Genomic DNA, 121,896 nt, shown 5'->3' on the forward strand with positions numbered 1-121,896 from the left:
AGCCTATACATTGCCCACCCTGGGCACACTGCCTATGAGTAAGCCCTGCTCCAAAAGGGGCAGTATCATTCAATTATAGATTACTGTGTAACACCACCGGCTCACCCTTGAATTTTTTCCTAGGCAAAGCCAAGAACCCTCCTGGGCTCAGCCCCAATTTTGGGGCTCACCTGTCCTGCAAAAGAATCATTCTTGCATTTCAGGTATAAATCCTACCTGGCCATGAGTATGCTCACTTTAATGTGCTGTCAAATTTAATTTATTAGAATTTTATTCAGGATTTTTGCATTGATATTCATTGAAGTATTGAAATATTGCTATGTATTTTTTTTCCTTGTGTTTTTGTCTGGATGTGGTATCAGGGCAATGCAGGCATCAAGGATAAGTTTTGGCATGCTGCTTTCTCTTCAATTATTTACAAGAGTTTGAGAGAGATTGTTGTCAATTATTCTTAAAGGCTAGGCACAGTGGCTCATGCCTGTAATCCCAGCATTTTGGGAGGCTGAGGCAGGTAGATCACTTGAACCCAGGAGTTCAAGGTCAGCCTGGACTACATGGTGAAAACCCATCTCTACAAAAAACGCAAAAATTAGGCAGGCATGGTGATGTGCACCTGTGGTCTCAGCTGTTTAGGAGGCTGAGGTGGGAGAATCACCTGAGCCCAGGAAATCAAGACTTCAGTGAGCCACAGTCATATGACTGCACTTCAGCCTGGGTGTCAGAAGTGAGACCTTTTCTCAAAAAAATAAAATTATTCTTGAAATGTTTGGTATTATTCTCCAATGGAGCCTTCTCGTTATGCACTTTTCTTTATTGAGATGTTTTTTACTACTCCAATTTTTTCACCACTTACAAGTCTGTTCAGATTTTTTTGAAATTTAGGAGTGATTCACTCTTGATAAGTTAAATGTTTCCAGGAATTAATTCATTTCTTCTATGTTACGCAGTTTGTTAGTGTAGAATTACTCCTAGTAGTCTGTTATAATTCTTTTCATTTCTATGACATTAGTTGAAATGCCTTCTCTTATATTGCTAATTTTATTTTAGTTTTCTATCTTTCTTAGTTTCTCTAGATTTTTTTCAATTTTATCTTCTTTAAAAATCCACTCTTGTTTTTGTTAATATTTAAATTTGTTTTTCTTTGTTCTCTATTTTATTCATCACTGCTTTAATACTTATTATTTCTTTACTTTTGCTAACTTTGGGTTTAGTTTGTTCTTCTTTTTCTAGTTCCTTGGAGTTTATTATGAACTGAAAGTTGGTTTTTCCCAAAATTGGTATTGAAATTACAGCCACCATTCGATGGTATTAGGAAGTGAGACAATTAGGAGGTAATTAGGTCATGAGAGTGGAGCCTTCATGAGTAGGATTATTGCCCATTTTAAAAAAAGGTCCATGAGCACTTTCTTGCCTTTTATCTATCATCTGAGGACACAATGAGAAGAGGGATGCCTGCCACCAGAAGTGGGCCCTTACCAGAACCCAACCATGCTGGGCACTCTGATTTCAGATTTCCATCCTCCAGAACTGTGAGAAATACATTTCTGTTCACATAAGCCATTCATTCTGTGTTTTTTTATATAGCAGTTATTATTTTAAAGCAGTTATTATTCTTATATTTCTTATTTTTAATGTGCATTGTTTAATTTCCACATATTTGTGGGTTTTCTTGATGATGCCTTTTGAAGCAGAAAATCTTTTAAACAGATTTTGATGGAATCAAATTATCTATGTTTTCTTTTGTTGCTTGTGCTTTTCCTGTATTTCTATGAATTTTTGTATGCCTTAGGTCATGAATAACCCTATTTTTTCTTCTAATTGATTTATTACATTAGCTCCTATAATTAGGGCAATGATACATTTTGCTTTCTTTTTTCCTTCTGGGGTGAAATAGGAGTTCACATTCATTCTTCTGCATGTGGCTATGCAGTCGCCCCTGCACTGTGTAATGAGAAGACTGTGCTTTCCCCAGTGAGTTCCTCTACACCTTGCTGAGTAGGTGTATTCTATAAGCTTAAAAAAGTTCAGTTGAACATAAAATACATAAAAATAACAAAATATTGCATCTTATGATTTTAAACATTGTAATGTATGAAATAAAAATATACTAGATAGGATTAGTAGCAGTTTAGATGTGGGAAATAAAGGATTGGTGAATGTGAAGTGACAGTAATGGAAAGTACCCCAAACAACACATGTAAAGAAAAGAGAATAAATAAACAAATCATCAGTGGGCAGTGGGCAACTTCTAGGGGACTAATTTTCTGGTAATTAGAGTTACCTAAAAAGGGGAGCAGAGTAATCAGAATAATAAATTGAATAAATAATAGCCAAAAATCAAAAATTAATTTATTAGCAATAAAATAGTTGAAATTATTTTTATTTCTTTTCAAGTTTCTTAGTTGTTTCTTATCTATAAAATGATTAGTCATGTCTGTAGATCTGTTTGGTACAAAAACTTTAAAAACATCACTGAGGCAGATTTATTGTCATTTTGTAGATTTTTTTGATAGGTAGATTTATGGGTAGGGATTATATAAAAATCTCTAATTTGTTTGTAATTGACAAATTCAGATGCAAAATAAAAATTTTCTTCCCTCTTCAAATTTGTAGTATGGAATAAACATAATAGCAAGTAGAAACTCACTAGTGCACTGTTCTTGAGCATGATACATCAAGGTTTATGCCCAAGAATCATATAATATTAAAAGCCAATTAATGACCAGTGTCAACAATTTACATAGGAATAATTCTAAAGAAACTATTCCTGTTTTATTATTTCAAAGAGAAGATTTTTCAACCGTATTTATCCTTTTATTTAACACTAAACAGTACTCTTCACTTTATTAATTCTTTATTTGCAAAAGCTTTCATGGTTCTTAAAGTTACTTAATATTCACTAATTTTAATGTCAATGTTTCTAATGAGAACTTTCTAAAACAAAGGCACAGATTTTATTTATTTTTATTTTTTATTTTAGTGGATACATAGTAGGTGTATGTATTTAGGAAGTACATGAGAGGTTTTGATACAGGCATGCAATGTATAATAATCACATCATGGAATGGGGTATCCATCCTCTCAAGCAAAATTAGTACAACCACTGTGGAGAAGAGTGTGGAAGTTCCTCAAAAAGCTAAAAATAGAGCCACCATATGATCCAGCGATCCCATTGCTGGGTATAAACTTATATTTATCCTTTTGAAAACCTAAACTCTCAATGTTTTATTTTCATGTTCTTTGAAAGAAAATATTGATAGCAAGGTAAATAAAGTGATCTAATTCAAGCATTAGAAGTTCTGTTTGTTCCTGCAATGAGTCAGATTTTACCTGTAGCCTTACAATTACTCCAACATCTTCCAGCTCTGTCTTTCCTTCTTACTTACAACATTCCTCCTACAGATGCTTTGGGACTACTAATTGTCTCAGCCCCAGAGTTACGCTCACTTCTTGGCCTCTCAGTTACCCAAGGGTCCCTACCTACATCAGCTGTTACTCACTAGACTCACCAGGATTAATCCAGGGAGGAACACTCAAGAGACAGAACTCTGAGTATGAGCTCCAGGAAATTATCAGTCATCTTGTTAGCTTAATGAGTCCCGTGACTATTGATCAATTTCTTCATTTACTGAAAGTTCACCTACATTCCAAAACCTTGCCTCATTACTGCAGCCATTAATTCCTCTTCATGTTTTCCCTCAGTATTACTCAACTAATTTGTGTAGTGCTTTAATTATGCCCAGTGGGGTGTGGGAGATACATGGCCTGAATGCAAGTTGTCTGTATGTTTCCAAGACTGGAAAGACACAGAGATGTCAGAATATTCCTAAGTGTCCCATAAGAAGAAAACACCCATTAGTAATTCATTTAGATTTATTTAGAAAATTGAAATCTACCTTCACTTTTTCCAAATTAGTGTCCATTAGAACACATAGAGACCAAGGATATTGAAGGTGATGACAATGAAGCCACCTCAGAAGATCAAGTTCTTCCGTACCAACTGATGTTATCAGTCACTAAGAGGCACATCCAACGAAAAGGTCTTTGTCTTAGATGAGTGCAATAATTCTACACTAGCACATGTTCAGATAAAATTACTACAGTGTAGTCATATATTTTATAAGTGGTCAGCTCTAAGAAAAGTGGGAAAAGAATGAACTTTCAAAAGTAGTCATGGAGTTTGTAGAGTTACCTAAATTGATTAACAAGATTATTTTTAAGAAACATCTTTAAGTTTTCAGTTTTGTCTAATTATTAAAACTCTTCTTGTCCTATTTACATAAATCATTTTCCCATATTTTTCTTGCTTCTATTTTTTATTATTATGTATGCATTTTTGGGAATTATAGAAACTTAAATTAGATTCCAATTATCTTGTAATATTTCCATATATTATTGATAGGAATTCTTTTTCAGTGAGACCTCAGGTTCATAGTTCCTGAGTTGTGCCCCAACTAGGAAGCAGATGACGTGAACTGTCATCAGTGCAATACACACAGGCCCAGTGAAGGGCTCCACAAGAATAAGCCTGGAAAGAGAATACAAATGCAAATTTATTATTTAATTTCTCTACTTCATTCTTTCTCTTGACCTCTTTCCTATGCAAAGCTTCCTCACAGCCTGTTTTAATCCTCTCTAAATGAATAAAATAGTTTGTTATGACCTCTATTTGCAATCTCCAATTATCTCTCATCTTTTTACTCCACCCATGCATTCCTCTACGGAGCTCTCAATCTTCACTCTTCTAGTAAAACGTTTCTCTTTACTTTCACCTACTTCTCTTGCTTTGAGGGGTTTAGATTCTCTGAGGGTAACATTTATTCTCACCTGGCATCCGTTAATGTGGCAAATACCAGTTGCTGAAATATAGGAAACCATCCAGAAAGACAAGTTACCTCATAATCTCACTTCTATGTGGAATCTAATAAAGTCAAATGCATAGAAGCAGAGTGTAGAATGGTGGTTTGATTCCCAGGGACTGGAAGAGGAGGAATTTGAGGGTTATTAGTTAAAAGAAACAAAATTTCAATTAGGCAGGACAAATAAATTCAGGAGGTCTATTGTACAACATGGTAACCATAATTAATAACAATGCACTGCATACTTAAAAATCACTGAGAGTTCATTTTAAGTGTTCTCACCACAAAAATATGATAAGCATGTGAAGTGATGTATATATTAGTTTAATTTAGCCAGTCCATGATGTATATATACATATTCCAAAACATCGCATTGTATACCATAAATATATACAATTTTGTCAATTAAATTGTTTTATTAAAATAATTTTAACGTTTATTTTAGATTCAAGGGGTACATGTGCCAGTTTGTTACATGGGTGTATTGCATGATGCTGAGATTTGGAATATGAATGAGCCCATCACCCAGATAGTGAGCATGGTACCCAACAGTTAGTTTCTCAACCCTTGCCCAGCTCTCTCCCTCCCCGCTCTAGCAGGTCCCAGTGTCTGTTGTTCCCATCTTTGTGTCCATTATTACCCAATGTTTAGCTCCCAGTTATACATACATATATTTCATTGAATCCATAATAAGAGAGGTTGATCAATAATACTGTACCCTATAATCCCAGTACAATACACTACATTTTAGCGGAAATATGTTGGCAAATAAGACATATTTTGTAAGTTTTTATTTCATTATTTGTCTTCATTCTTTCTAACTTTTGATTCATAACTGAAGTAAGCTTTATCTACTGTAATCAACTAATTGTTCATTTAATGCAGTGTAACCAGCACCCTATTTTATGCATTACATAAATTAATAAGGTTATGTATATGTTTCAATGTTTGATGTATGTTTTAGCCAAAAATCTGTAATAAAAATCAACTCCTTGAAATAAGTCTTTTCTGAGCTCATGTTTCAGAAAATATGTTCAGAAATAGTATTTTATTTCTCTTCATTCTTTACTTATGAAACTAATGTCTAGAGAATTTAATATAAACACTTGGTCAATCAATGAAGAAACTTTTCTAATTATAGCATTTAAAAAAGAATTTTCTTCCAGTCCTATCATTTGCTGACTAAAATTATAATAATCAAAAATCAGAATTTTAAAAAATTAGAACTTTGCTGAAGTTGCTTATCAGCTTAAGGAGATTTTGGGCTGAGACAATGGGATTTTCTAGATATACAATCATGTAGTCTGCAAACAGGGACAATTTGACTTCCTCTTTTCCTAATTGAATACCCTTTATTTCCTTCTCCTGCCTGATTGCCCTGGCCAGAACTTCCAACACTATGTTGAATAGGAGTGGTGAGAGAGGGCATCCCTGTCTTGTGCCAGTTTTCAAAGGGAATGCTTCCAGTTTTTGCCCATTCAGTATGATATTGGCTGTGGGTTTGTCATAGATAGCTCTTATTATTTTGAGATACGTCCCATCAATACCTAATTTATTGAGAGTTTTTAGCATGAAGGTTGTTGAATTTTGTCAAAAGCCTTTTCTGCATCTATTGAGATAATCATGTGGTTTTTGTCTTTGGTTCTATTTATATGCTAGATTACATTTATTGATTTGCGTATATTGAACCAGCCTTGCATCCCAGGGATGAAGCCCACTTGATCATGGTGGATAAGCTTTTTGATGTGCTGCTGGATTCGGTTTGCCAGTATTTTATTGAGGATTTTTGCATCAATGTTCATCAAGGATATTGGTCTAAAATTCTCTTTTTTGGTTGTGTCTCTGCCCAGCTTACAAAATCAATGTGCAAAAATCATAAGCATTCTTATACACCAATAACAGACAAACAGAGAGCCACATCATGAGTGAACTCCCATTCACAATTGCTTCAAAGAGAATAAAATACTTAGGAATCCAACTTACAATGAACGTGAAGGAGTTCTTCAAGGAGAACTACAAACCACTACTCAATGAAATAAAAGAGGATACAAAGAAATGGAAGAGCATTCCATGCTCATGGGAATCAATATCATGAAAATGGCCATACTGCCCAAGGTAATTTATAGATTCAATGCCATCCCCATCAAGCTACCAATGACTTTCTTCACAGAATTGGAAAAAACTACTTTAAAGTTCATATGCAACCAAAAAAGAGCCCGCATCACCAAGTCAATCCTAAGCCAAAAGAACAAAGCTGGAGGCATCACGCTACCTGACTTCAGACTATACTACACGACTACAGTAACTAAAACAGCATGGTACTGGTACCAAAACAGAGAGATAGATCAATGGAACAGAACAGAGCCCTCAGAAATAACGCTGCATATCTACAACTATCTGATCTTTGACAAACCTGAGAAAAACAAGCAATGGGGAAAGGATTCCCTATTTAATAAATGGTGCTGGGAAAACTCGCTAGCCATATGTAGAAAGCTGAAACTGGATCCCTTCCTTACACCTTATACAAAAATTAATTCAGGATGGATTAAAGACTTAAACGTTAGACCTAAAACCATAAAAACCCTAGAAGAAAACCTAGGCATTACTATTCAGGACATAGGCATGGGCAAGGACTTCATGTCCAAAACACCAAAAGCAATGGCAACAAAAGGCAAAATTGACAAATGGGATCTAATTAAACTAAAGAGCTTCTGCACAGCAAAAGAAACTACCATCAGAGTGAACAGGCAACCTACAAAATGGGAGAAAATTTTTGCAACCTACTCATCTGACAAATGGCTAATATCCAGAATCTACAATGAACTCAAACAAATTTACAAGAAAAAAACAACCCCATCAAAAAGTGGGCAAAGGATATGAACAGACACCTCTCAAAAGAAGACATTTATGCAGCCAAAAGACACATGAAAGAATGCTCATCATCACTGGCCATCAGAGAAATGCAAATCAAAACCACAATGAGATACCATCTCACACCAGTTAGAATGGCAATCATTAAAAAGTCAGGAAACAACAGGTGCTGGAGAGGATGTGGAGAAATAGGAACACTTTTACACTGTTGGTGGGACTGTAAACTAGTTCAACCATTGTGGAAGTCAGTGTGGCGATTCCTCAGGGATCTAGAACTAGAAATACCATTTGACCCAGCCATCCCATTACTGGGTGTACACCCAAAGGACTATGAATCATGCTGCTATAAAGACACATGCACACGTATGTTTATTGCAGCACTATTCACAATAGCAAAGACTTGGAACCAACCCAAATGCCCAACAATGATAGACTGGATTAAGAAAATGTGGCACATATACACCATGGAATACTATGCAGCCATAAAAAATGATGAGTTCATGTCCTTTGTAGGGACATGGATGAAATTGGAAATCATCATTCTCAGCAAACTATTGCTAGGACAAAAAACGAAACACCGCATGTTCTCACTCATAGGTGGGAATTGAACAATGAGAACACATGGACACAGGAAGGGGAACATCACACTCTGGGGACTGTTGTGGGGTGGGGGGAGGGGGGAGGGATAGCATTAGGAGATATACCTAATTCTAAATGACGAGTTAATGGGTGCCGCACACCAGCACGGCACGTGTATACATATGTAACTAACCTGCATATTGTGCACATGTACCCTAAAACTTAAAGTATAATAATAATAAAAAAATTAAAACTTATTAAAGTGTCTGCCTTGTAAAAAATGGAAGGGGTCAACAAGCCTTTGATGTAGTTGTTGAGGAAATTATTACCGGTCATCAGTTGGATGGACAATGCTAACTCTGAGCTAAATATTGATAAAATTCTTTCGTAAGAGGCACTTTCTTTCTTGATATCTTGGATTTGGCAAACAGTTGCTGATAAGAGAAAATGGAATGAGAATGACAATGATTTTATGTCTGTTGCCCATCTCCCAAAGGCTGGAACTCTGACATATTCTAAAGGGAAATAATTCCACTGTTGAAATTGGTTTATTTAATCTGTTCCCCCCAATTATAAGAGACATCTTGGCACTCTTTAATATATGGAAATAGAGTATGAAAACTGAACTTTACTTAGTAATGAGTAATTTCCAACGCTGGAATACAATCAAGAGTCTCAATTATTAGTGAGAGGGCATTGAAAGAACATATTTACCCAATCAGTTATTGAGATGTTATAGAGAAGAGGCCATGTACCTAGAATTTTCCTAGGGACTGGTTATCTGACTCTTAGTAGATATAGATTGTCACTTTATATTTTCTCATAATCATAGAGTCATATTTTCTTCTGTAGAGTTGGACTGCCTAGTCTTATTTTCTTTGGTAAATTTAGACTAGTAAATGCATGATTCTACTGAGGGATATTAATCAACCCATAACAGATATGGAGATATGTAAAAGGTAATTTAACAAACTAGGCATTGGTTTACTTATATTTTGTTATAGGTAAACTGTCTAATAAAGTTGGAATTTAGGAAGTATTCAATAATAGAGAGACTTATGTGTACAAATTCTTTGAGACTGAGTGCCACACTAACACACATGAATTGTGGTGTCTAAAATAATCCCAGATCCAGTTGGTAAAAAAAGTTATAGGATAATGTGATAACAGTTTAAAGCAGTCATATATTAAATATATATCTATATGCACACATACACATGTATGTGGGTATTTCTAAAATTGTATCAGACAACCAAGACAAATATATTCGATATAATATTCATATGATTTGAATGTAAAATTATGCAAATGTGTAATAGAAATTCTGATCGTTCTGGGAAAATAATGATCAATGTGAAAATTCCACTTTGAAAGTCTCAAAATCTGCTGAAAAAATTCATGTGCAAGCACAATGATATTATAAAATATAATTAAAAATTAAAAACATAAACTGTATAAAAATATTTTCCCATTTTATGTTATTTTAATCATTCAAATAAAAATTTTTGAGAATATTTCAATATTCCAGTATATCCAATAAATATATAAAAATCTCAACTCTATTAATATAATAAAGACGGAGTCAGCTTTAATACAAGTATCTTTTCTGGTACAATAAAAAAATTCATTTCAGTAATGTATTATGAACCCTCAAAACATAGGCTAGTAAGTGACAAAATGCTACCATATATTTGAATATTTTATTCAGATAACAGACTGTAATTATGGTGGAAAATATAAATTAAAAAAATTAAACATGAAAAATAAGATAGCTGAGTCCAAAGCTGTCTAAATAAGGAATCAGAAAGTTCAGGTTAAAGTTTTATTTATTTATTTATTTTTTCCTTTAAGTTCTAGGATACATGTGCAGAATGTGCAGGTTTGTTACATAGGCATACATGTGCCATGGTGGTTTGCTGCACACATCAACCCGTGATCTACATTAGATATTTCTCCTAATGCTGTTCCTCCCCTTGCCCCACACTGCCCGAAAGGCCCCAGTGTGTGATGCTTTCCTCCCTGTGTCCATGTGTTCTCCTTATTCAAATCCCACTTATGAGTGAGAAAGTGCGGTGTTTGATTTTCTGTTCCTGTGTTAGTTTGCTGAGAATGATGGTTTCCAGCTTCATCCAAGTCCCTGAAAAGGACATGAACTCATTCTTTTTTATGGCTGCATAGTATCCATGGTATATATGTGCCACATTTTCTTTATCCAGTCTATCATTGATGGGCATTTGGGTTGGTCCCGAGTCTTTTCTATTGTGAATAGTGCTGCAATAAACATACATGTGCATATGTCTTTATAGTAGAATGATTTATAATCCTTTGGGTATATACCAGTAATGGGATTGCTGGATCAAATGGTATTTCTGGTTCTAGATCCTTGGGGAATTGCCACACTGTCTTCCACAATGGTGAACTGATTTACACTCCCACCAATAGTGTAAAAGTGTTCCTATTTTCAAGTGAAAATAATTTATATTCTGCTGCATTAGCCGGTGTGTTCTACAGATATCAGTGCTAAGAGTTTACTCTGTTACTTAAGTCTTATTATTGTTTATTTTCCACTGCTGACAAATACAAATTGTAAATATTTATGGTGTAAAACATGATGTTTAAAATAGTGAACATTGTAGAATGGCTAAACCAGTCTAATATGTGCATTACCTCACATAATTTTCACTTTTTATGGTATAAACACAAAATCTACTCTGTTCAAAATTTTGAAATATACATTGTTGTTAACTATAGTCACCATGTTAATAGATCTCTTAAGTTTATTTTTCCTGTCTAACTAAAATTTTATATCCTTTGACCAATATCTCTCCAACTCACTGGCAATTGCTATTCTACTTTTTGCTTCAGTGAGGTAAACTATATTTTATTCCACGTATAAATGAGAAAATCTTTTATTTCTTATTCTGTGCCTGGCTTATTTCACCTAACATAATGTTCTTCAGATTCATCCATGTTGTCATAAATGATGGGGTATCCTTCTCTTTTTTCTGGCTGAATAGTATCCCATTTTGTAAATATATATGTATATATGTATATTTGTATACATATATATGCACACATATATTTGTATATATACACATGTATATTTGTGCAATACACACATATACACATGTACACAAATGTATGTATGTGTATATACATTAATATATGTACACACACATTATTTATCCATTCATCTGTTAATGGAATCCTAGGTCTATTTCATTTCTTGGGTAAGGTGAATAATACTGGAATGTTCATTGGAGTGCGGATACAGCTTTGACATACTACTGATTCCATTTCCTTTAGATACATGCACAGCAGTGGGATTGCTAGATTACATGGTAGCTCTATTTTTACTTTTTTGAGGAAATTCTGTATTTTCTTCTATGATATATAACTAATTTACATTACTGCCAACAGTGAACAAGGGTTCCCTTTCTCCACCTCCTTGCTAACACTTTTTATCTTTCTTCTTTCTGATAATGGCCATTCTAATGGAGTGAGGTGACGTGTCATTGTGATATTAGTTTGTATTTCCCTGATGATTAATGATGTTTAGCATTTTTCTTACACCTGTTAGACACTTCTCCGTCTTCTTTTGAGAGATGACTATTTCCATCCTTTCCCATTTTTTAATCAGTATATCTATTTCCTGCTTTTGAGTTCAGTTCCTTATATATTTGGCATTTTAACACCTTATCAGAAGTATACTTTCCAAATATATGATTTCATATCATAGGTTATTATATATACACAGATGCTCCTTGCCTTATGATGGGATTATATCCTCTATAAATCCATCACAAATTGAAGATCTATAAAAATAAGATTAAAATTTCAAAAATTTAAAAATTTAATAAAAATAAAAATTGTGCTAAACTATTGCAAATATTATATAAGATTTGTATTACTATCTTTAAAATAAAGCCTAATTTTAAAAATTAAAGAAATTTTAAATATCAATTGTGCTTGTATATGTAATCTGGCTAAATCTGAACCATCTTACTCCCTCCACATTCAGAAGTTTCCACTCTGAATCTTAACACATCTTTCTTTAGCAGGAATTAATGAAAATGTATTCTAATTTTATGTAGAAGAATACACAAGAATATACAGGGAATGTATCCAAAATTGCAGCACTTTAAAAAGGAATTATTTTACCAGACAAATTATATTTTTTAAAAAATCAAATTATTAAAAGAAATTTTAAAAATTATTAGTAAAACAATATAAAACTCAAAAATTGATATTAGTATATATGTTGATTTATTATAGAAAAAATTATTCATCAGTTCACTGGACAAAGGCAGATTATAATTACTTAATACAGGAAAATTGTTGTCTATCTGAAGGGAAAAAGTATCTCATGTCACAAAATAACTGATCTTAAGTGGATTAAAAATGTAAGCTAAAAATGACATAAATTAAGTAACATTTAAGAGCTTGAAGAAAGTGGTTTGGAATCTATAAGACAGAAAGTGTTAATGTCTATGCTAGATGAGGATTCCTTAGAAATTGAAAGCAAAGTAAGTATAAACGCCATATGAAATAGAGACATAATCAACATTCAAAGGAGCATAAAATTCACAGAGAAATAAATCCAGTACACAGCAAATCAAAATTAAATACCAATGATAATGTTTATGTCTAGGAAGCTGTCAACAGTCAAAGACTCACTGTTACTAATTCTCACCTGAGAAGTGGCAAAAAGGGCCCAATACATACTTTTGGTATTTAAACAAAATGATGGGTTTTTATTTGGTTTCATTTTGTTTTGCTAAACAGGCTATTGACAACACAACTACCTGTTACCCTAGACCCACTAATCTCATTCCTGGGAATTTATCATACTGAAGCGAAAGCCACTGCATGTCACTATATATGAGGATGTTCATTACAGCTTCCTTCAAAGGACAACGGGATGACAAAGAAGTGTCCAAAAAATATAAAGATTGCACCTAAGAGGTATTTGAGGGACAGTCAGAACTTGTGGGCCCTTGTTGTAAATTGGAAATAATTTGGCTGAAAATAGAGACATGCATTACCTGGCTTAGGTTTTAAATATTGGTAGCTGGGGAAGTGTTCATTGAGTGTCAGATTCTACATTTGTGTTGAATTCCAAGCCACCAAGGTTTGCTGATGTGGTATGAGAAAGAGGAGAGACAGAGAGCAGTCAAGAATCTCATGTCCTGGAGGTGGGCAGGATTCCTGAGGAACTTTGTGTTATGAACATCTTGCCTCTTTCTATCCCTGGTGGGTGAAGGTAAATGGAAATGGGTCCCCAGAGACCTGCCTGCTTTGGAAGGCCACTCCCTCCCTCCAGGACCATCTGCTTTTAGAAGCTGATCACAACACATAGCCTTGTAAATCTCCAAATCTATATATGTAGCTCTGCATATTCACTTTTATACCCATTTATTACTCTCCCCAAGTGCTCAATATTGTCTCCCATGGCCTCTGTAACTTATGGTAATTGCATGTTTCCCATAGATCTTCAGTATCTTTGCTCCTCTGGAAACATGGTGCCTGCATGCTTCCCGGCAGCCCTCTCACGATGGTGATAGACACGCCCTGGAAGAAGGACTCACTGCCCAGCTGCAGTGAGGTCCTCAGACAGGTTGAGGCTGTCAGCATCTTCAGGGACTCTTTAAGGAAGGAGGTCATGTCCCTCAGGGACAGCCCACTGGTGAATGAGGGATTTAGAGGTGGAGGAATAACTGGGGTGGGCAAAGCTTGCTCCCCAGCCCTGATCAGGGTGAAGTATCCTGAATCCTCTTTCTGTGCAATCCTCCTTTCTTTCACTTTTCCCCACATTCCTAAAGTGCATTCAAATCACTTTCAGTGTCTGTGTCCAGAGAACTCCACCTGCCACATAGGTGGACACTGATTTCTCTTTTGTTCTCTTACATCACTCAGTCTGGAGCAGGGCAAGGTCCACCTTGCTGTTTCTCTACCAGCTCTAGATCACATTCTCCCCTTCCCCTAAAAGTTGACCAGTTGTTTTGAATTTTATTCCAAGGGGCTATACCACTCTCTGCTGCTTTTGTTGAAACATCTACCACTCTAAGATCCATCATCCTAGATGAACATGCCCAACTTGCCACAGCGTCCAGTTCTCATTATCCTAGACATAGTGAAAATGAGGAATGTTGTGCGCCTGGTTCAATGGATCTGTGAAGTAATGATATGTATCCTAATGTTAGTTTTAAGCTGATGTTATAAATGTGTGAATTTTTTTTGTTTTGTTTTGTTTTTGTTTTTTATTTTATTATTATTATACTTTAAGTCTTAGGGTACATGTGCACAATGTGCAGGTTAGTTACATATGTATACATGTGCCATGCTGGTGTGCTGCACCCATTAACTCGTCATTTAGCATTAGGTATATCTCCTAATGCTATCCCTCCCCCCTCCCCCCACCCCACAACAGTCCCCAGAGTGTGATGTTCCCCTTCCTGTGTCCAAGTGTTCTCATTGTTCAATTCCCACCTATGAGTGAGAATATGCGGTGTTTGGTTTTTTGTTCTTGCAATAGTTTGCTGAGAATGATGATTTCCAATTTCATCCATGTCCCTACAAAGGACATGAACTCATCATTTTTTATGGCTGCATAGTATTCCATGGTGTATATGTGCCACATTTTCTTAATCCAGTCTATCATTGTTGGACATTTGGGTTGGTTCCAAGTCTTTGCTATTGTGAATAGTGCCACAGTAAACATATGTGTGCATGTGTCTTCATAGCAGCATGATTTATAGTCCTTTGGGTATACACCCAGTAATGGGATGGCTGGGTCAAATGGTATTTCTAGTTCTAGATCCCTGAGGAATCGCCACACTGACTTCCACAATGGTTGAACTAGTTTACAGTCCCACCAACAGTGTAAAAGTGTTCCTATTTCTCCACATCCTCTCCAGCACCTGTTGTTTCCTGACTTTTTAATGATTGCCATTCTAACTGGTGTGAGATGGTATCTCATTGTGGTTTTGATTTGCATTTCTCTGATGGCCAGTGATGGTGAGCATTTTTTCATGTGTCTTTTGGCTGCATAAATGTCTTCTTTTGAGAAGTGTCTGTTCATGTCCTTCGCCCACTTTTTGATGGGGTTGTTTGTTTTTTTCTTGTAAATTTGTTTGAGTTCATTGTAGATTCTGGATATTAGCCATTTGTCAGATGAGTAGGTTGCGAAAATTTTCTCCCATTTTGTAGGTTGCCTGTTCACTCTGATGGTAGTTTCTTTTGCTGTGCAGAAGCTCTTTAGTTTAATTAGATCTCATTTGTCAATTTTGGCTTTTGTTGCCATTGCTTTTGGTGTTTTAGACATGAAGTCCTTGCCCATGCCTATGTCCTGAATGGTAATACCTAGGTTTTCTTCTAGGGTTTTTATGGTTTTAGGTCTAACGTTTAAATCTTTAATCCATCTTGAGTTAATTTTTGTATAAGGTGTAAGGAAAGGATCCAGTTTCAGCTTTCTACATATGGCTAGCGAGTTTTCCCAGCACCATTTGTTAAATAGGGAATCCTCTCCCCATTGCTTGTTTTTCTCAGGTTTGTCAAAGATCAGATAGGTGTAGATATGCAGCGTTATTTCTGAGGGCTCTGTTCTGTTCCATTGATCTATCTCTCTGTTTTGGTACCAGTACCATGCTGTTTTGGTTACTGTAGCCTTGTAGTATAGTTTAAAGTCAGGTAGCATGATGCCTCCAGCTTTGTTCTTTTGGCTTAGGATTGACTTGGCGATGCAGGCTCTTTTTTGGTTGCACATGAACTTTAAAGTAGTTTTTTCCAATTCTGTGAAGAAAGTCATTGGTAGCTTGATGGGGATGGCATTGAATCTATGAATTACCTTGGGCAGTATGGCCATTTTCACGATATTGATTCTTCCTACCCATGAGCATGGAATGTTCTTCCATTTCTTTGTATCCTCTTTTATTTCATTGAGCAGTGGTTTGTAGTTCTCCTTGAAGAGGTCCTTCACGTCCCTTGTAAGTTGGATTCCTAAGTATTTTATTCTCTTTGAAGCAATTGTGAGTGGGAGTTCACTCATGATTTGGCTCTCTGTTTGTCTGTTATTGGTGTATAAGAATGCTTGTGATTTTTGTACATTGATTTTGTATCCTGAGACTTTGCTGAAGTTGCTTATCAGCTTAAGGAGATTTTGGGCTGAGACAATGGGGTTTTCTAGATATACAATCATGTCATCTGCAAACAGGGACAATTTGACTTCCTCTTTTCGTAATTGAATACCCTTTATTTCCTTCTCCTGCCTAATTGCCCTGGCCAGAACTTCCAACACTATGTTGAATAGGAGTGGTGAGAGAGGGCATCCCTGTCTTGTGCCAGTTTTCAAAGGGAATGCTTCCAGTTTTTGCCCATTCAGTATGATATTGGCTGTGGGTTTGTCATAGATAGCTCTTATTGTTTTGAGATACGTCCCATCAATACCTAATTTATTGAGAGTTTTTAGCATGAAGGTTGTTGAATTTTGTCAAAGGCCTTTTCTGCATCTATTGAGATAATCATGTGGTTTTTGTCTTTGGTTCTGTTTATATCCTAGTTTACATTTATTGATTTGCGTATATTGAACCAGCCTTGCATCCCAGGGATGAAGCCCACTTGATCATGGTGGATATGCTTTTAAATTTTAATTCTATTATTTTAACATCATCTTATATTCATACTTTATACATCACTACATAAAAGTTTTTGAGATCTTGATTATAACATGTGTTGGCATAAATATGTTAGTATAAATTGTTGGTGTTTCCACTCTACTCCCAACCATTTTCTTTTTTTAAATTTAATTTTATTTTATTTATTTATTATTATTATACTTTAAGTTTTAGGGTACATGTGCACAATGTGCAGGTTAGTTACATATGTATACGTGTGCCATGTTGGTGTGCTACACCCACTAACTTGTCATCTAGCATTAGGTATATCTCTCAGTGCTATCCTTCCCCCCTCCCCCGACCTCACAACAGTCCCCAGAGTGTGATGTTCCCCTTCCTGTGTCCATGTGTTCTCATTGTTCAATTCCCACCTATGAGTGAGAATATGTGGTGTTTGGTGTTTTGTTCTTGCGATAGTTTACTGAGAGTGATGATTTCCAATTTCATCCATGTCCCTACAAAGGACATGAACTCATCATTTTTTATGGCTGCATAGTATTCCATGGTGTATATGTGCCACATTTTCTTAACCATTTTCATAGTTAAAATCTGAAAGGAGACTCTGTTGCTTTGAGAAAACCACTTTATTTTTCAGTGATGTCAATGAACAGGTATCCAGAGCTTATAAGAAGAAGTTTGTGTGCCTGAAATAAAAAAGAAATTTTCAATTTTATCTTTATCTTTTTAAATAAGTTATAAAGTTAGGATTGTCTGTTCAAATTTAGTTATTTTGTCACCTAATTTAGATCATGGATTGACAACATACACGTATAAGAAAATATAGTTGCAGAGGTAAACGGTAACTTAGATTTTCTCCAAATTATCATTCTTTATTTTTCTGATTTATTTAATTGCATAAACTACACATTCCTTATTGCATTCAAGCCAACGAAGCAGATTTTGTTTTACTTTTCTACTTTACAAAGACAAAAATAGAGGGAAGTTGTTCACTAGTATTGGTTTGACCTCATAGCAATCGAAATACATAGTCAGTTCCCAGTTTGTATAAGTAATTGAGATATTTAGAATCGGAGTAATGAAAGAACTCACACTGTTTTGATTATGCTCTGCTTATGGGATCATGGTGAAGAAAATCCCTCAGCCAGTACCCGGTGCTGCACTGCTCTGATTATATAGGACAAAGCTTAATGCACAAAAGTTATTCAGTTGCATTTAATCCTTGTTAGTTTGTTTTCTTTTGAGAAAATCATGTTTGAAGATCATCAGTTCATGTCACACAGAGCCTCCTATATAGAATCTTCATAAGTATATTCAGTATAAATAGTGGTGTCAACCATGGCAACAGGCCAGTAGTGAATTCTCAATGCAAATGAGTTAACTAATGGTTATCAACTTTTGCTGAAGACTCATTATTGGCACATGCATTAATGATGTAATCCTTGTAACAATCCTGTGAATGCCTATTTTAAAAGATTGGCAACACGTGGATATTGTCACTTGCTCTGTCAAAGTGAAGTCAGAACAGTGGTGACATTGCCTACAAAGCAAAAAACGCACTGAGTGTTGAAATTCCCTGTTTGGGAACTGGTTTAGCTGAGGTGATTAAGAATGAAGCAGCAAATGGTTTTGTCTTATACTAACTGCTCACTGGGTTTTATGGGCCATTGTGTCATAACTAAACATATTATTATGTTCACTTTTTACTCTGAAAGAGGCAATTTGTCATTTGTGTTAATTCATTATAATAAGAAGGGACTTGGTTAATAAATGTTTTTTAACATTCAAGAAGACATTTTCTGCTTTTCTTTGTGTCTTCTGGGAAAACGAAATCTGTGTCATTTTGACCTCAGTGTACATGTGTCCATCTATGTCAAATAAAAATAACATAAAAATATGTATTGAATTTGATGAATTAATGACATTATCTATTTGAAGCAATAAAAAATCACAAGGAAACAATTTCACAAATTTAATTCCATAATTATTAAAAGCTTGCATTAAATAAAAAATAATATCAGTATAATTAAAGAGAAAACTGGAGATGAAAAGTATTTACATGTAGTAGGTGTTAGTGTCTATAACTTTACAAAAGCACATTCAAGTTAAACACAAATGTTACGATGGAGTAGATAAATAAGCAAAATACATGAATAGATGATTGACTTAAAAGGTAAATTAGCACATTTCTCTGCATGCTGAACAAATAATAAATGGAAGCAATCCCTGTGTCACATTTTTATTGAAAAAAGCACCCCATGCAGTTAATATACAAATATAATTATAAAAATTGAATGGACTCAGTCTTTGTTGAAAACATACACATAGACATACACACACACACATAATTTTAAATATTTTCATAGACCTAATATATTATGAAATATTTGAAGACATAATTATGTGCTCCAAAGACTTGCCTGAGAAAAATACCATTGTCAGTACACAGCTCTACATTTCACAAAGAGTAATTTAAGAAACTGGAAATTTGTAGTACAGATGCTGCAGAGAAAAATAATTCACATATTCTTCCAAGTTTATTTCACTTAATAGATTACATGATAGAAGAAAAAATATCTATTAGTAGAAGAAAGATTGAGCAATGTATGAGATAACTAGAAGGAAGTCCATCTAGCAGAAAATCTAATACTGGGCTTCCAAATACCATAATAAAGACTAAGGGGAAACCTCAAAATAACTATAATTAAAATGAATATCTAAAATAGTCAAAGCCTATATATAATATATATATATATTTAAATATGTATTTAAATATACACATTTAAAATGTATACATGGGAACCTTTTAAAACTATTTATATACTGATTTGTTTTGTAACTAGAGCATTAGGAAAGCCATGTTAGGGTTAATAAAACATCAATACAAATTAATAATTATTTTGACATCTGCCTTCAATGACAGTTCCTTTATTTCTTTGAGTGCTGATATCTTTCTCTGGCAAAATTCAATTAATATGCATTTTCTATTTGACCTTTTACCAAAAATGCAAAATGACCATATAGAAGAAAAGAAAACGTCCCATTCAAATTAATTTTTGAGTAAGACCACTTTTTTCATTTTATTCTTCTCAGTGACATTTAAATAGTCAAGTCAATACAAGGAATAAATATGGATAATTTGTCAAAGAATTCTATAAGACTTTTTTGTTCAGATTGATTAGGTCATAAGAGAGTAGAGGTTTGGGTTTTGTATTACTGCTGCTGCTTCTTCAATAAGAGTTTTTAAGTGAGATAGTAAGTTCTAAACAAACATTCTTTCTTACATCATATTAAAGATAACTAGAAATCAGCTTATGTACACCACCCAAGAAGGGGTTTGGGAAATGGCTCCATATTGTAAAAATTCAGAATTTTACTTAAGAATAGAAAAATGTAATTAATTGCCCAAGGAAATTTTCTAATAAAATAATTGCTTTCATTTGTCTTTTTAAATTTTTACTTTTAAGAATTAGAGATAAAAATGAAGAATTAATGTGTGTACATTATAAATGGTATCTATTATTGAAAGAAGAAAAGCAACAGCTTTTACTTTTTGGTGAGCTTTCCCTTTATCAACATCCCCAGAGCCACCTTTATGGCCTTGTTTCTCAAACTGTATATAATGGGATTAAAGGTTGGGGGCAGCATAGTGTAGAACACAGAAATTACAGCATCCAAAATAGAAGGAGACTCTGAAGCTGGCTTCAGATAAGCAATGAATCCAGTGGAAAGAAATAACACAACCAGCAAGTGTGGAAGGCAAATAGAGTAGGCTTTTGACTGGCCTTCTGTGGAAGGGATCTTCTTGACTGTAGAGAAGACGTGGACATAGGTAATGATGATGACAATAAAACAGCAGAAATCCAAAACTACATTAATAAGGATGAGTGCAATTTCTCTTATTAAATTTTCTGAGCAAGAAATAGCTAATAACTGGGGAATGTCACAGAAGAACTGATGGACCATGTTGGACCCACAGTAGGATAAGGAGAAGGTGCCAGCTGTGTGCATCACAGCAATCAGACCCCCATACAGCCAAGACACAGTGGCTCTTTGGACACAGGTGCTCCTGTCCATGATGACATCATAGTGCAGAGGGTGACATATAGCAGTATAGCGGTCAAAGGACATCACCGTGAGGAGGAGCAGCTCTGCAGATGCTGAAGAAAGCAACAAAAAGACCTGGGAAACACAGCCAAGGAATGAAATGGAGTTGTTGTGTATCAAAGAATTGGCGATAGATTTGGGAGCCGTGACTGAAATAAGGCAGAGATCCAAGAAAGATAGATTCTTCAAGAAGAAATACACGGGGGTGTGGAGATGATGGTCCAAAGTTGTGATCATGATAATGAGGACATTCCCCATCAGGGCACACAAATAAATCAACAAGAAGAGAATCGAATGCAAAATGCACATATTTTTATTGGTAGAAAACCCCATAAGGATAAATTCAGTCACGATTGTGAGATTTGCCATTATTGCAGGAGTAATCTGCAGGAAAAGGAGAAGACTGAAGTAAAATATCAATGTCCACTCTTTAAATATTAAATATATATAACACATATATTATTTAGCATACTGAAACACACACACGTACCACACGTATGGTAATTCCATGCCAATTTGCCACAAAAAATACTTTCATCTAGTTCTTTTTTAGTGCATTGATCACCAAGCATTTCCTGATTAATTTCATGTTATTGAGGCAATTTAGTTCACATAAATGCAGTTATAATATTATCCAAATATATCTTATGAAATATACTGAAAGATTAAAAATTTTCTACGGATGTTATCAAAACTTAAAAACAAAGTTTTCCTGCCCATCTCTCTTGAAAACTCAAACCAACAAACCAATGGCTACTACATTGTACCATAGTCTTGCTCTTCCTACATCTTGTCCCATGACTAACAGGACCTCAGTTTCAACACACCTTCCAAGAATTTGAACAATTAACAATTCTAAAAACAAAACTTAACTATTACAGACCTCCCTCAAGCTATTCTACAAAGTCTTTAACCTACTTACTCTCTAAAAAACTTTGTTTGCAGGTATTCTCACATTTGAAATTTTAATAAGAGATTGAACTAATGGTGCTTTTTTAACACCATAATTTGCAATCTTGTGCCTATAGTTTCATAGGACACACACATGGTTACTGTAGGCAACAGATCCTATAATATATGAGCTGGCCGGGTGCGGTGGCTCACGCCTGTAATCCCAGCACTTTGAGAGGCCCAGGCAGGTGGATCGCCTGACGTCAGGAGTTCAAGACCAGCCAGGACAACATGGCGAGACCCCATCTCTGCTAAAAATACAAAAAATTAGCTGGGTGTGGTGGCGGGCACCTATAATCCCTGCTACTTGGGAGGCTGAGGCAGGGTGAATCACTTGAACCTGGGAGGCGGAGGCTGCAGTGAGCCGAGATCACACTATTGAACTCCTGCCTGGGCAACAGAGCGAGGCTCTGTCTCAAAACAAACAAATAAATAAATATTTTGTTAGCCTTATATTAACTGAATTACTCACTTTTCTTTTTTAATCCCCCATCTGCCACTTTGACTTTTTTCTCATATTTAATAAGTTAAACTATGTTTTCTCTTTCAAGCTTTTTTCTCTTTCATCATAGCCAAGTTGTACAACGACAATGCGTGACCTTGCATATCACAATCTTAATGTTTTTATGTCCACTGCTTTCTCTGTTCCCCTCTATCCCTTCCAAAAAAGTATTGCAAATTATGGGGCAGGGGAGAAGGATCGCCACATAATTTGAACAAAATTCAGATGGTCTTACTCTGATGGAAAACTGTGGTTATTCATTCGTATTGCAGTGACATGTGGGGGCTTTCTAATTCTACAGATTGTATACATTGACCTTAATGTAAATTTAGTAAAATATTAAAACTGTACTTGACAATTTTCCTCCTGCACTCTCTTCTTTGGTTCTTTCTTTTAAATATTGTGCCTGTTCTCTCTCAGGAGTGATAGATAAAGAAAAATCACAGTGTAAATGTTGTTTGCTGAATTTAGGAGAGAAGTGATATAAACTAATTTTAATCTGTTAGAAAAAAAACCCAGACATTTGAATGAACAGTTAAAAATAAATGTTAGGATTTATTCCAGAAAAAGAAGTAAAAATATTTTGAGTGGTTTTTAAAAAATCATTTTAATGATGTTCGATTTGATTAATCTCTGTGGCTGTTCTTGTTAAAATATTGTGACTTCATCTTACAGCATCACTAATAGTCCCCGAGTGGTTGAGTAAAAAAGCATATGATTACTAAGACAGATGTCCATACGTGTCTCTTTCTTCTAGTATGAGGGAAACAAAATGGTAAGGGAAAATTGACTCAAAGACAGTGGTATTGATGATTCTGTCTGACTGAGCTTTCTTCATAATCGTTTAGAAGCTGGAAAGTATAGCATGCCTTTTTAAGAAGTACTTCACATTTTTTTTTTAAGATTAGTCTTAAGTTTCTTGTTTCATTTATTTCTAGTTACCTCTCATTAATTTTGTGATTTCATTTAACATTTAATACACTTTCAGCTTAGTGTGGTAAATCCAAAAATATATCACTAAGAGTTACAACATCTGATATTCATAATACATACTCCTCAACGAAGATACTATAATGTGCCAAAAGTATTAAAAATTATAATCCTATTGTGGAATACTTAAAATTAAAAAGATAAAAAGTAGTATTTTATCCCATTTCTGTGTGTGAAGTTCACTCACAGGAAAAGCTAATACTGCTACTTTGAATAATTTGAGCATCAGAGAAAAAATATATCTTTAGGTTTTATTAGTTTCTATTATTTGTAAAATAAGAATTTTAATTGTTCCCAAATCCAGACAAATTTTAACCCCAAAATTTTTAAAATATGAAATGTGATTTTTATCATCAGAGAAATGCAAGTAAAAACTATAATGATATAATGATCTTACCCCAATTAAAATGGATTTTATCCAAAAGACAGGCAATAACAAATGCTGGGGAGGATGTAGAGAAAAGGGAATTGTACACTGTTGGAGGGAATGTAAATTAGAACAGCCACTATGGACAACAGTATGGAGGTGCCTCCATAAACTAAAAATAAAACTACCATATGATCCAGCAATCCCATTGCTAGGTATATAACTGAATGAAAGGAAATCAGTATATCAGAGAGGTATTTGCACTTGCATTTTTATTCACTGTTCAGAATAGCTAACAGATGAGTAGATTTTAAAAATGTTGTGCATATGCACAATGGAGTATTATTTACCCACAAAAACAAATGAAATCCTGTCATTTGCAACAACATGGATAGAACTAGAGGGCATTATGTTAAGTAAAATAAGCCAGGCTCAGAAGGACAAATTTTGCATGTTCTCACTCTAATTGGGAGCTAAAAATCAAAGCAATTGAATTCATGAAGATAGAGAGTAGAATGGTGTTTCCCAGAGACTGAGAGGGTAGTAAGGAGTTTGGAGGAAAGTAGCAATAGTTAATGGGTGCAAAAATATCATTTAAAATGTGAATAAGATTTAGTATTTGATACACAACGAGGTGACTACAATCAACAGTAATTTATTGTATAATTAAAAATAAGAGAATGGAATTGGAATGTTCCTAACACAAATTATAAATGCTTGAGGTGATGAATGCCCCAATTACCCTAATATAATTTTTACACATCTTATATCTGAATCAAAACATCACAGGTACCCCATAAATATACACATCTCTATGTACCCACAAAAGTTAAAAATAAAAAATTTTTAAAAATAAAAAATATAATGAGTTTTCTTTTAAAAAATGACTTACTCTATACCTCCAATCTGGCGCACGAAGATTCCAGATGTCTTCTGAGGCTTGTTTTCAATGCTTCTTTATTCATTTATAGAGTGCTTACTAAAGGCCAGATCTTTCTGTTGGCAAACTTCAGTGAAAACAATGCAGTGAGTCAAATTCCAAAGGTGTGTGGGAAGTCACTTTCTCAAAACACCAGCTTCTCCATGTTGTGCTTAGAGAGAGGGTGTGTGAGGAGCAGAGGAAAGAGCTATCCCAGGAGATTGCGATGCGAGTAATATCATGAAGAACACAGGTGGGGGTATAACAGGTGAGGTTCAGAGTTTAGCACAGCCCCAGGGGAGCAGATTTAAAAAAAAAAGACTAGGAGATGTGTTACAGAAAAAATGGAGAGCAGGATCAGGCAGACACTGCAGGTCATGGGAAGTAGTTTGTTTACTGTGAGTGAGAGAAAAATCTGGATGGTTTTGAGTAGAGGAGTAGAATGATCCGACTTGAACTTTTTGTCTTATTATCTATTTATTTTATTGTATATATTTAAAGTGTATAATATGTTTTGATATGAATGTAGATAGTGAAATAATAATACAGTCAGGCAATCTAACATATCCATCACCTCACATAATTGCCTTTTGTGTGTATTTAGTAAGAACACCTAAAATCTGCTCTCAGCAATTTTTTAGTTTACGATAAAATATTATTTGTTATGGTCCTCATGCTGTGCATAAAATGCCCTGTTGAATAAAAGTATTGAGAGTGTCCATCCTTGTCTTGTTCCTGATCTTAGAGGAAATGTTTAAACTTTTCATTCTTGCAAATGATGTTAGCAGTGGGCTTGTGATTTATGGCTTTATGATTCTGTACCTAATTTGTTTAGAATTTTCATTATGAAAGGAATTGTATTAAATGCCTTTTCAGAATCTATTGAAATATTCTATGGTTTGGTCCTTCATTCTGTTAATGTAGTAGATCACAGTTATTGATTTGCATATTCTAAACCCACTTGCATCTGAAGGAAAAATCCAGATTTATTATGATGAATGATCTTTTTAATGTGCTGTTGAATTTGATTTGCTAGTATTTCATTGAAGATTTTTGCATCTGTGTTTATCTGGAACACGGGCCTGTAATTTTTCTTTTCTTGCAGTATCCTTGTCAGGATTCAGTATCAGAGTAATACTGGCCTCATAACATGATTTTAGAAGTGTTCCTTCATCTTCAATATTTTTGAAATGTGTAAGGGAGAACTGGCATTAGTTATTCTTTAAAGATTTGATAGAATTTACCCATGAAGCCACCAGTGACTGGGTGTTTTTGTTGTTGCTGTTATTGTTTATGATTTTTAAAAAGGGGACTTAGTTTTGTTGCTATTTTCTATTGTCTTTCTGGACTTCATTTTTATTTTTCTCTGCTTTTTTCTTTGTTATTTCCTTTCTCCTACTAATTTTTGGCTTAGTTTGCTCTTTTTTCTCTAGGTTCTTGAGCATAATGTTAGGTTTTATTAAGATCTTTCTTGGGCCCGGCACGGTCGTGCACACCTGTAATCCCAGCACTTTGGGAGGCCGAGGTGTGTGGATCACTTGAGGTCAGGAGTTCGAGTCCAGCCTGACTAATATGGTGAAACCCCATCTCTACTAAATACAAAAAAAAACCCCAAAAACAATTACCCAAGCGTGGTGGTGCATGCCCGTAATCCCAGCTACTGGGGAGGCTGAGGCAGGAGAATCACTTGAACTTGGGAGGCGGAGGTTGCAGTGAGCCAAGATAGTGCCATTGCACTTCAGCCTAAGCAACAAGAGTAAAGCACCGTCTCAAAAAAAAAAAAAAAAATCTTTATTTTTCATGTAGGCATTGGTGCTGTAAATTTTCTTATTAGAACTGCATGACTGCATCTCATAAGTGTCAATATGTTGTGTTTTCATGCTTGTTTGAATCAACATGTTTTTTCATTTCCTTTTTAATTTCTTCTTTGAACCATTAGTTGTTTATAAGCATGTTAATTTCAACATATTTGTGAAGTTTTCTGAAATTCCACTATTATTGTTATCTAGTTTCATACCATGTAGTCAGAAAAGATACTTGATATGATTTCATTCATCTTAAACTTGTTAAAAATCACATTGTGGCCTAACATTTGGTCTATGCTGAATAATGTTTTATGTGCACTTGAGAGGAACATATCTTCTGCTGCTATTGGATGGAATGTTTGGGATGTGTCTGTTAGGTCCATCTGGTCTAAAGTGTAGTTCAAGTCCAATCCTTGTTGATTGACTGCTGGATGATTACTAATACATCAGTTCATAGTTGAATGTGGAGTATTGAAATCCCCTACTATTACTTTATCACTATCTCTCTTTTCAGATAAAGTATTTGCTTTATATATTTGGTATGCTGATGTTACATTCATATATATTTGCAATTGTTATATCTTCTTGATTGATTAACCCCTTTATCACTATATAATAACTTTCTTTGTCTATTTTTACAGTTTTGACTTAAAGTCTATCTTATGTAAGTATAGCTACCTCTGCTCTGTTTGATACCCATTTGGATGGAATATCCTGTCATCCTTATACTTTCAATCTACATGTGTCCTTTATGATGATGTGACTCACTTGAAGGCAAGGTATATTATCTATGCACCCACTTTATGTCTTTTGATTGGAACATTTAATTCATTTGCAGTTGATAAACTGGGTAGTACTTACTGCTGCCATTTTGTTAAATATTTTCTGGAGTTCTTTTGTGTGTTTTTAAAATAGATTCTTTGTTCCTTTCTTCACCTTTTGCTGTCTTCCTTTGTGATTAGATTTTCTCTAGTGGTGTGCCTTGATTCCTTACTTTTTATCCTTTTTGTGTCTACTATAGGTTTTGGCTTTTTTGGTTAGTATGATAATAACTTAAAATGTTTTATACTTATAACAGGCTATTTTAAGGTGTTAACAATTTAACTTTATCCACATTAAATTTAAAAACTCTATTACTCCTCTCATTTTAAGTCTCTTATATCACAATTTATGTTTTTTATGTTGTAAACAAATTTGTTGCTATTATTATCTTAATAGTTTTGTATTTTCCATACTGTGGTAGTTAATTTTAGGTGTCAAACTTGACTGGATTAACAGAGGCTTAGGTGGCTGGTGAAGCTTTGTTTCTGGATGTGTCTGTGAGGGTGTTTCCAGAGGAGATTAACATGTGAGTCCATGTACTGAGAGAGGAAGGCCTGCCCTTAATGCCCTTAATGGGGCTGGGGTGTGTGTGTGTGGCGGGGGGGGAGGGTGGGGATGCTGGCGAAAACTAACAGTAGGCAGAAGGGGGATTTTTTTTCTCTCTTTCTGTTATCTCTGTCTTCAGGAGTGAGATGCCTCTCCTCCTCTGGCCCTCAGACATCAGACTCCAGATTCTTCAGCTTTTGGACTCTGGGACTTGCACCAAGGGCTCTTGGGCTTTTGGCCTTGGACTTAGGGCTGCACCATCAGTTTCCCTGGTTCTGAGGCTTTCAAACTGAATCATAATACCAGATTCTCTGATCATCCAACTCGCACTTGGCCTTTCTGGGACCTCTCTGCCTCTGTGATTATGTGAGCCAATTCCCCTGAATAAATCCCCTCTCATATATCCTATTGGTTATGCTTATCTGAAAACTCTAATATAGGTTTAAAATTACTAATACATCTTTCAAATTACAGATTTCACACAACATCTAATAATCTGACTAGGCTCTCAGTTCATAATTAAGAGTGAGGAAGCTTATTGGGTATTCTAGGAGCAAAGACTGAACTTATCAATAGCTGAACTTCATCAAGAAAAGATGCAGAGGTTTTGAGGGATCTCAAACACAAATTTTTTCCAGAATTCAGTTTCCCCAGAAGGGAAGCATATAAAATATTTGGCCAGCTGAATGTAAGACTGTCACTTGAATTTTGTAAAATAAAATTAAGGGTTTCAAAATATATAATGTCTGTATTCTCTAAAGGACCCTATTGATTTGTATTCCTTATTCCCACTACCCTTTGTGGGGTGCCTGATATCTCTGAGGCTTATCTCTGCTTCAACTTCTGCAGAACCTACATTCCACTACTTTTACCAGGAGTTGGAGTAATTTCTTAACTTTTGAGGTGAAGATCTAGAGTTGTGTCATAATATTAAAATAAAATAAGCCAGGCACACAGTGGCTCATGCCTGTAATCCCAATGTTTTGGGAGGCAAAGGTGGAAGGATCACTTGAGGCCATGAGTTTGAGACAAACCTGAGCAACCTGGAGAGACCCCCATTTCTACAAAATAAAAAAATAAAAACATTATCTGGTTATGGTGCTGCACACCTGTAATCCTTGCTACTCAGGAGGCTGAGGTGGGAGGATCCTTTGAGCCCAGGAGGTTGAGGCTGCACTCACTGAGCCATGATCATGACACTACACTCCAGCCTGGGTGACAGAGCAAGACCCTGCCTCTAAAATATTATGACAAAAGATGATAAAATAAAATAGTTACCCCAACATCTAGCATGACAATTAAATAATACCGTAAGTGCTGCAGTAGGTCTTCAAGCATGCATACAGAAAATAAATATAATATGGGAAAAAATGTTTTTAGGCAGTGGACATCAGAGCACAAAACTGTCAATTCTGAATGAATATTAGTGGAAAAATACTATGCAACTATTTTTTACTGGGAAGGATACGATAAATATGTATTTCCTATTTGGAAGCATCCAGAATTGGAGGAGACACCCACTCAAAAGTTAAGCACCAATCCAAAATTCGAATTTAAAGTTATTAATATCATAAAATTGAATTGAATTTAAAGCAAAAATATAAAAATAAATAAAATAATATTCATATTGTTCTAAGTATCAGTATATCATCCAGATAAGCTGTAAAATTTAATACCGTTCCAACAATACCTTTACAATTGAAGTGGTGTCACTGTCTGGGGTAAATATCCAGGATTCACTGTCTCCCACAAAGAAGATTTAGGACACGGACACACACCAGGAGTTCAGGAGCAGAGGTTTAATAGGCAAAGGAAAGAGAAAAGAAAATAGAGCTCTCTCTAGTAAGAAACAGGGCCTTCCGAAAGGAGGGACCAGCCAGCATCAGAGTTCACTGGATTTTATAGGCAGGCTTGGGGAAGTGGTGTCTGATTTACATAGGGCCCACAGGTGTGACATTTGCATAATGCCGGGGGGAAGGCTGGCTACGTCACCTTAATCTTGTTATGCAAATGGACTTTACACTTGACCAGGGCGTCTTGTTTGCTTTTTACTGTACACATGGCTGGCAAACAGAAGCAAAGATGGAGCCACCATTTTGAACGTGCCTGGTCCCAGGTAGCTTTCTCCCATCTGCATTCACCTGTACAAGCTTCCAGCTTGCTTGTCTATGTCTGCAGCTCAATTTTATAGGCTGCTCTTTGTTAGAAAATGATTTCAGGGCTGCTTTACATTAAAAAGAGAAACTTTATCAAGGACTCCCATACCCTGCTTATGTAGTTTCTTATCTCCTATATCATAATTATGTCATCATTAAAATCTGTATCTATTCTATATCTGTATCTTTGTCTATGTCTAAATCTACATATTTAAAATTCAGTACAACAATCTCACATTGCATTTAACTGTCATGTCCTTTTATTCTCCATTAATCTGGAGTAGTTTATCAATCTCTGTGTGTTCATGAGTTTGACATTCTGAAGAATGAAGGTCAGGTACTTTGTAGAATGTCCCTCGATTTAAAATTTTCTGTGACTTCCTCAAAATTAGAATCAGATTGTTATAAGAAGGCAAGGATGTCAATTTGTTCCATTACTGTCGGTGCTAACTTTAATCACTTGGTTAAGATGGTGTCTGCCAGATTTCTCCACTTCGAAGTCATGCTTTTTCCCTTTGTAATGAACAAGAATTTTATGTGCATATACCTTGAGTCTAGGCTTCAGATGGAATTGTTTTCACATGGCATATACTTTTCTAAAATTCTGAGCAATATGCTTGGCAATTATTTTCTAGATCTCTTATAAAGTCCATTAGTAATCCCTTCATATTTGCATATCTCTTTATGTAGTTGTCCCTTTGAATTTGATATTTGTAATTTTAAATATTTCAACTTTATATAACTGACTTCAATTCTTAACCAAGATGTCTGACCATGCTTCCATGCCTGATTGCCACTTATAGCTTCCTAATTTTACTGAGTCTCTAATTACATGCTTTACACTTTTACATGTAAATATCTCTACCATATTTGAACATTGGCCATTTAGATACTTGTGTAACTTGGAATCAAATTTATGATCTTTTTTTTTAAATGAAACTCAGACATGGTAGTCCGCCTCTTTGAGTGTGCAGTGATCTTTGAATGTAAATATAGATATTTACAAAGCTGGTTATTTATAAAGTTACTGCTAGTGACATTAGAACACCTCAGCCATCTTTACGGCTGAAATGGTGCAGTAAAGGAGTAAAGCAAAAAGGAGAAAGAGATCGGGGGAAGTGCTGGCGGGCGGAAGTGCTGGCCGGCGGAAGTGCTGGCGGGCGGAAGTGCTGGCGGGCGGAAGTGCTGGCGGGCAGAGATGAAAGCTTCAATCAGATTATGCAACCAACCTGAGAGACTTTCACAAAAACAGAACCGAAGATTAAATTCCCTAAACAGAACTTAATTCTATCTGCTCTGCAAATTCTCCTCATTGGCCTGATCTAACCAGAAGCCAAGGACAGTGACTTTGCTGATACAGTCCAGAAAACTTAGACTACAGGCCACAGTGCAGGCTGGAGGAGAGTTAACAATGGATCCAGTTGGGCATATATATATATATATATATATATATATATGTGTGTGTGTGTGTATATATGTGTGTATATATATGTGTGTATATATATGTGTGTATATATATGTGTATATATATGTGTGTGTATATATATACACACACATATATATACACACACATATATATACACACACACATTATATATACACACACACACACACATTCTACACACAATCTGTAGATTATTTGTTATCTATCCGGTCAGGATAAATTGTTCTTCAATTCATACCTTTCACAATTTTGAAAAAATATCAGCCATTACCCCTAAGACATTATCTCTCATCCTTCTTTTTGATTCTTATTTTCTTTTTCGTTTCTTATATTCCTAACTTATTCCTGACTTCTTGTGTATGTGTGTGTTTGTGAAATTTCATTTTTCTATTCTCTGTTAAATGTTCTGGAAAATTATCTCAATGTAATAATTTTTTATTAAAATTTATAGGAATTTCATTTTAAACAATAATCTGCTTCCACATTTGAAGTTCTACTTGGCTCTTTCTCCAAATCTGTGTGGTCAATAATTATTCTCATACTTTATTTCTTAAACTTTTTTATTCTTTCAAGTTAATTTTTAAATATATGGTGCATGTTTCTTTATATTTTCAGTTCAACAATTGCAACGTATGGACTTCTTCCAAATTGAGAACTTTGAAACAAATCTTAAAAAATTAGAAAAGTGTTCACATATTTTATAGTTCACAACTATAATTATGTGAATAAGAAACTCTTTGAGGTCCATTATATAAAGAGATAAGAATATAAAATAATTTACTAACTCAAAGTGAGATAAAATGCATAATCATGAGTAATTGTGACTAAATGAATTTGAATACATACAGTCTTGAGACATGATTTAACTTTTTTTTTTTTTTTTTTTTTTGAGACAGAGTCTCGCTCTGTCGGCAGGCTGGAGTGCAGTGGCGTGATTTCAGCTCACTGCAACCTCTGCCTCCCGGGTTCAAGTGATCATCCTGCCTCTGCCTCCCGAGTACCTGGGACTACAGGCACACGCCATCACACCCAGCTAATTTTTTTGTACTTTTAGTAGAGACAGGGTTTCAACACATTGGCCAGGGTGGTGTCGATCTCCTGACCTCGTGATCCGCCCACCTCAGTCTCCCAAAGTGCTGGTATTACAGATGTGAGCCACCGCGCCTGGCCGATTTAACATTTTAACTTACTAAAAGATTTTTATTACATTATTCAAAGTCAACAAAAAGTTAGCAATGATACTGTCTTAAGAACTACTTTTAAATAGTCTAATTAATTTCCTAACTAAAATAATTGATTTTTATTACGTTTCAGTATTTTTGTAGGTAATAAAGTTATTACAGTAATGTGCATTAATATTAATAAATCAAAATGTTAAAGCCAAAAAATAAAAATTTTAATCATTTGAAAGTAAAATTTACAATATGGGCAGATGGCAACACAATAAATCCAAAAAATCAAGATTTTATTTTATTTTTTAACAATTCATAAATGGGATCCAAATACACATGGTAGCACTCATTAAAACCAGTATTTGGCTAAAGTCAAGGTTACAACTGAATATCATCATCATAGCATAAACTGCTTGAAAATTAATTTAGGCCTGGAAGTGTGCAGGCACGAAGATGCAAAAGGTGTTTTTGATCACCGGGGCAAGCAGTGGCATTGGCCTGGCCCTCTGAAAGCGGCTGCTGGTGGAAGATGATGAGCTTCATCTGTTTGACGTGCAGGAACATGAAGTAAGACAGAAGCTGTCCATGCTGCTCCGCTGGCCTCTCACCCCACCACCATGTCAGCTACCTGCAGTCAGTTTTCTGGGCCTCCAAGTGACTTAAGCAAAGGTTTCAGAAATTAGACTATATATAAGTCAAAATGCTGGGATCATGCCCAGTCCACAGCTAAATGTCAAAACACTTCTTTGGCCTCTTTTGAAGAAAAGTGATTCATATGTTCTCCATAGCTGAAGGCCTGCTGACCCAGGATGATAAGATTACTGCTAATGGACTTCAGGAGGTGTTTAAGAACAATGTCTTTGGCCGTTTTATCCTGATTCAGGAACTGGAGCCTCTCTTCACCATGGTGACAATCCATCTCAACTTACCTGGACATCGTCTCGCAATGCAAGGAAATCTAATTTCAGCATCAAAGATGCCGACAAGCATCTTTGCCAAGCCAAGCAAAGGCAAGGAACCCTACAGCTCTTCCAGATATGCCACTGACCTTCTGAGTGTGGCTTTGAACAGGAACTTCAACCTGCAGGGTATCTATTCCAATGTAGTATGTCCAGGTAGAGCATTCACCAGTTTGACATATAGATTTCTGGCTCCCTTTGTTGGACACTGTTGATGCCACTAATATGGCTGCTTCGCTTTTTTGCAGATGCATTCACTTTGACACCATACAATGGAATAGAATCACTGGTATGGCTTTTCCACCAAAAGCTCGAATCTCTCAATCCTCTGATCAAATATCTGAGTGCCACCACTGGCTTTGGAAGAAATTACATAATGACCCAGAAGATGGATCTAGATAAAGACATTGCTGAAAAATTTTCTCAAAAGTTACTGGAACTGGAAAAGCGTGTTAGGGTCACTATTCAAAAAACAGATAACCAGGCTGGGCACTGTGGCTCATGTCTGTAGTCTCAGCACTTTGGGAGGCCAAGGCGTGAGGATCACGTGAGACCAGGAGTTCGAGACCAGCCTGGGAAACATAGTGATACCCTATCTCTACAAAAAGAAATACAAAAATTAGCTGGGCATGGTGGTATGCGCCTGTAGTCCCAATTACTCAGGAGGATGAGGTGAGAGGATTGCCTAAGGCTGGGAGGCGAAGGTTGCAGTGAGCTGAGATTGTTCCACTGCACTCCAGCCTGGGTGACAGTGTAAATATAGACACATCAATCAATGGAACAGTTTAGAGAGCCTAGAAATAAGTGGAGCCCATGCACCCATAGTCAAGTAGTTTTTGACGAAGGTGCCAAAAATATACAATAGGAAAAGGACAGTCAATAAAAGGTGTTGGGAATACTGGATATCCATATGCAAAAGCATAAAATTAGACCTTATCTCATACTATATACAAAAGTCAACTCAGAATGAATTAAAGACTTGACATAAGGCTTGAAGCTGTAAAACTACTAAGAAAATGTAGGGTTAAAACTATATAACATTGGTCTGGGCAATGTTGTTTTTTTTTTTCTAAATTTGACCCCAAAAGTCAAATCACAAACAACAAAATCAAAAATAGACAAATGGGATTACATCAAAATAAAAATCTTCTGCACCACAAAGTGTCACCTGACACCTGTAAGAATGGATATAATAAAAAAAGACAAAAGATAAGTGTTGGTGAGGATGTGAGAAAAGGGAACCCTTGTACACTGTTGGTAAGAATGTAAATTAGTACAGCCATAATGGGGGTTCCTCAGAAAACTAAAAATTGAACTACCATATAATTCATCAATCTCACTTCTGGGTAATTACCCATAAGATTGAAAATCAATATGTCAAAGAGATGTCTGTACTCCCGTGTTCATTGCAGCATTATTCACAACAGCCAAGTTCTGGAATCAACCTAAGTATCTATCAAGGTATGAATGGGTAAAGAAAATGTGGCATGTCATCCTCAAAGTGGAAGAAACTCTGTCATTTGTGACAACATGGATGGGAATGGAGAACATTATGCTACGTGAAATAAACCAAACACAGAAAGAGAAAAACCACATGCTCTCACTTATATGTGGAATCTAAATCAATTGAACTCACAGAAGCAGAGAAATAAACTTGAAGCCAGACCCTCTAGCTATAACTGGAAAGGCTGGGGTTTTGGCTGTGCACTGGATTTCTTTCTATCCTCATGTTGAAGGTGAACATGGGCTTTTCCACTCTCTGCACTAAGCTGGGGGGATCTGTGGCAAATGCCTGTGTGCACATTCATACTGCACCCTTTGATACAGAGCAGATGGCTCTTGGAAATTAGCCCATTGTATGTCCACCTCTTTGTTTTCTGTGGTCTAGGGCCACAGGAATGCAAAACTTCATTGACTCCCAGGGCTAGGTCATGAAAGAGATAGTCACTTGAGTGTGAGCTATAGTAGTTGTAGCACCTGATGCATGGATAAGCTCCTTCGAGGAAGAATGGACAGATTGGGTTTATCACTGAGGTGGGCCAGAGGAAAGGCTTGGGAAGTTCTTAGCCCTGGCTCAGGCAGCCAGAGGGCTATTGTCTGTCTGCCCTGTTAGCTCTTCAATGCAAGTTTATTGTCAGGCTGTCAAGTATCTACTGGAAATGTGTGCTGTAAACCTCTTAGGAGAGATTTAGAGCTGCATGTCCCAGCCCTTTTTCTGCAACACTACTCTCAAAGGTGTAGCCCCCAAAATGGAAATGTTTGCAGTCTTGTTTAAAACCACCTCTTTGTTCATGATCTAAGATGACTCACATATGCCAAGGCCCTTCTGCATCCAGAGCTAGGAAGTTTAGGATGCAGTCTTTCCAGTGGGAGCGGTAAAACTTGAGGCATTTGACGTTTCGACAATCTCCTTCCCAAGAGAGATGAATAGATCTGGATTTATCTCTGAGGCAAGCCCAGGAAGAAGGCATGGGAAGTGCTGATTTTCCTCTCAGGATGCCAGCAGGCTACAATTTGTCTGTCATTGCAAATTCACGATGGAACTGAGAAGCCATTGGAAGAGTGTGTTTTTGGGGAGAAACGCCGAGCTCTTTTCCCAAAGGGTGGAGCCCCTGGAAACGCATCCACAGCCGTATCAATAGCAAACTGCCTCTCTTTTTCTTGTGTTATAGAGAGACTTGCTCATGCCTAATCCCCTCTGCTCTCAGAGATGGTGAATTAAGAGCCATGCCGTGGGGGACCTTAGAGTTAGGGTGATATATGTGAGGTCCGAACTCTTTTCTCCACAGGGGAGAGCTGAGTGTTGAGGATTCCCTTCCTGATTGTGTGGCACAGTGCCTGGAGCGGGGTCCATGCTGGAGTGTGCCTCAGCTTTTCCTACCCTTCTGATGTGGATGTTTTCTTTGTTGCGCAGAGGGTAGGAGTCTCTCAACAACTGGTTTCTTTCTCCCAGAGAGAACTGATCTATAAATATATGTTTATTGGCACATCCTTGGGTGTCATTTATTTTCCATTCATCCTAATTGCTTTTGTTTCACGGTTTATCCTATCCTCTCTCGTTGTTGTTAACATATTATTTTAGTGTTTCCTTTCATTTCTCCTATTGAATTTTTAGGTATACTACATAATATTACTATTATTTTTAGTACTTGCTTTAAAGCTAATATTGTATATTTAATTTATTAAAATCTATAATAGTTCATATTTTACAACTATACCACACTTTATAGTTCATCCTTCTTCCTTCCGAAAACAACAGTAAAAATGTCTAGACCTAGACTTCCTGCATCCTGTTTCCTATTTCCTAGTCACATTTCCTATTCCAAAAATGTAATAACTATTAGACAATTTTTGTCATATATATTACTTCTATTTATTCCACATTACATTTTCATGCTGTTTATGCTTTAAGCAGTCTCTTGTTTTTTAAATTACAAGAAAAAATAAAGCAAAGTCTTTGTTATGACCTAACTTAATAACCATTTCTGGTGCATTCTGTTTCATTTAATTGATACAATTTTCCATTGGTAATCATTTCCTATTTACCTGTAGATACCTTTTAATATTACTTATTATCTACATGTGTGGTGACAAATACTTTCTGCTTTCTTATGGCTCTAATCAGAAAGTTATTATTCTGGCCAGGTGCGGTGGCTCATGCCTGTAATCTCAGCACTTTGGGAGGCTGAGGCGGGCAGATCACCTGAGGTCAGGAGTTTGAGACCAGCCTGGCCAACATGGCTAAACCCCGTCTCTACTAAAAATACAACAAAATGAGCTGGGCGTGGTGGCGCGTGACTGAAATCCCAGCTACTCAGGAGGCTGAGGCAAGGAATCGCTTGAACCCGGGAGTCAGAGGTTGCAGTAAGCCCAGATCACGCCACTGCACTCCAGCCTGGCCAACAGAGTAGGATGCTGTCTCAAAAAAAAAAAAGAAAAGAAAAGAAAAGAAAAGAAAAAGAAAAAAGAAAAGTTATTATTCTATATCACAGCTTTGGGAGGATATAGATGTTTGATTTCCATGGCTTTTTGTTTATATATTTGCTCATTTTATTCTTTCAGCCTTTAAAACATGTCTTTCAGTTGTCCTGTGCCTACCATTGTTATTGATGAAAACTCAATGATTATTTTTAAACTTTTCCCCCAGCATCCAATGTGTCATTTTTTAATGGTTCTTTTTAAATTTTATTTTGAGGTTTAGTTTAAAACAGACTAGTACGTGCCAAGATGTTATTTATTGTATTGTTTGGGTTTTATTATCTTTTTTTTTTGAAATCTAGGATTTTTTAAATACAAATTGGGAATTATTTAGTTACTAGTTCTGTATATTCGTTTTCTTTCACAGTTTCTCTAATCCTTTCTAAGTGTGACTGCAATTATACATAAGTTAGAGAATGTTCTACTGTGACAAAACTCCCTGTTGGTGTGCTCATTTTTCTGTATTGTTTTTCCTTTTATACTTCAGCTTAGAAAATTTATATTATTTTACTTTCATGTTCAATTTTCCATTTTTTTCTGTTATCCCTGTTAGCAGTTTAGATGTGCACTACGTTTCCCGAAGCTTATATCAGCATGCTCGCTCTCAAAGTTTCTGATACTATCAATTCCCAAACAATTATTTTCTGACTGTACAAAAATGTTTTCCTCTTTGTCCTTGACAAATCCATTTTCTTCATTTTTTTGTTTTTTGTTATTTTTCTCCAATGATCATGTATTCCTTCATTGCCTCGCTCATTACAAATGTTGGCAATTAATTTTTTCAGAATAACCTTAATACTAAATTATAAAATACTTGTACTTAAACTGTGAAAGATAGAAAACAAATCAATATACAGAAATATTTTAAGCACTTTATTTAGACATTTTCCATTTGCTCATCCAAAAAGCAAATGCCATTAGTAAAAATGAATGAAAATGATAAATTAAAAAATTAATGACCTATATTCAAAGTAATATAGAGTTTAAGCCCATAATACAACTTCTGAAATTATATTCCAAGGATGAATTTTTGTTTAAGTGTATTTGTGTTGAGAGGAGACGTGCTCTGAAAACTTTCCTTTCCACAGTGCATAGATATGAAAAAAATATATATAAATATATATACGCACACACTCTTACCCACCACCACATCCTCTTACCACCTATAACGAGAAGTTTCATTAATGAAACACAATATTGGAAATTTAAATTGCACAAAACCTGGTACATTTCATTATGAAAACTGGAAATTTTTTCATAACTAAGATCATCTATTCATTTACAAATGTCTTAGGACTTTGTTAGAATCATCATTGATGAAGCTGAATACATCCAGGACTAAGAGGATTCTCAGAGAATCCTCATGTGGACCTTACCCCTTTGAGCAAGCTCTGTCCTCCGGCCGAGGCGTCCTTCAGTGCATCTTTCATGGGTTCATTCCACAGACTGAAGACGAAGGGATTCAGGAGGGGTGTGATGATGCTGGAGAGGATAAAGAGGATCTTGTTGAGGTGCAGGCTGCTCTTCTGTGAGGGGTGAACATAGACAAAGATGGAGATCCCATAGCCCACGGAGACCACCGTGAAGTGAGAGGCACAGGTGGCAAAGGCTTTGCGTTGACCTTGGCCTGAGGGTATCTTCAGAATGGTGGAGATGATGTAAACATAGGAGACCACTGTGAGTGAGAGGGAGCTGAGGATCAGGACCAGTGAGCTGAGAAAGTCCAACAGCTCAATAGCACGAATGTCAGCACAGGCCAGGTGGAGGAGAGGGGCGCTGTCACAGAAAAAGTGCTCAATCACGTTGGGACCACAGTGTGGCAGTCCTGCCTTGAGGATGGTGGATGGGAGCATGAGGAGAAAGCCACCCACCCAGGAGAGGATGACGAGGTGGGCACAGAGTGAGCTGGTCATAATTGCAGGGTACTGAAGAGGACTGCAAATGGCCACATAGCGGTCATAGGACATGACAGCAAAAGGAATAAACTCAGTGCATCCGGAAAGAAAATAGAAATAGGACTGTGCAGAGCATTCGCCACTTGTGATGCTCTTCCTTTCCGACGGGAAGCCCTCCAGCATCTTAGGAACAGCACAGGTTATGGTTAATGTTTCACTGAAAGAGAGATTGCTGAGGAAGAAATACATGGGTGAGTGGAGCCTGTAATCCACAAGAATCAGGATAATAATAAGGGTGTTTCCAAGGACTGTCACCAAATAGGCTGATAAAAAATCACAAAGAGGAGGCCCCCAAGGGCTCTGGTGGTTGGTATCCCCACAAGAATAAACTCAGTCACCAATGTCCAATTTCCCCTTTCCATGCTTCATATCTCGTTTTACTATAAAGAGAGCTATAGAACAAACAAGGTAATTCACTTATCAAATTACAAACTTCAGGATAAAGTGAGAAGAAATAGTTTTAGCCCCTTTTTTTGTTTCTAAAAAAATTGAGCAACATGGTTGAAATTATAGTTGAGTGCAATATTTCCTATAAAATCCAGATTAAGTTATATGATAATCAACTTCTCTAAATCTGTCTTTCTTTTTTATATTCCATAATTCTTGGGAGGGGGAGGATATATGTTAAATATATTAGTAGACTTGTATTTCCTAGATCTAATAATATATTTAACATATTGACCTATATTTCCTAGGTCTAATATATTTAACATATTTAACAAATTTGTCACGTGTTTTAATAAATGGAGCAATAAAAGATGTACTTGGTAGTTGTAAATATCATAGCAGTTTATTTTCAATGTTTACCTTGTGGGGACTAAGCTGCCTGGGATGTTGCGAGCACATGTAGAGGGCTCAGGATTCCAGTTCAAAGTCAGTGGGGCAGCTATGGCTTCCAGTGTCACATTGGACCATAGGTGCACACGGCAGCCAATTATAACAGAGGCACTTGAGCACCTAGGAGTCTGGAACTCCAACTGCTCCAACTGCCAGTAAGGGTGGAAAACTACAGGTGAATTAGTTTACCCTCCTTCACACACTGAAAATTATTGTCTCTTTAAGTTTAAACATATCCCCCTTTTCTAACTTTTATTTATCTTTGCCTTGTATGGAAGCACATGGAGGTTAATTTATTCAAAATCTTGCAGTTGGTATAAAAGCACTATAGAAATAAAGTATAAATATTTGCAAAAGTGTTGATAATTTTTCAATCTTTTACAAAACTATCTTTGATAGGATCAACTAAATGTTTGAATAAAAGTTTGTGTCTCAATTAGCTGGAGATGAAAAAAGTCTCTGAGACAAGGTTTTGCTGATGTAGATTAGTGCCAACATTGCCCATATGGAGCAAAAATTTGCAATAATTTGGTATTATTGCAAACTTGTGAATTACAGAAAGAATTCTCAAGTTTAAAAATTATCATAGGCTGGTGCGGTGGCTCACGTCAGTAATCCCAGCATTTTTGGGAGGCCAAGGTGGGAGGCTCGTGTGAGCCCAGTAGTTGGAGACCAGCCTGGCAACATAGAGAGGCACCACCTCTAGAAATGATTTAAAAATTAGTCGGGTGTGGTGGCACATGCCGGTAGTCCCAGCTACTCAGGAGGCTTAGGCAGAAGGATTGCTTGAGCCCAGGAGGTCGAGGCTGCAATGAGCTATGATCGTGCCATTGCACTCCAGCGTAGGAAACAGTGTGAGACACAGCCAGACCCTGTCTCAAACATATAAAAAATTAATTAATTAAAATTATCATATTAAAATAAGTAGAACCGTATAAACTATAGTAAGATTATATAACTTTGGCATCAGTGGAGCATTATTATCTCAACAAAGAAAAGTGGGAATAATGAGAGAAACACAATCTGTTTACACAATGAGAAATAAAACAAATTTTAGAAAACAAAAAATGGAAATATGAATTATGAATCTGCAACAATAAGAATTGTATCAATAAACATGAATATATTAATTTTTACTGTTATAAATATCAGATTGAAATACAAAGCCCTATGCAGTTTGCTAGAATAAATATACTAAATATAAAAGCTTAAAATGCAAAAGAGAGGTCGGGCACGGTGGCTCACCCCTGTAATCCCAGCACTTTGGGAGGCTGAGGCAGGCGGATCACCTGAGGCCAGGAGTTCAACACCAGTCTGGTCTACGTGATGAAACCTTGTCTCCACTAAAAAAGATAAAAAATTAGCCGGGCGTGGTAGTGGGTGCCTGTAGTCCCAGCTACTCGGGAGGCTGAGGCAGGGAGAATGAACCCAGGAGGCGGAGGTTGCAGTGAGCCGAGATTGCACCACTGCACTCCAGCCTGGGCAACAGAACAAGACTCCGTCTCAAAAAAAAAAAAAAAAAAAAAAAAAAAGAGATAAAAGTACACAGGCAAGCTAGTATTACAATAAATCAATCATACCCTATTTCAACTAAGCTTTCATTTTTGCTCGCAAGTCCACCTCTGTGTCTTCAGTCAGCTGTCAGTCTCACTCTGCAAGATGAGTATGGAATGCCTTTGCCACTTTCTTCAAATCCTGACCTACACTGTCTATGGTAAATAAGAACAATTGGCCTTGTCACGAAAATGTGTCATGTAACTCCTCAGGTGGGAAATTGTACAAGTGCCATTTCCATTTCTTTCCTTTTTTATTTGAGACAGGGTCTCACTCTGTTGCCCAGGGTAGAGTGCAGTGGCACAGTCATGGCTCACTGCAGCCTCTACCTACTGGGTTCAAGTGATCCTCCTGCTTCAGCCTTCTGAGTAACTAGCATTACAGGCACATGCCACCATGATCAGATAATTTTTACTATTTTTGGTAGACACATAGTCATTCTTTGTTGCCCAGGCTAGTCTCCAATTCCTGGGCTCAACCATATTCCCGCCTTGGCTCCCAAAGTGCTAGGATTAAAGATGCGAGCCATTGAGCCTGGCCCTATCTCCATTTCTTTAAATCCTCATAAGACTACGATGATCCTCTCCTTTCTGCCTCCTACACTAAAGAAAACACTTCCCGTACTGAATGTTGGTATTTCCACATTTGAACAAGATGCCTTCTTGTTTTATCTCAGGCTATCAGTCATCACTTTCTATATTGATTCCTCTGATTTATTTTTTATCACTATGGACCTTTCCCATAAGTGTTCAAACTTACTTAGATGCTAACATCTTACAAAAGTACAACTGCCCCTCCAACACAATTTTTTCTTTCAACCTTTCAAAATTATGTGTCTCATGGCCGGGCACGGTGGCTCACCCCTGTAATCTCGGCACTTTGGGAGGCCGAGGCGGGCTGATCACCTGAGGTCGGGAGTTCGAGACCAGCCTGACCAACATGGAGAAACCCTGTCTCTACTAAAAATACAACAAATTAGCCAGGCGTATTGGCGCCCCCCTGTAATCCCAGCTACTGGGGAGACTGAGGCAGGAGAATCGCTTGAACCCGGTAAGCGGAGGTTATGGTGAGCCGAGATCACACCATTGTACTCCAGCCTGGACAACAAGAGCAAAACTCCTTCTCAAAAAAAAAAAAAAAAAAAAAAAAGAAGAAGAAGAAGAATTACATGTCTCAGGATAACTGTTTCACACACAATTGCTTCCATTGTTTTACAAGTCATTCCTGCCCCATTGCCACTAGTCTGATGTGCACTACCCCGATGCCAATCATGCTGCCCTTCCCGGGAACAACACTGAAGTCTGTGATGAGAAGTTTGATGATAACCCTTTAATCCTCATCTTCCATGTTGACTGCCTCTTCCTTCCCCCAACACTCTCACCCCTTAGAGAAATGCAGCCACCTCATAAGTGCCCCCCAACCTCTGTGCCTCTTCCTTCTCACAACACTCTCACCTCTTAGAGAAATGCAGCCACCTCACAAGTGCCCCCAGCTTCTGTGGTCATTCCTGCCAGCTCCTTTTGGGGTTTCTTTTCCTTCAATTAAATTTAATGTTTTAAAATTCTTTTGTGCTCTGTTCTTCACTCTCTTATTATATTGGTTTGCACTCTTCCTGAAAAAATCGAATTTGTTTCCATATTTTCAAATATCATCTATATGTTAAAAACTTCCAAATTTTTAACTTTCGGCCAGGCCCCTCCTCTGAGCTCCAGATCCATACATCCAAATGTTCTTTTGGTGTAATTTCTTACTGTCCCTAATATGTGGATCAATAATTTTTTACTCTCCGTATGCAGAGCCCTGCACCACCAAATTTAACACGTTAGAAAAAGCTTTTGGTAGAGTAACATAAGTCCAGTTAAACATAAGGCACAGCTAATATACTAATCAGAGATGACCATCTGCAAGGTAAGATATTGATCGTTTGGGTACTCTACCGAAAAGCTGAAACCAATGAGACTTCTCTCCCTACTGCACCCATTTCCTGATCTGAGATTCTAATGCATCACTTTCCTTCTACCCAATATTTGAACCAGATGAATCAAAAAAGGACTGAGGACATTTCTCACAGGTCAAATCCCAGAAAGGAGAGAAAATGTGAGGGCTAGAAAAAGGCAGGTGAAAGAACCCAAGGACACGTGGTGGGGGAAATTACATGAGCTAGAGGGTGAAAGTGCATTGAACCCTGAGGCTCAGGGACCACTGCACTGGAACGAGTGAGACCGGAACAGGTACTCCCAACCTCACCATCCATGAGGTACTTCCTGTGATGGATTACATCATGAAACCTAAAATCAAACCAACTTCCGCTCCTGCATGGGCTACTGCAATGACCCCAACAGCTCTTGCTCTCTTTTAGTCTTTTCTCTACACAGCAATGGAATTCACACATGCAAAATATATCATGTCATTCCCTAATTAGTATGTTTTGATAATCATTTCCCTTAGTGCAAGATCTGAAAACCCTATGAGGTTTTTAATGACAGAGATGGATTAGCCCCTACCATTCTCTCCAGACTGAGCTCCTTCCTCTATCTCCCCAGTTCCTCAGCCTTCTTCTGCCATGCCCTAGCTGGACTACTCTCCACTCTTGTTCTCCTCACTCTTGAAGCGTAGGTGAAGTGCTACATAACATAGAAAGCTTCCCTAATCATGTATGTTGACTCAGACTTGTCGTCCTGTGTTCATGCTCCAGCTTGCACTTTATTATTTCTTTTCTTTGGGATGGAGTCTCGCTCTGTCACCCAGGCTGGAGTGCAGTGGTGCAATCTCGGCTCACTGCAAGCTGCGCCTCCCGGGTTCACGCCATTCTCCTGCCTCAGCCTCCCGAGTAGCTGGGACTACAGGCACCCGCCACCACACCTGGCTAATTTTTTGTATTTTTAGTAGAGATGGGGTTTCACTGTGTTAGCCAGGATGGTCTCGATCTCCTGACCTCATGATCCGCCCGCCTCGGCCTCCCAAAGTTCTGGGATTACAGGGGTGAGCTACTGCGCCCGGCCTCACTTTATTATTTCATAGTGATCATCACAAGTAGAAATAAATCAATCATTGCTTTATGATTTGTTACATTTTTCTCCTCCCTTCTGCATTGGAAGGTCTATTAAGGTAAAGTCTTGCTTGGCCCTTTCTTTCTTTTTTCTTTTTTTTTTTTTTTTTGAGATGGAGTTTCATTCTTGTTGCCCAGGCTGGAGTGCAATGGCATGATCTCAGCTCACAGCAACCTCTGCCTCCTGGGTTCAAGTGATTCTGCTGCCTCAGCCTCCCTAGTAGCTGGGATAACAGGCATGCCCCTTGCCCGGCTAATTTTGTATTTTTAGTAGAGACGGGGTTTTTCCATGTTGGCCAGGCTGGTCTCGAACTCCCGACCTCAGGTGACCGCCCACCTTGGCCTCCCAAAGTGCTGGAATTACAGGCGTGAGCCACTGTGCCTGGCTTGCTTGGTCCTTTCTATGTCATTGTCTTTCCGGGAAATTCAGACTGTGGCACAGGACGTGGCATGCTTCATGAGATTAAAAATATTTGTAGAATTAATGAATCAAACAATGGGCAGGATTTGTAGAGATCTTCTAAACTGGCTGAATAAAATAAACTATAAAAGTGATTTAAGAGCCTGGGCGCGGTGGCTCACCCCTGTAATCCCAGCACTTTGAGAGGCCGAGGCGGGTGGAGCTTGAGGTCAGGAGTTCAAGACCTGCCTGACCAACAGGGTGAAACTCTATCTCTACTAAAAAAAAAAAAAATACAAAAATTAGCTGGGCCTGGTGGTGCATGCCTGTATTCCCAGCTACTCAGGAGGCTGAAGCAGGAGAATCGCTTGAACCTGGGAGGTGGAGGTTGCAGTGAGCCAAAATCGTGCCATTGCACTCCAGCCTGGGCGACAGAGTGAGACTCTGTCTCAAGAAAATAAAAAGTGATTTAAACATTTTAGTGACATCCTCTGACTCTCAGGACTCACAGTAGCACAGAATACTGAGGATCTTCTCCTTCCTCCCTCCCTCCCTTCCCTCCTTTCCTCCCTCCCTCCCTCCCTCCCTTCCTTCCCACAATTTCATTAAACAAAAAACACTAAAACATCTAAGGTCTTGTAGATGAATATTTGGCACTTCAAAGGCCTTACTTCTTTCTTATCTTTAGGAGATAATGTAGGTCAACAAACATTTTAAATGTCTTCTTTTTTTTATTTATTCTTTCTACTGCTATTTAATAAGCACCAATGGCACCCACCAGGTTTTAGGTCCACAAGGCCAGTCTACTAAGAGTACTTAAAAGATGCAGAGCTTTCTGTACATAAGGTTATGTAAACAAAGGGAAATCTTATTGTAGAATGTGAAAGTAATGTGTGTGTAATCACCATCCACTGGAATTCAATCAGATTTTCCTAACAAGATGTTAGAAAGTGTCTAGGACAAAACTGACCTCAAAATGGTTTGATGGAGGCAGTTTATCTTCTGACCAGTTGCTAGTGAGGAACCCTCAAAAAGCTGTTGTTTTGTGGCCTACAGAATTCAATGCAGTTCTGACAATGATCTTCAGGTTTAAAGGTCTGAATCTACCATTCACTTAACCCTGAATTTAATCCACTGCATGTTCTGTGCAATTTTCTTTACCTAATAAAGGAACTTCCTTTTACTTGTACTCCATAGAATACCACATTTCCTTCTCATGACCTTTCTAACAGCTTCTTTGAAGTCTTTGTTCCTCAAGCTGTAGATAACTGGGTTCAGCAGTGGTGTGACCACAGTGTAGAAGACAGAAATGATCTTGTTGATTTCAGGCAACAGGTGGGGACTGGGACACACATACATGGAGATCATGGTCCCGTAGTAGAGAGTGACAACAGCCAGGTGGGAGCCACATGTGGAAAAGGTCTTTCTCCGGCCAGAGGTGGAAGGGATTCTCAATATGGAGGACACAATGAAAACATAGGGCCCCAGTGTCAGAAAAAAACAAATGCACAGCACGGCAATTGACAGGATGAAGATGGTCACCTCGGTGATATAAACTCTGGAACAGGAGAGCTGCATGAGTGGCGGGAGGTCGCAGAAGAAATGGTTAATCTGATTGCGCCCACAGAAGTCCAACCTGGAAATCATCAGGGAAGGCAGAAAGCCTGTGCTGACCCCTGTGCACCAGGAGACCACCACCAACCTGGCACAGAGCCCACGATGCATGAGGAAGGGGTAGCGGAGTGGGCTGCAGATGGCCAGGTAACGGTCATAGGCCATGAAGGCCAGGAGAAAGCACTCGGTGGCGCCGAGGAATACGAAGAAGTAGAGCTGTGCCATGCAGGCAGAGAAGGAGATGGCTTGGCCCCAGGACAGCAGGTTGGCTAGGAGAAGGGGCACAGTGGTGGACGTGTACCAGACCTCCAGAAAGGAGAGATGCTGGAGGAACATGTACATAGGGGAGTGCAGTCGCAGGCCCTGGCTCACCACGGTGATGATGACAACATTCCCTATAATGGTCAGGCAGTAGATGAGCAGGAAAATGACAAAGAGCAGGGCCTGCCATTCAAGAAGGTTCTGGAATCCTAACAGCTGAAAGTTAGTCACAGTGGAGGTATTTTGGGGCTCCATTGCCTGTGGGGGATGAAAAACATTCTGGAAAAGCACAGGATGCAAGGCGCAAATTTATCACTGGTGATGCTTGGAACTTCAGAGATTAATTTTTAAATAGTTTAGATCTGTATGCACAGCTTTTTAGAAGGATAAATGCATAATTCCATATCTCTTTCGTAAGAATACATTTTGAAATCTTAAGCTGAATGTGAATATTAGATCTTGTAAGGAGACTCAGCAAGTTTCATTCATCTGGGTTCTCTGAAATCTTGAAGTCTCCTTCCAAAGACAGGCAAAAAAGGACTCTTATTAGTAGATCTTCAGTGTTCTCACCATACAAAAAAGAAAAATTGAGGTGATGAATATGTTAATTGGATTGATTGTGATGATTATTTCACAATGAATACATCTACGAGAACAAAGTTGTACACTGTAAATATATAGTATACAATAATTATCAACTACACCTCAATAAAGCTGGACAAAAACTCAGAAAACTAACAATAACAACAAAGCTTTAAAAAAAATCCTGCACGGCCGGGCGCAGTGGCTCACGCCTGTAATACCAGCACTTTGGAAGGCCGAGGCGGGCGTATCACGAGGTCAAGAGTTCGAGACCAGCCTGAGCAACACAGTGAAACCCCGTCTCTACTAAAAATACAAAAATTAGCTGGGTGTAGTGGTGCCTGCCTGTAATCCCAGCTACGTGGGAGGCTGGGGCTGGAGAATCGCTTGAATCCGGGAGGCGGAGATTGCAGTGAGCCAAGATCGCACCACTGCATTCCAGCCTGGGTGACAGGGCGAGACTCCGTCTCAAAAAAAAAAAAAAAATCATGCACATGTGGAAGCAAATGCCTTTCCCTTCTCATCTGTGGGCTTTGTCTGAAAAAGAAGCCAGACACAGCACATCTCCTATGCCATCTTGGGAAAGTGTATATATTCCACCCTCAAACAATATTTATTAGTCCCTGCTGTGTGTGTGTGTTTGTGTGTGTGTGTTTGTGTGTGTGTGTGTGTGTGTGAAGGCCTGTGCTGAACTAATCTGCCTCACTCCACTGGTGTCCTTTCTTGCCTCATCCGATACCATACTCATGCTCAGCCACTATAATTACACCCTCGTGTACACCTTTTATTCTTTCATTTAATTCATTGTCTATAGTTCTGGATAAAGTAAACATCCACCTGCCATACAGGAGCTTCTGTGAAGTTGAGGGAGTGAGACAAGCAAGAATAGAACCTCTTTAAAATGTACAACCAACAAACTCAGTGTGCCCTTACTGCTGGAGAGCAATCATTCTGTATTTCCCTTATAAACCAAAAATAAAATTCTAAACCCCACAACTGACTGAGCGGACTCCTCCTTTCAGCCAAGGGGATTTCAAAGAAACCTAAAAATTCTGGTTCAGATCATGATGGGAAGAGGGGGTTGGACAAACCTCATTACACTCTCCTTTCTTCAGAATTCAGGCATAACTGAGCAGCAATAACATCAAAAAAGAGATTTTAAGGCTGACGAAACAGACTCTGTAGAAATAAGCTACCAAATTCTAACCTGACTCTAGTATAGCATCATGACAGACAGCCGACCCTGAAGGAAATGGAAATATTTTACCACAAAATATATTTATTTGTCATATTTAAAATGGCCCTGCAAAGCTGTCTCTTGTGGGGGAAATCTACATTCTGCGGAGAATCCCTTTCCCTCTCCAGGCCTTTGTCTGATCCTCAAGAGATTAGCTGAAAGTCTAGCACCTTTTAAAGGTCTCAATAGAACATTTTTCCCATCTGCTGCTTCTCAGGCTGGCAACATATGAGACTTCATCTACATCATAAGAACCTTGGTTTCCCCAACCCCCCTATCTTAACCCAGATTCTCCTTTCTATTGATTCCAGGTCTTCAGACAATAACTTAATTCTTTCAACCAGTTGCCAATCAAAAAGTCTTTGCATCCACGTATGACTGTAACCTTCCCCCATTCTTGGAGCTGTCCTGCCTTTCCAGACCAAACCAACGCATAGCTCACACGTACTGATTGATGTCTTATGTCTCCCTAAAATGGATAAAGTCAAGCTGTAACACAACCACCTTAAGCACATATTCTCAGGACCTCCTGGGACTGTCACAGATCATGGTCTTTAAATTTGGCTCAGAATAAACCTCTTCAAATATTTGTTACAGACTTTGGTTTTTATCAATACCCGTATCTATTCACTCTTCCAATCTCCTAAGTGACTATTTCACTTATGTTGCTCTCTTTTCGAACGTCTAGCACATCCCTGTTGCTCTGTACCCTCAGTAAGAGACTTATTTCACTGGAAGATCCTGAAATCCTTCAGTGGAAGTATCCACAAGCTCAGGCCACTAAATTCTGCCATCGACTACCTTTTGTTCCTGTGCACCTACTCCCTACACTTCCTCTGAGTAAACTATCTGTGTCCAAGTCTAAGGCAAATCCTTCCACCTGGGCATTAGGCGCCATAACCTCCTACACACTGGAAAGGTATTGCAGGTGACAGAGGCAAAACTATTCCTATCCAAAAGACTCAGGAGTGTTGAGCTGAAGAAGACGAACACACAGGGGACCTGCCCCTTCCTCTGCTTTCCTGAAGGCAGGACCAAGATTTACAAAGACAAAGGTCTTCCTGCCTCCCCTCTGCCTCTTCCCACCTGAAGACAGTCTCCTTTATAATGCTTGCTTCTCAGCTCAGACAGCAACGCCAGGGATCTCGGAACAGACTACTCTTCCTGTAAATTTTCCTTCCCAAATGTCTTGCTTTTGGGAAGCCTGAAGATGCCGTTTTTTTTGTTTTGTCACCGTAGAGGATGTATGGCTCCTTGCTAAGATACTATTTCAGCAAGGCCTCAAAGCCACTGCTTCCAAACCGTCGCAACAATCTAGGTGAGCCGTTTTCCTGAGAGAGCTGCTTTCTTTCTTGTGGATGGGCATGACATGCATAAATAAACATGCTTGTTTTTCTCTTGGTGATCTGCGTTTTGCTCATGAAAATCTGTCCTAGCAGTGAATTTAATGAAAGTCGAGAAGAGAAATTCTTTTTTTCTCTCCTTCACTGGGTATTCTCAGCTTCATGCCTGAATCACCCATGGTGCCCTTTCTGCCAAAGCATTTCCTCAGCATGTCAATGGGCTGGATTTCTCTCCCCCACTTTAAAAAGACAAAACAGAGAAGAATGTCTAGAGGCTTTGCTGTTCTCTGAATACTACCTGCACTTTTCTGCTCCCTTTTCCCGATGCTTTCCCTTCTGGAGGGCACTGTCCCTCCCTGCTGCTCCTCGTCCTCTGCCTTCTTGCTCGCTGGAATGCACTATGATCAGGATGTTTTTCTTGCCACTGCCCCAGACGGCGCAGCTGTGCTGGCATTGCCCTCCAACCACCCATCGCATTCCCGATCCTCTTCATCTGTGGCATCATCGCACCATTGATCCCTCCCTCTTCCTGGATCCACTGGTCACTTAATATCCACAACTACATACTCTCTTAGATCAGCGACAGCCCTGGTTTTTCACACTTGTACAGGGCTTCGTGTCTTTCAATCTACCTTCATTTCCTTCACAGTTTCAGGCAGTCTCTTGACTTGAATGCTGTCACTTTGCTCTCAGCCCTCAAATTTATGTCTCAAGCTTGAACAGAAGCGTCCTGTAAAAACTGCCCTATGTGAAATGCTCACTCATGACTAGTCAGCATTTGCAATTTAACGAGACCTAACTTAGCTGACCAGCACTCCTGACTACCCCAGCCTCCCTCAGTGCAGCCTTCCCATCTCCATCCTCCCACTTGCTCAGACCAGAAACTCTGAATTTGACTCTTGTTCCTTTCAAACCCAATGTCCAATTTTTCAGCAAAATTGACTGGCTCCACCTGAAAATGTATTCAGAACTGATCTGATCACCATTTACGACCACCATCGCTTGCTGCCTGGAAAAGGCACCACTATCTCTTATCTAGATTGTTGCAATAGTTTCGTTAAAGCACCTCCACGTCCAGCCTGCCCCACTCAAGAAAGCAGTCAAAGAGAATATTTTAAAACACGGGAGAGTTTTTGCAGTGAACACAGATGTACTGTGAATTGTTCCTGAAAAGGAAGAAAACATTGTGACCAGACAATCCACATATTCACCTCTGCAGTTTCCGCTTTGTCAGAATCGACGTTCTGTTGACTTGCTGTTTCTGTTCTTCATGTCTGTTGCAATTCACTATTTCTGCTCTGTTCTACGTTCTCCTCTCATTCTTGGCCAAGTCACTGGGAATATTATTTTCATGTAGCCAGGAAATAATTATATCAAGAGAAAATAATATCTTAACATTATTGCACATGCTAAAAAGAGTATAATACTGAATGTGTCATATATATTGAACTATATAGTACTTGATTTCTTCAATAAAGCTTAAGAAACAAAAACAAAAAACCAACCAACCAACAAACAAAAACAAAGCCTTGACAGGTTACCCAGCCCTGCTTGTTCTCTCCTCCCACAGCCTCACCAAACTCTTAGTCTACTTTCTTCTTGGTCCGTTCTGCACCCAGTGCTTCCGCCTCCTTTGTATTCTTCAAGTTACCTGAAACGTGCCTCGTTTTCTCCTTAGCATGTTTAGTTCCCTGCAACGTTGTCATTGAACAGCTTTGTATGGCTCATTTCTCATGTCCTTCCAGTCTGCTCAGATAACACCTTCTTCTTTAGGCCTGATCTAACTACTCTTCTGCCATTCTCAGAATTTATAAGAGTCAAGATAAAAGTGTTAAGTATATGTTGGTTTGAAGGCAAAATATTCCAGCAGTTCTGGCTTGAAAACACTGAACGAAAACTAAGAGATGTGAGAAAATTGTTATTTGATCCACATAGATTGATTTATTCACATAGATTATTTATTCAGCCGGGCACGGTGGCTCACGCCTGTAACCCCAGCACTTTGGGAGGCCGAGGCGGGTGGATCACTTGAGGTCAGGAATTCAAGACAAGCTTGGTCAAAATGGTAAAACCCTGTCTCTACTAAAAATACCAAATTTAGCCAGGCGTGGTAGGGGGCACCTGTAGTCCTAGCTACTCAGGAGGCTGAGGCAGAAGAATCACTTGAACACAGGAGGCGGAGGCTGCAATGAGCCGAGATCGCGTCACTGCACTCCAGCCTGGGTGATAGAGCGAGACTCCGTTTCAAATAATAATAATAATAATAATAATAATAATAATAATAATAATAAATACTCTTGGTAAAACAACAATGCTTTCTTGGAAAATGGTTCCTTTTTGCTTTGGCTTTCACTTAGTATTTTATAAGAATATGACCATGGTATTCAATTTAAAATGAACATCCACAGAAAAATAAGTTAAACATGGAGCGCAATGAGGGTCTCCTTGATGAGACCACAGTGAAAACAAAACAGCCCTTTATTACAATAGGCTAAGTTTACAGGACACTGGGCTCAGATCCTAGTTTTCTAAAGTACCTCCCACAATTCATATCCAAATGCACAAGGAAAATGAACTGTTGTATAATCATCGCTTCATGGTTAAATCCTTTCAGTAATGAAGAGCTCACCACCTTTTGAAATACTGATTGTTTTTTTTTTTAAGAGACAAGGTCTTGCTTCGTTGCCCTGGCTGGAGTGCAGTGGCACAATCATAGCTCACTGTAATCTCAAACTTATAGGCTCAAGTGTCCTCCTGCCAGGGTGGCTAGGACCACAGGTGTGTGCCACCATGACTGGTTAATTATATATCCACATATTTTTTGTAGAGGTAGAGGTCATGCTATATTGCCCAGGCTGGCCCTTAACTCCTGGCTCCAGTGATCCTCCTGCCTTGGCCTCCCAAAGTGCTAGGATTACAGGTGCTCTGGGCCTGATTACTTAAATACTGACTATTTCCAAGTGCTAGAATTACTTTAATTACATTGAGCTGGAAAAAAAAAATGCTTCCCAAAAGACTGGGTTGGCTTTAGCTCTAGGGCAACAAGGGTAACCTCAGATTTAACTTTGTAGCTTTCTTTGAAATAAAAATAATTACGAATGTTGTTGTTGGGGGCAGTGGCTCACGCCTGTAATCTCAGCCTTTTGGGAGGCCGAAGAGGGTGAATCACCTGAGGTCAGGAGTTTGAGACCATCATGGCCAACATGGTAAAACCCCGTCTCTACTAAAAACACAAAAATTAGCCAGACATGGTGGCGGATGCCTGTAATCCTAGCTCCCTGGGAGGCTGAGGCAGGAGAATCACTTGAACCCAGGAGGCAGAGGTTGCAGTGAGCCGAGATCATGCCATTGCACTCTAGCCTGGGCAACAGAGCAAAACTCTGTCTCAAAAAAAAAAAAAGAAAAAAAAGAATGTTGTTGTTCTTAGATGCAATCTTGCCCAGAGTAAACTAAATGGCCTTTTGACTTCTCGAGAACTCTTGATTAATTGTCTGTTATTACAGTTTTATAATTTAGGCAAGATCATTTACTGTTTCCATAAAGATAGAGAATCTGCAAAGGCTAAAATTGCCTTGATAATGATGAATAATTTATTGAAGTCGATGTATTTTTAGAATCTAACATACACAATCAAAACAAGGACATTTATGTTATTTGACAGTAAAATACACACCACGTTGATTTTCTTCTTCTCTGCATGAACTCCCCCTACCTGTCTGTTTTCCCGGCGTCCAGAGCGCTAAATGGCCCCTGCTCTAGGCAATGTCTACCCGTGCCCTCCTGTAACCCAAACTCTTACTGTGCTTTCATTGTGAGATCTGAAATTTGCCATCTTCTGCCGGTGTCTGACACTGGGTAAAGCCAACTTCTCCTTTCAATAGCCTTGGGTTTCTTGGGGACCTGGCCCTTCTGAGAAACTTGTTCCCCAGATATTATTCTATAATTTGACAATCAAGTCAGAAAACAATCAAATCAACCTTTTGAGATTCAACCCTGCCCACTGGGGCTTAGATGATGATAAAATATTTGAGACACATGGACACATGCAATTCTTCCATTCTTTTTGAAAAGGATTTATTTTTTTAATTTAACTTAAGATAGGTCCCAAAAATGTTGAACTAAAATCTGAATCAAACAAATGGAGATTTCTCTAAAATCCAGCAAGCAGACACTGAGTGGGTGAGTGAGCCGTTCTGACTGAAAACTTAACAGGTGCTTTTTGCTGAATGGCATTTCCTCTGCATACCTTAATTACAGACGTGGCTAAATGGAAAAAATTATGAACACAAATTAATTAATTCATTCAATTAAAGCAATCTGTAGCAAAGATCATTCTAAATTTAAATCTGTCAATTTAACAAAGAAAATGCAATATATAAATTGGTCTGAGAGGCTATTAGGCTTGAGTTTTAGAAGAGAAGTTAAAAAATAAAATATTTTCTTTTTTTTTTTTGAGATGAAGTCTCGCTCTGTCGCCCAGGCTGGAGTACAGTGGCATGATCTCAGCTCACTGCAACCTCTGCCTCCCGGGTTCAATTCTCCTGCCTCAGCCTCCTGAGTAGCTGGGATTACAGGCATGCGCCACCATGCCCAGCTAATTTTTTTGTATTTTCAGTAGAGATGGGGTTTCTCTATATTGGCCAGGCTGGTCTCAAACTCCTGACCTTGTGATCCTCCTGCCTCGGCCTCTCAAAGTGCTGGGATTACAGGCATGAGCCACCACTCCCGGCCTAAAAAAGAAAAGATTTTCAACCCATTCGTAATATAGCAGGATTTTTTTTTAATTCCAGTGTATAGAAGTCTAATTAAGAAGAGCAAATTTATTAATATTTCTAGTTAAATTTATATATTTTAGTCTAAGAGAAAATATTAAAGCGTTGAATAAATAAATGTATAAAAACAAAAAATCACATATTTTGTTTGGTTATTTATGATTCATTTATTCAACAAATACCTACCATGTGCCTGCAGTTCATTCAGGCATTATGATACAACAGTGAATCACACCATGTTATAGTCTGACAGGATTTATGATCTATTGATGTTTGATTTAACCAATATGCATTTTTTCAAGATAATATGATTCATATGTACAGTTTTTAGAAAATTTGGAGGAGGAAAGACAGTGCAGAAAAAAGTACATCTTTTTAAATAGTCATAGAACTGTCTTTCAGAGTTACAAACCTAATGTCTTGCCTTCCAAACTCTTTGTGTCCCACATATGGGGTAGAACAACTGGGTTACTACTTATACAGCCTGTATCTTGGCTTTCTTTGCAGCAAATTTTATATAGCCTGAATCTTGGCTATTTTGCAGCTACTTTTTCAGTTAATTCCTACCATAGCTCTTTTCTCCTCCTGCTAAATTAAAGGAAAAAAATGAATAAAGCACCCTTTATGGATTGTATAACAGTCCATTGTTTGGGGTGGTCTTTTCATAGCTTATCACAAATCTAGCTCTTGTAATATCTGCATGTTTGCAGAGACAGGCATGACCTAGCCAGCAAAGATTATGTATCCACTTTCTTTTTGTTTTTTTTTTGAGATGGAGTCTCACTCTGTCGCCCAGGCTGGAGTGAGGTGGCACAACCTTGGCTCACTGCAACCTCCGCCTCCCGGGTTCAGGCAATTCTCCTGCCTCGGCCTCCCGAGTAGCTGGGATTACAGGCTCCCGCCACAATGCCCGGTTTATTTTTGTATTTTTAGTAGAGATGGGGTTTCACTATGTTGGCCAGGCTGGTCTTGAACTCCTGACCTCGTGATCCACTCGTGTCGGCCTCCCAAAGTGCTGGGATTATAGGCGTGAGCCAAATAACAAAACTTCTGTGCTCATCAGCAACAGCTGAGAAAATGGAGATAAAAGGGTGCTCAGGCCTGCAAAACCATCAAGGCTTAGACTCGAGAGAGCACCCGGCAAAGGGTACCTGGAACATCAGCCATGTACACAACCATAACCAGAAGGTGTTAGGCCCTCAATGTCCAAGGACAATCTTGGGCAAGATGGTTGTTTTTAACTTAGAACAACTCTTTGGAATCCAATAATTGAATAAAACTGGTGAGTTAATTGAAACAACCAGCCACAAAAGGTAAATATCCAATCTAGAAATCAACAATTATTCCTTCTCAGTCAGCCACATCTTAAAGTTCTCAGATAATCTGTTGTTATCTTCACAAACCTCCTGGCACCTAATTGGGGAGAAAGTCCTCACTTCCGTATATCTCCAGGTAAAACACACAATGGAAATAAGGAAACTTCAGAAGAATTAGCCCTGCAGACAATTAAACAAAAAATATGTCCCCAAAGATTTGCATTTGCTTTTCTTTCTTCCATGTGGATTAATTGATTGGGAAGCCAAGGGTTTGGATGAGCATTTGTTGAGTGTGTATTAGATTCCAGACACTCCATGTATAATGCTTTATATAAGCCTTATAAAAGGACCCTTTTCGTCGCAGAAGGCATAGGCAGAAAGACTTACATAACGCACCAGGGTCAGAGGAAGGGTGCATTAGAGCACTATTGTCTGAAGGCAGGTCAGCTGCAGCTTCATTGTCTGAATTTCAGTTTAATGCACTGCTTTCAAGACAGTTACGGAAATTGCGGGGATTGTATTAGTGGAATCTAGTTCAAAGGGCATCTAAGGAAACGTGTAAATATTAGTTATGGGAATGATGCAAAGTTTCTGGTTCTGCTAAGTAATTCAGGAGCTAGTAAGAGGGACAAATGAGGGAGAGACCTGATACACGAATTGAAGAGAACTTCTACTGCTGAGTGGTAGACAAGGTCAGAGGGAGAGGGAGTTGACAAGGAAAGCCGTTCCGCAAGGGCCCTGGGAGAGTGTTGGAGATGGAGCCATGTGGATTGGTACTTCTTATCAGCATTTTCATCTAGGAAGATTTGTTCCTGCTTTTCTTCCTACCCTGCCATCAATTAATCAAATATATATGCTTCTTATCTTTCTTTAAATCTTATATAAAGCAGGAGAAAATACTCTTTTATAACTCATGGCATTTTGTCTTCTTGTGCTATGGAGTGTGTTTGCGGAAGATTCTTGAATTCACAGACATTCTTAACGCATGTCATATAACTATGAAGAGCCAATACGTATTTTTTGTATCAAACTGATTTACACAATAGGATTTACACAAACGGATTTAACACAATATGGAACACTGGATCCATATTAGCCCATTCATTGCAGATTCATTGCAGAAGTCTGTATATCTGGAAAAATGCCTCAGTGCCTTTCTCCTCCTCATTTTACACAGAATAGAGATAGCAAGGGGGTGTTGAGGGATCACTTCAAACTCATTGGAGAGCTTTTGTGGGCTTTCCTTGGAGAAGTGGCTAGAGAGGCCTACTATGGGTGTTTGTGCATTTATCAGCTGGAACAATGCGATCTATGCAAATACAGTTGGATCTGGGCTGCCTCCAAAGGCTATCAGAAAACCCCACAACTTTGCTGTCCCATTCCAACCACCCCAGCCACCCTAGAGCATCATTCGGACAGACAAAGCCTCTAATTCACAGTAATCCACAGGATGTCAATGCTGGCAACCACTGGGAAAGAGAAAAGTAGGGTCTATATACCACATCCAGTGGTGATAATTGTGAGTGTCATTGATATCCATTGCCTACCAATAAAGACTAAACTGTTTGGCATAGCATACAAAATTAGCCATGATCTCTTTCCCTGCATTGCCACCTGAGTGGGAGCCACATCCAGTCATACTAAAAATACAAAATCAGCCAGGCGTGATGGCATGTGTCTGTAATCCCAGCTACTCAGGAGGCTGAGGCAGGAGAATCGCTTGAACCCGGGAGGCAGAGGTTGCAGTGAGCCGAGGTCGTACCATTGCACTCCAGCCTGGGTGACAGAGCAAGACTCTCTCAAAAAAAAAAAAAAAAAAAAAAAAAGAAAAAAAGAAAAAAGAAAAAGAGAAAAAAATGCAGGGTTCAGTTGCGTGAATGAGGTCCTTTTAAAGCCAGAAGCAGGGAGGAAATGCTGAGTCAGCGGCTGCTAGTCTTGAGGGCTGTGCTTTTATTTTTGGCATTGTGAATTTGCCAACCCAATAGTCCTATAGACACACACACACACACACACACACACACACACACAGAGAGAGAGAGAGAGAGAGAGAGAGAGAGAGAGAGAGAGAATTTGACCCTTCTGGTCTTAGAGCTTGAAACTTACTTTTGTTTTATCTGAGTTCCTTCCTCAGGAAAGGACCACCAGCCCTCTTGAAAAGTAAAGTAACAAAGAACTGAAACTTACCGGATCACCCCAGGTCATCTCAACCAGTTAATGAGATGCCAGTCCAGTCCGCTTATTCAACATGATTGCTTCCTTACCCCTCCCTAGTTCCTCTTTTTCCACACAGTGTGCTATTTCTTCCCTGCCTCTATATAAGCCTCTAATTTTAGTCAGTCAGGGAGATGGATTTGAAACTGAGCTCCTATCTCCTCTGCTGCAGCACCTGATTAAAAGCTTCTTCTTTGGCAATAATCGTTGTCTCAGTGATTGGCTTTCTGTGTGGAGAGCAGCAGGACCTAGACCGAACTCCTGGTTTTTGGTAACAAATTGGGCTGATTTGGGGGCTATGGAGCTAGGAGATTGTGAATCCCCAAAGCTGAGGCAAAGGGTTTGGCCATGGAGAGCTGAGAAACTCTGTGAAAAGGGTTCAAAGTAGGGAAGAAAATATTGCTGTCCTGAAGAAATGGTTTCAGGAGCCCAAAGCCATGATACCAAAGAAATTACAAAAAAGAGCAGGGAGGAATAATGGTCAGATGACGGCAGATCCCATATTTTAAAGATGTCACAGAAGGCAGGACACAACTGAAGAGGAATATTAGAGAAGGAGGATGGTTGCAGGTGGTATTAGCTAAAAGATTTGCAACTCTGCAACCTGTAAATGAGTCACAGGGTGGAGTTAGCCTATAAATTAAGGAGTGGGGTGCATTAGAATTTGGTCGTATTGGCATAAACCAAGAGGTGCTTTATTTACGCCAAAAGAAAGCTCATGAGAAAATACAAATTTAAGTTAGAGTATTCCCATTAAACCAGAAACTGCCTGGCGAGGCACTCCACATAGCATTTGTAAATACAATGACATCTGGATATAATCCAGTCCACAACTTACCTGCATGGACGTGCTGTAAGGGAAATGTGTGTTTCTAAGAACAATGGTACCGATGTCATTCCTAGTCAACCAGTGTCAGAGACAAAACAGTTTAAGCTCAGCAACTCTAGGACCAGCAGGGGAAGAAGTGAGCTCGCCCACTCCGTCACACCCTACTGAAAACCACAGTGACCCCCAACGTCAGAAGCCAGGGGCCTTTCCTTAGGATCACAGGCACTAGGAAATCTGAATTTAAGTGAGCCTAGTTATCAACTGGCCCATATATTTGAGTAAATGGATTGTTTTACTGTGTCTCGTTATGCCTGCAAAATAGAAAAATGCTCCAGCATCTGCCAGAGTTATGGAGAGCCAGGGCAAGATCATATATGTAAAATGCAGAAAAACATGGATTTGACATTTGACATAATATAATCATCTTTGAACTTCCCTCTTTCATTAGCTCCTATGATAAACTGTCCTAATTCTGTTCATTTACTTATTAACTTGTTTAATCAGTTAGTATGTGTGGAGTGTCCATTTGTGCCAGTTACTCTTCAAGGTCCTGGGGATAGATAGAGCAGTGAACAAAATAGAAAAAAATCTCTCTTCCTAATGTAGCTTACCTTTTGACTCACCATCCTTCCATTCACTTCACTATTTCATTTCCTTTTCTTCAATTAAATATATTTGCTACATGGCCGGGCGAGGTGGCTCACACTTGTAATCCCAGCACTTTGGGAGGCCAAGGTGGGGAGATTGTTTGAACCCAGGAGTTTGAGACCAGCCTGGGCAACAGGGCGAAACTCTGTCTCTACAAAAAATACAAAAATTAGCTGGGCGTGGTGGCGGGCACCTGTAGTCGCAGGTACTTGGGAGGCTGAGGTGAGAAGATCACTTGAGCCTGAAAGGTAGAGGCTACAGTGAGTCAGGTTGTGGCACTACACTATAGCCTGGGCAGCAGAGCAAGACCCTGTCTCAATATATATACGTGTGTGTGTGTGTGTGTGTGTGTGTGTGTGTGTATTTCCAACATGCCAGGACCTATATTAAGTGTCTACTATCTATTAGCTCGTTTAATACTCTGAAAGGCCTTATATGAATGACACTAACACCTCTTCACTGCACGTCAGAAGAAATGCAGGGCAGAAACGCGGCACAGCTTGCCTCAAGCTTCTCAGCAAGTGCCACAGCCCTTAGTCCGGAGCCAGAGTCTGTTTTTCTTTGCTAAGCCTTCTGCTCTTTAGCTTTTTTCTCTAATGCCACATCTTTCGTGTTTTGCTAATACAGATCCATGTGTGTTCTCCAAGAATCTATTCGCTTTAATTGCGCACTTAACCTTTAGGCCTCAAGATCCTCTGCTCTGCCTGTCGCCAGAGATCCAGCCCAAGAGTTTGTCCTTATAATGAAGACCCACAAACCCCAGAGGATCCCCAAGGACCTGAGTCATCTGGCCCCGCCTCTTGCTGCAGCCTTATCTGCTGCCACCATATTCTGGCCCAGCTTGCCAGCCTGCCTGGCTTCTCACTGTCATCTGGGTATGTCTTGCTCCCACCTGCTGAAGTTTACCTTGTACCTTTCATGGCTTCTGGGGGCACGGCCTTGCGGAGCCCCCCTTCCCGCTGGCCAGCTTGTGTTCACCTATCAGAGGTTTGCTCAGAGACCTCAGGTGTCTGCCCCCGACCCTGCAGCCTCATTCAGAGTCCTCTGTTATATTCCTGCAGGACTGGTGAGCGACCTTCCTTGCAGTTATTGGTTTGTAATTATATGTTTGCATGATTTCATATCCACCTCTTCTAGTTGATCTTAAGGCTCCTGGAGAAATGGGGTCCCACCTCTTTTCCTTAACATGTGTATTTTCAGTACCCGGTGCAATGTCTGAGACTCCTGGCTACAAACAGACACAATGTGTGCTCAGGGACAGATTGATTTGCCACAGGTACACCCCACCATCACTTCAAACTCGACCATACTAAAGTTATTTTGCACAGATGCAGACACTGCCTCAGACTTGTCGACTTTCTGGACGACATTAGAGACTTTAATGTACTTTATCCTGATTCAGCCTTCCACTGGATGAAGTAACATACTCTGTCAAATCATTTTGCTCCTGTCTCAGCCTCCCCCATCTGACAGGTACACCACTGAGAGGCTAAGCTTGAATTATTCCTCTGATGAGTATCTCTATAGCTTTGTCATCTCCAAGACTGGCTTTGCAACAATCCTACAACATGTGTGTATTCCTTGTAGGATCCTCATTGAACTAGGCCAGATATTTATTTAAATATTTAGAATTATTTTTGGCTGGGCTGTAAACCTATAGTTACACACACCTATGCAGGCATCTTCCCGTGTCAGGCGGTGTCTCATTTCTTTATCAAGAGGTAATTAGTGCAAGAGAAAAAAATGAAGTTTGAAAAAAACATTTAAAAATTGATTATGCCATATAAAGGGGGAAAGCCTTTTAAGAAACGATTATGGCATGAGAGGACCATGGAGTAGCTCAGTAACAATGGAAGGGGCTCGGAGGGTGGAAGGCGGGCGAGGGATGAGAGATCACCTAATGAGAACAATTTACGCTATCACAGCGATGCCTGCGCTAAAGCCTAGACTTTATGCAGTGTCTCCATGTAACAAAACTGCACTGGTACCCCAGAAATCTGCACTAAATCTATATAATGATGATGGAGGCTGGGCGCGGTGGCTCGCGCCTGTAATCCCAGCACTCTGGGAGGTCGAGGCGGGCAGATCACCTGAGGTCACGAGTTCAAGACCAGGCTGACCAAAATGGTGAAACCCCGTCTCTACTAAAAATACAAAAATTAGCCGGGCATGGTGGCGGGCGCCTGTAATCCCTGCTGCTTGCGAGGCTGAGGCAGGAGAATCGCTTGAACCCGGGAGGCGGAGGCTGCAGTGAGCCGAGATCGCGCCACCGCACTCCAGCCTGGGCGACAGAGCGAGACTCCCTCTCAAAAAAACAAAAACAAAAACAAACAAACAAAGATGGAAGGAAGGAGGGAATTTAGCAATTCTCCAGATCTACTGCCAGTGAAAATAGCATATGAGGAGGGATTCCAGTTAGAAATGCCCAGTTTCCTGGGTGTGTGTGTGACGGGGGCGGGGAACCACAACGTTAATTTTATCCCCGACATAGGGAGCGCCTGAGTGGTGGCTTTTCACCGGGTGTGGCTCGTCTGAGCTCTTGAACTGAAGCCAGCGGACACCACCCGTCGGCGCCTGCTTTCCTGGGGCGTGGGCTCCTCCCCCTGTGCAGACCGCGAGGGGAGACGGTGCGGGCGGCCGGGAGCGCAGCCCTCCGGGAGGCGGGTCATGGCCTGGGCGCCGCCCGGGGAGCGGCTGCGCGAGGATGCGCGGTGCCCGGTGTGCCTGGATTTCCTGCAGGAGCCGGTCAGCGTGGACTGCGGCCACAGCTTCTGCCTCAGGTGCATCTCCGAGTTCTGCGAGAAGTCGGACGGCGCGCAGGGCGGCGTCTACGCCTGTCCGCAGTGCCGGGGCCCCTTCCGGCCCTCGGGCTTTCGCCCCAACCGGCAGCTGGCGGGCCTGGTGGAGAGCGTGCGGCGGCTGGGGTTGGGCGCGGGGCCCGGGGCGCGGCGATGCGCGCGGCACGGCGAGGACCTGAGCCGCTTCTGCGAGGAGGACGAGGCGGCGCTGTGCTGGGTGTGCGACGCCGGCCCCGAGCACAGGACGCACCGCACGGCGCCGCTGCAGGAGGCCGCCGGCAGCTACCAGGTGAGGCGCCCCCCGGCGGGGGCTGCGGGCGCTGCGGTGACCGGGAAGCGGGCGACAGTCCGGAGCGGAGCCGCCGAGGCCACCCGTCTCCTGAGCGGCTCCCACGGCCGCTCCCCCCACCGCGCGCCGTCCCCCCCGCCCACGCGGCTCACTCAGTGTGGGTCTCTTTGCCTTGGCTGTGGTAACCCCCTTTGCGACACACACCCATTATTTTACACCGTCCGCCCCTCCCCCAAGCACTCTCCTGTCGTCGAACTCGCGCTGGGCTGGTTTCTCCCGATGCGGATAGTCTGGTCCCTCAGCTGGGCTCTGGTCGGGAGGGCTGTGTGGTCCAGTTCATTCTTGGTAACAATTGTACGTCTATATCGTAAACTTGCCATAATAATTCTCATTTGTGCAATGCTTTGCTTTTGCACAGTGTTTACATTAAATGAGTGTTGTCAGCAAAGCAACCCTCGGGTTTGGGCGTTGTTAAGAAGAGTGTCGAGCTGGGTACGGGTTCCGACCCCTCCAAAGCTCAGGTGCACGTGCCTCCTGAAGTAGGAGCGGGTGGCTCTCCATCAGCAGGGATTTGGGGACTTAGGATTCGAACATCCTCAATGAAGAGGTGCTTCATTTGGGGTGTAGCCCGGGAAGCTTCAAAGAGAAAGAAGAAAAACAAAATGGGAGTATTTGGTCCCCAGAGTGGCATCTGTGAAATTGTGTGTCGATTTCTTCCTACTGGTGCCCTTCAAAAGTTCTTGGATGTTTTCTGAACACACTTGAATCCCAGCATGTAGAACAACTGCCAGCACAGAGGAGGTCTAAGTCGTCTTTACTGACAGATTTAACCAAAGGACTGTCAGTCGCGCTGTAGTGCATTGCAAATACTTTCTTAAAATTTTTATTTATTTATTTTGTTTGTTTTAAATTAAGGTTTAGGATATTTTCCCCTTCCTTCTCTACCAATATCTCTCTTGGTATTTCTTCTTGATTTTCGTTGTCATTTGCGAGATGTAGGTACTAGTACTAGGTAATTTCTAGCTAAACTTTTCTGGAATGTTCTTGCCTTTTTAAAAAAAGTCCAGAAAGAGGATTGGTAGTAACTTTTTTTTTTTTTTTTTTTTTTTTTTGAGACGGAGTCTAGTTCTGTAGCTCAGGCTGGAGGGCAGTGGCGCAATCTCGGCTCATTGCAACCTCCGTCTCCCGGGTCCTGGTGCAAGCAATTCTCCTGCCTCAGCCTCCCGGGTAGCTGGGATTACAGGTATGCGTCACCACACCCGGCTAATTTTTGTATTTTTAGTAGAGACGGGGTTTCACTGTGTTGGCCAGGCTGGTCTTGAACTCCTGACCTTGTGATCCATCCGCCGTGGCCTCCCAAAGTGCTGGTGTTACAGGCAGCCCAGCCTCTAGTGTAATATTTCTAAAGGTGTTCTCCATATTTTCAGTAGTTCTTCGGTTAAATACCAAATAAATATTATCTAAACTCCTGAGCCTCTCAGTGAAAGCTTTCTAGGGCCCTAAGTTATGTTTCCATAGCTCTCTTGTCTTAACCAGCCAGGAAACCCAGCAAATTTAGCCGAATCACTGTTTTCCTAACTGTGCTACATCTCCTTGCTTTTGCTGACAGTTTCTTTGGCCTGAGGGAGCTTTTCTTTATCTACAAGTGTCAAAGTGCTCCGTTCTTTGTAAACACCAAAACACATGCCACTTTCCCCACTGAGTCAAATGGTATCATGAATTCTACTGTTATTTTATATATAACAATTATAATATTCTCCTTTTAAAAACAATTGATGTGTATGTAGGATTTATTGAGTAACTTTGGGAATATAATTTTTTAATTAAAATCCTGTTTATGTATGTATCTTTGTGAGTATTTAAAATACACATATTTACCTCTAGTGAGCGCCCTATCATTGAAGGAAGATTTAGTTCTCATTGTATTTTTACTCATTGCAAGGTTTACAACATACTGTGTTTTTTCATATAAAATATGATAACCTACCAAGTTCCTTCTGACCTAATAATACTACTAATACTACAATAATAAACCCATGCTTTATCATAAAGTAACCAATAACTTCAAGAAGTTGAAGTTATATAGAGAAATACAGAATACAGTTATATAGAGAAATATATAAATATAGAGAAATGTATAAATATAGTTATATAGAGAAATATATGAAATATAGAGATATAATAGCATCACTCTTCATCCAAACACCAATAGATGACATTTTATCTAATATCATTCTCATTTACATCAGCCCAGTTTTAATATATTCATTACCAGCACATTTTTTTTCAAAATTCATGTTGTTTTGTAAAATATTTTTATTCATTGGACATTATCATTGTATTTCTAGTCATTAAACATTCTGTAACATCTTATTTTAATTCTATCCAGTTAATATAATTTTTTTCTCCCCTATCTTTAATGTTTTAGTTTAGTTATGCTATCGTATATAACAATGCAGTGAGCATACTTTTAGATAAATATTTGATTGTATCTGGTATTAAAATACATTTAAGGAGCTAGGCCCAGTGGCTCATGCCTATAATCCCAGCACTTTGGAAGGCCAAGATGGGAGACTCTCTGGAGGCCAGCAGTTTGACACCAGCCTGGGCAATATAGTAAGACCCCATCTCTACAGAAAACAAAATTAGCTGAATGTAATGATGTGTGCCTGGAGTCCTAGCTGCTTGGGAGGCTGAGGTGGGAGGATCATTTGATCCCAGGAGTTTGAGGCTGCAGTGAGCCATGATCGCAACACTGCACAACCTGAGTGACAGAGCGAGACCCTGACACTAAAACTTAAGTACATTTATGTTTAGTTTTTAATGATATTGAACATTTTTATGTGCTTTCTAGGGACTGTTTAAGTTGACTTTTGTATTTCCTCACACATCTGTGTGACGTTAGGTACAGATTGAGGGCATCTGTAACAGCTGAAATGTTCCCAAACAGGTAAAGCTCCAGATGGCTCTGGAACTTATGAGGAAAGAGTTGGAGGACGCCTTGACTCAGGAGGCCAACGTGGGGAAAAAGACTGTCATTTGGAAGGTAAGACCATGTTGGGGCTTTAGGAGGCTTGCCTGTTTGAAGGATCCAGATTCGGGTCAGTAATTCTTCTACCATCTTCCATTCTCCAGCACTTTTGTTCCATCTCCATATATGCCCAAGAGCACCTCAGAGCCATCCTGGGTCATCCCGTCCCCTCAAATGATATGGTTCATTTTTGTTCTTTTTGTCTCTACTGCCATCACCCAATCCAAATTATAATTAAATAGCTTTGCTAGTTTGATCTTCCTGTAAAACCCACTGCTGTATCCCTGTCACCTAGAATAGCATCTTATACTGTTGCTACCAGTTTGAAAATATTTGTTAGGTGAATGAAATAATGAATATTTCACAACTTTGTAACAGAAGAAGTGTAGCCCAAGGTGATCATCTTATATACAGGGTAATAATCTGAACGTTTAGCCTTTTTTTTCTATCATCTATACATACACATATTCCATTTTTTTATACCTCACTAGCTCTTTTTATTCCATGTTTCATTCATGCACATGTGCGTGCACACGTGTACACACACACACAGTGATTCATACACACACAGTGATTCACATACACACACACACACAGTGATTCTCAACCTGAGGCGATACCTGCCCCCCAAGATAACATTTTGCAATTTCTGGAGATGATATTTTTGGATGTCACAACTGAGGAGGGGTGGGTGCAGTGCACCTGTCATCTAGTAGAGGCAGGAATGCAGCTTAACACCCTGTAGTCCACAGGACAGTTCCCATATCTTGTGAGGAAAAAATGATCTGTTCAAGATGTCAGTAGTGTCAAGATTGAGAAACTACGTATAGAAACTGTGTGTATAGTTCTATATATTCATATAATGTATTATATAATATGATATATAATAGGTTATACTTTGCAGAATATTCCTATTCTTTCTCCTTTTCCAAATAACCCTTCTTTTCTGATCACTCTATATATTTATAATTATTTCCTTCTTGTTTTCTTTGAAAATTTAGTCTTATACTCTGTCTTTATACAGATATTACATAAAGACTTTTTAAACTATATTTTTCTTTATTTACTACATTACTAGATTACAATATAGATATATACGGATAGGAAAAGATAACACTTATCCCAGAAGAAACATGTACATTAAGGCCAGGCGTGGTGGCTCACACCTGTAATCTCAGCACTTTGGGAAGCCGAAGCAGGTGGATCACCTGAGGTCAGGAGTTCGAGACCAGCCTGACCAACACGGAGAAACCCCGTCTCTACTAAAAATACAAAAAAAAATTAGCCAGGCGTGGTGGCACATGCCTATAATCCCAGCTACTCGGGAGGCTGAGGCAGGAGAATTGCTTGAACCTAGGAGGCAGAGGTTGTGGTGAGCTGAGATCGTGCCATTGCACTCCAGCCTGGGCAACAAGAGTGAAACTCTGTCTCAGACAAAAAAAGGAAAAAAGAAAAGAAAAATGTACATTATAGGTAAATGATGTAGATAGTGATAGGAAAGGATAAAAGTTATCAATATTAAATAATATTGATGTTAATAACATTAGTACCTAACGTTACTCAGATGTGTGAAGAAATATTTAAACTTATTAACGTTGATACTGACAAACTTATCAATATTATTAACAAATATCTTTAAACTAGTAGTGACAGTATAAGATGCAATTCTAGGTGATAGGGATATAGCAGTGGGTTCTGCAGTAAGATCAAGCTAGTAAAGCATAGTTTCGATTGGGTAGTGGCAATGGAGATAAAAAGAACAAGAACAAAGCTTTACAGTATTAAATAATGTTCATTACTTGCCTATAATGTACATAGTGGTAGGATGTACATTATTTAATATTGTAATATTGATTGATAATTTTTGTTCTTTTCAGGCTGAAATACAAGTCAGTTGTTTTCAATCCTGGCCTGACCATAGATCTATAAAATCAGAATCCCCATATCGGAGAGCTGAGTTCCTGCATGTTTTAAGCCCTCTACAGATTATTCTTAAGTAGGGATGATACTAAGATCCCTGTTCTAAGCCAAGTAAACTTGCATGATCATTACCATCAAGAATGTCTCCATGTGAGCCAAATGCAGCAAACACATCTTTGGTCAAAAGTTATTCTAAATACTGCAAAACCACCTTTCCTTTTTCTCTGTCTGCAGATATAGTTGTGCTCAAGAGGGTGGTGTGAAAGGAAGATGGATTGCAGGCAAATCGCTTCCCACCTTCCCACCTCACACCCCCTCGTGCCCCAGGTATGACTCTACCCTTCTCCAGTGGCTGCGTTATTTGCCCCACCCCACGACAGCACAGCCTCTGATATGAAGAGAGCTTCTCATATTTACATGAGTTACACTTTCAGGAATCAGTGTATGGAATTCAGACTTGGCTGATTTCAGAAAGAAGATGAAGTTTTCTGAATCTGGTGATTTAGAAAATGGTGGAAGGAGGTAGAGATGGAAAATGGAAGGAAGTAGTTAAGTCTTAGGGGATGTTTAGTTTAAAAAGGTGATAGCTCATGCCTTTTAGTCAAAGCAAGAAGTTATCACGTTTAAAAACAGGCAAATAGGCTGGGCACAGTGGCTCACGCCTGTAATCCCAGCACTTTGGGAGGCCGATGCGGGCCGATCGTGAGGTCAGGAGTTTGAGACCAGCCTGACCAATACGGTGAAACCCTGTCTCTACTAAAAATACAAAAATTAGCTGGGCATGGTGCTGCGTGCCTGTAATCCCACTTACTCGGGAGGCTGAGACAGGAGAATCACTTGAACCCAGGAGGAGGAGGTTGTAGTGAGCCGAGATCGCGCCACTGCACTCTAGCCTGGGTGACAGAGCGAGACTCTGTCTCAAAAAAAAGATTAAAAAAAAAACCAGGCAAATGACTTCACCTACAAGGCCGTATAACAATGTAACAAAACTGCATTTGTACCCCATGAATATATACAAAAAATAAAATAAATCGATAAAACAGGACAGAGAATGGGAGGTATAGATACTTTGAGGGAATAATTTACCTCTCGTACTCAGCTTAAAGTTAGTTTTCGATATACTTATCTTGAGAGAAGAAAATCTAGAAACTAAGCCTGGGACGAAGTATGTTCCTTAGGTCTATTCAGAAACTGAAGACGTGAGATTCAGGTAGAAATTGGGATTAATTCTCTGACGTGAACTCTGAAATCAGTGGCCTGAGCATCACTTAGTTCTTTCTTGGCTTTGTAGAGAATGTTAGGCTTATGGTTGTGTTCACTATTACCATATTATGAAACAGCATTCATATTTTCTCATCTCTCAGCCTTTTCTTATTCAAACAAACATTTCTTCATCATTCAGTTGTTTCTAGTGGTTCTAGCGACTGATCTAGTAGTAAATAGTAACTTCTGCTGTGTGACTGCTCTATGCTAATCACTGTTCTTGTAGTTTAATAGATATTTAGCTGTAATCCACATACTCCTCTTTTTCCCCACATTTTTTAAGAGATGGAGTCTTGCTCTGTTACCCAGGCTGAAGTGCAGTGGTGCAATCACAGCTTACTGCAGCCTCGAGCTCTTAGACAAGTGATCCTCCCACCTCAGCCTTGTGGGTAGCTGGGACTACAGGGCTTACCACCATGCCTGGTCGGTTCATTTTAATTTTTTTAGAGATGGGGTCGCATTTTGCTTTGTTACCCAGGCTGGTCTTGAACTCCTGACCTCAAGCACTCCTCTTGCCTCGACCTCCCCAAAACCTCACATTTTGTATATGGTACTGAAACTTCAGTATAAAAGTGCCTTGCCCCCAAGCCTGTGGCAAAATGGGAACTCCAGTCCAACAGTATTTTTTAAACTTAATTTGAAAACTCTCCTGGGCTACTTCTTATATGAATGGACTCCAGTCTGTGCATGTTGTTAGGATGCAACCAGTGAGTCCACAGAGTTACGGAGCCCGGGGAAGTCTGGACATTACCTTCTCCAGCACTGTCCTGTACATGGCTGCTGGAGGCCAAGCACTGACGATGTGATCCACGGTGTCACCTCAGGAGAAAGTGGAAATGCAGAGGCAGCGCTTCAGATTGGAGTTTGAGAAGCATCGTGGCTTTCTGGCCCAGGAGGAGCAACGGCAGCTGAGGCGGCTGGAGGCGGAGGAGCGAGCGACGCTGCAGAGACTGCGGGAGAGCAAGAGCCGGCTGGTCCAGCAGAGCAAGGCCCTGAAGGAGCTGGCGGATGAGCTGCAGGAGAGGTGCCAGCGCCCGGCCCTGGGTCTGCTGGAGGTGAGGCCGGGTGCCAGAAAAGCAGGCAGATGTGAGACTCAGGTGACAGAGACTAGTACAATGGCTTTCAGAGACAAACACTTTGGCGTTTATGTTCTTTAGGAAAAGGGCACCCTCAAATTTACTCAGAAGGCAGCTTAAACACCCTAGAATTTACTCAGAAGCCATTCCTGGCATCAGAATCATGAGATTCTAGAGAATCATATAGTTTGAGTCTGGCATGGTGGCACATGCCTGTAGTCCCAGTTATTAGGGAGGCTGAGACAGGAGGATCGCTTGGGCCAAGGAAATCGAGACCTTCCTGGGCAACATAGCAAGACCCTGTCTCAAAAAACAAACAAACAGCATATAGTTTGTTTTAAGGACTAAAGAATTCTTAAAATTAATGATTTCTGAAAACTTAAACAGCTAGGGAAAGGACAAGCTACACTCTGCTGGCTGAGAAGTAATTCCTAAAACCTCAGAGTCAGTTTGTCCATGATAGCATTGCTGTTTTTTAGGGATGGCTAGCACAGAAAGTCTGCATAATACATTTCAGTGTCACTGGCCAGAAGGATGAATAATGATTTAAATTGTCCAGCTTGAAATTGTTATATTGGATTGTAAAGCAAACACTGATTTCCTGGCCCACATTGCATGCCCGTTCCAGGCATGGCGAGGAGGGATTACGTGGACTCCCGTGCAGCTTCCTCCCAGTCTGTTTGGGATTAGAGAGCAGAAAGACGAGTAAGAGTGAAAGGAAATCTTTGTTTTTAATCCTCTGTGAGGCATCATATCCCAAGTGAACAGGGAAAGCCAAAGTTGTTGATAGATCCATGTTTTCTTGGTAGAACCAATGGCAACAGAAATTTATCTGGACCGACTCCTATCTCCTCCCCAGTGACTCACGCAGGGGATTCTAAACTAAGTGATGCATGTTCTCATTTAAAAGCTGACCCACGGATTCCACCTTTTCTGACTCAGTTCTAGGCACTGAAAGTACCATGAATATAAATAATCCTATTAACTGTCTGTATAATATTTGCAAGTACAATGACTAAACAGGACTGATTATGAGGCAGGGGACCATTAGATGAATTTATAAAGCCATTTAATTTGTCTCATTTTATCTTATATATATTAAATTTATATTTTATTATTATTGCTATGTTCATTTCCTTGTTAGCAAACTAAGAGTCAGAAAGGAATTAATTTTCCAAATAGCAGAGAGCAAAATACAAGAACTTTGACGGTTTCTTTTCTTTTGTTTTTTTGAGACAGAGTCTCGCTCTGTTGCCCAGGCTGAGTGCAGGGTGCAGTGGTGTGATCTTGGCTCACTGCAACCTCTGTCTCCTTGGCTCAAGCGATTCTCCTGCCTCAGCCTCCTGAGTAGCTGGGATTACAGGCATGTGCCACCGCACCTGGCTAATTTTTTTTTTTGCGTTTTTACTAGAGATGGGGTTTTGCCATGTTGGCCAGGCTGGTCTTGAACTCCTAACCTTAGGTGATCCGCCCACTTTGGCCTCCCAAAGTGTTGGGATTAAAGGCGTGAGCCCCTGTGCCCGGCTTGACAATTTCAACAATAGTATTTATTGCTCTGCCTGCCTTGGCCTCCCAGAGTGCTGGGATTGTAGGCATGAGCCACCCCGCCTGGCATGGGAGGATATATTCTTAAATAAGGTATCTTATCTATCTATTTTTCTAAAAGGGCAGGATCTCACTCTGTCACTCACGCTGGAGTGCAGTGGCTCAATCATAGCTCACTGCAGCCTCAGTCTCCTAGGATCAGGTGATCCTTGTGCCTCAGCCTCCCGAGTAGCTGGGACTAAAGGTGTGCACCACCACGCCCAGCTAATTTAAAACAAATTTTTAGTAGAGATGAGGCTTGGTTGTGTTGCCCAGGCTGTATATTTTTATACTTTCCTTTCCCTTTCTTCCCTGGTACTAATAAGCTACATTTTACCCCTGAAGGCCAAGACCAAGGCCTGACATTCCCATACAGGGTAAAGCAAATTATTCCCCTGCTTTTATGTCATTAAAACTTATCTGACTGGCAACTGTTTTTAAGGGGAGAGGGGAAATGTATCCCAAATACAATTATTAATATAATAAATGTATCACAGATATATTTATTTAATAATCTACTTTGAGAAAATAATGTTACTAGTTATTAAAGGCTTCCTTTATTAATCTATTTAGATAACCTCCTCATAGGAATAGCTCTGGTACGTTGGTTCAGAGAATTAGGAATTTATAATTCCTATAAAGATATTTAGGGAAACATTTTGTGTCTTTATTTGAGGAACCTATCCATGCCCCTCAAATAAATTCTATGAGTACTTAGGATCTATTTTATCCTGTTCCGTCTGAATTACATGCAGAATGTTACTCTGTTACAATATCCAAGTAGCAGAATTATTAATTCAGAAGATAATTAAATTGATAGGTGTTGCAGGAATTAACCTAAACTTTGTATAGCTTTAAAGAAAAGAGATTTGTCTGAGTGTGGTGACTCACGCCTGTAATCCCAGCACTTTGGGAGGCTGAGGTGGGTGGATCACCTGAGGTCAGGAGTTCGAGACCAGCCTGGCCAACATGGTGAAACCCCATCTCTACTGAAAATACAAAAAAATAAAAAAAATTAGCCAGGCGTGGTGGCGGGAGCCTGTAATCCCAGCTACTTGGGAGGCTGAGGCAGGGAGGTGGAGGTCGCAGTGAGCCGAGATTGCGCCATTGCACTCCAGCAGCCTGGGCAACAAGAACGAAACTCCATCTCAAAAAAAAAATAGAAAAGAGATTTATTGTCCCCTATAATTTTATCTCAATAATGTTTTGCAGTAGTTTCTAAGGAAATTTTTATGGGGTCTTCAGTCTGACTGTGAAAAGCAGTTCAGAGTCCAACTCACACTGTGTTTTTCTTTCCTTTTCAGGGTGTGAGAGGAGTCCTGAGCAGGTATGTGTGCTTTCTGAATTGGTGAAGGGATTGGGAGAGGCAGAGGAGCTGGTGGAGAACCCTGCTGACTTCTGTGGTTTCTGTGCTCTTCCCAGAAGTAAGGCTGTCACAAGGCTGGAAGCAGAGAACATCCCCATGGAACTGAAGACAGCATGCTGCATCCCTGGGAGGAGGGAGCTCTTAAGGAAGTTCCAAGGTAGTTGCATCTTAGAGACTGGGAATTAGGCTGCCTGGGGTTTGAAGAAGTTCCAAGGTAGTTGCATCTTAGAGACTGGGAATGAGGCTGCCTGGGGTTTGCCTCGTATTGTGGTTTGTCACTATGCCAGTCAGCTGCAGTGACCAACAGAACCTAAAGTCTTAGTGGCCCAGATCAGCAGAAATTTATTTTGAGAGTGTGCTGTTGGTTTGTTCCTAGGTGTGGGGACTTCTGTGCCACATCTTCTCACTCTGGTACCCATACTGACAGAGCTCTACCTCCCTCTTGGTGCTGGGAGCCATAGAAAAGGGCAGGGTTATTGAAGAGATGGGGGAAGAAGTTCTCTTCCAGAGTCAATACAACACATCACTTCTGGTCACCAAAATGTGTGGGGATTTCTCTCCGCAAACAGCCAATCAGTTCTCCAGCAGATACTCCAGCCAGATGTCCTTCCATGCAATTTGATTTTGACACTATCTATCTGGAGATAGCACCAGGTTCCCCGGGTTGAGGGCTTTGTCCCACAAGACTGACCCCACTTCAGATGCTGGTCACAAGCACAGGTTGTGGTCTGTGATTCTGACCAACTGACTGTAAACTGGGGTTCCCACAACCCTCTTCTTGAGTTCACTTAATTTCCTGAAACAGCTGACAAAACTTAGGGACACATATTTACTCATTTATTATAAGGGCGTTACAGAGGCTAGAGATGAACAGATGGAAGAGATTCTTAGGGCGAGGTTTGTGAGAAGGGGTACGGAGCTTCCACGCCCTTTCTAGGCCTGCTACCTTTGGAACCTCCGTGTGTTCAGTGATCTGGAAGTCCTCAGGACTCAGTTCTTTTTTTTGTGTGTGTGATGAAGTCTTACTCTGTCGCCCAGGCTGGAGTGCAGTGGCGCCATCTCAGCTCACTGCAACCTCCACCTCCCATGTTCGAGCGATTCTCCTGCCTCAGCCTCCCGAGTAGCTGGGATTACAGGCACATGCCACCATGCCTGGCTAATTTTTATATTTTTAGTAGAGACGGGGTCTCACCATGTTAGCCAGGCTGGTCTCGAACTCCTGACCTCAAATGATCTGCCTGCCTCGGCCTCCTAAAGTGCTGAGATGACAGGCGTGAGCCACTGTGCCTGGCCAATGAACTCAGTTATTTTGGGTTTTTATGGAAGCACTATGTAGACGTGATTGATTAGATCATAGGCCATTGGTTTACCAACCCACCCTTAAGCCCCTCTCCCTCTTCAGAGGTGGGGGGGGGTGAGGCGTGAAGGACTGAAAGTTTCAAGCCTCTAATCACATGGTTGGTTCCCCTGGCAACCACACCCAGTGGGAGGCTTTCTGGGTAATCACCAACCACAATTCATCTTATTAGCTTACAAAAGACACTCTTGTATTTCTGGAAATTTCAAGGATTTTAAGAACTGTATGTCAGTAAACAGGATATAGACCAAATACACACTTCACAGTATCATAGGCATGGTGAATGTAGACCAAATATATACTTCCCAGTGTCATAGGTATGGTGCCTCCTGCACTGTAGACCAAATACGTACTTCACAGTATCATAGGCATGGTGACTCATGCACTCCTCTTAAAGGTACCCATGCTGAATTAGAGCATCTGGCCTTCCTGAGATTTCATGGCTAAGTCAAACTATCAAGGAGACAGTGTAGGGGGCAAGGGAAAACTTTCCCCTTTCCCTATGAATGTTTGCTGAAAATCAACTGACCAAAGACAAATAGGAACAAAGGCATAGAAAAAGTCTAACATTCATAGCACAGTGGAATCGCAGGAGAGTAATGACCCAATAACGCAGTGGGATACAGATGCTTATATACCTTTCTTTATTGGAGGAAAGGGAGATGGGGAGGTGTGGATGATTTTAGGGAGATAGTAAATGATTTTTTGGAGGATTCATTGGGCTTGGAGTGCATACAGTGGCTTGGGACAAAGTGTTGAAAAGTAGACAGTGGTTTGTGACTAAAGTCTGTCCAGGTGTATTGATAGACTTGTCTGTCTTCCTGCAATATGAGCTAAATTAATTAAAATGCAGGGACTTCAGGCAGATAAATGAGTGTTAGAATAAAGCTTCTTACAGTGTGTGATGGTCTCCAAGGGCCTTTAATTTAAAATAATGGGCATACCAGGGTGCCATATTTTAGGGTAAAATTCCCTGGTCTCCTTCCGTGGGAGAGTGCACCATGCCCAGAAAAATTAGGATTGGTATATTCATGAGCAGTATCAGAGTCACGGCCACCCATAGAGCCTGCACCACCATGCCCAGAAGAACGAGGATTAGTATATTCATGAGCAGTATCAGAGTCACGGCCACCCATAGAGCCTGCACCACCACGCCCAGAAGAACGAGGATTAGTATATTCATGAGCAGTATCAGAGTCACGGCCACCCATAGAGCCTGCACCACCACACCCAGAAGAACGAGGATTAGTATATTCATGAGCAGTATCAGAGTCACGGCCACCCATAGAGCCTGCACCACCACGCCCAGAAGAACGAGGATTAGTATATTCATGAGCAGTATCAGAGTCACGGCCACCCATAGAGCCTGCACCACCACGCCCAGAAGAACGAGGATTAGTATATTCATGAGCAGTATCAGAGTCACGGCCACCCGTAGAGCCTGCACCACCACGCCCAGAAGAACGAGGATTAGTATATTCATGAGCAGTATCAGAGTCACGGCCACCCGTAGAGCCTGCACCACCACGCCCAGAAGAACGAGGATTAGTATATTCATGAGCAGTATCAGAGTCATGGCCACCCATAGAGCCTGCACCACCACGCCCAGAAGAACGAGGATTAGTATATTCATGAGCCGTATCAGAGTCACGGCCACCCATAGAGCCTGCACCACCACGCCCAGAAGAACGAGGATTAGTATATTCATGAGCCGTATCAGAGTCACGGCCACCCATAGAGCCTGCACCACCACGCCCAGAAGAACGAGGATTAGTATATTCATGAGCAGTATCAGAGTCACGGCCACCCATAGAGTCTACATTTGGTTAGACTATGGGCTTAAAACTGTAGGTCATCTCTTATTAGCTGATATGAGTAACGTTACTTCCAGTAAATTTACATTTCCTTGCTTATAAAATGCTAAAAATAAATTGCTTGGAGGACAAAATGAAACATTTGAAAGCACCCCACCTCCTAAAAGTAATCAATATGAAAGCACTGCAAAGTTATCAATTAGCAAGAAGTTTGGTTTAATTTATTGGCTGAGAATTTGATGAGTTGCTTGAATTAGTGAGTCAATAAAGCCAAAAATATTGTCAGTTATTTTCATGTAGGAATAAGCAGTGTCACAAAAAATTAGTGTGTTTAGTCTGATTGTATTATTCTTTAAAACAGTATAGATTCAGTATTGTTTACAATTTCATTTTAAAATCTAATTTATCCCAAGTAATGAAAACTATGTCTAAATAGTGACTTCACTACTTAGAGGGAAAGAGTGTAAAGTCCCTTAATGAGAAAACCCATCTCTGCAGCATAGTACCCACGTTCTCCTGGGTAGATGAATGTATGCTAAATGCCCAACTTGATTAAAATCGTCATGGCACCCTCAGACTCAGCAACCTCATATCCATATTTGTTTTTATGGAATGAAATCATTCAAAATGTGTGATTAATTTTATCTCACCCATTCTTTTAAACATTGGAATATATCATTCAACAACAACAACAAAATACTCTACAATCCGTAGCTTTGTGTTGCAGATATGTACTTCACCAAAATACACAGGCTGTAAGTGGCTGACACAGAATATTGAAGAAAATCAAAAAGAGTATGCAAAGGGTAATGAGAAGTTCTAGTTTTGAATAAGGTGACCAGGAAAGACCCCGCCCTGCAGGGGATAACCCAGCAAATATATGATCTGGAAGAAAGCATTCAGGCAGCAGAAATGAGCGCCAAGGCCTGACGTGGAGGATGGCAGGTGTGTTCCAGGAGCTGTGAGGATGTCAGTGTGAGGACTCTGTGGCAGAGTAAATGACAGGAGGGTCGGAGAGACCAAGAAAGGGCTAGATAGGCAGGCCATGCTGAGCATGATACTTTATCCCTGAGCGAAATAGGACATAGTTGAAAGTTGTACCTAGAAAAATAGTTTGATTGGACTAATGTTTTATGAGGATCACTCTATATGCTTTCTTGTAAGTAAATTACAGAGAGGAGAAGATTGACATGGGAAAAGCAGTTAAGGGTCTTTGCAGTAATTTGATGAGAGATGATTATGTGTTGGAATAGATGTTATTACGGAAGGTGCCGCAAGATGGACAGATTTTTGTTATATACTGAAGGCAGAGCTGTTAAGATTTGCTGTTGGATTATATATGATGTGCTATAAACAGGAAGAGCCATGAATGATTCCAAGGTTTTGGATCTTGCGAACTGGCAAAATGTGATTGCCACTTATATTGATGAGGAAAGCGACAGTTGAAGCAGAAGAAGGGCACAGGGTTTTGGATATGTGGATGTTGCGATGAGTGCTAAATATTCAAATGTTGCTATCAAGTGGGCAGATGAATGTACAATAGGGAGTTTCAGGGTAAAGTTCAAAGCTAAGCACATGCATTGGGAATCAGTCAGCATATGAATGGAATTTTATCAAAGCAATGAACCAGCCAGCACCCGGGTAGATAGGGAGTGAGGTGAGAGAGAGAGAAGAAGTCCAAGTCTTGGGACTATAGGTTTCTCCAGTGGTGGTGGTGGAGGAGAAGAGAACAGCAAAGAGGATCAAGGAGTAGTGAGCAGTGAGGGAAGGGAAACATGGATGAGTGTTACCTTTGGAAAAGGGAGATTTTCCAGCACAAGTAGATTCTCAGTGTTGAGAGATACAGAAAAATCATTGAAGATGAACTCTGGGCCGGGCGCGGTGGCTCACGCCTGTAAATCCCTGCACTTTGGGAGGCCGAGGCGGGCAGATCACCTGAGGTCAGGAGTTCGAGACCAGCCTGATCAACCTGAGGAAACCTTGTCTCTACTAAAAATACAAAATTAGCCAGGCGTGGTGGTGCATGCCTGTAATCCCAGCTACTCGGGAGGCTGAGGCAGGAGAATCACTTGAACCCGGGAGATGGGGGTTGCAGTAAGCCAAGATCATGCCATTGAACTCCAGCCTGGGCAACAAGAGCAAAACTCCATCTTAAAAAAAAGACAAACTGACAAGTAACCATTCATCAACACGGAGGTCCCTGGGAAGATGGACATGCGCAGTTTGGTTGGGGTATGGTCACATCATGATGAAGAATTGAGTTTAGGAGAGAAGGGGTAGGGAGAGGAATGGGATACAGACCATATCAAAAGCCATTTCACAGATCTCTTTTGTTAGAAATGAAGCAGACCACTGTGCCGGAAGAGGAATGGCTTGGGAATACATGACCTGTTAGATTGTGTTAAATGCACAATCCATGGAGACCTACCTTTCAATCTCTGTTATTTACCTCTAGAGTTTGGGAAGACCACATAAACTCTTTGACTCTGAATCTACTCTTGTGTAATGTAGGGATGACAATGGTGACCCTCAGGGTGGTTACATAATAAAAATAATGCAATGCGCAGTTACGTGACCACTCAGGTTGGGTATCAATAAAAATTCACTAGACCGGGCGTGGCAGCTCACGCCTGTAATCCCAACATTTTGGGAGGCTGAGGCGGATGGATTGCTTGAACCCAGGAGTTCGAGACCAGCCTGGGCAACATGGCAAAACCCCTTCTCTACAAAAAAATACAGAAAACTAGCTGGGCATGGTGGTGTGTGCCTTCCCAGCTACTCAGAGGGCTGAGGTCAGGGGATGGCTTGAGTCTGAGAGGTGGAGGCTGCAGTGAGCTGTGATTGCACCACTGCACTCCAGACTGGGCAACAGAGCGAGACTCCGTTTCAAAAAAAAAAGTAGTTCACTGTAAGTGTTTAAAGGCAAATAAGTATAGTGGTAGTGGTAGTAGCAGTAGCAGTAGCAGTAGCAGTAGAAACAGTATTTGTTCTGATATTAAAAATCAAACTATATTAACATGTTAGTCTGATTTTGCATTGCTATAAAGAAATACCTGAGGCTGGGTAATTTATTAATATAAGGAAATATGCTTTATTTTGGCTCATGGTTCTGTAGGCTGTACAGGAGTCATGGTGCTGGCACCTGTTTCTGGTGAGGCCTCAGGACACCTACAGTCATGGTGGAAAGCAAAGGAGGAGCCAGCGTATCACATGGCAAGAGGGAAGCAGTGAAGTGGGGAGGCCCCAGGTTCCTCTTAAACGACCAGCTCTTGCATGAACGGATAAAGAACTCACTTATCACCAGTGGGATGGCACTAAGTCATTCATGGGGGATCTGCACCCATGATCCAGCACCCCCCACTAGGCCCCACCTTCAACATTGGGAATCACATTTCAACATGAGACCGGGAGGCGATACACATCCAAACCATATTATTTATTAACTTACTACTTATAAGCAATGCTAATAAGGAAATGCACTGAATATTTTACATCCCCCCTTCACTGAGGTTTCATATCTAGATGTATTTATTTATTATGTATATGGGTCAAATGTCTCATCAATCTCACTGGGACTTCAGAGTATCAGTATTTTTTATTGTTATATAACGCATAACTACAAGCTTATGTGCTTAAAGCCATACCATTTAGTAGCTCATGGTTCTGAAGACCAGACATCCAAGTGGGATCAGCTGGCTCCTCTGCTTAGGTTTTCTCAAGGCCCAAATATGGGTGTTGGCCAGGCCAGGCCAGGCTTCTGTGTAGGTCGGGGGAAGAACCTTACCTCCAACCTTATTCAGGTTGTTGGCATAATACAATTCTGTGCAAATGCGGTACTGAGATTCCTGTTTTCTTGCTGGCTGTTGGTTGGGGGCTATTCTCAGCTCTGGAGATCACTCTCAGCTCTAGAGGTCACTCGTTTGTCTCTTCATGTGACCTTTCCATTTTCAAAGCCAGCAAAGAGATATCAAATCCACATCTTATTGACCTTTCCTGCTGCCACCAACCCAATAGCCAGAGAAAACTTTCTGATTTTACAGGACTTGTGGGATTTGATTAGACGCACCTTGATAATCTCTCTCTTGTCATATAGTGTAACATACTCATGAGGCTAACACCAGGGTGTGAAGGTCATGGGGTCCATCTTAGAATTCCGCCTACCACAGTAATATAACTTTGGAAGTAGTGGATTTAATATTAATAAAATTCTATAGATTTTTAAGAAAAAAATTCCTAAGGGGTTTATAAATTTTATGTTAAATGCAGAAGATCCTCCTAAGTGCACTCAAATGCTTTGGATGTAAGCCAGACATGGTGGTGTGCACCTGTAGTCCCAGCTGCTGGGGAGGCAGACACGGGAGGATTGCTTGAGTCCAGGAGTTTGAGGCTGTAGTGTACCACGGCTATGCCCATGAATAGCTCTGCACTCCAGCCTGGGCAACATAGCAAGACCCCGTCTCTCTGTCTCTCTCTCTCTCTCTCACGCACACACACACACACAAATGCTTTAGATGTAAATGAAAGGAAACTAAATGATAATTCACTTGGTTTGTCGTCATCAATAGTTGTTTTTTTTTGGGAAAGTTAAAGAGTTCTGGGTTACGCAGAGGTAACAGTGGAATATACCAGAAAGTTATAAAGAATAAGAATAATAAAGTAATAAAGAAGATTTCACCTGTAAGGTGAAATACTGATTTGTTTTCTCTAGGAGTTAATAGAGAGAGAAAAGTGAGGAACTGTGGGACTATTCTTTTCAGTGGTTTCCTAAGTTTCTACCAGTCCTTTCTTTCCTTTCACCTGGTCCACCACATTCTTTCCGCAGTGGATGTAAAGCTGGATCCCGCCACGGCGCACCCGAGTCTGCTCTTGACCGCCGACCTGCGCAGTGTGCAGGATGGAGAACCATGGAGGGATGTCCCCAACAACCCTGAGCGATTTGACACATGGCCCTGCATCCTGGGTTTGCAGAGCTTCTCATCAGGGAGGCATTACTGGGAGGTTCTGGTGGGAGAAGGAGCAGAGTGGGGTTTAGGGGTCTGTCAAGACACACTGCCAAGAAAGGGGGAAACCACGCCATCTCCTGAGAATGGGGTCTGGGCCCTGTGGCTGCTGAAAGGGAATGAGTACATGGTCCTTGCCTCCCCATCAGTGCCTCTTCTCCAACTGGAAAGTCCTCGCTGCATTGGGATTTTCTTGGACTATGAAGCCGGTGAAATTTCATTCTACAATGTCACAGATGGATCTTATATCTACACATTCAACCAACTCTTCTCTGGTCTTCTTCGGCCTTACTTTTTCATCTGTGATGCAACTCCTCTTATCTTGCCACCCACAACAATAGCAGGGTCAGGAAATTGGGCATCCAGGGATCATTTAGATCCTGCTTCTGATGTAAGAGATGATCATCTCTAAAATTCTGTTCCCAAGATGCAGTCCTAGCGTAGCGAACGTTCCTGGAGTGGGGTGAAGGATATCAATATACTAAGTTTTAACAGATACCCCATTTAGGTCAGCACTTGATTCGTTGTTGCTGTGAAATATGTCCATGGGACAAAAGAGGGAATATGAAATATTTGCATATGGGAAGATTATAGAGCATAATAATTTTGTAAATGGAGCAATCTCAACCTCTATTTCTAGATCACATTTTCTTGATGTCTTCCTTCAAATTAATGACCTTGGATTACATAAGGATTTCTATGCATTCATTATAATTTGTTATTCCTTTCAATATCCTTGTATTTCAAATCTTCCATATAAGAATTAGACATGGCAATTCTTAAATTGATTCAGAATGGTCTGATACTATTCCAGTATCACCTCCTTAATTCTGTTTCTCCTCGTTTTCCTGATTTTCCTTCTCATTCTCTCCTTCCCCGCTCTGTCTCTCTCTCCCTGTCACTCTCTCTCTCTTGTTCCTTATTTTTTGTTTCTTACCTCTTACTGTTTAACCTGTTGCTTCCTTCTGGATTAATACATTTAGAGCCATTCCTTTATATGGTCACATTTCCTATGACTTTACTCAATTACTTTTAAAATCCTTTCTATTCTGAGACTAATTTTTAAGAATTACAAAGCTCATTCTTCTGAATCTAATATCACTAACTCCTAGACTTTTTCCGTTTTCTTTGGATACACTTTAAGTAGGAATTTATCAGAATTTTCATTCAACTCGTTCTTTAATGCAGATATTTACTAGTTATAAGACCTTAAGGCTGGGTGCAGTGGCTCACGCCTGTAATCCCAGCACTTTGGGAGGCTGAGGCGGGTGGATCACAAGCTCAGGAGTTCAAGACCAGCCTGGCCAACATGGTGAAACCCTGTCTCTACTAAAAAAAAAAAAAAAATAGAAAAATTAGCTGGGCATGGTGGCAGGAGCCTGTAATCCCAGCTATTCTGGAGGTGGAGACAGGAGAATTGCTTGAACCCTGGAGGCGGAGGTTGCAGTGAGCCAATATCTCACCACTGTACTCCAGCCCAGTGCGAGACTCCATCTCAAAAAAGAAAAAAGACCTCAAACAACACTTCTCTCTCTCTTTTAGCTGCTTGTTATGGTTCCTATACATGGAACAATTATACTGGCCTCACTGTGTTATGGTAAATATTTAAGGTCATATTTGATATTGCTGGTTTGAATTCAGCTTTTCCATTTAAATACATTATAATGATGATGATGAAATCATGATAATATTTAACTTATTTTTAAAGTATATTCTGTACCTTTCCAACAAAAAGGTTAAAAGTCATTGAAGGCTAACCTTACTGCCTTCTTTGTATCACTGTCTTCTAAATAATTATTATGTCTGGGTACAGTGGCTCACGCCTGTAATCCCAGCACTTTGGGAGGCCGAGGTGGGCAGATCACGAGGTCAGGAGATTGAGACCATCCTGGCTAACACAGTGAAACCCCGTCTCTACTAAAAATACAAAAAGAAATTAGCTGGGCGTGGTGGTGGGTGCCTGTTGTCCCAGCTACTTGGGAGGCTGAGGCAGGAGAATGGCATGAACCCAGGAGGCAGAGCTTGTAGTGAGCCGAGATCGCGCCACTGCACTCCAGCCGGGGCAACAGAGCAAGACTCCATCTCAAAAATAAATAAATAAATAAATAAATAAATAAATAAATAAATAAATATTACACAAATGCTAAAATGTTTAAATGGTAAATGCTTCAATGCTAACCAAATATTAATTAATGGCAAATTATTTAACATTATCTGATAATAATCTGCAGAAGGTTTAATTTTCCTCCTCAATTTGAAGTTCAAGATGTTTTTCTCTTCCAGGGAGATTTTTTCGACTGACATCTTTAACTTACCTTCCAATCATATTACTAACGTAGCCTTCTTCCTAGATTTTTTAATTGTTTGATCATGAGCGAACACTTCTACTCTCTGTGATAGATTTGCAAACAGAGGAAATAACGCATCCTCGTGTCCCTCTTCTTGGTGTTCCACAGGCCATGTGTGCCCTAGCCCTCGTTCATGCAAGGTCTGTGTAGGGAAGGTGGACTTCAGCTCAGCAACAGCATCCCTTCCCACAGGGATCAGGTGGGTGGCTTGAGATACCCCTTCCATGGGGCACCACCCATTCAGTGAGACGGGGAAGCCCTGGGTGGGAGGGAGAACACCTCCACATGTCTTCTACTCTCTCCATAGGATGGAATGAGTGTCCCAGTCCCAGGAGTATCCATTTCCCACTGTGTAGCCCAGTACTCTGGTCTCACTGTCTCTGCTGAATCCTGTCTCACTGTGCATATTATTGTGGTTTATATCAGTCAGTAAACCAATGTGAGTCTTCATCTCTTGCATTCTTAGGTTCATAGTTTTGTGTGTCTCCTGTAATGACTCTTCTCTTTCCCTTTCCAACTCCTGAAAGATTGCCACTATTTCCTCTGGAACTTTGTTTCGTTACCAGCAAAATCCTCGACATCCATACCCGTTTCCTGGCTTTCCCTCTCCTTTCCTCTGAATGGTAGTCTTTTATATTCAGCTGTCCACTTGACATCAAAATAGACATTTTGAACTCAATTTGCCTAAAACTTACCCACAAATTTCTCCCCAAGTCTCTCCCTAACTGCAACAACAAAAACCACAGGCTTCTCCCTGTCACTGGATGGCAACTCCATTCTTTTGATTGCTTAAGCCAGGCATCCGATTGAGTACTTTCTTGATTTCTCCAGCCCACATCCAGTCCATCGGCAAGCCCTGTTGGTCCTACCTTCAGAATATGTCCGGGGTTCAGTTGTCCTGGCCACCCTGCTGCTGTAACCATGGTCAGAACTCCATCCTGCCCCTCTGGATTATGACTTTCGTTTCCTCACAGTGGTCCTGCTTGGGCTCTAGGCCCTTCCACTCCCATTCTCTCTACAGCAGCTGGGCTGATTCCTTTAGCACCCAAGGATATGTTGGCATCACAGTGACTTAGATACCATCACAAAGACCTCCCATTCAACTTAGAGTGAAAGTCAGAATCCTCACAGTGAATCCCCAGGCCCTAGAGGATGTGAACCCCCAGGCCCTAGAGGATCTGAACCCCCATCCCTCCTCTGATTATCTCTCCCACCCCCACTTCCCTTTGCATTCTGCTCCAGCTGCCCTGGCCTCATGGCTGGGTTTCCACCAAAGCAGGCACTTCCCATCACAGGGCCATTTCCCCGCCTGTGGCTTCTGCTTGACATTCCCTTTTCCCTGATATCCCCTTGACTCATTATTCCCTTTCTTCCTTAACTCTTCTGAGATCCAGCTTCTCAGTGATACCACACAGCCCTACTCCCCCCAGAGCCCATCTAGAGCTCACCTTTCCAGTCGCCCTTGCCAGGCTCAGTGGAGGCTCTTTGTTCCCCATACAGTACGTGTCGTCGTACTATATTGTTAGGCTTATTTAATTTATGTATGTTTTGCCTTTTTGTGCTAAATGTAAACACCACAAGGGGAGGTATCTTTGTCTGTTGACAATGATACATTCAATGTTTCTCAAGCACCCCCAATGCTGGTTTGTATGTGGTTATCATTCAATCTGTATTTGTTGAATGAATAAATGATTGACTATGTGGAGAGCAAAATTGATGGACCTGAAAATGTTTTGCAAAATGTAATATAGTCTACTGATACAATATTTATTATTATTGGCCAATAATGTTTAATGCCAAGTGCTAAATTAGTAAAATTTTGGGGATATAGAGAAAAATTGAGCAGAAGTCTTAAGTTTGTAAACATAATGGATTTTGTGACCTGATAACTTGGCATGTCCAGGCCTAGTCCCATTGAGCCCCCTGTGGTTTTGATTCCCTGTGACATCACAGTGACACCTTTGAATTATGCTTTGTCTCATACTCCATAAGCCACCTCTCAAAATGGTATCATCACTAAAAATATGGGGAACTTTCTATAAACTTACATAGACTACAACCTTTAAAAAAAAAAATTGATGTTAATGTTTTATGTTGCCTTTCTTCACCTAAACGATATGGTGCATCCACGCCATCCAGAAATGGAGTGTCTTGGGTCTGCTGTCCTTCCCGTCGCTTCCCTGTTACTGTGCATTTCTGTTATATACATTTGGCATTTTTTCTATCTCAAATCATAATTTTTTTTCTTTCTGACATATCCTTAAGGACTGCTCTGACAGTTACCAGTGAAATTCTTTCGTTCTCTATAAAAATTTGAACATCAACTCTGGTAGAGCACAGTGGCTCATGCCTGTAATCCCAACACTTGGGGAGACTGCGGTGGGAGGATTGCTCGAGACCAGAAGTTTGAGACCAGCTGGGCAACAAAGCAAGACCTGGTTCCTACAAAAAAAATACAAATTAGCCAGATATGGTGGTGCAAACCTGTAGTCCCAGCCACTTGGAAGGCTGAGGCGGGAAGATGGCTTGAGCCCAGGATTTCAAGTCTGCAGTGAGCCAGGATCACGCCACTGCACTCTGGCCTGAGTGACAGAGTGAGACCCTCTCCCTTAAAAAATAGAAAACTAAAAGAGAAAGTCAATCCCCAACATGAGCTTCTAGCCTTTTCTAAGCTATAACCCTCCAGAACTATGTCTACATATCCAGAAGTGTGGATAATTTATTCAAAGAAGTAATTTGCTTAATACCCCCCGATATGGTTTGGCTTTGTGCCCCCACCCAAATCTCATGCTCAGTTATAATCCCCAGTGTTGGAGGTGGGCCTGGTGGGAGGTGATTGGATCATGGGGGCAGTTTCTCATGGTCTAACACCATCCCCCTTGGATAAGTTGTGAAATCTGGTTGTTTAAAAGTGTGTGGCTCTGCAACTTTCTCTTGCCCCTGCTCTTGCCACGCAAGACACCAGTTCCTGCTTTGCCTTCTGCCATGAGTAAAAGCTCCCTGAGGCCTCCTGGAAGCAGATGCTGCCTTGCTTCCTGCACGGCCTGTGGAACCGTGAGCCAACTAAACCTGTTTTCTTCATAAGTTTTCCAGTTTCAGATATTTATAGCAGTGTGAGAACAGGCCAACATACCCTCATGACCCCTTCTCCAAATCAGGTGACTGGTTTATCAATTTACTAAGCTTTTTTTTTTTGAGATGGAGTCTCACTCTGTCACTCAGGCTGGAGTACAGTGGCATGATCTTGGCTCACTGTAAGCTTTGCCTCCCGGGTTCAAGTGATTCTCCTGCCTCAGCCTCCTGAGTAGCTGGGACTACAGGCGCCCGCCACCACACCCAGCTAATTTTTGTGTTTTTAGTAGAGACGGGGTTTCGCCATGTTGGCCAGGCTAGTGGTCTTGAACTCCTGACCTCAGGTGATCCGCCTGCCTCAGCCTCCCAAAGTGCTGGGATTACAGGTGTGGGCCACTGCACCCGGCCTTAGACTAATTTTTCTAGCATGTTGAGAAGGCCCTGAGTGAAGAGGACTGGGAGGAGGGGATACAGGGAGCAATCAGGAGTGGGAAGTGAAATAACCTCTTTAGCCAGCAAAAGTAATGGAAAGCACTTAGAGTGGTGATTGCAACCCCTAGAACCCCAGAACGCAGAGAATTGGGAACACTGGGATCTGTTCAACCTGTCTGCCCTCCAAGCACTGACTCCTTGGTACTTGCTTTCTCTGTGCTGCTGGGGCCCCCTGTGGTCTGCTTTTCTATCACACAGGGAGGAAGAAAGGACGTCAGGGCCTGCGTATGTGTACCACACATATTCTATGAATTCTACACCATGTAGAATAGTCTCTTTACTCTCTAATTCTCTGACTACATCTACCCAAAAGTACCCAGTCATATTGATAAGTTTCTTAGTTAATTGACTCTAAGTCTGATTTTTTTTCTGACATTGCTTGGCTATTTCTGTATATTTATTTTCTTTAAAAAATTCAGCATTGCGATGTCATTTTTGCCTTTATAAGAGCATTGAAAACATAGTTACATATACATACCTAAGTCATGATACTTGCTCAATTTCCTTATCAGTTTTTGAAACTATAAACCTATGTATGCTAACATCTTCCTTTCAAACCAAAAAGTAAAAATAAGGCTGGGCGCAGTGGCTCACACCTGTAATCCCAGCACTTTGGGAGGCCAACGGGCGTGGATCACCTGAGGTCAGGGGTTCAAGACCAGCCTGGCCAACATGGTAAAACCTCATCTCTACTAAAAATACAAAAATTAGCCAGGCGTGATGGCGGGTGCCTATAATCCCAGGTACTAGGGAGGCTGAGGCAGGAGAATTGCTTGAACCTGGGGGGATGGAGGTTGCAAGTCACAGTGAGCAGAGATTGCACCACTTCACTCCAGCCTGGGCAAAAGAGCAAAACTCCGTCTCAAAATAAATAAATAAATAAAAATAGAACAGGCCATGCTGTAGCTCCTTAATGTAATAATACACTTTATGTGATTTTTTTCACTATGTAGGACAATGGGTTCTTTCTCTTTCATACACAAAAATATTAGTAAAAAGAAGATGTCAAAATATTTTGGCCCTATTTTCAGCAGATAAAACGAGAGAGAAAAAACAAAATGCATGATTCTGTTCTAGGTAGCATGGGACCAATTATGCCTCAGCTGTTTTCTTAGCCGTATAATGATTGTTGGGAACAGGGGAGGGGAGCAAATGGCTCATTGGTATTTATGGTTTTAGAACAGCAATGAATTGAGTCCCCTAATTTTACTTATGTGAGGTAGTAAATTCTTTTTATATCAAGGGACAAATTCTCATGGTGCTCATTTTCTCTCTGGACCTGACGGGAGATTGGGCAATTTGATGTGGTGCGCGCCTCTGCCTCAGTGGATGTGCTGGTGATCCCTGTGGGTCTGAAGTTTCCCCAGCGCTTTGGGCTGCTGATGAACCCAGGCTGCCATCAGGGTCCGTCTCCAGTCTTCCCTCAGCGGAGCTGCAACACTGCGTAATTGCAAGAAACCCCTGTTCACCAATACTGTGGGCCATTGCATTTATAAGGAATGGGCCAAGCCTGAGAGAGGCACTTGGATTTCCTTACGCCTGGCTACAGCACCTGTGTGCGCCCAAGAGGGTAGAAGGCATTTCGTGACCTGGCTGAGGCCCTCTCGCTATGTCTGTGTTCCTGCATTCTTTCAGTGTTGCCTAGCAGCATGCAAGTGAAAATGGTGAGCAGGTTTCTGGATTGAGGAACTCAGCTCAGAGGTCTGCACGTCTAGGTTGGTTTGTTAAATGAATAAGTCATAGGGAGTGCCTCAAGGGTTAAAAAAATCTGAAGAACATACTCCTTGCTCTTAGAACATTTATAAATTATGACAGGCCGGGCGTGGCGGCTCACGACTGTAATCCCAGCACTTTGGGAGGCCGAGGCGGGCGGATCACGAGGTCAGGAGATCGAGACCATCCTGGCTAACACGGTGAAACCCCGTCTCTACTAAAAATACAAAAAAATTAGCCGGGCATGGTGGTGGGCGCCTGTAGTCCCAGCTACTTGGGAGGCTGAGGCAGGAGAATGGCGTGAACCCGGGAGGCAGAGCTTGCAGTGAGCCGAGATCGCGCCCCTGCACTCCAGCCTGGGCGACAGAGCGAAACTCAGTCTCAAAAAAAAAAAAAAAATTATGACAGACACACCAACACACAAAGACATACACAGACAGCACTTATATCACAAGTCGTTTAATTATAACAAAGCACTACATCTACCAATGCAAAATTATTATTATTACTATTATTATTATTATTATGTTTGAGACAGTGTTTCGCTCTGTCTCCCGGGCTGGTGTACAATGGGGTGGTCTCGGCTCACTATAACCTCCGCCTCTCGGGTGCTAGTGATTCTCCTGCCTCAGCCTCCCGAGTAGCTGGGATTACAGGCATACGCCACCACGCACGACTAATTTCTTTTTTTTTTGTATTTTTAGTAGAGATGGGGTTTTCCATGTTGGTCAGGCTGACCTCGAACTCCCAACCTCAGGTGATCCACCTGCCTCAGCCTCCCAAAGTGCTGGGATTACAGGCGTGAGCCACCGTGCCCGTTCTAATGAGAGTCTTCTTTAACCTCCACTTCACTTTCTAAAAGTGAGTCTCTTTTTGGCGGGGGTCGGGGAGGACAGGGTCTCACTCTGTCGCCCAGGCTGAGGTGCCAGTGGCATGATCACAGCTCACTGCAGCCTCGACCTCCTGGGCCCATTGACCCCCGTACCTCAGTCTCTTGAGTAGCTGGGACCACACCTTTGTGCGACCGTGCCGGGCTAAGGTTTAATTTTGACTTTTGTACAGATGGTGTCTCCCCATGTTGCCCAAGCTAGAAATGAGCCTTTTCAACAATTTCAAACCGTACGTCCAGATATCAGTTCTGTTTGAATACAAATACAGTCATGCGTTGCTTAACGATGGGGATGTGTTCTGAGAAAGGCGTCGTTAGGTGATGTTGTCGTTGTGTGAGCATCACAGCATGTACTTACACAAACCCAGATGGTGTATCCTACCACAATCCTGGGCCATAAGTGTCTGGGATAGCTTGTCACTCCTAGGCTACAGACGAGTACAGCATGGTACTGTAGTGAATACTGAAGACAGCTGTCACTCCGTGGTAAGTATATGTGTATCTAAATATAGAAAAGGCACAGTAAAAATACTGTATAAAATACAGAAAATGGTAACCTGTCTAGGGCATTTACCATGAATGGAGCTTGCAGGACTGGAAGTTGCTCTGGGTGAGTCAGTGAGTGGGTGGTGACTGAATGTGAAGAGCCAGGACAGTCGTGTACATGACTACAGACTTTATCAACTTTGTACACTTAGTCTATATTAAATGCATTAAAAAGTATTTTTCTTTCTTCAATTAGAAACTATCCTTAGTTTATGGAAACATTTTTACATTGTAAACCTTTTACTTTTTATTAACTTTGTGACTTTTTTTGTAATAGCACTTAGCTTAAAACACACATTGTAAAACTGTATTAAATACTTCCTTTTTATTCTTATTCTACAAGTTATATTCTATTTTTTTTTTTTTTTCACTTTTCAAACTTTTTCATTGCAAACTAAGACACAAGCAAACACATTAGCCTGGGTGTCCACTGAGACAGAATGATCAGTACCACTGTCTTCCACCTCTACACCTTGTCCCACTGGAAGGATTTCCGGGGCAGCCACATGCATGGAGCTGTCACCTCCTATGATCACAATGCCTTCTACGATACTGCCTGAAGGACCTGCCTCAGACTCCTCTTGAGGAGGTGAAACCACCACAGATGTAATTTGTTGTTGACCAAAATGTGTTGTTCTGCAACATGTGCCTGTATACATATATACGTACCGTGTGTATTTGTGTTTGTATAGTGAGAGTTTGTGAACAAAAAATGGAGTCACACTACATATAATCTCACTATACATTATATTTAGCTTTCTTTCTTTTTTTTTTTGTTTTTTGAGATGGAGTCTCGCTCCGTCACCAGGCTGGAGTGCAGTGGTGCGATCTTGCCTCACTGCAACCTCCGCCTCCCGGGTTCAAGCGATTCTCCTGCCTCAGCCTCCTAAGTAGCTGGGGTTACAAGCATGTGCCACCATGCCTGGCTAATTTTTGTATATTTTAGTAGAGATGGGGTTTCACCATCCTGGCCAGGCTGGTCTCGAACTCCTGACCTCGTGATCCACCCTCCTCAGCCTCCCAAAGTGCTGGGATTACAGGCGTGAGGCACCGCACCCAGTATAGTTAGCTTTCTACTTGTTTGATATTAATATCTTTTTTTTGGACAAAATTCTGGGTAATGTCATTCCAATTTAGTGATTGTTTCCAGTCGTCTATTAAATCATGTCTATCACTTTAACATACCTTGTTTCCCAGTATTATCTATTTCAGTAGATGCTATAATGAAGTTTTTGAGAGTATGTGTTTACTGATTGAGGGTTAATAAATGCAAAGCAGATTCCTAGATGTGGAATTAACAGGGCAATGAGAAAAGCATGTCATTTAACATTTTATGAAAGACAGATATTTCTTTTGTTAAAATAATATGTACTATGTCAAGGTATATGTGTATTTAAATAGTCATTTTTTTAAGATCTCTCCAAAGATACTATTTCAATTTTGACTCTTATCAAGAGTTCATGAGGCCAGGCATGATGGCTCATACCTGTAATCCTGGCACTTTGGGAGTCCAAGATGGGTGGATCGCTTGAGATCAGGAGTTCAAGACCAGCCTGGGCAACATGGCAAAACCCCATCTCAACTAAATATACAAAAATTAGCTGGGTGTGGTGGCACATGCCTGTAATCTCAGCTACTTGGGAGGCTGAGGCAGGAGAACCTGGGAGGATGAGGCTGCAGTGAGCCCAGATCACACCACTGCACTCCAGCCTGAGTGATACAGTGAGACTCTGTCTCAAAAAAAAAAAAAAAAGTTTATGAGATTGGACTTATTTCCCACATTTTTTCAAGCTCTGGATATTACCACACTTTTCACTATTTACCTATCTGGAAAAGCAAATATCTTTATATTTAAATTTTTATAACCTCAATCATCAGTGAAAACATTTCTAATGTTTATATCACTTGCTTGTAAATCATGCATTTTCCTGTGAACTGTTTCTTCAAGTCATTACATATTTTTCTTTTACTACAGGTTTTTCTTGCCACTTTTTTGAGAAAAAAATTAAGTAAGGTAGCCTTCAGTTGTCTTGTTGAATTTTTCTACTATTGTTATTATTTTTTAGACTTTGCTAGTAGTGTTTCTTTTTGTTTTGTTTTGTTTTGTTTTTGAGACAGAGTCTTACTCTGTCACCCAAGCTGGAGTGCAGTGACACGATCTCGGCTCACTGCAACCTCCGCCTCCCGGGTTCACGCTATTCTTCTGCCTCAACCTCCCGAGTAGCTGGGATTACAGGTGTGCACCACCACACCTATGTAATTTTTGTATGTTTAGTAGAGAAGGGCTTTCACTGTGTTGGCCAGGCTAGTTGTGAACTCCTGACCTCAGGTGATCCACCCACCTTGGCCTCCCAAAGGGCTGGGATTACAGGCATGAGCCACCGCACCTGGCCAAAAGTGTTTCTTAGAGTGTAAATTTTTCTAAATAGGTAATACAATTTATCTATGTTTTGCTTTTTAACTTTCGAGAATTGCAACTTGGCTTATGATGTATACTTATTCAAGATAATTGGGAAAAAAAGGAAAAATAACTGTCATGCTTTCTGATTGTAGTTGTATTTTTTAAATGTTTAAATATATAATTTGTAATTTTATATTTTTGGTGTAGGTAATAAAGAAGCGACCCACACTCCCTTCCTCCCACAAATGCCTTGTCAGTTATCATGATGTAGTTATTGTATTTTGAAAGCTTGATTAGATATAAGATAGTTTCTCTTCAGTAGGCTTTTTTTCTTCTGGATTTCTCTGGCTAGACTTATGGGCTTGTGTTTCTGTTCTGTGTTTGCATGACACTTCACCTTTTTTTGTAACATATGTAGAAACCTTGACACTCACTGAACTTGTATATGTTTTATATATTTATATTTCACATTAAAAACTCTCAAAGCATAGCTGTAAACTAAGTAAGGTAGGTTTGATTATTACCATTTTAGATGAGAAAACTGTGAAAAGACAAATGAGCTTGCTGACATCTTGTAATTTAGTCTTGTTGGCATAGGGATAATGCAGAGTAGTTTGGAGCTGTAGCCCAAAATGTATGCATGTATTTATTTATTTATATATTTATTTATTTTTTAACAAAGAAAAAATGTATTTATTGAGCATTCACTACAAAAACTAGTTTTTCTGTAGGCAGAGATCTTAATGATTTTTTTTAATTAATTTATTTATTTTTTCTTTTTTTATTTATTTTTTAATTATACTTTAAGTTTTAGGGTACATGTGCACATTGTGCAGGTTAGTTACATATGTATACATGTGCCATGCTGGTGCGCTGCACCCACTAACTCGTCATCTAGCATTAGGTATATCTCCCAATGCTATCCCTCCTCCCTCCCCCCTCCCCACCACAGTCCCCAGAGTGTGATATTCCCCTTCCTGTGTCCATGTGATCTCATTGTTCAATTCCCATCTATGAGTGAGAATATGTGGTGTTTGGTTTTTTGTTCTTGCGATAGTTTACTGAGAATGATGGTTTCCAATTTCATCCATGTCCCTACAAAGGACATGAACTCATCATTTTTTATGGCTGCATAGTATTCCATGGTGTATATGTGCCACATTTTCTTAATCCAGTCTATCATTGTTGGACATTTGGGTTAGTTCCAAGTCTTTGCTATTGTGAATAATGCCGCAATAAACATACGTGTGCATGTGTCTTTATAGAAGCATGATTTATAGTCCTTTGTGTATATACCCAGTAATGGGATGGCTGGGTCAAATGGTATTTCTAGTTCTAGATCCCTGAGGAATCGCCACACTGACTTCCACAATGGTTGAACTAGTTTACAGTCCCACCAACAGTGTAAAAGTGTTCCTATTTCTCCACATCCTCTCCAGCACCTGTTGTTTCCTGACTTTTTAATGATTGCCATTCTAACTGGTGTGAGATGATATCTCATAGTGGTTTTGATTTGCATTTCTCTGATGGCCAGTGATGATGAGCATTTTTTCATGTGTTTTTTGGCTGCATAAATGTTTTCTTTTGAGAAGTGTCTGTTCATGTCCTTCGCCCACTTTTTGATGGGGTTGTTTTTTTCTTGTAAATTTGTTTGAGTTCATTGTAGATTCTGGATATTAGCCCTTTGTCAGATGAGTAGGTTGCAAAAATTTTCTCCCATGTTGTAGGTTGCCTGTTCACTCTGATGGTAGTTTCTTTTGCTGTGCAGAAGCTCTTTAGTTTAATTAGATCCCATTTGTCAATTTTGGCTTTTGTTGCCATTGCTTTTGGTGTTTTGGACATGAAGTCCTTGCCCACGCCTATGTCCTGAATGGTAATGCCTAGGTTTTCTTCTAGGGTTTTTATGGTTTTAGGTCTAACGTTTAAATCTTTAATCCATCTTGAATTGATTTTTGTATAAGGTGTAAGGAAAGGATCCAGTTTCAGCTTTCTACATATGGCTAGCCAGTTTTCCCAGCACCATTTATTAAAAAGGGAATCCTTTCCCCATTCCTTGTTTTTCTCAGGTTTGTCAAAGATCAGATAGTTGTAGGTAAGCGGCGTTATTTCTGAGGGCTCTGTTCTGTTCCGTTGATCTATATCTCTGTTTTGGTACCAGTACCATGCTGTTTTGGTTACTGTAGCCTTGTAGTATAGTTTGAAGTCAGGTAGTGTGATGCCTCCAGCTTTGTTCTTTTGGCTTAGGATTGACTTGGCGATGCAGGCTCTTTTTTGGTTCCATATGAACTTTAAAGTAGTTTTTTCCAATTCTGTGAAGAAAGTCATTGGTAGCTTGATGGGGATGGCATTGAATCTGTAAATTACCTTGGGCAGTATGGCCATTTTCACGATATTGATTCTTCCTACCCATGAGCATGGAATGTTCTTCCATTTGTTTGTATCCTCTTTTATTTCCTTGAGTAGTGGTTTGTAGTTCTCCTTGAAGAGGTCCTTCACATCCCTTGTAAGTTGGATTCCTAGGTATTTTATTCTCTTTGAAGCAATTGTGAATGGGAGTTCACTCATGATTTGGCTCTCTGTTTGTCTGTTGTTGGTGTATAGGAATGCTTGTGATTTTTGTACATTGATTTTGTATCCTGAGACTTTGCTGAAGTTGCTTATCAGCTTAAGGAGATTTTGGGCTGAGACAATGGGGTTTTCTAGATAAACAATCATGTCGTCTGCAAACAGGGACAATTTGACTTCCTCTTTTCCTAATTGAATACCCTTTATTTCCTTCTCCTGCCTAATTGCCCTGGCCAGAACTTCCAACACTATGTTGAATAGGAGTGGTGATAGAGGGCATCCCTGTCTTGTGCCAGTTTTCAAAGGGAATGCTTCCAGTTTTTGCCCATTCAGTATGATATTGGCTGTGGCTTTGTCATAGATAGCTCTTATTATTTTGAGATACGTCCCATCAATACCTAATTTATTGAGAGTTTTTAGCATGAAGGGTTGTTGAATTTTGTCAAAGGCCTTTTCTGCATCTATTGAGATAATCATGTGGTTTTTGTCTTTGGCTCTGTTTATATGCTCGATTACATTTATTGATTTGCGTATATTGAACCAGCCTTGCATCCCAGGGATGAAGCCCACTTGATCATGGTGGATAAGCTTTTTAATGTGCTGCTGGATTCAGTTTGCCAGTATTTTATTGAGGATTTTTGCATCAATGTTCATCAAGGATATTGGTCTAAAATTCTCTTTTTTGGTTGTGTCTCTGCCTGGCTTTGGTATCAGAATGATGCTGGCCTCATACAATGAGTTAGGGAGGATTCCCTCTTTTTCTATTGATTGGATTAGTTTCAGAAGGAATGGTACCAGTTCCTCCTTGTACCTCTGGTAGAATTCAGCTGTGAATCCATCTGGTCCTGGACTCTTTTTGGTTGGTAAACTATTGATTATTGCCACAATTTCAGCTCCTGTTATTGGTCTATTCAGAGATTCAACTTCTTCCTGGTTTAGTCTTGGGAGAGTGTATGTGTCGAGGAATTTATCCATTTCTTCTAGATTTTCTAGTTTATTTGCGTAGAGGTGTTTGTAGTATTCTCTGATGGTAGTTTGTATTTCTGTGGGATCGGTGGTGATATCCCATTTATCATTTTTTATTGTGTCTATTTGATTCTTCTCTCTTTTTTTCTTTATTAGTCTTGCTAGCGGTCTATCAATTTTGTTGATCCTTTCAAAAAACCAGCTCCTGGATTCATTGATTTTTTGAAGGGTTTTTTGTGTCTGTATTTCCTTCAGTTCTGCTCTGATTTTAGTTATTTCTTGCCTTCTGCTAGCTTTTGAATGTGTTTGCTGTTGCTTTTCTAGTTCTTTTAATTGTGATGTTAGGGTGTCAATTTTGGATCTTTCCTGCTTTCTCTTGTGGGCATTTAGTGCTATAAATTTCCCTCTACACACTGCTTTGAATGCGTCCCAGAGATTCTGGTATGTTGTGTCATTGTTCTTGTTGGTTTCAAAGAACATCTTTATTTCTGCCTTCTTTTTGTTATGTACCCAGTAGTCATTCAGGAGCAGGTTGTTCAGTTTCCATGTAGTTGAGCGGCTTTGAGTGAGATTCTTAATCCTGAGTTCTAGTTTGATTGCACTGTGGTCTGAGAGATAGTTTGTTACAATTTCTGTTCTTTTACATTTGCTGAGGAGAGCTTTACTTCCAACTATGTGGTCAATTTTGGAATAGGTGTGGTGTGGTGCTGAAAAAAATGTATATTCTGTTGATTTGGGGTGGAGAGTTCTGTAGATGTCTATTAGGTCCGCTTGGTGCAGAGCTGTGTTCAATTCCTGGGTATCCTTGTTGACTTTCTGTCTCGTTGATCTGTCTAATGTTGACAGTAGGGTGTTAAAGTCTCCCATTATTAATGTGTGGGAGTCTAAGTCTCTTTGTAGGTCACTCAGGACTTGCTTTATGAATCTGGGTGCTCCTGTATTGGGTGCATATATATTTAGGATAGTTAGCTCCTCTTGTTGAATTGATCCTTTACCATTATGTAATGGCCTTCTTTGTCTCTTTTGATCTTTGTTGGTTTAAAGTCTGTTTTATCAGAGACTAGGATTGCAACCCCTGCCTTTTTTTGTTTTCCATTTGCTTGGTAGATCTTCCTCCATCCTTTTATTTTGAGCCTATGTGTGTCTCTGCACGTGAGATGGGTTTCCTGAATACAGCACACTGATGGGTCTTGACTTTTTATCCAACTTGCCAGTCTGTGTCTTTTAATTGGAGAATTTAGTCCATTTACATTTAAGGTTAATATTGTAATGTGTGAATTTGATCCTGTCATTATGATGTTAGCTGGTGATTTTGCTCGTTAGTTGATGCAGTTTCTTCCTAGTCTCAATGGTCTTTACATTTTGGCATGATTTTGCAGCGGCTGGTACCGGTTGTTCCTTTCCATGTTTAGCACTTCCTTCAGGAGCTCTTTTGGGGCAGGCCTGGTGGTGACAAAATCTCTCAGCGTTTGCTTGTCTGTAAAGTATTTTATTTCTCCTTCACTTATGAAGCTTAGTTTGGCTGGATATGAAATTCTGGGTTGAAAATTCTTTTCTTTAAGAATGTTGAATATTGGCCCCCACTCTCTTCTGGCTTGTAGGGTTTCTGCCAAGAGATCCGCTGTTAGTCTGATGGGCTTCCCTTTGAGGGTAACCCGACCTTTCTCTCTGGCTGCCCTTAACATTTTTTCCTTCATTTCAACTTTGGTGAATCTGACAATTATGTGTCTTGGAGTTGCTCTTCTCAAGGAGTATCTTTGTGGCGTTCTCTGTATTTCCTGAATCTGAACGTTGGCCTGCCTTGCTATATTGGGGAAGTTCTCCTGGATAATATCCTGCAGACTGTTTTCCAACTTGATTCCATTCTCCGCATCACTTTCAGGTACACCAATCAGACGTAGATTTGGTCTTTTCACATAGTCCCATATTTCTTGGAGGCTTTGCTCATTTCTTTTTATTCTTTTTTCTCTAAACTTCCCTTCTCGCTTCATTTCATTTATTTCATCTTCCATTGCTGATACCCTTTCTTCCAGTTGATCGCATCGGCACCTGAGGCTTCTGCATTCTTCATGTAGTTCTCGAGCCTTGGTTTTCAGCTCCTTCAGCTCCTTTAAGCACTTCTCTGTATTGGTTATTCTAGTTATACATTCTTCTAAATTTTTTTCAAAGTTTTCAACTTCTTTGCCTTTGGTTTGAATGTCCTCCCGTAGCTCAGAGTAATTTGATCGTCTGAAGCCTTCTTCTCTCAGCTCGTCAAAATCAATCTCCATCCAGCTTTGTTCTGTTGCTGGTGAGGAACTGCGTTCCTTTGGAGGAGGAGAGGCGCTCTGCGTTTTAGAGTTTCCAGTTTTTCTGTTCTGTTTTTTCCCCATCTTTGTGGTTTTATCTACTTTTGGTCTTTGATGATGGTGATGTACAGATGGGTTTTTGGTGTGGATGTCCTTTCTGTTTGTTAGTTTTCCTTCTAACAGACAGGACCCTCAGCTGCAGGTCTGTTGGAATACCCTGCCGTGTGAGGTGTCAGTGTGCCCCTGCTGGGGGGTGCCTCCCAGTTAGGCTGCTCGGGGGTCAGGGGTCAGGGACCCACTTGAGGAGGCAGTCTGCCCGTTCTCAGATCTCCAGCTGCATGCTGGGAGAACCACTGCTCTCTTCAAAGCTGTCAGACAGGGACATTTAAGTCTGCAGAGGTTACTGCTGTCTTTTTGTTTGTCTGTGCCCTGCCCCCAGAGGTGGAGCCTACAGAGGCAGGCAGGCCTCCTTGAGCTGTGGTGGGCTCCACCCAGTTCGAGCTTCCAGGCTGCTTTGTTTACCTAAGCAAGCCTGGGCAATGGCGGGCGCCCCTCCCCCAGCCTCGCTGCTGCCTTGCAGTTTGATCTCAGACTGCTGTGCTAGCAATCAGCGAGATTGCATGGGCGTAGGACCCTCCGAGCCAGGTGTGGGATATAGTCTCGTGGTGCGCCGTTTTTTAAGCCGGTCTGAAAAGCGCAATATTCGGGTGGGAGTGACCTGATTTTCCAGGTGCGTCCGTCACCCCTTTCTTTGACTGGGAAAGGGAACTCCCTGACCCCTTGCGCTTCCCAGGTGAGGCAATGCCTCGCCCTGCTTCGGCTTGTGCACGGTGCGCGCACCCACTGGCCTGCGCCCACTGTCTGGCACTCCCTAGTGAGATGAACCCGGTACCTCAGATGGAAATGCAGAAATCACCTGTCTTCTGCGTCGCTCACGCTGGGAGCTGTAGACCGGAGCTGTTCCTATTCGGCCATCTTCGCATGTATTTATTTTTATTTGTCTTAGTTTGGGAGTACTGTTTTGTTACCTCCACGTATGGATTTATATTAATTTGCGAGTACTGCTTTTTACCTGCACATACATGCTTATATCTATTTATATTAATTTGGGAGTACTGCTTTTTACCTGCACATACATACTTATATCTATTTATATTAATTTGGGAGTACTGCTTTTTACCTGCACATACATACTTATATCTATTTATATTAATTTGGGAGTACTGCTTTTTACCTGCACATACATGCTTATATCTATTTATATTAATTTGGGGGTACTGCTTTTTAGCTGCATGTATTGCACAGTGGCGAAGTCTTGGCTTTTAATGCATCCATCACCCAAACACCAGGATGGACCAAGTCTCCCTATATCCATCTGTAAGACTTGTGGTTTGTCTTATCAAATATGCTTTGCTTTGAATGTGATGTGGTATTAGAGTTGGAACGTGATAGAGGTTTCTGTACATATGCGTGAATTTTGCATTACAGTTGTAATATCTGTTACAAAGTTTTTTCAATCTCTTTTATCCTCTCAAGCAGTATATAGTACTTTGGAAGAAAAACCCATACACTCTATTTGTTCAATACCAGGCCCATTTAAAAGACAGAGAGAAAAAAAGAGATTTTATGTGTATTTTGCCTGTCTCTTACATTATTTATCTACTGAGGTAATTTTAAAATTAAATTAAATTAAATTCTGAGGTAATTTAAAAATTACCTCAGTAATGGTAACCCAATGAATGAGGTGTGTCTTTGAGACCAGTAATAGATAAAGTACTCTGTGTGTAAAGAGTATTTCCTAAATACTATTGATGGATTATTTTGAGGCTCCATTTTGAGTCCTTGAGGTTTTTGGCAGGAGCCTAGGGACTGGAGTCTCTAGAAAAATTCGTGGTTTGGCCACAGCAGGATTTGCCTTCACTTCACTGGATTTGGAGGCAGTGCTACTGGTGGTTTAGATTGCACACTCTCAGCTACATTGCCGGGGTTCAGAATCAGCTCTGTGTCTTCCTACATATCACAGTTTGCTCAACACACATGTGTTTCAGTTTCCTTTTCTATAAGTTGGGAGCTAATAATAATAGTGCAACTCCATATAACTGTTGGGGTTGAATGAATAAAATAAATATAAAAAGCATAGAAGAATGCTTAGCTTCTAGTAAGTTCTCCCTTAATATCAGCTGTTATTATTATTATTAGGATTGATATTTCTGTTCAGCAGCAGTAGAGATGGATGGAACCAATGGCAGCACCCAAACCCATTTCATCCTACTGGGATTCTCTGACCGACCCCATCTGGAGAGGATCCTCTTTGTGGTCATCCTGATCGCGTACCTCCTGACCCTCGTAGGCAACACCACCATCATCCTGGTGTCCCGGCTGGACCCCCACCTCCACACCCCCATGTACTTCTTCCTCGCCCACCTTTCCTTCCTGGACCTCAGTTTCACCACCAGCTCCATCCCCCAGCTGCTCTACAACCTTAATGGATGTGACAAGACCATCAGCTACATGGGCTGTGCCATCCAGCTCTTCCTGTTCCTGGGTCTGGGTGGTGTGGAGTGCCTGCTTCTGGCTGTCATGGCCTATGACCGGTGTGTGGCTATCTGCAAGCCCCTGCACTACATGGTGATCATGAACCCCAGGCTCTGCCGGGGCTTGGTGTCAGTGACCTGGGGCTGTGGGGTGGCCAACTCCTTGGCCATGTCTCCTGTGACCCTGCGCTTACCCCGCTGTGGGCACCACGAGGTGGACCACTTCCTGCGTGAGATGCCCGCCCTGATCCGGATGGCCTGCGTCAGCACTGTGGCCATCGAAGGCACCGTCTTTGTCCTGGCGGTGGGTGTTGTGCTGTCCCCCTTGGTGTTTATCCTGCTCTCTTACAGCTACATTGTGAGGGCTGTGTTACAAATTCGGTCAGCATCAGGAAGGCAGAAGGCCTTCGGCACCTGCGGCTCCCATCTCACTGTGGTCTCCCTTTTCTATGGAAACATCATCTACATGTACATGCAGCCAGGAGCCAGTTCTTCCCAGGACCAGGGCATGTTCCTCATGCTCTTCTACAACATTGTCACCCCCCTCCTCAATCCTCTCATCTACACCCTCAGAAACAGAGAGGTGAAGGGGGCACTGGGAAGGTTGCTTCTGGGGAAGAGAGAGCTAGGAAAGGAGTAAAGGCATCTCCACCTGACTTCACTTCCATCCAGGGCCACTGGCAGCATCTGGAACGGCTGAATTCCAGCTGATATTAGCCCACGACTCCCAACTTGCCTTTTTCTGGACTTTTGTGAGGCTGTTTCAGTTCTGACATTATGTGTTTTTGTTGTTGCTCTTAAAATTGAGACGGGGTCTCACTCTGTCACCTAGGGTAGAGTGCAGTGGTGCCACCATAGCTCCTTCGACTATTGGGCTTAAGCGATCCTCCCCCACCTCAGCCTTCCAAGTAACTGGGACTACAGGTGTGCATCACTGGCAGTGGGAATTGTGGCTTGTGGCTTTTCTGTCTTCTATGGAGACGGGGTCTTGCTGTGTTGACCAGGCTGGTCCCAAACTCCTGGCCTCATGTGATCCCCCTGCCATGGCCTCCTAAAAGTTCTGGGATTACAAGTGTGAGTCACTGCGACTGGCCAACATTATGTGATTTATGTGTGAACTATATAACACAAATCATCCCCAAAACCCATCATGATCTGTAAAGCAGCTGCAAAGAATGAAGTGAGACAAACAGTTGTAAAGATGAGTTTCCACCTACTTATACCAGAGTGCTAAGAGGAAATAACTCTTCTCAATCAGAGCTTTGCTTTGTTTGTTGTTGTTTGCTTTAAAGTCTAACACACCTGACATGTTTCAGTCAGAATGACCCCAAATGCATCACTGTTCTCCACGTGGTCCAAGTGCCTCTCTGTTTAGGGCCATCAAATCATGGAATGCAGCACAGTTTTATATTTTCTATATTCCCAATTCCTACCCAAACCTTTTCATGAAATCGTAGAGTTTGTTTTACCCTTTATCTGGTGTAAGATTCTGCATAAACCAAGAAGTGAACCTGTAAGTTATGATGCATGGGTTGTTTAAATCTTAAAGCATCATTCTTTCTCAGGCATGTTTTTTTCATTATTAGTAAGAAGAACCTGACATTGGTTTAGTCCCTTCTGTGTACCAGACGCTCCTAAGTCATGCAACCTCAGTATTTGTATGAGGTCAGCATGATTATCATTATTCCCATTTTATCTCCCTGGTCCTTGAGATCTGAAGGTTAAATCTTTTGCTCGAGGGGAACTGAACCAGGGTTTTTTCCAAGTTCTGTCAGACTCCCGATTCATATGGTTTCTATTGCATCATGAAATTTCAAAGAGCAAAAATCCTTAAGCATTTGGCACACAATGTCAAAGACCCTTTGGGGCTAAGGGGCATGACTGGCTACTGTTCCTTACACATTGCAGTCCTCAATGTGTCCCACTAACGTGCCCTCCAGTTATCTGAGGTCTTGTTCCAATGCAATTCCAATTCAGCTGGTGATAAGAGGGGTCTGAGTTTCTGCGACTCTGCAAACCTCCCAGGTGATGTCCCTACTTTGGGGACTCGGACTACATTTTAAGAACCCAGGAAGTATATCACCCCCTGCTCTTGTTCCGGGCATTTGGAGGGTGGACACATTCTGGAAAAAGTTGGGAGAGTGTTCATAGACCAAGGGCGAACACAAGGTGAGAGGGAGTGGTGTGAAAGGCCAGCTGAGGGGTGGTCCTCATTCCTCTGCCGTTGCTCCTGTGCTCGGCTCCCTCCTCCTCCACAAGTGTATTTCTGCGCTCTTTTGTATCCTCCTCACCTCCACACCTCACATCTAAAGTCACCAGCCCCAGGGCATTGTGTAAGTGTAAACAAACCAGAGCCCCAGAGAGGGGGATTCCTGTGCTTCCAGAGCACCCCCTCTGACTATTCAAGGATGCTGTTTGTAAGAAGTACTGATGTGGATGTGTAGTAGGAAGAGCCGCAGACAAAACTCCTCAGACACCGAGTTAGAGAAGGAAGGGGTTTATTCGACCAGGGGCATCGGCAAGACTCCTGTCTCAAGAGCCGAGCTCCCCAAGTGAGCAATTCCCGTCCCTTTTAAGGGCTCACAACTCTAAGGGGGTGCGCGTGAGAGGGTCGTGATCGATTGAGCAAGTAGGGGGTACGTGACTGGGGGCTGGTAATTAGATCGGAACAAAACAGGACAGGGATTTTCACAGTGCTTTTCTATACAATGTCTGTAATCTATAGATAACATAACCGATTATGTCAGGGGTCAATCTTTAACTACCAGGCCCAGGGTGTGGTGCTGGGCTGTCTGCTTGTGGATTTGATATTTGCCTTTTAGTTTTTACTTTTTTTTTCTTTGGAGGCAGAAATTGGGCATAAGACAATATGAGGGGTGGTCTACTCCCTTATTCCCCCCTTTGAGAGTCTCACTCAATAGTGGGAGTTCTCACTTTCATTTTTACTACCCATGTCTTCTGGCAAGACAGATCAATAGTGATTCATATAGTACACTTGTGCTGAAGCTTTTGGTGAACTAAGGTAGTGATGAAGCTTTTTATCATTTGAAGAAGTACAGGTAGCAAACAAAGGAGCAGTAAGTAGGTTCCTATTACTATTATAACTCTTATTATAAGAGTTTTAAATCCTCCTAGCTCTGGGAACCATTTTCTAAACATGGCCCCAGGATCAAATCCGTCACACTTGCATGGGCACGTGTGCCAGTTTTGTCATATCTCTAACTATGTCTTCAAATACTTGCCCTTGATTATCTATGTGTAGGCAGCAATTAATAAGGTTAAATTTCCTACAGACTTCTCCTTCAGCTGCTAGCAAGTAGTCAAGAGCCAATCTGTTTTGATAGATAGCATTTCTCATCTGAGTTTCTTGCTGGGTCAGAATGGTCAAGGCTCTGCCGGTTTTATTAGTGATTATTTTTAAGACAGCTTGTAACCATATGATTTGGTTGATCATGTACATGTGGGTCCGGTATCCTCATGAGCCGTCTTGTACCTAAGTAGCAGGCCCATAATATTGCACGATTCTCTTAGGGGGCCATTTATCATTTTTTCAATTTCTTATAGCTATGCTTCTCTTTTCATGGGAAGCATAGACAGGGAAGCCCAGGAGTTTGCCTGTTTTTATGGGCGGTAGGAAGAAAGATGGTTTAATAGTGCCAATAACACAACTACCTGCCTACTGGTCAGGTAATTTGGCATAAGCTCTATGCCTACATATCCAGTATAATCCAGTGGGGGCCGTCCAGTCCTGGTGGGACTCCAGGTGGGTCCACACGATCTGCAACTTTGGGAATTTATGAAATGGATTTCTCTCTGTGTGATTTGAACTCCACCAAGTGACTGTTTTTGTGGTACCATTATACAGTTTCTGTCTCCGACAACTAAGTCATCCTACAGGGTGAGTAAATTCTTTTCCTTCCCTAGCTATGCAATATTGTCCAATAATTGAGGCGTTTAGGACCTAGAAATTATCAGGGTGATTCTTTTGAGCCGGGAATTCATCAGGAACTGGGTCTGTAGGTACTAATTCTCGGGCTTCCCATGGCCATTGATCTCCCATTACAGTTCCTCCACATACATAATGTGAAGTGACATTGAGAGACTGGGCTACATGCTTGGCTAATTGCAAAAACAAATTTCATGTTTTTCCTGGAATTTCTGGTACTGGCACATTTAGTTCATCATAGAAAGTTTGAAACGCTGGCTCAGGAGAGCGTTTGTAAACTTCTCCTCGAACCAAGATATTTACTCAAGGATCCAGTCCGGCCCCGTCAATTCCTAAGGTCACACGCTCCTCTTTTTCCCAGCGAGGTTCAAGGGGCTTGGTTATTACTAGCTCTAAGGGGTTACATTGTCCCTTAGTACAGGAAGGGCCATTTTTTCCTTTCTGAAGGTGGACTGGATCCTTCTCATTTTTTTTTTTTATCCAAGTGGCCTAAAGGACACAAGACCAGTGTTTACATTTATTTCCACACAGCCCTAATTTATGACAGATGTACTTATTTTCTGCCGTATAGCCTCTTTTCTAATTAAGAGAACCACACCTTATTCCTAACTTATTACTATTAATGACAGCACAGGCATCAAATTTTAAGGTGACTTGTTTGGGCACCCCTTTTTCTTCTGTTTTGGCTAACACTTTACTCGTATCGTTTATGAGCCCCCACCAGTCCTCAGTCCTTAATCTTATTTTAAAAACTGTGGTCATGGGAGGCTCAGATGGGTCATAACACATATCAGATTGGTCATTTCCTGGGCTACATACCTTGTATAGAATAACATTATACAAACAAGTTCTTTTTAGAGTTCCAGTACACTTATAATAACCATAAAATAATAAGACTGTAGCAACCTTTTATCCTACCTCAGCGACTTGATGTATGCACTGGGAACAGCCCCAGTCTGAGGAAGGTCAGTTGAAGTCCTTACTGTACAAGTCCAAATTTTAAGGAAAATGAGTCCCGCGATGAGTTTCCTCATGCTTCAGCCATGCGTGGACCAGTCAGCTTCCAGGTGTGACTGGAGCAGGGCTGGTCGTCTTCTTCAGAGTCACTTTGCAGGGGTTGGCGAAGCTACTCCCATCCACATACAGCTCACAGTCTACTGATGTTTAAGGATGGTCTCAGAGGTTAGGCCTGCTAGAATAAACTGAGTCCAACACCTCTATACAGTTATGTTCAGCTGGGCTCTCTGATACCGGGAGCAAGGTGGTGGGGTTTAGGGTGTTGCAAACTTCAATGGTTATGTGGGGATTTTCACATAGCGAGCTTTGGTACTTGGTTAATCTAGCCTTTGTTAACCAATGATGTCCTTCTGTATTTATTAAAGTTACCACAGCATGGGGGGCCTTTATATCCAGGTTTTGCCTAAGGGTTAGTTTATCTGCTTCTTGTGCTAACAGGGCCCTTGCTGCTAGGGCCCTTAGACCTGGGGGCCAGGCTTTGGAAGCCCTGTCTAGTTGTTTTGAGAGATAGGCCACTGGCCTTGGCCAGGGCCCCACAGTCTGGGTTAAAACTTCAACTGCCATTTTTTCTCTTTCTGACACATAGAGCGTAGAGTTTTGTCAGGTCAGGTGGCCTCAGGGCTGGGGCTGACGTGAGTTTTTCTTTTAACTCATGAAAAGCTTGTTGCTGTTGGTTGTAATAGATGTAGTTTATCTAAACTACATTTTTCTTAACTGTCACCCACCAAAATATTGACTTAAATCCTGCAGCTGTTTGATTTCAAGCTTTAAATTGATCTGCTATTCTTCGTGGGACTCCAGTTGCATTTAAATAGACACGAGAGTCGAAAGACCCGTAAGGGGCTTCTCTCGCTTTACAGTGTCTTATTTTTTTTCCTTCTGGTTGATGAAATGCCAGGGTGAAAGGGATAGCCAATTGGACTAAAGCACAAGTGCCACTCCAGTTATTCAGCAGAGTGCCCAGTAAAGGTCCACCACAATACCACCACACATCCGCTCAGGGATGAACAAGGGCTGACTGATTGATAAGCTCTCGAAAATTCTTAAGCTCACTGCATCCTTTCAGGTATCCAAGGAATGCTAAGTTTCCTCCCTGTCATGAGAGACACGAAATGAACTTAGTGTTGGAAGATGGAAGCTGGATGGCCCTCGGGGGCTGACCCTCAGGGTGCTGGACTTTGGGATATAGCAGAGAGAGCTTGGCACGTCTTGTTACTCCAGACTGTAGAATCCTGGAAAAGAGCTACCATGCAGCCCACGCCTGGTCGACTGGAGGACCACCTTAGTGGAAAGGGGACAATCTGGGCCTCTGGTCTGCCATGTGCACGAGCATAACAATTGCTTTTGTTTAACGTGCAGATGGAATATTTGATCCATTTTAACTAGGCATTTGCATCGTGGTATCCTGTCTTAATTGCTAAAGTTTGTTTTAAGTCTTTAACTTCTATAATCCTCTAGTAAAATGAATGTATGGTTTTAGGAAATTACAAAAACTGGTTGGGGCAGTCCATCCTTGCTCTTTAGTGGTCCACAGAACATTGGACCAACTATGGCAGGGAAGCTCTACATCGGGGGGCAAGACTCCTGGTTGGCACTGGGGTGTTTATCGAAATCTCCCGGGATTAAATGGTCCTAGTTTACTAACGCCCAGTCTGAGGAGAGTCAGGGGGACAGAAGTGCTTTTCTGAAGTAGAGAGCTGTCTTTGACTTGGCACGTCCCCACAGGGTATAAAAGGGCAAGCATTAAATGCAATAGTTTGAGGCAAAATTGACTTGGTTATGTTAATAACTAGAGGGTCAGCAATAGAGCGCGGAAAGAAGAAAGAGTAATAGATGAAAAGCGTTAGATTTTTCTTAGCTTTAGTTTGGTAGGGTTTTCCTCTGGGACTATGGCCCACAACTCTGTGGCGGGGGTGGCACTTTCTTGACTGGGTGTGATGAGTCCATCCTTTTTTGCTGTATGAGCAGCTGTCTTGGTGGTTAGCAGCACAAGGTAGGGTCCTTCCTAGGCTGACTCGAGTTTTTCTTCTTTCCACCTTTCGATGAGAACGTGATCTTCAGGCTGGTGCTGGTTTACTGGAAATTCTGGGGGTAGTACCTGTGCTAAAAGACTTTTAGTTTTTTTTGCGAGAAAGGAAAGTGGAAGATAAACCAAGTATATAGTTTTTAAGAGATTGACCTTTTGTTTTAAATGTGGGGACCTTGGCAGTGGACTTTATAATACTTAGTGCCTTTTTACTGAGAAATTTCCTTTAGCACCTATTTTTATTAGTTTTTAAACCAAAGAAAACCAAATACCATTTTACGTTTAACAATGCTTCTCATATGATTTTTATACTAGATAAGCTAAATTTTATCTTTATATTAGTGTGTTATTAATGTTAAACCTAATTTTAATAAAACCTAGTAGACATTTATTTAATTTTTAATGTTTGACCATAAGGTAAGATTTTATAGACTCTTTTTAACCTTCTATAATTTTTGCTAAAGAGCAGGTTGGTGCTTTAAGAAAAACTTGTTATGCTTTTACTTTAATGTCCAGTTCACAGAAAAACTGGATGATACTTCTTTAACTTTAGCTAATATGTTTACACACATAATTTTCTTTATAACTAATGTTTTAAAACTTGCTTAAACCTTCAAAACAATAATTTTTTAAACTTTTTAATGTAGGTAAAAATGTACATTCTTATGCCTCATAATCCTTTTACTAAAGGTATATTTTACTTATACACCTTGGACATAAACTGTTTTTTTTTTCAATAGTTTTACATTCAGGAGGCCTAGTTACTTTTAAATTATATAACGTTTTTTGCATAAGTTCTTTTTTTAACACACTTTTAAAAATAACCTTTTTTTTTTCTTTCATGACTTTTACAGGCAATTTTTCGACATGCCTTAACTTTCTGACTTATTACAAACATTTCTTTCTTTAAACAACCAGTTAATATATTTCAGGACAAGAATTTACCATATAACACTCTTTTTATATGAATTCCGCCCCCACCCTTTTTTTCCCCGAAGATGATAACCATTCTTTTCCAAAGCAAACCTTTTTTTATGTCTGTGAACTAGACTGTCTACGGCCACAAGAATAGAAGTTACTATCATACATGTTACACTATTAACTTTCAGCAAACTTTACTTTTGTTGAAAACCTTGTAAGTCTGGGATTTTAATTATCCTTTGCTATTAATAAGACCTTGTCTTGTCCAAATTAGAATTGGTATAGATGGCTTTTTTTTTTTTTTTTTCAATTACCCAGAAGGAACCATAGATCGTCCTGTCCTGAAGGGAGTTCCTCCTAGGTTTGGTCAGACCTTCGTATGGTAATTAAGATTTAGATCCCATTAGGAAACCTGCTGGGTTAAGGGAATTTTCAGCAGTCAATGTTAAATCGTCTTTCTTTCTTTCTCTCTTTGACTTTGTCTCTCTCTCTTTCACTTTCCTTTTGCCTCTGTCTCTTTCTCTCTCTCTCTCTGTCTCTCTCTTTCTTTCTCTTTCTCCCTCTCTCCTTGGCTCCTTCTTTGTCTGTCTCTTCCTCTCTCTCTTTTCCTCTTTTCCTCTCTGTCTCTTTCCGTTCTCTCTCTGCTGGTCTTTCCTTGCCTCTGCCAGTCGCTTATGCTGCTGTTCTCTCAACCACTGTGTGTTGGGGGCGTGGGGTCTAAAACCAGCTGTAATCAAGTGTCTATGTATGGGAACTGGTCTGGATGCCTTGGCTTACAGGTTACCTTGTGCCATACCTTTGAAACAGGGGACCTGTACAGGCTTCCTTCTAATGGCCAACCTACCTCTAATGCTGGCTAGTCTATCTTACATAAAGTTTTAAGTTTTCCTGGTGTCATAGTACTCCATAGTCTCCCTTAAATCCTTTTTTTGAAATTTTTCAACATAGTTCCTAGTGGGGTGGGCTTACTTTATGCCTCACTCATGTTTCCTCGAGACAAAATACCACGCTCACACCACATGCACACCACAAAACAAAGAACGGGTAAAAAGGGCACACACACACTTTTGTAGTTTACACCAAACCAAAATCAAAACCAAAATCAGAGTATCCAGAAATCCAAGCCAGGTCAATACCAAAACCAAAGTATCAAGCAATCCAATTCAAGTCAGAAACAAAAACCAAAGTGCCGGTACAGGCATGTCGTGGGTGATCAGGTCACGCTTCCACTCAAATGGAGTGGGCAAGTTCCCAAGACCAGTCCTGTCAAGCAATTTAAACCAAGTCAAAACCAAAATCAAAACCAAAGTGCCAGTACGGGCATGCCGTGGGTGATCAGGCCACGCTTCCACTCAAATGGAGTGGGCAAGTTCCCAAGACTAGTCTTACCAAGTTTCAGATGTCCAGACTCCAAGTACCAGTTCCTTCCTGGTGTTCAGCCACTGCGCTGATCCTCCACAGGGGCCTGCCACACACTACTCTGGCGAGGCGTCCCATTGCGCTCTCAGGATCCGTGTCGCTCGGGCTGGTCAGAGTCCCCCACAAGGATGTTCCACAGGGCAGGCTTAAGCTCCTTAGGAGCTGCCTCAACCATCTGCCAATCACCTTGCTTCCCCGTCAGGGAACCAAGAAATGTAGCAGACAAGCCGCAGAAAAAACTCCTCAGACACCGAGTTAAAGAAGGAAGGGGTTTATTCGGCTGGGGGCATGGGCAAGACTCCTGTCTCAAGAGCCGAGCTCCCCGAGTGAGCAATTTCTGTCCCTTTTAAGGGCTCACCACTCTAAGGGGGTGCGCGTGAGAGGGTCGTGATCAATTGAGCAAGCAGGGGGTACGTGACTGGGGGCTGCATGCACCGGTAACTAAATTGGAACAAAACAGGACAGGGATTTTCACAGTGCTTTTCTATGCAATGTCTGTAATCTATAGATAACATAACCGATTAGGTTAGGGGTCGATCTTTAACTACCAGACCCAGGGTGTGGCGCCGGGCTGTCTGCCTGTGGATTTCATTTCTGCCTTTTAGTTTTTACTTTTTTTTTCTTTGGAGGCAGAAATTGGGTATAAGACAATATGAGGGGTGGTCTCCTCCCTTAGATGGGTTAATGGTGAATAGAGAATGAGTTATCTGTGTGGCAGTTAGGATTTATTTCCAACAGTTATAAAACTCCCCACATCCACATATATATGTTAAAGAAAATACTTTATTTTTTTGAGATGGAGTCATGCTTTGTTGCCCAAGCTGAAGTTTCTTCTCCTTTAGCAAAATTTTCTGCTGCAATCGCTGTTTGATGAAGGCTGCTTTGGCTGCAGGTGTCCCATTCTGTACTTATTCCTCTGCTTGTTCCCCTTTCTCGAATAGTCACTACATTTTTTATTTTGTCTCATGTTTCTTTCCTTCTTTAAAAAAAAACTCTCTTGAAACTCTTATCTACTTATCTCTTTGTTGTTGTTCCCTCCCTCCCTCCCTCCCTCTTTTCCTTCCTTCCTTCCCTCCTTTCCTTGAGACGGAGTTTCACCCTGCAGTCAGGGTGGACTGTAGAGGCACAACCTTGGCTCACCGCAACCTCCACCTCCCGAGTTCAAGCGATTCTTCTGCCTCAGCCTCTCGAGTAGCTGGGATTGCAGGCATGTGCCACCACGCCCAGCTAATTTTTGTATTTTTGGTAGAGATGGGGTTTCACCATGTTGGTCAAACGCCTGACCTTAGGTGTTCCACCTGCCTTGGCCTCCCGAAGTGCTGGGATTACAGGCGTGAGCCACCACACCCGGCTGTTGTTGTTATTACACCTCTGGCCCCTCTTCTATTCGTGTCACTTCTAGCATACATCAAAGCGAAATATAATTTTCAGGAAAAAATAAACTCATGACTCACAGCTATAAAAATGAATATGAGTTAAAGAATTTGTGTTACTCATAGTATCTGCGGGAACTAGGCAGATGCTATAACCAGCTTAATAGAAAAGTCAAGCCAATTTAAATTTACAGAGTAGAAGAATGTTGAGATGAATTGCAAATGAAAGTGAAACTGGTTTTTCCACTGGGAGGAAGTCTGTTCCTAACAAGATATAATTTGCATGACTGTCAGTTACAACTTAGCAAGAATCGCAAATAGCTCAAACCCAGGAAAGGGCTGGAATCTGATAACTTGATAACCAGAAGGGTGTGCTGAAAATTACTGTTTTCTTTCTCTCTCTCTCTCTCTTTCTCTCTCTCTCTTTCTTTCTTTCTTTCTCTCTTTCTTTCTTTCTTCTTTCTTTTTCTCTTTCTTTCCTTTCTTTTCTTTCTTTCTCTTTCTTTCTTTCTTTCTTCTTTTTTTCTCTTTCTTTCTCTTTCTTTCTTTCTTTCTCTTTCTTTCTTTCTTTTCTTTCTTTTTCTCTTTCTTTCCTTTCTTTTCTTTCTTTCTCTTTCTCTCTTTCTCTCTTTCTTTCTCTTTCTTTCTTTCTTTTCTTTCTTTTTCTCTTTCTTTCCTTTCTTTTCTTTCTCTTTCTCTCTTTCTTTCTTTCTTTCTTTCCTTTCTTTTCTTTCTTTCTCTTTCTCTCTTTCTTTCTTTCTTTCTTTCTTTCTTTCTTTCTTTCTCTCTCTCTCTCTCTCTCTCTCTCTCTTTCCTTCTACCTTCCTTCTTTCTTTTCCTTTCTTTTTTTTTTGACAGAGTTTAGCTCTTGTTGCCCAGGCTTGAGTGCAATGGCACGATCTCGGCTCACTGCAACCTCTGCCTCCCAAGTTCAAGCGATTCTCCTGCCTCAGCTTCCCAAGTAGCTAGGATTACAGGCATGTGCCACCACGCCTGGCTAATTTTGTATTTTTTTTTTTAGTAGAGACGGGGTTTCTCCATGTTGGTCAGGCTGGTGTTGAAATCCCAACCTCAGGTGATCCGCCTGCCTCGGCCTCCCAGGTCACTGCGATTACAGGCGTGAGCCACCCCACCCGGCCTCATTCACAGTTTTCAGTTGAAACATAATTATGTTTTTGCCATGCTAATGATGGTTAATACTCTGGAGGTGGTGGGTATGTGTCAATCACTCAGACAATTTACCTGTGTTTACTCACTGAATCCTCAAGAAAGAGAGGTGGGAAATACATCACATCTGTCTTACAAAGGAGGAACTTAGGGCTCAGAGGTTTTGGATTTCAATACACTGTTGCTGCAGGAGTGGGAATTTGAATAAAGGTGTTCTGATGGCCACATGTCAGTTCTTTTCCACTGGGCTATGCTATTTGTGTGAAGCCCTGAGCAGCTGAGTCCTAGGAAGTCGTGCAGGCTCCAGAATGTAGAACAACAGTATCTCTCCACCTGGGAAGGCAGTGCTCTATTTACTTTTTAACTTTCCAATTTTAACTGGAATAAGCTTTCCTCCTCCTCCCACTATCCACATTCTCCACTGAATCCTCTAACTGTTACTAATTCTACGGAAATTTGTGGAAATTAATAAAACCTTGTGGAGGCCAAGGGAAAACTTCCCCTTCATCTGAATGTTCACAGAAAATCAACTGAAAAAAGACAGCTGAGAAATAATAAGAGAAAAGGCATATGAACTTATTAAAGTGCACAGGAGTTTTACAAAACATAAGATCTCAAATAAATGACCGGATGGTTGACGCTTTTACACCATCTTGAGTTTCCAGAAAGAATGAGGCTTGGATCAGTGGCAAAATGGCTTATGGGACCAGAGAAGAGGTGGCCTGTCTAGCGAAGGTGGTCTTGTTACATGGATGGACCCTCACAGGTAGCAGTGCTCAGAGACAATAGATGTAAATGTTTCAGGCCTTTAGAAACATCAGACCCTCAGTTAATCATCCCTAAATCTGGACAAGGGAAGGCCTCAGAGAAAGCCTGGCTGCATCAATGCAGATTTTTCTCTACAGGTGCAAATCTTCTTCACAAAAGACAGCTTTTCAGCTAAATTTGTGTTTCCAGCCCTCCTGAACAGCCATCTTGAAACATTTCAAAGAAGTATATTTTAGGCTAAAATATTCTGGCTACCTTTGTAATCTGAGAAGCCAAAATAGATATCTCTTTATCGAATAAGATGGACCCCAAGGCTAAGGCAATGAAAAGTTACCTACAGGCTGAGGGCTCCAAGGCCTTGCTGCCACGGCAACTCCCTAAATTCCTTTGGCTACAGCAAAAACCACAGGTTTGCTAAACTCCCTAACAATAGGAAACATCAGGCAAAATGTCAGGCCCTTCCTAACTCTGATTTACGACCTCTCTTGGTGTCTGGCTTGGGACCCCTTTCCGGTAACAATCCTGTTCATTCTTTGGATGACACTTTCAACCTTGCATGTACAATATGATATACTTGCCCTGTTTGATGAATCGTCTAACTTGTTGTTTCTCAACCTGTTCATTTTTTATTACTGCTGGCCCTAAAAACTTTTATGTGGCATTATTTCTGAGAGCTCTGTTCTGTTCCATTGGTCTGTATCTCTGTTTTGGTATCAGTACCATGCTGTTTTGGTTACTGTAGCCTTGTAGTATAGTTTGAAGTCAGGTAGCGTGATGCTTCCAGCTTTGTTCTTTTTGCTTAGGATTGACTTGGCAGTGTGGGCTCTTTTTTGGTTCCATATGAACTTTAAAGTAGTTTTTTCCAATTGTGTGAAGAAAGTCATTGGTAGCTTGAAGGGGATGGCATTGAATCTATGAATTACCTTGGGCAGTATGGCCATTTTCACGATATTGATTCTTCCTACCCATGAGCATGGAATGTTCTTCCATTTGTTTGTATCCTCTTTTATTTCATTGAGCAGTGGTTTGTAGTTCTCCTTGAAAAGGTCCTTCATGTCTCTTATAAGTTGGATTCCTAGGTATTCTTTTCTCTTTGAAGCAATTGTGAATGGGAGTTCACTCATGATTTGGCTCTCTGTTTGTCTGTTATTGGTGTATAAGAATGCTTGTGATTTTTGCACATTGATTTTGTATCCTGAGACTTTGCTGAAGTTGCTTATCAGCTTAAGGAGATTTTGGGCTGAGATGATGCGCTTTTCTAGATATACAATCATGTCATCTGCAAACAGGGACAATTTGACTTCCTCTTTTCCTGATTGAATACCCTTTATTTCCTTCTTCTGCCTGATTGCCCTGGCCAGAACTTCCAACACTATGTTGAATAGGAGTAGTGAGAGAGGGCATCCCTGTCTTGTGCCAGTTTTCAAAGGGAATGCTTCCAGTTTTTGCCCATTCAGTATGATATTGGCTGTGGGTTTGTCATAGATAGCTCTTATTATTTTGAGATACGTCCCATCAATACCTAATTTATTGAGAGTTTTTAGCATGAAGGATTGTTGAATTTCGTCAAAGGCCTTTTCTGCATCTATTGAGATAATCACCTTTCTCTCCTCCCCTGGATATTATGAATCACATCACAAGGAGGTGTACCCCCTAATGATATGGGGAGTAATATCATGTCTCTCCCACTGGATATTATGAACCATATCACAGGGAGGTGGACACCCCCGCAATATGGGGAGTAATATAATTCTTCTTCCCTCTCTAGATATTACAATCTATATCACAGGGGTGTGTACGCCCCCACGATATAAGGAGAAATATCACCTTTCTCTCCCTCACTGGATATTATGAAACATATCACAGTAGGTGATGAGGAAAGAGGATGATATTACCTCCAATATTGTGGGGAGTGTACATACCCCCTTGTGATATTGTTTCTAATATCCAGGGAAAGAGGATTATATTACTCTCAATATTGCAGGGGGCTGTACAACCACCCTCTGATATTTTCCTAACATCCGGCGGGGGGGCGGGGGGCGGAAGACGATGATATCCAGAGGGGGAGATGATGATATTACTCTTAATATCGCAAGGGGTGTACACCCCCCTGTGATATTGTTTGTAATATCCAAGGTGGGGAGACGATGACATTAGTCCTGATATCACAGGGGGTGTACACCCTCCTGTGATAGTGTTGGTAATATTAAGGGTGGGAGAGTATAATATTATTTGCAATATTGCAGGGGATATACACCCCCCTGTGATATTGTCCGTAATATACAGAAGGAAAGAGGATGATATTATTCCCAATATCCCAGGGAGTGTACACCTTCATTTAATGTTGTTCTTAATATCCAGGGTAGGAGAAGATGACATTACTCTTAATATCAGGGGCTGTACACCCCCCTCTGACATTGTTCGTAATATTCATGGAGAAAGAGGATGATATTACTCCCAATATCCTGAACACCCCATGTGTACACCACCCTCTTGTATCGTTCGTAATATCCAGCAGGGGAGAGGTTGGTATTACTCTCAGTATCGCAGAAGGTGTATGCCCTGCTGTGATATTGTTTGTAATATTCAGGGAAAGAGAGGATGATACTACTTCCAGTCTCGCGGAGCATGTACACCCCCTGTGATATTGTACCTAATATCCAAAGAATGAGAGGATATTATTCCTAGTATCACAGGCTGTGTACATTCCTCCTGTGATATTGTTTTTAATATCCAGGGGGCGAGAGGATGATATTACCCCAATATTGCAGAAGGGTATACACACCCCGCGATATGGGGAGTAATATCACCCTTCTCTCCCCCCTGGATATTACAAACAATATTTATTGGGATATTGTTTCTAATATCCAGGCGAAAAAACAATAATACTTCCAATATTGCAGGGGGTGTACACCGCTCCTATGACAGTATTCCTAATATCCACGGGGGGAGAGGATGATATTATTGCCAATATCGCAGGAGCTGTACACTCCCCCTCTTATATTGTTCCTTATAACCGGGGGGGACGGGATGATATTAGTCCCAATGTCGCAGAGGGTGTACACCGCCTCTGTAATATCCACGGGGGAAAAGGATGATACAATTCCCACTATCGAAGGGGGTGTACCCCCCTGTTGTATTGTTCCTGATATCCAGGGCGTGAGGAAATGATATCACTCTTAATATCGCAGGGTGTGTACACCCTCACGTTGATAATGTTCGCAATATCCAGGGGAAGGGAGGATAATATTATTCCCAATATTGCAGGGGCTGTACGTCTCCCCTGTGATGATGTTCCTAATATCCAGGAGGGTAGAGGATGATATTACTGTAATATCGCAAAAGGTGTACAACCCCTCTGTGATATTGTTTCTAATATCCAGATGGAAAGGGGATGATATTACAACACCCTGTGATATTATTTCTTTTTCTTTCTTCTTTTTTTTTTGACAGAGTCTCACTCTGTGGCCCAGGCTGGAGTGCAGTGGTGCGATCTGGGCTCACTGCAAGCTCCGCCTCCCGGGTTCACGCCATTCTCCTGCCTCAACCTCCCAATTAGCTGGGACTGCAGGTGCCCACCACCGCGCCCAGCTAATTTTTTGTATTTTTTTTTAGTAGAGACGGGGTTTCACCCTGTTAGCCAGGATGGTCTGTATCTCCTGACTTCGTGATCTGCCCGCCTCGGCCTCCCAAAGTGCTGGGATTACAGGCGTGAGCCACTGCACCCGGCCAAAGAATACATTTTAAATTAGAAGAAATCATGTAAGTGCTATTCTTGAAGTTTCTTATTTTAATTTGTGATTTAATTAATTCAGTCTCATAAATAAACTCAATGAGGAAGGAAGAATGTGGAACTGACAATGTAAGTTGCTTACATAAATCGCCTCATATGGCTTCAGACTGAGTCTCTAAATTGAGAAGATCTTAATGCGTGACAATTAGCTACATGGTAGAGAAGAAACTACTCAATGAAAATTTATTTCTATTTCTTGAGCCAAAATTTGAATGATTGTCCTTATTTATGGTAGCCCAGTAGAAAGATTCCAAGGGTTTCTTTCCTTTCTTTGTTTTTCTTTTCTTCTACATTTCTTCCAAAATTAACTTAAAGTAACTCCTGAGGTTGTATATAGGATAGTAGAAAGCACACTTTCATAACGTTGTTTGGAAGGTCAATTATATGATGAATGCAAAATGCTGGGATTTTGCATTTTGTAATGACAGTTACAAAACACTGCCAAAATAAATCAGAGATGACACAAATAAATGGAAAAACATTCCATGCTTCTACATAGGAAGAATTAATATTGTTAAAATGCCCATACTGTACAAAGCAATTTACAGATTCAATGCTATTTCTACCAAAGTACCAATGTCATTTTTCACAGAATTAGAAAAAACTAATCTAATGACCAAACTAACTGAAAGGTCAAAACTAACCGAATGGCCATATCAATCTCAAGCCAAAAGAAAAGAGTTGGAGGAATCACACTCTCAGATTTCAAACTGTACTACAAGGCTACAGTAACCAAAACAGCATGGTACTGGTACAAAAACAGACTTATAGACCAATGGGACAGCTTAGAAAACCCTGACACAAAGCTGCACACCTATAACCAACTGATCTGACAAAGTCGACAATAACAAGCAATGGGGAAAGGATTTTCTGTTCAATACAGACTTCAGGATAACTGGCTAGCCATATGCAGAGGATTGAAACTGGATGTCTTTATTTCACCATGTACAAAAATCAACTCAAGATGGATTAAAGACTTAAATGTAAAACTTAAAGATAAAAAAACTCTAGAAGAATACCTACGGAAATACCATTCTGGACATAGGCCTTGGCAAAGGTTTCGCAAGGAAGACTCCAAAAGCAATTGCAACAAAAATAAATATTGGCAAGTGGGACCTAATTTAACTAAAGGCCTTCTAACAGCAAAAGAAACTATAAACAGAATAAACAGACAATGTAGAGAATGGGAAAAAATTTGCAAACCATGTGTCCAACGAAGGTTTAATATCCAGAATCTATAAGGAACTTAAACAAATCAACAAGCCAAAAAAAGGAATTCCATTAAAAAATAGGCAAAGGGCAGGAACAGACACTTCTCAAAACAAGACATATGTGTGGTCTACAAGCATATGGAAAAATGCTTATCACTAATTATTAGAGAAATGCAAATGAAAACCACAATGAGATACCATCTCACACCCGTCAGAATGGCTATTTATTATTAGAAAGTAAAAAAAAAAAATCAAAACAACAGATGCTGGGAGGGTTGCAGAGAAAAGGGAATGCTTATACACTGCTAGTGAAAATGCAAATTAGTTAAGCCACCGTGGAACAATTTGAAAATTTCTCACAAAACTGAAAACAGAGCTACCATTCAACCCAGCAATCCCATGACTGAGTACTTTCAATGGCAAAAACCGCAATTACTTTTGCACCAATCTCATACATATAAAGCATGGAATACCACACAGCCACAAAAAAGAACAAAATCATGTCCTTTGCAGCTGCATGGATGCAGCTGGAGGCCATTGTCCTTAGTGAACTAACACAGGAACAGAAAACCAAATACAGAATGTTCTCACTCATAAGTGGCAGCTAATCACTGAGTGCACATGGACACAAAGAAGGTAAAAGTAAACACCAGGGCTTATTGGAGGGTAGTAGGTGGGAGGAGGGTGAGGATCAAAAACTATCTATCAGGTACTATGCCCCAAAATACATAAGAATGATGAATTATTCTAGTGCAAACACACGTTACATATAAAGATTCACATAGATAATAAATAATAGAGGGAGATTTGTTATGCTAAGACCACGAATTAGCTGCATACTTCACACAAGAAAAATGATTCAGGCTAACTATGGGCAGTTCATAATAATAAATGGGATGCATACTCAAAATTACATGACAAGCTTTAAATTACATGTAATGACAAAAATTGTCTTGTTATTGTCCCACAGGACCCTGAAGCTCTTTTCATTACCCTTTCAATCTTTTTTCCTCATTATATTTAGATTATGTAATTCCTATTTGTTTATCTTTAAGTTTGCCAACACTTCCACCTGTCTTCTTTATTTTGTTATTACACTGAACTACAGTGAGGATTTTTTTTTTATTATTACTATTTGGTCTGCCTTTTTTGGCTTTTACATTTTTATTTAGTTCTTTTGTTTTTCTTTGCTGAGAATTCTCTTCACTAAATTATAGACTTAATGTTGTAGAAAGTACATTTAGACCTCCTCTATTTCTGGAACTGTATGCAAGTCCAGCTGCTCACCACCTAGAAGCAAACTGCAAAAGAAGTAGGATGGAGTGACAGGAAAGCAGTTTTATTTTTCAATTGCTAGGAGATGGGAGATGGGCTGCCTCAAGCCTCAAAAACAAAACAAAACAAAAAAACCCATCTCAAAGCTTTGAGCTGAGGGCAGGGGCTTAAAAAGGGAAACGTGGTGTGGGAGGTATGCAGGGGTTATGCAGAGTGTAGGGTCTGCGTGTCTTTTTGCAATGGCTATCTTGAGTTATTGTCCACCTAGAGTGCCAACTGGCACCATCTCAAGTGTGGCTGGGCTGCAGATTATTCATCTTGAGGTCATCTTTCAGAGGGAGAGAATTTGCCACTGGGTCTCCATGCCTGGCTGGTTTCAAAATTAGTCCCTAGAATCTCTTAACAAGCATACAGTAAGATAAGTGTGTGTGGTGCAAGGGAGTGCCTGGTCAGAAAGAGAGGGAAGCTGTTTCCATTTCAGCTCCTCAGGCCAGCATATTCCTAGTTGGCAAATTCCAAACCAACTTGTGCCTTTCAGTTGGAACTAGAACTTCCAGGCAAACATATTTTAGTGCCTTGGTCATTGTTTCTAGATGTCGTCTATACCTGCACTCCATGTGACTGCCCCCCTGCTCTGTGCTACAAGAACACATCTGTGTGAATAGCACTGGGGCTCCCTTCATACTGAATTCTGATCGAGTTTGGCTCATGCAGTGTAATGTACATTATACAGTGTCATGTGCTCTCCACACTCCCCTTCCCACTTGAGCACTGAAGTACTTGTTCCCCCAGCTGCCAGGAGAATTAGTATGTGACAGCTCTCAGCTAAGTCCTTCTCAAGTCACTGTTCCCAGTTGAGGTAAACTGCCTCACCCAAGCTTATGCTCTCTTCCTGGGGGCAGCCACATGCAATCAATGCTCCTGTGGGAACACAAACGCGGGGCCACCTGCCCTACTACAAGGCAACATGGAAGGTTAATCTCACAGTTCATCCAAGGAGTAGCCAAGACTGTAGTTGTGACTACATCACAGTTCATCTTCTCCCAGTGCCCAACTTTGCTTCATTAATGCCACAGGAATTGACACTAGGAACTCTCCTTGGTCAGCTTCCTGAATGTCGAAGTCTCCATCTCAGTCTTTTTTTCAGGAATTTCTGAGTGATAATTATTTCTCCTGCTCAGGCTTGCTGGTCTGTGGATTCTTGACTTTGCCCTCTGGCAGGTTCACCTTGGAGGTGGCCTCCTCCATACAGCCCATCTGTGTGAAATCTGGAAGCTGGTCTATCCCCACAGGCCATCAGGAGGCGAGTGGGCAGAACATCACGGTCTTGGTGGTGTAGGGACTCAGCATAGCCTCTCTTTGGTTTTCGTAAATTGTGCCACATAGTAGTTAATCTCAACTCA

At 40.6% G+C, this 121,896-nt stretch overlaps 4 protein-coding genes and 2 pseudogenes across 4 annotated transcripts, besides 2 other annotated features; 3 read left to right on the forward strand and 3 right to left on the reverse strand.

The window, feature by feature from the left end:
- OR14A16 (olfactory receptor family 14 subfamily A member 16) lies at nucleotides 20,346-29,805 on the reverse strand. Its single transcript, NM_001001966.2, has 3 exons — nucleotides 29,639-29,805; nucleotides 24,749-24,863; nucleotides 20,346-21,430 (listed from the first exon to the last, which is right to left on the reverse strand). Exon 3 carries the CDS (start codon nucleotides 21,413-21,415, stop codon nucleotides 20,486-20,488), a length of 930 nt encoding a protein of 309 aa, NP_001001966.1. The 5' UTR covers nucleotides 21,416-21,430; nucleotides 24,749-24,863; nucleotides 29,639-29,805; the 3' UTR covers nucleotides 20,346-20,485.
- Nucleotides 30,899-31,099: a silencer, noted in NCBI's record as "peak836 fragment used in MPRA reporter construct". NCBI's record gives its function as "represses an SCP1 promoter by STARR-seq MPRAs in K562 erythroleukemia cells {active_cell/tissue: K562}" and the evidence as "EXISTENCE:reporter gene assay evidence [ECO:0000049][PMID:32103011]".
- HSD17B7P1 (hydroxysteroid 17-beta dehydrogenase 7 pseudogene 1) lies at nucleotides 33,150-34,431 on the forward strand (annotated as a pseudogene).
- OR6R1P (olfactory receptor family 6 subfamily R member 1 pseudogene) lies at nucleotides 39,003-39,931 on the reverse strand (annotated as a pseudogene).
- OR11L1 (olfactory receptor family 11 subfamily L member 1) lies at nucleotides 46,614-47,582 on the reverse strand. Its single transcript, NM_001001959.1, has one exon. The coding sequence runs from the start codon at nucleotides 47,580-47,582 to the stop codon at nucleotides 46,614-46,616; it is 969 nt and encodes a 322-aa protein (NP_001001959.1).
- Nucleotides 60,786-61,350: a transcriptional cis regulatory region, noted in NCBI's record as "candidate enhancer chr1.12967 targeted for multiplex CRISPR interference". NCBI's record gives its function as "positively regulates TRIM58 gene expression with high confidence in K562 cells {active_cell/tissue: K562}" and the evidence as "EXISTENCE:mutant phenotype evidence [ECO:0000015][PMID:30612741]".
- Nucleotides 62,873-85,824, forward strand: TRIM58 (tripartite motif containing 58). The gene is made up of 6 exons (NM_015431.4): nucleotides 62,873-63,352; nucleotides 66,303-66,398; nucleotides 70,391-70,621; nucleotides 73,531-73,553; nucleotides 73,649-73,749; nucleotides 81,586-85,824. The coding sequence occupies exons 1-6, from the start codon at nucleotides 62,933-62,935 to the stop codon at nucleotides 82,173-82,175; spliced, it is 1,461 nt and encodes a 486-aa protein (NP_056246.3). The 5' UTR covers nucleotides 62,873-62,932; the 3' UTR covers nucleotides 82,176-85,824.
- Nucleotides 101,273-102,217, forward strand: OR2W3 (olfactory receptor family 2 subfamily W member 3). Its single transcript, NM_001001957.2, has one exon. The coding sequence runs from the start codon at nucleotides 101,273-101,275 to the stop codon at nucleotides 102,215-102,217; it is 945 nt and encodes a 314-aa protein (NP_001001957.2).

This window comes from Homo sapiens, chromosome 1, assembly GCF_000001405.40.
Source record: "Homo sapiens chromosome 1, GRCh38.p14 Primary Assembly".
Taxonomy (NCBI): domain Eukaryota; kingdom Metazoa; phylum Chordata; class Mammalia; order Primates; family Hominidae; genus Homo; species Homo sapiens.

What these genes read in the sequence shown, in the direction of transcription:
- OR11L1 (NM_001001959.1), bottom strand. Translation starts at nt 47,582, where the DNA reads ATGGAGCCCCAAAATACCTCCACTGTGACTAACTTTCAGCTGTTAGGA.
- OR14A16 (NM_001001966.2), bottom strand. Translation starts at nt 21,415, where the DNA reads ATGGCAAATCTCACAATCGTGACTGAATTTATCCTTATGGGGTTTTCT.
- TRIM58 (NM_015431.4), top strand. Translation starts at nt 62,933, where the DNA reads ATGGCCTGGGCGCCGCCCGGGGAGCGGCTGCGCGAGGATGCGCGGTGC. An exon ending in AGGCCGCCGGCAGCTACCAG is followed by an intron (nt 63,353 to 66,302) that starts GTGAGGCGCCCC and finishes GTTCCCAAACAG; the next exon opens with GTAAAGCTCCAGATGGCTCT. An exon ending in CGGCCCTGGGTCTGCTGGAG is followed by an intron (nt 70,622 to 73,530) that starts GTGAGGCCGGGT and finishes TTTCCTTTTCAG; the next exon opens with GGTGTGAGAGGAGTCCTGAG.
- OR2W3 (NM_001001957.2), top strand. Translation starts at nt 101,273, where the DNA reads ATGGATGGAACCAATGGCAGCACCCAAACCCATTTCATCCTACTGGGA.